This window comes from Rana temporaria, chromosome 4 (assembly GCF_905171775.1).
Source record: "Rana temporaria chromosome 4, aRanTem1.1, whole genome shotgun sequence".
In the NCBI taxonomy this organism is placed as follows: domain Eukaryota; kingdom Metazoa; phylum Chordata; class Amphibia; order Anura; family Ranidae; genus Rana; species Rana temporaria.
The window spans coordinates 85181668-85304080 of NC_053492.1; the positions used below are offsets into that span (position 1 = coordinate 85181668).

The 122413-nt window shown below is 44.6% G+C and overlaps 1 protein-coding gene across 2 annotated transcripts; it reads left to right on the forward strand.

Annotated features, from left to right (window-relative positions):
• The first annotated feature begins 63068 nt into the window (after positions 1-63068).
• PDIA6 (protein disulfide isomerase family A member 6) lies at positions 63069-121680 on the forward strand. 2 transcript variants are annotated; one of them, XM_040348592.1, is made up of 13 exons: positions 63069-63206; positions 67193-67337; positions 71130-71187; positions 73280-73406; positions 79021-79127; positions 96741-96889; positions 102131-102245; positions 103117-103257; positions 106003-106087; positions 115401-115473; positions 118479-118637; positions 118841-118937; positions 121124-121680. In XM_040348592.1, the coding sequence occupies exons 1-13, from the start codon at positions 63182-63184 to the stop codon at positions 121190-121192; spliced, it is 1350 nt and encodes a 449-aa protein (XP_040204526.1). In that variant the 5' UTR covers positions 63069-63181; the 3' UTR covers positions 121193-121680. The 2 variants fall into 2 exon arrangements, with proteins under 2 accessions (XP_040204526.1, XP_040204527.1); XM_040348593.1 differs by having other exon boundaries at positions 96744-96889.
• The last annotated feature ends 733 nt before the right edge of the window (positions 121681-122413 follow it).

Consider the following 122413-nt stretch of genomic DNA (forward strand, 5'->3'; position numbering starts at 1 on the left):
GCACAGACAGAATGGAAATCTGCCTATGTAAACAATGCATATTGTTGTTCTGTCAGAAGGGAAGACACAGATCCTGTGTTTCTGCTAAGCAGGAACACAGTCTTCGCCTTCCCCTAGTCAAAGTTCCTCCCCCACAGTGAGTGTGCACAACCTAGGCACACAGGTATCCCTTTGATCGCCCCTGATGTTAACCCCTTCCCTGCCAGTGTCATAGGTACAGTGACAGCGCATATTTTTTTAGCACTGATCACTGTATTAGTCTCATTGGTCCCCAAAAAGTGGCAGTTAGTTGGCCAATTTGTCTGTCGCAATATCGCAGTCCCGTTAAAATTCGCTGACAGTAAATATATATATATATATATATATATATATATATATATATATTATATATATATATATCCTATAGTTTGTAGACACTATAACTTTTACGCAAACCTATCAATATACACTTTTTGATATTTTTTTACCAAAAATATGTAGCAGAATACATATTCGTCTAAATTGATGAGGAAATTCGATGTTTTACATTTTTATTGGATATGTTTTATAGCAAAAAATAAAAACCACAAAGGTGATCAAATACCACCAAAAGAAAGCTCTGTTTGTGGAGAAAAAAAATAAAAACATTTTATTTAGAAACAGAGTCACATGACCGCGCAATTGTCAGTTAAAATAAAGCAGTGTCATATTGCAAAAAATGGCCTGGTCATGAAGGGGTTAAAACCTTCCGGAGGTCAAGTGGTTAAAACTAAATATACCTGCTGTAAGTGAAAGTACAAACGTGGCAACACTAAAAACATTGGCATAAACAGTCCCCCAACTTAGTGTAAGTAAATGCAATAAGATGCTAAATCTATCCAGATAAATATCATATCAATGAAGCAGAAAAATTCCATGAGTAATCTCATATGCTTGTGAGGTACACCTACTTCAGATGTGAGCGCCAATCCATTGCACACCACCACACCATTTTCCATGTCTTTAGCCATTTTGATTGGCCAGCCTGGGATCACCTAATGCCCCATACACACGGTCAGACTTTTTCTGTCGAGATTTCCGACGGACTTACATAGAGAGGAGGTTCCCAATTGGAAAATCCATTCGTCTGTATGGAATTCCGACAGGAAAAAAAACACGCATGCTCGGAAACAATTCGACGCATGCACGGGAGCATTAAACATAATTTTTCTCGGCTCGTCGTAGTGTTGTACGTCACCGCATTCTTGACGGTCGGAATTTGGTGTGACCGTGTGTATGCAAGCCAAGCTTCCTATTTTTTTCCAATGGTAAATCCGTTGGTGTGTACGCGGCATAACTCTCACGTGCATTTGAAGGATAGGCCAGCACCAAGGAATGCCAAAATTGTACACCGAGCTAAGTATGTGCAGCTCGTTAAAAAGAATGTTTAGGAACTTGCTAGTAGACAGGTAAGAGACTTTTATTGTAGAAGAGTAGAATAGGTGATATACTGTATTTTAGTGCAGAGGAACGCTGTACACAGCAGTGGCTGTATCAGCAGCATAGAACCAGTGGTGGCTGGTGCTAAACTTTTTGGAGGGAGTGGCATACAATCCCTCCCCCCCAGGTCCATACTCACCCCTCCAGTGCCGTGGCTTCGCCGGCTTCTCCTCCCGGCCAACCCGATCTTCTTCAGATCTACCTCCTGCCCTGATTGGCTGGGAGGAGAAGCTGGAAACCAATAGCGAATATTGATTCGCTAGTGTTCCAAGTGGGTGGGTTTTGCGCCCCGAGCCCAACCCTTTTTAAGCCAATTAGAGCCTCAGGCTCTTATCATGTGCTTGCAAAAAAAAAACTCATAGCGCCCTGCATGCAAACCACATGCAAAATAGGTGGGGGGCACCCCTGCGCCCCTTATGAACCAGACGCTCCTCCATAGAACTGATCAAGGTTTAAGAACTGGATAAATAATATCAGAGATTTAATTTAATTTCTTGCTATGGACCATATGCCCAGCAAACCTATATAGCATCTTACTGACAGCAGGGAACTAGAATTTAAATGCTGCGATTTACATTCAAAGGGCCGGATTCAGATACATTGCTGTATCTGCTGGCGCGGCGTAACATATGTCAGATACGGTATGCCGCCGTAACTTAGGGCGCAAGTTCCGTATGCAGAAAGAACTTGCGCCCTTAGTTACGGCGGCGTAAAGTATGTGAGGCGGCGTAAGCCCGCCTAATTTAAATGGGGATGTTGTGGGCGTGTTTTATTTACATTTAAAGTGGAGTTCCACCCATAAATATAACATTACATCAGTAGTTTTAAAAAATTGTCATTAGTCCTTTAAGAATTTTTTTTTTTTTTTAGATGCCTTCAAAGTGTTGTTGCTAGGCAGAATAGTTAATCTTCCCTCTTTCTGCACCTAGGTGCTTAAGCTTCCTAACCTACACCGCACAGACTCCTGGGAATGTAGTGGGTGTAACTTTCCAGGAGTCTGTGCACTCCCCAGTCTCGAAGAATCATGTGACTTGGAAAGTACAGGTGCTGAAACCTATTACACTGCTTGTGCAGCACTAAGCATGTGCGAGATCTGCAAGGCTGAAATCCAGGAAGTCATACAGTCTGGCTTCATGATGCCCACACTTAAGATGGCCCCAGTCAATTTCTATTTTATAAAGTATCTAAATGCTGTAACAACCTAACAAAACGGACCTTAGTTTACAGATTAACTTTACTAGAATACATTAAGCTTGTGTATTACAGGGGTATTTATATTTAAAAAGTGAAATTGTGGCCGGAACTCCGCTTTAAGATGACCCCGCGTTTTTTACATTTTTTGTGAACGGCGCATGCACCATCCGTGAAATATCTCAGTGTGCATTGCTCCAAAGTACGCCGCAAGAAGGTATTGGATTCGTCCAGCCCTATTCGCGAACGACTTACGCAAACGACATAACATTTTCAAAACTCGGCGCGGGAACGACGTCCATACTTAACATTAGCTACGCCTCATATAGCAGGGGTAACTATACGCCGAAAAAAGCCTAACGTAAACGATGTAAAAAAATGCGCCGGTGGGACGTACGTTTCTGAATCGGCGTAATTACCTAATTAGCATATTCATCGCGTAACTATACGGAAGCGCCACCTAGCGGCTAGCGTAAATATGCAGAATAAGATACGACGGTGTAAGACACTTAAGCCGGTCGGATCTTAGGGAAATCTATGCGTAACTGATTCTATGAATCAGGCGCATAGATACAACGGCCCGCACTCAGAGATACGACGGCGTATCTGGAGATACGCCGTCGTATCTCCTATCTGAATCCGGCCCACAGACTTTCTTGAAGCTGCATTTTTATTAAGTCCATTTAAATATACACTCACTAAATATGTGTATCCATAGCCAAAAAGAAGTGCTGGAAAAGCAGATTTGTACCCAGCTAATAACACCGCCAACTACAAATATCAACACTCTCAGCGAACATTAATAATGGAAAGCGAGGAACACACAGATTACAAGGTGGAAACTGCAACTTTTACACTTCATGGAGCGTAAAAACATGTCATACAAACACAATTAAACAGCACACCTCTAAATATCACTCATGTGAAAGACCTGGGGGAAGGCAGCAGGCACGTAAAATGTCAAACGCTAGCCGATGGGGAATTTTGTGCAGAGACATAAAGGCAATTTGTGGCTCTCCAGCAGCAATAGAACAAAAAAGTCTCAGCGGGTTACCTAAAGCTGGATAAACACAAAAGACAGAGGTCAGATGTGCAAAAACCAAACACCTGAAGATCTTTCTTCCTTTCCTTCACACGGTTATGTGTATGCGGGCTGACGGTCTATGTAATATCACCCATGGTAGCAGTATGCTCTTGGATACATGACATTAGCACTGATCTTTTCATTAACATAAGAACAATGGAGGATCAGCTGCAATTTCCAACCTGAATAATTCTTCCTTGTTTGACAAATGAAGGGAAATTTACTAAGAACGAAGAAGCCAGAATCTGGTGCAGCTGTGCAAAGAAACCAATCAGCTTCTATCTTCAGCTTCTTCAATTGAAGAGGAGCACCAGTCTCCCCTCAAAAAATGTAAAGTTAGCAACTACAAATCCTGACTCTTAATATAAAAAAAATGACCTATCCAGGAGTCCAGCGTTGTCCTCATCCGAGCCGATTCTTCAATCAGCTTTGAGTGCAGGCGCCAGCATCTTAACTGAGGCCTTGCAGTTTCTGAGGCCATGCTGCACTCTGTCAATGGTCTCCTGGGACCTGTGATGAGGAGGGGGGCTGTACTTCCAATCAGATCGCCGCAATGATCTGACCAGAAGTAAGCAGGGCCGGCGCTAGCCCAAGGCAACATGGGCACTTGCCTTACGGCGCCAGGGAACAGGGCGGAAAATTGACCGGTCCGTGACAGTCGCCCGATCATCGAGATAGAGTGTGTGTGGGCTGCCGCTGCGGGCAGCATCTGAAGGACAAGTCCCCGCAGCGGCGCTGACCTGTGCAGTCACTCTGTCTCAGTGTGTGACAGTCTCACTGTCTCGTCCTTGGCTACGCGGCGTCTACGTCCTACGTCAGTGAGTGACATAAGTGGCCCCGCCCCTGGTTCCCCTGGCCGCTCAGCCGCACGATGTGAAGGAGCGAGGGCTGCAGGAGGCTGAGCAACGGACGGACCGGACCCGCACCAGCAGGCAGTGCAGCCTGCGGCGTCATCCTGGAGGCGACGGCGACCTGTTGAGGGACTCGGGACGGGAGCCACCCGGTGCACAGATTGGTGTTCAGAAACGTAAGGGGGACCGACCTGTTTTAAAGTTTCCTGTTTAAAAAAAAATGCACTTTACAAAACTACAAATAGTTTGTTTGCTATCTTTCTCTGTAAAAGATAAATAAGTTAAACGATCACTTTAAGCATCATAACCATTACAGCTTAATGGAGCACATATATAATGTATGGTGTGTGTGTGCACGTGTGCGCGCGTGCGTGCCGGGGGGCGGCAAAATGCACCTTCCCCTGAGTTGGCAAAAATCCTTGCACCGGCCCTGGAAGTGAGAGTAGGTAACCCACCCCCCCCCCCCAAAAAAAGTGCCAATTGTCAAAGAGTAGGGGGATGGATGTAAAACAGGTGAGTGAGTGTCTGGTTTATCCCCACACACACTAGTCAGGTGCTAGCCCAGCTCACATGCTGTGTAACATGAAGAAATAATTCCAGACGGCTGCACTTCCAAAAAAGAGGTAGACGCGTTTCACGCAAGTGTTAGCGCTTAGTCATGACTAAGCTCTAACATTTGTGCGAAACGCGTCTACCTCTTTGTCCCTTGCTCCATCTGTCAACCACTTGTCATATGAAGCTTTAGGCTCGGTTCACACCTATGCAAATTGAATGCGCGTTTCCCTGCATCCAATTAGCATAGCAGGAGAATGTGACTGGCTCTCTATGGAGCCGGTTCACATATCTTCGCAGCGGGTCCGGTGTGGTGTGCTGGAAAAACGCATGCCTTTTTTGGTGCGCTTCAGGTTCGATTTCAGCCCAAAATTCGGGCTGAAGCCAGACCTAAAATGGTGAACCAGCACGCACCGGACCCCTGCTGTGAGACACATGCGGCGACGGTGTGAACCACGCCTTAATAAAAGGATTTTTGGAAGTGCAGCCACCCGGAATTATTTCTTCAAGCAAAACATCCCCTTTTGGATGAAGTTCCGCTTTGGACTTTGAGAATAAAACCTAGAAGCTGACAGAGTGTAGCAAATGTAGAGCTGTTGACCACTGAAGTCAAATAATTTGATTGATTATCATGATAATAATTCTTCGGGTCCTCCCATTTTCATAATCTCCCATTCACATTGCCAGATAGCTAGGACTATCATATACAGCTTGTGTTACTTTAGATAACCCTATTCCTTCTGGTCTGGTATTCTATAGCTAGTTTTATGCCGCGTATACACGGTCAGAAATTCCGACAAGAAACTGTGGATTTTTTCTGGCCGAATGTTGGCTCAAACTTGTGTTGCATACACACGGTCACACAAATCTTGTCGGAAATTCCGACCATCAAGAACGCGGTGACGCAAAAGATGTACGACGAGCCGAGATCAATGAAGTTCAATAGGCAGTTCGGCTCTTCTACTTGATTCTGAGCATGCGTGTTTTTTTGCGCGTTGGAATTGCATACAGACGAGCAGATTTTCCGATTTTTTCCGTCGGAAAAATAGAGAACCTGCTTTCAATCCTTTGTTGGTCAAAAATTACAACAGCAAAAGTCCGATGGAGCATACACACGGTCAGAATTTCCAACCAAAAGCTCACATCGGACTTTTCTTGTCGGAATTTCCGATCGTGTGTACGCGGCATAAGTTTAGGGCTTAATAGCCAGCATAGGTTAGAACCAGGTTTGGCATCTGACAGCACCTTCTAGTAGTTGGAATGTCGATTGAATATATGCAAGCGACTCTATACAAGACCTAATGGCCATTGGGTCTTGTATAGAGTCGCTTACATATATTCAATCGACCTTCTGTCTGGATTTGTATAACTCACATGTCTTTTTAATCCATGAATGTTTTTTTGTATCATACTATAATAAATCATTTTTAAATATATACTCTGCTGTTTCTAGTCACTTTTAAAGTCCCAACCGAAGGGGGTTATTGCCTTTTTTATGTTCTATACAGGGAGGTGGTGACTATTAACAGTGAACTATCTGTGAATATTTGGTGTTTCTTTTCTAGTAGTTGGAGGTCAGGTTGCATGACAGATTAGAAACCGCTATTGAGGGACTAAAGCACAGATTAAGTGATTTTGAGTTTTACTGCCTCACCACAGTTCCTGCCGGTGAGACGCTCCATTCCAGGCTGATTGGACAACAGTTGGAGGATCTCCCCATCACCGCTGATCTTGTCTTCAGGTCTTCAACACAAAGACGGACGCCACATTGTGTTGACCCTCAAGGCCCCCTGCAACTGAACTACAACATTTCTTCTAGACTGATCTCTCTATTAATGACTATACAGTAAAACCTTGGTTTGAGAGTAACTTGATTTGAGAGCGTTTTGCAAGACAAGCAAAATGTTTTAATACATTTTGCCTTGATATACAAGCAATGTCTTGATATAAGAGTAGCGTCATGCCACAACTGAGTATAACAAAGAAAAGAAGAGAGGAGCCTCTAAGTGTAGCAATATGGTCACATTTAATGAAGGTACAATATTTAGCAACTTATTTCTACACTTAGAGGTGCCTCTCTTCTATTTTATATTTTGTAAAAAATAAATGCTTTGATATACAAGTGCTTTGGATTACAAGCATGTTTCTGGAACGAATTATGCCCGCAAACCAAGGTTTTACTGTATATACCTATGTAGCGCCTGGTTACTTTAAGTACCGGTGCTATTTAAATTTAGAGGGAGATCAGAGTGTAGTTAAACTCTGATCCAAATTGTTATGTGCAGAGCAGGGTCTCTGTCTCAGCTTGGCTGTGCTGTGGGCTAAGTCTGTTGTGCTGGGGTGTTCTTACAACCCCTGTGCAGTAGGTGGCAGCAGTGGAGTCAAGGTTTGGGTGCTCTTCCCCAGCAGCCAATCAGGAGGGTTTAACTTGGCTGTGCATGCTGGGGGAGGGTATTTATGGGGCAGACGCCATTGTTTTTGGGTTTTGTTTTCGTCCAGTGTGGCACCCACCTTTAGGGTGGCCACATCACGGCACCCCGGCGTTATGACCTACCTGACCGGGGCGTGCGTGCCACGTGGTGTTCCTGGTTCCGGGACCATGTTGGCCCGAAACATCTGAGCAGCGAAGGGGACCCAGTGAGCCACTGGGTTCCCACCTTTGAAGATCCCAAGCGGTAGTGCTGTTCGGTCGGGAGTCCGTCTGAGGAGTGCCATTGAGAGGCTGGCGGTCCAAAAGGGCCTCGACAAACCACCGGGGATCAAGGTAGCCGTACACTGAAGGATTGATCACCTGTCAGCCGGTACCTGGGCGACAAGTTGAAGGAGACCCAGGCGTAATTCACCTAAGGTGAGTCTGTGGCAGAGACTTTTCCTCAAGTTCAAGTTCACCAAGGAGGGTCTGTGGCAGAGACTTTATCCTACAAATGTTCGAGTGATACTCCAGCTGCCAGGTCACTGAGAGAGAGGCCTGTCCGGGTACACTAAACCCACTCCGGCAGGAGTGGCGCAGAGAAGTGTTACGCTTGGGAGCAGGACTGTTTCCCTATCATTACGCCTGAATTTGCTATTCTCCTCTCTTCCTTCAACTTTACTTTCCTCACCACAAGTTTTATTGTTTTTACCCGGCTGGGTAATAAAAAGCACAGCTAAGAGCACCTGTTGCGGACATTCCTTTACTTCTACTAAATGCATCATGCACCCCTAGGAATTCGGAAGAGCCACAAGGTAAATGTGCCACCCAAAACAACCAGCAGCTCCTCCGGGGGTAGTGCTACACCTACATTTATGTGCACAATTCTAATAGAACTCTTATTGGGCCCTTTCCTGATAATAGATAATTATACCCGCACCTTGGCTCCAATGTCCGTGTACTGTACCCGGGAGCATCTAGCACCAATACTGTTGTGCCCAAATTGGATTTCCCAGTTATGTGAAAAATAAATGAATGAAACATGTGCTGCGCTATCACTTAAGTGATATCACCCATGTGACAATGATATTGGACTTAGGAGAAGAAGTTTTTGGACCAGATTCTCAGAAAAACGCCTATCTTTAGGCGGGCGTAGCGTATCTCAGATACACTACGCCGCCGTAACTTAGCGGCAGGTCCCGTATTCAGAAATGGCGCTTTTATCGAACGGCGCATGCGCGCGCATGCTCAGTATCACGTCGAATTTTCAAATTAAATTGCGCCCTCTCGAACGTAACTTACATCCAGCCCCATTCACGGACGACTTACTCAAACGACGTAAAACGTGAAAAATTTGACGCTGTTTCCGACGTCCATACCTAACATTGGTACGCCTCATAGAGCCGGGGGAACTTTACGGCCAAAAAAGCCTTACGGAAACGACGTAAAAAAATGCGCTGGCCGCACGTACGTTTGAGAATCGGTGTAACTAGCTCATTACCATATTCGACGTGTAAATCGACGGAAGCGCCACCTAGCGGCCAGCGTAAATATGCAACTTAGATACGACGGCGTAAGAGACTTACGCCGGTCGGATCTAAGAGAAATCTATGCGTAACTGATTCTAAGAATCAGGCGCATAGATACGACACCTCACACTCAGAGTTACGACGTTGTATCTGGAGATACGCCGGCGTAACTCCTACGAGAATCTGGGCCTTTGTATTTTGGTTTTGTTCAGAGGAGCATACAAGAACTATTTTAATAAAAACAATTAATTTGGTGTATTTAACTACTTCAACCACTTCATTTTGCTGGTCAAAGACCGGGCCACTTTTTGCGATTCGTCACTGCGTCGCTTTAACTGACAATTGTGCGGTTGTGCGATGTGGCTCCCAAACAAAATTGACGTCCTTTTTTTCCCACAAATAGAGATTTCTTTTGGTGGTATTTGATCACCTAGTGAGTGATTCTTACTGTAGGGGGGATGGGCTACATGTCACAAGACAGTGGTTACCGCTTCCGATTACAGGAAGCGGTGATCACTGTCATTGTCACTAGGCAGAGTGGGGAGATGCTTGTTTACATCAGCATCTCCCAGTTCTTCCTTACTGTGAGACAATTGCGGGGATCCCCGCGCCGCTGGCGCGCATCCACAATGCGCGATCTTAAAGAGGATGTATATATACGTCCTTCTGCCTGTCTGTGCCATGCTGCCGACGTATATAGTCGTGCGCTGGTCGGCAAGCAGTTAAAGGCACAATACACATTTTTATTTTTGATTAATGGTTATTTGATCACAGAGACATTTCATGAATATTTATATATTGTGGATAAGATGTTACTTTAATAAGCATGAGTGAATGCACTAATAGCACATTTTTGTTGGTTAATGTATTTATATACATTGAAAAGTGTCACATAGTGGGTGGATATCACTTAAGTAGTAGAACAGCACATGTTTTATTCATTTACCTATCCCGATAATGCCTGTTTATGCATTTGATGTATGTACTATTAATAATGTTTTCTTATATAAAGCTTGTATTATTTCTGTACTGGTATGCATCTATATACTGTTGGTTAGTGTTATATGATGGTTAAAGTGGAGTTCCGCCAATTTTTTTTTCTAAAGTCAGCATCTACAAATACTGCAGCTGCTGACTTTTAAAATAAGGACACTTACCTGTCCTGGGCACCCGGGATGTCGGCATCCAAAGCCGATCCATTCCTCGGCTCTCAGGTGCTGCAGCCACCATCTTCGGTAAGGGAATCAGAAAGTGAAGCCTTGCGGCTTCACTTCTTGGTTCCCTACTGCGCATTTGCGACTCACGTTGTGCGATCTCACTGGTCCCTGCTGTCTTCTGGGACCTGTGTGTCTCCCAGAAGACAGCGGGGGGGGGGACGGAGGAGGCGCCGGACATGGCATAGATAGCCGTGGGTGGCTCGGCTATCTATGCCCGGAAGTGGAAGCAAAATACCTGTATTAGACAGGTATCTGCTCCCCCCTCCCCCCCTGCAAGGTGCCAAATGTGACACCGGAGGGGGGGGGTTTCCGAAAAGTAAAATTTTTGGGCGGAACTCCCATTTAAAGTAGTTCTTCTGCTCTCAATTACTTTCATTAGAATACTGATAGAATATTGATTAATATTCCCGCTGGCCGTACACATGTATGCGACCTCTTGGCGGGTGGTCATATATGTGGCCTGAATATAAACAATTCTGCGCTGAGAGGATGCACCGTGCATGCTCCCGGCACAGTTACTGGCGGAAACCAGAAAGCTCCTGATGCCTATTTGCGATCGGGAGCTTTCCGATCATGTGACTGCCAATCACAGTGGTCGCAAGACCAGGGTGTCCACCTTCACTCACCTTAATGTACCATGAAATGGTTGGCAGGAAAGGGTTAATCACAGGGGCCATGTCCTGGGTGGAGGCACTGCCAATGTTATTATCAAACCCACTTTTCCATGTAGCAAAGGTTCTGATTTTCTTATTTAACTACAGGTTTAGCATAATATAGTGTTTTGGGGGGCCATGTTGTGAGTCCTGCCTGTCTGCTAGCCATCTCTTTCCTTAAAGCGGAGGTTCATCTGAATTTTTTTAAGATAGTTCAGATTAACCACTTGCCGACCGGGCTGTAGCCGCCAATCGTCTAGTTCTGGGATGCCATCATACGATAGCGCACCATGATCGCACTACTGATTACGTATTGAGCAGGGGTCAAGTCCTGGGGAAAAAAGTGTGGGAACTCCCACCCAAGATCCACTCCCCCACCAAAAAGAATAAAAAATTACACGCTCATATGCATAATTTCTAAGCCGCAAGTTCTTTCTAAATCCCGCGATAACTCGCGGCAGACCTCTGCAATGTCTCCTGGGAACAATGACAAAAGCTCCCAGGAGACATTGCGGCATCGATACCCGCACACTACCCGATGAATCCATATACAGGAAGTGGCCAGTAACATAAAGGATTACTAAGGTTCGCCTGCCCCTGACAGTGACTCAAGCTGGGCATCGCCGCTTAGTGAAGGATTGGCTCCGGCTGCTCTAGTCCTGCAAAGGGAACTGCGTTCCTGCTGTAAAAAAAGTGCAGGAACTCCGTTCCCACGCGTTCCCGCAGGACTTGAGCCCTGGTATTGAGGCTCTTTACCACATGATCAGCTGTGTGCACTCACAGCTGATCACAGATGTCAACAGAAGCCAGTTATTAGCACTCCTTTCCTTATGCTGACAGGCAGGGCTGGACTGGGACAAAAATTTGGCCCTGGACTTCATCCAGACTGGCCCACTTTGACAGGTCTCTCCCATGGCGGCCGGCCAACTCCCGCACCCCCCCCCCCCCCCCTCGGCCACCCAAGCCCCCACTCCCCCTTCACTAGCCACTAGCCGTTCTACTTTATTAGAGTAGAACAGCTGGTACTGGTACTCTTATAGGCAGTACCAGTGGGGAAGCTAGACATTATTTCACCCGGGGCAAAGAATCATTTCAGTGCCCCCCCTATGGGACAAGATTAGGCAGAAGTGAGAAACTCCCAGGCCATAGCTGTTGAGTCAGCTGTCTGTCCCCTCCCCCATGCTCCTCTGTCGTCCCCCATGCTCCTCTGGTCCTCCCCCTGCTTCTCTGCTCCCCCCAGGTGAGTGCTGCGGGGAGGGAGAGACAAAGGAGCTGAGGGGGACGGCGGTCTGCTCTCACTCAAGCCGGCCTACTGAGCCATCGGCCCACCGGGAAACTCCCTGTAGTCCCAATGGCCAGTCCATCCCTGCTGACAGCATGAGGAGAGGAGAAGAGAGCCAAGAACCAGCTTCTCTAAAAGGGAAATGCACACTGATAATCAGGCCACTGATTATAAGTGGCCTGATTATCAATGCAGTCCAAACATAAGGTGCAGTCCAAAAATAAGGTGTACCTGTACGCCATTTCGTGCAATAGCCAACGTAGGCGCGTGCGCTGATTGGTCAGAGGGGCAGCCAATCAGCGGGTCGGGTGGAAAGCGATGTCCGCCGGCCACCTGCGATCGCTCCCCACGGAGATAGAACTCTGATCTTCCGATGTAAACAGAGATGTCAGAGATGCACAGAGTGATCTTATGTTCCTGCTAACCAGGAACACAAATCACTCTGTTCATCTAGTGAATACACCCCCCCCCCCCCCGCAATGTTTAACCACTTCAGCCCCGGACCATTTTGCTGGTCAATGACTGGGCCACATTTTGCGATTTGGCACTGCGTCGCATTAACTGACAATTGCGACGTGGCTCCCAAACAAAATTGGCGGGTTTTTTTCCTCAGTTTAGGCCGATACGTATTCTTCTACATATTTTTCGTTAAAAAAATCGCAATAAGCGTTTATTGATTGGCTTGCGCAAAATTTATAGCGTCTACAAAATAGGGGATAGTTTTATGGCATTTTTATTAATATTTGTTTTTCTACTAGTAATGGCGGCGACCTGCGATTTTTATTGGTACTGCGACCTTATGGCGGACACTTTGGACACTTTTGACAAATTTTTGGGACCATTGGCAATTTTATAGCGATCAGTGCTATAAAAATGCATTGATTACTGCGAAAATGTCACTGGCAGGGAAGGGGTTAACACTAGGGGGCGAGGAAGGGGTTAATGTTCCCTCTTTGTGTTCTAACTAAAGGGGGGGTGGGACTGACTAGGGGAAATGACAGATCGCTGTTCATACATTATATGAACATGCGATCAGTCATTTCTCCACCTGAAAGGACCGGGAGCTGTGTGTTTACACACACAGCTCCCGGTTCTCACTCTGTAACGAGCGATTGCGGGTGCCCGGTGGTGATCGCGCCCGCCGGGCACGCGCGCCCGCGCCAGGGGCACGCAGGGGGCGTGCGCCCCTAGTGGCTGAATTTGCAAAATCACTTAATATTGCCGAAAAATCACCGGAAAACTACGATGGGAATATACGCTTATTGGGATTTTTTTCCCAAAAATAAAATTGGTATATATTGATAAAGATTTTTTTTATAGCAGAAAGTAAAATATATTGCCTTTTTTTCAAAAATTTCAGTCTTTCTTTGTTTATATCACAAAAAATAAAAACCGCAGAGGTGATCAAATAGCACCAAAAGAAAGCTCTATTTGTGGGGGAAAAAACACCAATTTTATTTGGGTACAGCGTCACACAACCGCGCAGTTGTCTGTCCGTGAAAGTAATGCAGCGCTGTATTGCAAAAAAATGGCCTTGTACTCACTTTTATTAAAATATTTGGTGCTCTGGTGGGGGGAGGGGCTCTCATGGAGGAGCAATGGAGATGAGTGGGATCCGGGATTGCACTGTCTGCAGGCAGCATTACATGACAGTGACACACAGCCACTGCTTCATCCTGTGTTCACGCCGCGCTGCAGTGTTAAGAAGATGGAGGGAGGAGGAGGGTGGACTGAAGCTATCACCCTCACTAGGTGCGGAGAAGGAAGAAGGCTCCACTCTGAATGCTGGGGCTCGCCTCTTCCTCAGCAACGACTCCGACGTGATTGACGTGACTGGTTGCTAGACACCAGGCGGCACAGACGGGTCAGTCAGTAGTGCCTCCTCATCAGCGTTACCTATCATTGCCACCTACCAGTGCCCATTAGTGCCACCTATTAGTGCCCATCAGTGCCGCCTATCAGTGCTGCCTATCATTGTCCATCAGTGCCACCTATCAGTGACTCCTATCAGTGCCACCTATCAGAGCCCGTGAGTGCTGCCTCATCAGTGTCTCCTCATCAGAGCCCACCAGTGCCACTTCATCTCTGCCCATCAGTGCAGCCTATGGGGCAGATCCACGTACATCGTGCATATTTCCGCCGGGCGTAGCGTATCTAAGATACAATACGCCGCCGTAACTTTTTTTTTCTTCGAATCCTCAAAGAATGCGCGCCGTAAGTTCCGGCGGCGTAGTGTATCTTTGGCGGCGTAAGGGCGCACAATTCAAATCGATGTGATGGGGGCGTGTTTTATGTAAATACGTCGTGACCCGACGTAAACAAAGTTTTTTCTTTACAGCGCATGCGCCGTTCGTGGGGGTATCCCAGTGCGCATGCTCGAAATTAAACCGGAACAAGCCAATGCTTACGACGGTGACGTCATTCTACGCAAATCCCTATTCGCGAACGACTTACGCAAACTACGTAAAAAATTCAAATTTCGACGCGGGAACGACGGCTATACTTAACATTGAGTACGCCACCATTATAGCAGCTTTAACTATACGCCGGAAAAAGCCGAACACAAACGACGTAAAAAAATACACCGCCCGGACGTACGTTCGTGGACCGTCGTATCTAGCTAATTTGCATACTCGACGCGGAATTCGACGGAAACGCCACCTAGCGGCCAGCGTAAGTATACACCTACGATCCGACGGCGTACTAAGACTGTCGGATCGATCCCTCATTCCGTCGTATCTTGTTTTGTGGATACAAAACAAAGATACGACGCAGGAACTTTGAAATTACGCTGTGTATCAATAGATACGCCGGCGTAATTTCTTTGTGGATCTGCCCCTATGAGTGCATATCAGTGTTCCTGATCAGTGCCCATCAGTGCCTATCAGTGCCGCCTCATCAGTGTCAATCGCTGCAGCCTATCAGTGCTCATCAATTTTTATTAGTGCCGTCTCATCAGTGCCCATCAGTTCTGCCTATCAGTGCCTATGAGTGCAGCCTCATCAGCACACATGAATGAAGGGAAAAAATTAGCTGTTTGCAAAATGTTATAACAAACTATGAAAAAGTTATTTTGTTGTTTTGTTTGTTTTGCAAAATTTTATAACAAACTATGAAAAAGTTATTTTGTTGTTTTGTAAAATTTTATAACAAACTATGAAAAAAAGGAAAATTTATATGAAATACTTACCGTAATTTTCCTTTCCTGATGGACTCCATGGCAGCCTACGTGTGGGTTAATCCCACCTCTCATACCTCATAGGACCCTACTCCCATAAAGCTTTGCTTCTCCCAATAGACTGTGTTCCGTAATTTAGCCTACTCCAGCAAAGGGGAGGGAACTCCTGCTGCCATGGAGTCCATCAGGAAAGGAAAATTACGGTAAGTATTTCATATAAATTTTCCTTTTTCCTGACAGACTCCATGGCAGCCTACGTGTGGGAAATAACTAGCCATACACACCCGGGTGGGCAAATTGCTGGTTAAAGAAAAAGTTTTAATTGACATTGTCAACAGATAGAACATGTAAACCAAAATTAACCGACGATAAAGAAGCCGGTTCTACGCAGTAGTGCGTCATAAATGTATTCAGTGATGACCAAGAGGCCGCTCTGCAGATTACTTCCAGAGAAACGTGTCGGGCAGCCGCCCACGACGTAGCCATACCCCGAGTAGAATGGGCGGTTACCGCTTCCGGTGGAGCCAAACCCTTCGCTTTATAAGCCCCTTGGATTGCCTGTACAATCCATGCTGCAATAGTTCTAGGGGAAGCACGCATTCCCTTGTTCTTTCCGTGAAAGGAAATAAATAGATGATCGGATTGCCGAAAAGATGCTGTAGCTTCCAGATACTGTTTTAATACATTCCCAACATCCAAAGGATGAATTTCAGAGTCCTCAGAAGAACGAAAGATAGGAAGGACGATCTCTTGGTTCTCATGGAAGACTGATGTAACTTTAGGTTTGTGACCTAGCATGGGGATCAAGACCACACGATCCGGGAAAAACGTAAGGAAAGGTTCCTTACACCCTAATGAGCCAATTTCTGAAACCCTTTTAGCTGAAGTCATGGCCACGAGAAAGACCACCTTGAGAGAAAGATCTTTGATTGGTTGTTGGTCTGAATTTTGCATGTTTGAGAAAAAATCCAGAACTAGCGGAAGATCCCATTTGGAGAATCTTGGCTTTCTTAGAGGTCTCAGTCGGATAGCTCCTCTGAAAAACTGTCTGACAAGAGTGTGAGTGGCCCAGGATATCCCGGTGAATGCGGAGATAGTCGAGACTTGGACTCTTAGTGAGCTCACAGATAGAGGTAGCTCAAGACCCGTCTGAAGAAAACCCAGAATGTCCTGAATTCTGGGATTACTAGGAGAACCGTCCATAGAAGTGGTATAGTCAGAGAATTTTGACCATATCCTTTGGTAGATTCTGTTAGTACTTGGTCTTCTAGCGTTCAATAGGGTGGAGATGGCTCCGCTTGGACAACCTAATGCTTCCAACCTTCCCCTTTCAAGAACCAGGCCATCAGATGTAGATGGGTTGGACATGGATGAGGAGTCGATCCTTGTAGCAGGAGATCTGATCTGGATGGAAGAGGAACTGGATCCCGGAAGCTCAACTGAAACAGCAATGGGAACCACGGCCTGTTGGGCCAGTATGGGACTATTGCCACTATCTCGACTTCCTCCCACCTGAGTCTCGATAGAAACTTGAGGATGACTGGAATTGGAGGGAAGGCATAGGCTCTGCGAAACCATCCACCCCGAAGGCCTGGGGACAGCGACATCTGGTGTAATACTTCTCCAGCTTGAAATTGCATGGGGATGCAAACAGATCCACTTTTGGTGGAAAATCCAGTGACAGGATCCAACTGAAAATCTCGCTGTGGAGAGACCACTCGTTGTTGTCGAGGGATGTCCTCGACAGGAAATCCGCCTGTAGATTCTGAGATCCGGGGAGATATACAGCTGTCAAATCCTTCAAGTGTGTCTGCGCCCAAGACATAATTGGATTCACCTCCTTCAGTAGAGACAGACTGCGAGTACCACCCTGTCTCTTGATGTACGAGACTGCTGACGTATTGTCCATCCTTAGGAGGACTGAAGATCCCTTTATCAGGTGAAGAAAAGCTTGTAGGGAACAGAAGGCTGCGCGAAGTTCCAGCACATTGGACACGATTTTCTGGGACAGAAAGTCCCACTTCCCTTGGGCTACTTCCTTCAGGCAGAGAGCCCCCCAACCTGTGTTGCTGGCATCTGACGTGATAGTGATCCAAGATACAGGAGCTAGGGAATGGCAATTGAGGAGATTTTTCCTTAGTAGCCACCAAGAAAGACTTTCCCGCATGTGTGACGTTATCCGAATCAATTGGTCTTGTGATCTCGGGTCCCACTGTTGAAGAAACCCCTTCTGGAAGGGCCGCATCTTCCACTGTGCCCATCTCACCATCGGAGTTGTGGAGACCATGGTGCCTATAATGTTGAGGCATTGTGAGGCTTTTAGGAAAGGAGACTCTAGAACGCAACGGATCCTGTCACGAACAACTGGGATTTTCTCCAGGGGCAAAGAGATGGTACTTAGAGATGTATTGAATTGGGCCCCGAGAAATATCAGTGATTGTGTCGGTACTAGGTGACTCTTCTCCTTGTTCAGTAGCCAGCCAAACTCGGTCAGAATCGATATGACCAGATCCCGGTGCATCAATATTTGCTCCTTGTTTTGCGATAGCAGCAGTAGGTCATCTAGGTAGTGGTGTAGACGAACGCCTCTGGTTCTGATCAGGGCCACAACAGCCAGTAAGAGTTTTGAGAATACCCGTGGTGATGTTGTGAGTCCGAACGGGAGACAAACGAATTGGAGGTGAATACTGCCTACTGCAAACCGCAGATACTTCTGAAATTCCATTGCTATGGGCACATGAAAGTAAGCATCTTTCAGGTCTATGGCCACAAGCCAGTTGCCTGGTTGAACTGCTTGACGGATCGTGAGCAGCGATTCCATTTTGAACTTCTCTTTCTTGATAAAGGTGTCCAGATGCGTCAGGTCTATCACTGGTCTCCAGGAACCTGACTTTTTTTGGACCAGGAAAAGGGGTGAATACATCCCCTGGAACCTCTCGGCCGTTGGGACATGTATAGCGGCACCTTGAGCCACAAGGGAGCTCGTGTATGACAGGAGGACTTGTCTTTTTTCTTCTGAGCATGACACCGGCGTGCGCATGCGCGGTGAACTCGCGTCACCCCGCCTGCGCGATTGCGGCTAGCTGGACCAAGCAGCTCACACACAGCCAAGCCTCGTTCTCAGAACGAGGCGTGCGCATGCGCAGACCGCCAGCAAGCGGCAAAGCTGGAACGCACTGCATTCCAGCGGCCATAGCTAGGAAGGAAGACAAACAACACACACAAACTGGCTGCCATAACGGTAAGATCATTAAATTTATACGTTACCACTACAGGAAACCCATGATCCGGCCTGGACAAGGAAGCTACCGCTGCTTACTCTGCAAAGGTCTGGGATTTTAGAGACCCCCTGCTAATAGCCAGGGTATGTGGTCAAATAATCGCTTACCTGCCAGTGGCAGGCTAGTAAGCATTAAAAGGGGTACCGCAGACATTAATGTCTGTCCAGCTAATAGCTGAGACTAGTAGGACTTCAGAGCCACCAGGCTTGGGAACCAGGGAATAGAATTTTTCTTTGATACAAAAAAAGATTACTTCGGTCCTAGGAGGAGGACAAAAAAGGAACACAGTCTATTGGGAGAAGCAAAGCTTTATGGGAGTAGGGTCCTATGAGGTATGAGAGGCGGGATTAACCCACACGTAGGCTGCCATGGAGTCTGTCAGGAAAGTTATTTTGTTGTTTTGTTTGTTTTGCAAAATGTTTGGTCTTTATTCCTTTATTTAGCAAAAAATAAAAAGCCCAGTGGTGAATAAATACCACCAAAAGAAAGCTCTATTTGTGTGAAAAAAATATATAAAAATTTTGTTTGGGTACAGTGTTGCATGACCGCGCAATTGTCATTCAAATTGTGACAGCGCTGAAAGCTGAAAACTGGCCCAGGCAGGAAGGGGAAAGTGCCCAGTAGACAAGTGGTTAAAGTTAAAATAAATATATAATTTTACATTCTGACCATAGATATGCTTTAAATATACTTTCCAAAGGTTTAATTTCCACCTTTTACTGTATTTGTACTTTTCTGTGGCTCTATTTCTGAACATCTGGTGATAGAAGCAATATGCAGTGACAAATGTATGGTGAGCCTTATTTTTATGCCAGCACTGCCCTCTGCTGGAATTCTCTATTACTAGCAAGTAAGAAAGTAAAAGTTAATTTGGTTACTTTTCTGACACATTAGAAAATATGAAAGTAACTGGTATTTCAAAATGTTTACATGTAAAAATGTATAAGCTATACATTTCGAAAACGGAAGAAAATAAACAAAAAAAAGGTTCTGTGTGTAGCAAGGTCCCACACCTCCTTTGATCTAATGAGAACCTCCAGGGCCAGGGATAGCTGGCATCCTTCTGTATGTGGTGGGTTGTGGGGCATAGTGGGTGCAGAGTAGTTAAAGTTATTGGGCACCGGACACTTCTTGAAAAAGTTTATTTCTCTTAACAATCTTTTTGGGGGAAAGAGGATTAGGGCCAGGACACCCTTAGATAGTTGCAAGATTAATTTGCAGACTCAGCCATGCAGGGAAAGGCATCCAGCAAGACACCACATCTGCATGTGCAGGAATGCTGTCTCTTATGGCAACAGTCTTTAACAGTTCCTAACATAAAGCGTAACAGTACTTTCACTTTCACTACAATCACTCCTTGTAGTTCTTCAGCCGACTGAGCTCCCGGTCTGTCACTAGTCCCACCGATTCACTAACACTAAATCCCTTAAGCTTCTCCAATCTTCACGGTGATATCTTCCTCAAGCTTCTCTGCTGGGTCCCTAGCTTGGCACTCTAGATACCTCTCAGGCTTCACCCACGCTGGCCTGCTCAGTCCCTGGCTGGACACACAAGGCTGCTCTGCAAGAGTCACCTCCGCTGGTTGGCGCTCTGGCTTGATTCCCACTGAAGTTTCCAGATTCTTCAACGTCCCCGGTTGGTGAGAATGCTGCTCCGGTACTTTCTTCAGTTACTTACTGTGGTCCCTGGTTATAAAGTGGATAGTCCCTTACTGGCGACAGCTTCCCCTCTACCTCTGACCACGAAAGATTCTCGGGCAGAACCATCACTTCTATTTGGACTACAAGCCGCAATCCCAACCCTGCGCTGCTCTCTTGCTTCTGAATAGGCCCTCAGGCAGCCTAGAAGCCAGATGTGCCCAGGATAGGTCCAATTTCTGGCCTAGCAGCCCGGGCAATACAACACACGTCAACCCAGACAGCCGTCCAGGTGGCACAGAACATAGTTTACCTGACTCCAGCTGAATGTATATGCTCTCCCAGAAGGCCAAGGGATTCAAGAAAACCCCTGTCCATTGGTTGAGATACCCCACATACCCATAACCTGACCTTGCGTTGCCCTTCTCATATCTAGTACCACCAAGTACCCGGCCACCTACTGGTAGAAGAGAAAAGTGCAACAAGGCCAAACTTGAGGAAAAATCAATAGATCTCTAACAATCAACCAGGATAATTATTCCTGGCAAGTAAATTTGTGAGGAGCAAACCTGCCTAAACTTCAGGGTGCTACATCTGGAAGAGGAAAGGAGGCTTCAGAAGTCACAGTAATTATTAGGGGTAGGGGCACACACTACAGTTCTATGTTGCTGTATCATTGACTGTGACGCTACCTGCCATCCTGCCTGTAGTCACCTGTTTGGTTTCACAGCTAAGAGGCATCAGCACTGCTCTTTATAGGGCTATAACCTTTCATGGAACTGTGTAAAGCGCTACAGGAGTTAGGTCGGCCATACACAAAGCAAATTTATTTCCTGCAACCTGTTCCCTCATCAACGCAGATAGTGTTGATGCAGGAATATCTCATGCAAGGTCCATAAAGACATGAATGAGTGAGTTTGGGGTGGAGAAACTTGACTGGCCAGATAAACGTTTCCTGAATAGAGTCCTGACATCAACCCGATAGAACACCTTTGGGATGAATTAGAGCAGAGACTCCAAGAAAGGCCTTCTCGTACAACGTCAGTGCTTGACCTCAGAAAATGCGCTTCTCGAAGAATGGTCAAACATTCCCATAGAGACACTCCTAAACCTTATGGACAGCCTTCCCTGAAAAGTTCATGTGCGTGTAAAGGCAGGTGTCCCAATACTTTTGACAATATAGTGTATGTGGTACTTTCAGTCATTCACTTTATTAGAACTCTATTATTACTCTATCTCTTCACAAGGAGATTTTCAGAAAAGCTGGAAATTCATGTTTGACAGTGAACACCTCCAAATGTCTTAGGCCGCGTACACACGGTCGAACATGTCCGCTGAAACGGCCTAGCGGACAGGTTTCCAGCGGACAAAAGTTTCTCAGCAAGCTAAGAAACTTGTCCGCTGGAAACATGTCCGTCGGACATATCCGATGGTTAGTACACCTAATTGGACATGTCCGCTGGTTATGACATGTAACCAGCGTCCCGAAATCCCGCGCATGCGTCAAATTGATCCGCGGACAGAGAACGCGGTGACGTAGAAGACACCGACGTTCTCTGTCCGCGGGGATTTTAGTCTGATGGTGTGTACACCAGTGGCGGCTGGTGAAGTTTTACGATGGGGGGGCGCAAGACCCCGCCCCTCCACATTTGGCCCCTCCCACTTCTCATAAGCCACACCCTTATAGAATCCACCCACTCCGTCCCCTGTATTCCAATTGCTTCCACTCATAGTGTCAGGATTATACAGCTCAGCATCACAGGACAGAGTATATAGCCTCAGCATCACAAATCATGGTATATAGCGCAGCCTTACAGATTGGCGCAAACTAAAAAAAATTACACTGTTAGTAATGAAGGACTCTAAATGGGCATGAGATTACCAGAGACTGTGGACATACTGCACGAGATTACCAGAGACTGCGGACATACTGCACGAGATTACCAGAGACTGCGGACATACTACACGAGATTACCAGAGACTGCGGACATACTACACAAGATTACCAGAGACTGCGGACATACTACACGAGATTACCAGAGACTGCGGACATACTACACGAGATTACCAGAGACTGCGGACATACTGCACAAGATTACCAGAGACTGCGGACATACTGCATGAGATTACCAGAGACTGACTTACTGCACGAGATTAGCAGAGACTGCGGACATACTGCACAAGATTATTAGAGACTGCGGACATACTGCATGAGATTACCAGAGACTGACTTACTGCACGAGACTACCAGAGACTGCGGACATACTGCACAAGATTACCAGAGACTGCGGAGTGCGGACATACTGCATGAGATTACCAGAGACTGACTTACTGCATGAGATTACCAGAGACTGCAGACATACTGCATGAGACTACCAGAAAATTTAGATAACCAGGTAGTTTAAATATAAAAGATAAATTGTTAACATGCCGGGGGTGGGGGGGATGGAGGCTGCGGCCGCCATTTTTCCACAAATACACAATTTTCGGGGAACACTGAAAAGAAAAAAAAAGTTAATAAGTGTGTGTGGGGGGGGGGGGGTGCTCGCGCCTGCATTTTTTGGGGAACGCTGTAAAGAATTTTTTTTTATAAGTTTGGGTTGAAGCAGGCCAGCCTCAACACATCAGCAGATAGATGGAATGCACCAGCAAGGTTGGATAAAATAAACGCTCAGCACCTTCTGGGGTGATTTGCTGTTTCAGAAAAGGCAGCAGAGTATTTAGTTGCTTTAACAGGCAGCACAAGGTTAAACAGAGCAGAAGCCCAAAAAAATATCTGTACAAGATGAATACATTCTCCTACAATTTATTCATATAATCTCTGAAAATAATGAGGAGAACAATGCTGCAACAACGAACAAATATTCATTATAACTAATAAATTATATAAAATTATAAAGTTAAGAAATTACATTGACACAATATAAAATATCAATGTAAAAATGGTATTGCAATGGTATTAAAAATAACCACCCTTCTCTGTAAGCAGTTCCATAAGTTAATATGTAGGAAGGGGGGGGGGGGGGAGCTGGTTGAGAGGCCGCAATTATCGTGGAACAGTGAAAAAGAAAAAAAAAAGTTAATATGCGGGGGGGGGGGTGCTCGCGGCCGCAATTATCGGGGAACATTGCAAAGAAAAAAAAAAGTTAATATGCGGGGGGGGGGGGGTGCTCGCAGCCGCAATTATCGGGAAACATTAAAAAAATTAATTTAATGTGCAGGGGGTGGTGGTCGATGATATGCTCGCGGCCGCAATTATCGGGGAACATTGAAAAGAAAAAAAAAAGTAAATATGGGGGGGGGTTTGCTCGCGGCCGCATTTATCGGGGAACATTAAAAAAAAAATGAATATGCGCGGGGGGGGGGGAAGGTGCTCGCGGACGCAATTATCGGGGAACATTTAAAAGAAAAAAAAAAGTTAATGTGCGGGGGGGATGGGGTATGCTCCGGGCCTTAATTATCGGGGAACATTGAAAAGAAAAAAAAAAGTTAATATGGGGGGGGGGGTTTGCTCGCGGCCGCATTTATCGGGGAACATTGAAAAAAAAAGTTAATATGCGGGGGGGAAGGTGCTCGCGGCCGCAATTAGCGGGGAACATTGAAAATAAGAAAATAAGTTAATATGGGGGGGGGGTGCTCGCGGACGCAATTATCGGGGATGAGAAATGTTGATCAGCTGTGGGGATGACGGGGGTTGTTTGGACGTGGACGCTGCTGTCTCTACAACATAATTACTTACTTAGCAATGTGCAGGCTTCTGTTCTTTATTAGCGATATGGAGACAGCGATGAGTTCAACTAAGCAGACGTCACTTCCTGTTCCTGTACTCCTAGTGGGGAACTGACATAAGCTCTTTACTATGTGCACCCGCAATACTGTCCATCGCGCCGGAAGCTGTGGCGCGCTGGGTATAGCCACAAAGGCATTTTTCCGCTGCCAATGTAGCGCCTCGTCTGCAATCCCGTGATTGCACAGACGTAGCGCTACCCGTTCTGCACTGTGCCCGGCGCCGGGACACAGTGCACATAAGGACCTTTTTGAGATTTTGTATTTTTTATTAACCACTTCCATACCAGGTACTTACGCAGCTTCCCGCCCAAGCCAATTTTCAGCTTTCAGCACTGTCGCACTTTGAATGGCAATTGCGCGGTCATGCTACACTGTACCCAAACAAAATTGGCGTCCTTTTTTCCCCACAAATAGAGCTTTCTTTTGGTGGTATTCGATCACCTCTGCGATTTTTTTTTTTGCGCAACAACTAAAAAAAGGCTGAAAATTTGGAAAAAAAATTACGTTTTTATTTTTTTCTGTTAATTTTTTTGTAAATAAGTTTTCTCTTTCAATTACGGGCACTGATATGGCGGCACTAATGGGCACCGATGAGATGGCACTGCTGGACATCGATGAGGTAGTACTGACGGGCACAGATGAGGTGGCACTGATTGGCGGCGCTGGTATGCGACACTGATGGGCACACATAGGCGGCACTGATGGGCACACATAGGCGGCACTGATGGGCACACATAGGCGGCACTGATGGGCACACATAGGCGGCACTGATGGGCACTCATGGGCGGCACTGGGCACTCATAGGCGGCACAGATGGGCACTCATGGGCGGCACTGATGGATACTTATGGGTGGCACAGATGGGCACTGATAGGTGGGCACTGTGGGGTGGCACTGATGGACACTGGGGTGGCACTGATGGACACTGGGGTGGCGCTGATGGACACTGGGGTGGCGCTGATGGACACTGGGGTGGCAGCACTGATTTTTGCCAGGTTGCCAGTCAGTGCCCATTTGTGGGCACTGACTGGCATCTTTTTTCTTTATGCTTTTTTTTTTATTTATTTTTTAGACTTTTTTTTTTTTTTTTTTTCTGGCTTTTTTTTTTTTTTTTGCCCACCCTGGTGCTCCAGGGTGGGCATCCCTGGTGGTCCAGTGTGGCGATCCGAGGGGGGGCTGCGCTGATAAACAATCAGCGCTAACCCCCCCGTCAGGAGAGCCGCCGATCGGCTATCCTCTACTCGCGTCTGTCAGACGCGAGTGAGGAAGAGCCATCGACGGCTCTTCCTGTTTACATCGTGATCAGCCGTGGTTGGACACGGCTGATCACGTGGTAAAGAGTCTCCGCCGGAGGCTCTTTACCGAGATCGGAGATGCAGGGTGTCAGACTGACACCCCGCATCACCGATCGCCGCGATGCGCGCCCCCACGGGCGCGCGCGGCATGAAATCCTGCAGGACGTTCTAGAACGTCCTGTCAGGATTTCATAACCACTTCCCGGACGTAAATCGGCCATAGGCCGGGCGGGAAGTGGTTAAAGAGACATGTTTAAATATATATATATTTTTTTATAATTTTTTTTTTTACTGACTTTGGGGTGGGGGGGCGGCGCCCCGGGCGCCCCCTATGGACGGGCCGCCACTGGTGTACACACATCAGACCAAAAGCTCCCAGGAGACATGTCCGATGAAAACGGTCCACGGACCGTTTTCATCGGACATGTCTCCTCGTGTGTAGGGGGCCTAAGACAATTGGTGTTTGCCCTATAGAACATGAGAACAAGAAAGGAACTGGGAGCATCACTTGGCTTGACTTTTACCCCCTGGCTTGGACTGCTTTGACTTATCATGCGATTTGCGACACATTAAGTTGCATGACAAGTCAAAACACAATAATTTCATTGGGTGCTATCTTCATTAATGCGACTCAAGTTGCAGCGACAAAAAAAAGGTTCTGCACTGCTTTAAAAAAGGTAAAATATACTCACAATATGAGCAGATAAAAAGGGTATAACAAAGTGTTGCCGGCCGGCATAACAGGAGCCCTACTCCTTGGCGTGGTGACGTCACTGATCACGCAGTGACGTCACCACGCCAAGGAGTAGGGCTCCTGTTATGCCGGCACAGGAGCCCTGTTATGCCGGCCGGGATAACAGGCTCCTGTTATCCCGGCCGGCAACACTTTGTTATACCCTTTTTATCTGCTCATATTGTGAGTATATTTTACCTTTTTTAATTAAAAGTACTGTCTCAGAGTTACGCTATGTGCGTTTTTTCTTTTTACTTTGACACCTAAACGGGGGAGTTGAAAACTTCACGCTTAGGGGACGGAGGACTTCCCACCACAAGGAGTAAAAGACCTAGGCTGGGTTATAGCCATCTGCCTGAAACGATCGTTTTCTGGTAAGCGGCCTCTCTGGTTGGTGGAGGGTCACTTCATGTAATAGTTTCACTGGGGTGGTGTGGACTGCATGAATTACCATTTCCAGGACATTACGCAGAGGGGAAGAAGGACCCCCTACTACAAGGAGTAAAGGCCTAGGCTGGGTCATAGCCATTCGCCTTAACCGTTTGCCTTCTGGTAAGCGGCCTCTGTGTTTGGTGGAGGGTCACTTATGTTTAGTTGTCACTAGGTGGTGTGGACCTAAAAGTTACCATTGCCAGGATTTGTATGTCCCAGTATCACGCTATGTGTGCTTCTTCTCTTGTTTGCATTTAATACGGTGGAGCTGAGAATATCATACTCAGAGGACGGAGGGTTTCCTGGTGCAAACTTCAAGGAGTAAAGGCCTAGGCTGGGTTTTAGCCATCCGCCCTAACTGCTTGCCTTCTGGTAAGCGGCTTTCCTTTTCTTTTCCGGGGGATGGTCATTGTGTATATTGCATCACTGGGTTGTGGACTGGAGGAGCCATCATTGTCAGGATTGATCCGAACCTATTTATGATTATACAAGCATCATTCCATCAATTACGGACTTACCACACTCTCACAGACTGTGTACACTAATAGACTGTTTTTGTGGCGCGGCTTTTCTTTGTTTATATTTTCTTTGTGATTCACACGCCAGCTGCTGCCTAGGGTCAGGGGTGGGGGGACATTAGCGCGGTTTTTGTTTTGTGTATTCCTTATGGTTTATAGCCAGCTTAGCACTTAAACCACCACCAAGGTAGCCATTATGTACTTGAAAAAATTTAAAGCCAGCAGCTACAAAAACAGGTACTCACCAGGGATCCAGAGCTTTCTTCACCTGGGACAGTTCTTCACCAGTCTTCGGATTCCTGAAACCACCATCTTGGCTTTGGGAGGCCAACTGTGACTTCCTGCTGTTTTACAGGCGGCTCCCCACTGAGCATGTGTGAGATCTTGCTGGGCTTCCAGAATGAGCCTCCTGGGGCTCATGACATGTCCCAGGAAGTTGCGGGCTGGGGGGTGAAAACTTAAACAATTCTCGCCTAGACAAAAATTGTAGAAGTGGGAGCAGATAATTGTCAAAAAAAGGTACCCAGCCCCAGGAAAGAATAATAAGAATATGTCAATAATGATATGGGGGGGGGGGGATAAGCTGCTAGATATCAGAGTTAATAGTCACCCACAATTTATTTTGTTTGTGTATTGTACAGTCAGTCTAAAATTAGCTTTCAGTCCACGTAAAAGTCAACTTCATGCCGATATACGTCGGCAGAATGGCACGGCTGGGCACAAGCACATACCGTACGTCCTCATTAATTGCCCAGCCGTGGGGTCGCGAGCGTGGTGCCGGTCCGAAACTCCGTGACTGCGTCCGTGTGACCCGCGGACCCGATCGCCGCCGGTGTCCCGCGATCGGTCACCGGAGCTGAATAACAGGGAGAGGTGTGTGTAAACACACCTTCTCCGTTCTTCATTGCGGCAAAGTCAGCGATCGTCTGTTCCCTGATATAGGGAAAGACGATCACTGATGTCACACGTCCAGCCCGCCCCCTAGAGTTAGAAACACATATGAGGTCACACTTAACCCCTACAGTGCCCCCTAGTGGTTAACTCCTAAACTGCAATTGTAATTTTCACAGTATATTATATATATATTACTTTTCGCTGTGAAAATGACAATGGTCCCAAAAATGTGCCAAAATTGTCCGATGTGTCCGCCATAATGTCGCAGTCACGAAAAAAATCGCTGATCTCTGCCATTAGTGGTAAAAAAAATATATATTAATAAAAATGCAATAAAACTATCCCCTATTTTGTAAACGCTATAAATTTTGCGCAAACCAATCGATAAACGATTATTGCGATTTTTTTTAACCAAAAATAGGTAGAAGAATACGTATCGGCCAAAACTGAGGAAAAAAAATTTTTTTTTTGTATATTTTTGGGGGATTTTTATTATAGCAAAAAGTAAAAAATATTGCATTTTTTTCAAAATTGTCGCTCTATTTTTGTTTATAGCGCAAAAAATTAAAACCCGCAGAGGTGATCAAATACCACCAAAATTTTGGGAGCCATGTTGCACGACCGCGCAATTGTCAGTTAAAGCGACGCAGTGCCGAATTGCAAAAAGGGGCAAGGTCCTTAACCTGCATAATGGTCCGGGTCTTAAGTGGTTAAAGGGATGAGGTGGCAACCCTAACTGTGCTGGTCACTGTTCTTCTTGCTGGAGGCTCTGCTTTGAGGAATCAACACCCTGCCTCTGCCAAGATGGCCATCCTCATACTGATACACCAAGCAGACAAGGCATGTTGAGTCACTAAAAGGAAAAAGATCAGCTGCTGGGAGACCACAAGCAATACTGGGGACTGGTTCTTTGCCTTCCCTCTGTCTTTTTTTGGGCACAGCTTCCACAGTTCGGTACTTCTTGAAGGCAACACAATATCAAGACCCAATGGGGGAGATGTACTAAAACTGGTGCACACAGAATCTGGTGGAGCTGTGCATAATAACCAATCAGTATCCAGGTTTTAGCCCTGGTTCACACTGGAGCGTTTGGACATGCGATTTGACATGTCAAATCGCATGTCAAATCGGTGGTAATTGCCGTTAATGGCACCATCCTAATCGGTGCGACGCTGCATCAGTGGCGCTGCACCGATTTCAAAAAGTAGTTTCTGTACTACTTTTTGCAATTTCAGGCTGCGATTTACATTGACATCTGTGCAGAAACCTGCACAGATGTCTCTTAAATAGCATCCAAAGTCAAGACTGACTTGCGGGAGTGAAATTGTGTGAGTTCAGCTAAACTCGCACGGCTTCATTCCCGCAGCTCAGTGTGAACCTGGGCAGATTGTCAAAGCTAAAGTTAGACGCTGATTGGTTACTATGTACAGCTGCACCAGTTTTAGTAAATCCCCACCGTTTTTTACAAAATGTGTTTACAATTTTATTTAACCCCCCTGGCGGTATTCCCGAGTCTGACTCGGGGTTAGATTTTCATGCTGCGATCGGTAACCCCGAGTCAGACTCGGGCTCGCCTCGCTGGATCCACAGGGAGTGTTTACTTACCTTGTCCCTGGATCCAGCGATGCCACCGCGCTGTGTGAGCGAGCGGGACCTCGCTCGATTCACACAGTGTCTCTGTGTGCGGTCGATCTCCGTTACGTAATCTCTGTTACGACGCACGGGAGCGGAGAACGGTGCCAAATTCAAAAAAGTAAACAAACACATTACATACAGTATACTATAATTTTATAGATTACAGTACTGTATGTAAAAAATACACCCCCCCCTTGTCCCTAGTGGTCTGCCCAGTGCCCTACATGTACTTTTATATAATAAAAACTGTTCTTTCAGACTGACACCCCGCATCACCGATCGCCGCACTGCGCGCCCCCACGGGCGCGCGCGGCATGAAATCCTGCAGGACGTTCTGGAAATCGGCCATAGGCCGGGCGGGAAGTGGTTAAAGAGACTCCTTACCAGAAGCTGACCTCTTGCACAGACATAATAATTAACTGATGTTTAACTCTGGGAAAAGTAATGCACTGGGGGCCCATACTATCTTGCCCCAATTTACACGCCTACTTTCATGAAATAAAGTATAAATAATTTATAGAATTGAACATATATTCATTAGTACTTTCAATAAAATCGATTTTACAAAAGTAAAACATTCCATAAATCAAAGACTAGTTAGCACAAAGGGCACAGTACCGGGGTAAATGCAGAAGGGCACAGTACTGGGGGGGGGGGGTCAGGAGGGCATAATTCTGAGATCAGGAGGGCACAGTATAGGTTCTGGCACGCTTCCCGGGACACAGCCATATCGGGACAGTTTAGTAAAAAGCGTGGCTGTTCCAGCAAATCTGGGACAGTTGGCAAGCATGATATAATGCAATATTATTGTGGGGCCCCCATGTACCTGCGGCCCCTGGGGAGTGCCCTTGCATTAAGATGGCCCTGGCTGAAGGAAGGTTGGGCAGAGCCTTGATGCTGGACCTCCTTTGTCTTAGTAGAAGAGCAGCAGCCAGGTGACAGAGCAGTCAGTCGGTGGGACACAGTTCCAGAGATCTGTTGAGTGTAGCAGCAGGTGGCTAGAGTGGTCTTTATAAGTCTCTTGAAGCATGTCAGTGGACTCTAGTAGTCACTTGGGGAATATCACTGGTTTTGCGTTATTTTTGGAACATGTTAGAGGTCTCTATTAGTCTGTGTGAATAGTCTCTAAATATCTGTTGGAGCATCTCAGTGGTCTTTGATAATTTCTTGGAACATGTTTATGGCCTTAAGCCATGAAGCAAAAGAGGGCGGTAGGATTATAGCGGTGCTAGAAACAATATAATCGATACAGACAATATCCATAAAAATTTTATCTTTTTTTAATGACAAAATGCATACACAAAAGTGTTCATTAAAATCAATTGTCAGAGCAGATATTGGAAATCACTGGTTTTCCCAAATTTCATAAGGTGGTGGTCACAGGAGAATGTCCCATCCCTACATGTTTCACCGTTTAGGCTTCCTCAGGGGATTTAATCTGGGACCACCAGTCCATAACCCAGCTGTAGCATAAAATATAAAGACACAATGACAAAAATTAGAAAGTACATATCATTTACAGACATAAACAAGAAATTTTTTAGTTAATGTATATATCTTGCCATGGCTCACGAAAGAGAACACCAAACATCCATCTTTACCCAGCCAGGACGAGGGGGAATCATATGCGGTGCCCCACAAAGAGTGTGTAAAACTATCCAAAAATCTGGGTTGAGTGAGAAAGAGCCGTGCCCAGCCACAAGGGATTTATAGAGAACAGGCTATAAAGAACAGAAAGCATAGATAAATACTATGCTCCAAAATCGAGGTAAAACAGACATATTAAGTAAGGCCAATGTGGCTCAACACGCAACTTACTATGCTTACTACGTGTGTGTTAAACCCTGGGGTTTAGTCAGGGAGCTCCTCACCAAATTCATTTTGAGGCCTCGTACACACGACGAGTTTCTCGGCAAAAACCAGCAAGAAATTTGCTGGGATTTTTTTTTTGCAGAGGAAACCGGTCGTGTGAAAATTTTTCGACGAGGAAACTGTCGAGGATCCAGTCGAGCCAAAAAGAGAGCATGTCTTCTTTTTCCTCGACGGGAATGGAGAAACTTGCCTTGTCGAGTTCCTCGACAGCCTAACAAGGAACTCGACGAGGAAAACTAGTTCCTTGGTCGTGTGTACGAGGCCTCAGGAGAAGCTACTGTGTTTTTTACTAGGGATCAGGGCCGCTGATAGGCCAGTACAGCTGGCCCTGTTGTACCGGGCCCGGACAGCAGGGGGGCCCGGGCAACCTCCACAGAGACAGAATTAATGTAGGTAAAAAAAACGCAGCCCTGACCGAACATCGTTAGTCTTCCGTCCACCCCCGTTTCCTGCAATCACAACCGCCATCCCCCCCCGCGACTTGATTTCTACGTTGTTGTTTTTTTAAGCACAATACCTTGTATTTCCGTTTGTGTAGGTGGCGGCACTGCAAGGGTCAGGACGGTACTATTTTCTCTATTTCGGGCGCGGAAGAATATCTCTTCTCTCCCGCGCCCGCTCCTCTGCTGGCTCAAGTCCCGGCCAGCTTGTCCTTCCCTGGCGCCGCGGAGTGATTCTTTTCCCTCCGATCTTGGCGCTCTGACCTCGGAGAGAAGAAGCAGTGGCAGAACATAAGTGGCAGAAGAAAAAAAAGAAGCCAGTGACCTGACCTGACATCTGACTGTTTATGTGACACTGTCAGACTGACGCTCCAGCGAGTCCAGGCAGCCAGCAGCAGCACTACAGGTACAGGATCAATGAGGAAGTGACTCCTGGGGCCAGGATAAGGTGTGTACTTTCTTGGGGGGTTTCAAGATCTACTGTCTGCAGCAGCATCTAAACATTATGGCATTGGCGGCATGGTAGGCACTGTCTGCAGGTAGCACATGTGTTATGGCATGTGCTACCTGCAAACAGTGCCACTCATGCGGCCAATGCCATATTGTCCTGCAGATAGTGCCACCCATGACGCTAATGCCATGTGCTATCTGCTGACAGTGCCACCCATGACGCTAATGCCATAACGCATGTACTACCTGCTGACAGTGCCACCCATGCGGCCAATGCCATATTGCGTTCTGGCATTAGCGTGATGGGTGGCACTGTCTGCAGCACAATATGGCATTGGCCGCATGGGTGGTACTGTCTGCAGGTAGCACATGCGTTATGGCCCATAACGCATGTGCTACCTGCAGACAGTGCTACCCATGCCGCCAATGCCATATTGTGCTGCAGACAGTGCCACCCATGACACTAATGCCATAACGCATGTTCTGCCTGCAGAGACAGTGCCACCCATGCCATAATGTGCTGCAGACAGTGCTACCCATGCTGCCAATGGCATTATGCCATTGATGGCATGGGTGGCACTGTCTGCAGCACAATATGGCATTAGCGGGCGGCATGGCATGGGTGGCACTGTCTGCAGCACAATATGGCATATGGAGAAGGGCCAGGGGTGGAGCTGAAGGAGGGACCAGGGGTGGAGCTAAAGGGGGCCCCGCCAGGTAGGCTGTACGGGGCCCCGTGATTTCTATCAGCGGCCCTGCTAGGGATCCATTGACTTCTCCCTTAGTTTGGCCTGGTTGTACCTTCCTCTTCTACCACCAGGTGGCGGGGCACTTGGAGGTGTTATGGAAGAAGAAAAATTGCGCTTATTCAGTGGATATCAAGCAAGCAACTAAAAGTGTTATACTACACAAATACAAGAAAAAGAAAAAACAAGCTGCGCTAATAGGGTAAAATGCATATATATATATATATATATATATATATATATATATATATATATATATATATATATATATATATTAGGGTTGTCCAGATACCGATACCAGTATCGGTATCGGGACCGATACCGAGTATTTGCGCTAGTACTCGTACTCGCTCAAATACTCCCGATACCAAAATAGAATACTTTTGTTTTTTGTGACATCGAACACAAATTGGATGGCACCATTGGATGGCGCTGATAGGTGGCACTGGCATTGATTGAATGGCACTCATAAATGGATGGCACTGGCATTGATTGGGTGGCACTGATGAGATGCACTAATAAGCTGCCTCCCTGCACTGATGCACTAATGGGCACTGATCTGCACTGATAGGTGGCACTGGCTAGCTGCACTTTTGGGCACTGGCACCGATGAGCTGCACTGACAGTGATCACTCCTTCAATGATATGTAGTTTTCCAGTACCGTATGCTAAAAAACAGCCCCACACCATGATGTACCAGTTCTTCATAATTCTAAAGAAAATATCTTTGGTCTCTATTGTGGTTTGAAAACGGTCACATGACATTAAAAAAAAGTATCGGTATTCGGTATCGGCGACTACTTGAAAAAAAGTATCGGTACTTGTACTCGGTCCTAAAAAAGTGGTATCGGGACAACCCTAATATATATTATATATATATATATATATATATATATATATATATATATATATATATATATATATATATATATATATATCACAAATATATAGCTGTGCCAAACAAGTGAAAACCAAAGTAAATGTATATAAATATAATGTATGATCAGACACCCTCGATGATTTAAACGGGGGATGTAAACATCAAAATAAACGTGATATAGATAGATAGAGTGAAATATCATAGGTGAATAAATCCCATGTAGTCCAAAGAGATAATTGAAACTTCAATCTCCAAGTGTTGAGGAAAATAATAGTAACCCGGAATGTGATGATAGGGAAACACCTCCACCTTAATGATAAACTGCCTCTTACCAGCTGGTATTGATCTCTTGTCACAGGAGATCAAAAAAAGCATGTAAGCTGGTTAGATGTCCAACGTGAACGGCATCAATAGGATACAGCCTCAATCAATATGTAATGCAGGATGCGCCATGGAAGAGAAAGGAGCTCACATAGCATAAAATCCAACGTAAATTTTTTCAAAAGTAGTCAAATGCGCACTTACAACATGTCAAATGCAATGTGCATGTAAAAGATCGAGCCGGCCGGCTCAGTACAATAACAGTGCATATTTTTTTTTTCACAATCAAATTATTTTATTGAGAAAGATAGCATTGTTACATGAGTAGAAGAACATGGATAATACAAGTATAATGTCAGATATCATATCAGTATCTTAAAATGAACAGTTGCAAAAGAAAAAAACAACAACATTGCAATGTAATAATCATACATAACTATTACATGAACAGATTACAACTTATTGGAACATAGAAAAGGCAAAGAGGAGAAATAGAAGAAGAGGAGCAAAGGCAAGAGGGGAAGAAGAATAGGGGAGGGGAAGGAAAGGAAGAGGGAGGGAGGAAGTGATGTAGTGGTAGAGCTCAAGAAAACGCACTTTAGCAGTAGCATTGATTGACAGGCTTATTTAAAGTTTTGTGGAAAGAACAAATTGTAACATAATAGTAGGGATATGAGCTTCCAGGTGAAGAAGTAAAAAGTATAGCAGAGACCATATATGTTCTGTAGGGTCCAGTTAAGGTGAGTGCTTGATATTCATTCGAGTATTTAAACAATAGCCAGGGTTGCCACGTTCTGTGCTGAGTGAGCAACAGTGCCAATTTTTAGCACTGATTACTGTAATAATGTCACTGGTTCCCCAAAAAAGTGTAAAAAATCACTGGTCGCCGCCATTACTAGTAAAAGAAATATAATAAAAATGACTTCAATCTATCTCCTATTTTGTAGACACTAAAACTTTTGCACAAACCAATCAATATATGCTTATTGCGATTTTTTTTTACCCAAAAAATGTAGCAGAATACATATTGGCCTAAACTGATAAATACATTTTTTTTTTGGAAATGTTTTATAGCAGAAAGTAAGTTTATAGCGCAAAAAATTCAAACCGCAGAGGTAATCAAATATCACCAAAAGAAATCTCTATTTGTGGGAAAAAAAGGACATCAATTTTGTTTGGGTACAGCGTTGCACGACCGCGCAGTTGTCAGTTTAAGCAACGCAGTGCCATACCGCAAAAAAAATGGCCTGGTCAGGAAGTGGGTAAATCCTTCCAGGGCTGAAGTGGTTAAAGGCACCCCAAACGCGGTGTGATTTTGCTGTGATTGTCAATTGACAAATTGCACCAATATCGTGGTAAAAATCGCAACGTCAAATACGCCTGGCTGTCAAATTTTGCTCTGTGAGCTTCTTTGGAGCATTTTTGGAGCGGAGGGAGGCACATTCAAATGAATGGTGCCGCTCCAAAAACGTTTCATAAAAACACACAAAAAGCTAAAAAAATATGGTGTAGCAGGTGTAGGTGTAGCTGCAGTACACTTAGGTTTTAATGGAGCCTAGGTACACCTGCCAAATTTTTCAGTCTCCAACTACACCTGCAGGATATGATTGATCCTCAACTGTACCTGCAGCATAACTTCAGTCTCTGACTACACTTGCATAATGTGCTCAGTCTATAACTACTACACCTGCAGCATATCCTCAGGCCTCGTACACACGACCGAGTTTCTCGGCAAAAACCAGCAAGAAACTTGCTGGGAGATATTTTTTTGCCGATGAAACCGGTCGTGTGTACATTTTCGTCGAGGAAACTGTCGAGAAACTTGACGAGCCAAAAAGAGAGCAAGTTCTCTATTTCCTCGACGGGAATGGAGAAACTTGCCTTGTCGAGTTCCTCGACAGCCTAACAAGGAACTCGACGAGGAAAACTATGTGTTTCGCCCGTCGAGTTCCTCGGTCGTGTGTACGAGGCTTCAGTCTCCAGCTATACATGCAGAATTTTCTCGATCTCTAACTATACAGGCAACCCCCCGAGTTACAAAAATCTGACTTACAAACCCCTCATACTTATTAATGGAGGGAGTCAACTTAAAGTGAGAGGAAATCTACCCCTAGGAAGGGAAATTCACTCCTGTATTGCCTCGTACACACGACCGGTTTTCCCATAGGGAAAACCACCATGAGAGCTTTGGCCGGGAAAACCGGCCGCGTGTATGCTCCATCGCAGTTTTCCAGACGAGAAAACTGCAGGAGAAAAAGAGAACCAACTTTCTATTTTACTGTCGGGATTCCCGGCGGACTTTTTCCTGGCGGGAAAACCGATCATGTGTATGCTTTTCCGAGGGGAAAAAAAACGCTCATGCTCAGAATCAATTATGAGACGGGAGCGCTCTTTCTGGTAAAACTAGCGTTTGTAATGGAGATATCACATTTGTCACGTTGCAAATTATTGCATCGTTTAATGCAGCGCATGAAAAGCTTGAATTGTCTCTCACCAAACTGCAAAAGCAGCCCAAAGGGTGGCACCATTTGATTGGAACTTCCCCTTTATAGTCCCGTCGCACGTTTTGTATGTCACCGTGCTTTGGACGGGCGGTATTTGGTCTTATCGTGTGTATGCAAGGCAGGCTTGAGAGGAATCCCGTCAGGGAAAACTTAATTTTTTTCCAGTCGATAAAAACAGGCCCAGAATCTCGTCAGAAAAAAAACGTTGTTTTTCCTGACGAGATTCTTGGCAAAAATCTCTTGCCGGCCGAGTGTACACACACTCCATTCAAAAGAACTGCCGTTCTTTTGAATGGCACGAACCTGGTGACTTCATCGACTACGACAAGCATGCGCTCGTCACATCCAATGCCGTTGCCGCCATTTTGCTACACCCTACCTATGCCTTGGAAGCTACCGCGCATGTGTCAAAGTAATTTTGAGCATACGACAGGTAAGTATACAGACGCTCGGGTTTCTCGGCAGGAAAACACTGCCGAGACTCACAACAAGAAAATAGAGAGCAGGTTCTCTATTTTTCTCGTCGAGATTCTGGCCAGTTTTCTTGACAAGAAACCTCAAAGCCTTGTACACACGCACGTTAACTCAGCAAGAAAGCTCTGCCAGCAGTTTTCTTGCTGGTTCTTGCCGAGAAAACCGTGTACGAGGCTTAACTGTATCATGGGAAAAGGTGTCTCCACTGAAGCTTTATTACCAACCCTTGTTTCCACAACAACCCAAAATGTTCTAAATCCAGTTGTCACAGAGACAGAAAGTGAGGTGAAATGTTCTTAAAAGGAGCACAAACAGCAAAACAAACCTTACAGGGGTGTTAACCCTTCCCTAGGCTATCTAAAAAAACAAAAAGTATTTTTTTTGGCTGGAGTTACACTTAAAAAAAAATTACAAATTTAACAAACCTACAGAGCCTAATCTGTTTGTAACCCAGGGACTACCTGTACCTGTAAGGCCTCATACACACGATAGGTTAACCAGAGGACAACGGTCTGAAGGACCGCTTTCATCGGTCAAAATCGATCGTGTGTGGGCCCCATAGGTTATTTAACCATAGGTTAAAAAAAAGCCAACTTGCTTTAAAACTAACCTATGGATTCCTAACTGATAGGTCAAAACCGATCGTTAGTAGGCACGACCATCGGTTATAAATCAACGCATGCTCAGAATCAAGTCGACGCATGCTTGGAAGCATTGAACTTTGTTTTTTTCAGCACGTTGATGTGTTTTACGTCACCCCGTTCTGACACGATCGGTTATTTAACCTATGGTGGGTAGGTGGACGGACCATCAGTCAGCTTCATCGGTTAACCTATGACAACGGTCCTTCAGACCGTTGTCCTCTGGTTAACCTATCGTGTGTACGAGGCTTAACATGTTCTCAGTCATCAGATATACTAACTAGCAGCATGTTATCAGTCTCCAATTACACTTGCAGAATGTCCTCAGTCTCCAACTAAATCTGCAGAATGTCCTCAGTCTCCATCAACACCTGTAGCATGCCCTTAGCCTCTAGCCAAACATTCAGCATGTTCCTCATCTCCAACTACACTTGTAGCATGTTTGCAGCATCGGATCATCTCCTGTAGTCTCAGACAGTCTCTCAAGCATTATGTATATGTAGCAATATGGACTACAATTTCAAAGTGCGGTGATCCTCCGTTTTTTTCTGTATATCGTGTTCTCCCTCTAGTGCCCAGCAAGCATCACTATTTACATCATATTTGTGAGCCAAATCAAAGGGATTGTGGGATTGGTAGTTCCTTAGAATGGCAATTGCACCGCATGACTATACACTTGGGGCCGGATTCAGATACCTGAGCGTATCTGTCTGGCCGGCGTAACGTATCTCCGATACGTTACGCCGCTCTAACTTTGGGCGCGAGTTCTTTATTCAGAAAGCACTTGCGCCCTTAGTTACGGCGGCGTAACGTATGTGTTGCGGCGTAAGGCCACGTAATTCAAATGGGGATGTAGGGGGCGTGTTTTATTTAAATTTGTCCCCGCATTTTTTACGTTTTGTTTGAACGGTGCATGCGCCGTCCGTAAAATATCCCAGTGTGCATTGCTCTAAATGACGTTGCAAGGACGTCATTGGTTTCAACGTGAACGTAAATTACATCCAGCCGTATTCGCGAACGACTTACGCAAACGACGTTAAAAATTCAAAACTCGGCGCGGGAACGACGGCCATACTTAACATTAGCTACGCCTCATATAGCAGGGGTAACTATACGCCGGCAAAAGCCGAACGCAAACGACGTTAAAAAAAAAGCGCCGGGCGGTCGTTCGTTTCTGAATCGGCGTAAATACTCATTTGCATATTCCTCGCGTAAAAAAACGGAAGCGCCACCCAGCGGCCAGCCTGAAATTGCAGCCTAAGATCCGACGGTGTAAGACACTTACACCTGTTGGATCTTAGGAATATCTATGCGTAACTGATTCTCTGAATCAGTCGCATAGATACGACCGGCCAGACTCAGAGATACGACGGCGCAGTCGATACATATGCCAGGGATCTTTGCTACCATCAGGGATATTTCTGTGAGGAGCTATAAAAGAAGCCAAAGACCTGCCTGATGCTCTCTTGCTCCTGGGCCACATGTGTGACAGACCTCTCCATGCAGGGAGGGTGAGGTCACAGCTTACCACACCGTGTACAACATCCCAGCCCAGACGAGAAGGGCCTAACACTGCTTGCCATTCATCAAACATCCATCCAGCACTATCTCGGTCATCCGGCACCAGGGCCGCCATCAGGAATTATGGGGCCCCTTACACAGCTTCAGGCATGGGCCCTCCTAGAGCAGAGAACCGCCTGCCGCCTGAAGCTGAGAAGCGGGGGGGGGGGCTGCCGCAATTTGAGAAGCGGGGGGGCCCTTTAAAAGGGGGGTTGCAATCTGGGGCCCTTTAATAAAAAAAAAAAACCTCTGGGCTCTTTTATAAAAAAAAAATTAATAAATAAATAAAAAAATAAACATTTATATATATATATATATATATATATATATATATATATATATATATAAAAATAAAAGAAATAAAAAAATATATAAAAAAAAGGGGGCCCTGGAAATCTCCGGGCCTCTGGGGACCTCCGGACCCCTAAAAACAATTGTCCCTTTAATAAAAAATAAAAAAAAAATATATTAAAAAAATATAAAAAATATTTTTGTTTAAAGGGGGCTGCCATCCGGGCCCCTGGGGACCTCCAGGCCCCTTACAGGTGTACTGCCTGTACCCCCCTGATGGCGGCCCTGCCCGGCACCAGTACTTCGAGCTTTGCATCAGGAGATCATCACAGTGGATCCGCTGCAAGGACGTCGCTCCGGAATCTGCTGTCCAGAAGTCATTGAATCAGCCTGGTCATTGGTGAGAGGGCAATTGCCCACCTTTGTAAAAAAAAATTATTACATCACTGGGACACTGTGTACAGACGGCTTTACCTTGGGAATACTTTACTGCACCTATCTTTGAACACTAACATCTTTAGCTTCATCCATTTCAAGAAATATCATTGATTTGTTACTGCACCTTATTGGATATAGTTAATGAGCTCCGACAGCCGGTGAAGACCATCAGGCCTGCAACATGGACATTGCTGTCATTACTGCTTAAAGGGCCCTCATATCATTCTTATTAAACTTGATCTCTCATTAGGATTAAAGGTTAAATGGGCGGCCTGGGTTCCCCTTTAAAAGTTTTGCCAGAGTTAATGCTTAACTTTTGCTAATCCTTTCAGGTCATGTTCCAGTGATATTTCTTTGTACATATGTGTATATAATATACGGTGACAACCAAATTATCTTAACTTGTGTATTGTAGAGGTATTCCTCTGCTGAGCTAGGACTGTTACCCAAAGCTCAGTGGATCTATTACCTCCTCTGTGTAACAATATTCTCTTTGAGTTAATTCAGTAAACGTTAATAGAATATAAACACACTGAGTTGCTTGACGTATTACTTTAAAGTGGAGGTTCACCCTAAAAAACATCTATATACCATTACATCCAGCATATATCCGACATCTACAGTATGCTGGGTTTTTTTTGCCGTACATACCGTTTTATTGTTATTTTCTTCCGGGTTCTGGTTCCCGCGGGACTGGACGTTACTATTCAGAGGTTAGATGATTGACGTCTGGTGAAAAACTTCCCCTGGCGCATAAGGCGCGTCATCAGTTTTCCGTAACTAGCCGACCTGCGAGTCGGCTCTATACGGCGCCTGCGCCCGCGTGTAGAGCTGACTACGCAGGCGCCATATAGAGCCGACTCGCAGGTCGACCAGTAACGGAAAAGTGGTGACGCGCCTTATGCGCCAGGGGAAGTTTTTCACCAGACGTCAATCATCTAACCTCTGAATAGGAACGCCCAGTCCCGCGCGAGCCAGAACCCAGAAGCCGGGGGGGAAATAACAATAAAACGGTATGTACGGGAAAAAAAAAAAAAACAGCATACTGTACATGTCGGAAGTATGCTGGATGTAATGGTATATAATTGTTTTAGGGTGAACCTCCGCTTTAAGGTGGTGCAAAGATTTCTGAACCCAGAGTGTCAGGTGGGCTGGAATGTTCACAAGGTCATGGCGGTACAGATGAGCAGGTATATCCAAGCAGTCCTCAAGGGGGTCGTGCTACATATACTAAATATTACCTGCGGACTTTTGCTAATGTTGGAGGCCACACTTGATGTCCTCTACAGTAGTAAGCTGACCAACACTGCTCTAAATGCTCAGGAAGTGTAAACTTGACAAAAGGCTAATCAGTTATTACTGGAGCAATATGGAAAGATCAAAGCCTTATTTTACAACCCATGCCCTATAATTATTACGGCCTGCTGCATTTATTTAACATTTACCTATCAGGAGCTGTTTCTTTATTTTTAATCCAAAATTGCATGTTTTTTTATAAAATATAATGTCAAGACTGATAACGAACAAAAGCTTAAAACTAGAGCAGGAAACACATTTAAAAAATATCAGATTTGTACAATTCCTTCAAAATGTCACAAGATTTAATTCCTTTTACTGACACATTTCCAACTTTATGATAATAAGATCACAACAATGTCCAAGTGTTTTAAACTTGTGCTGGTACACACCTTGATTTCAGTTATGCCAGATCTAAATTTACCTTATCCCTTTAGGCTCCATTCACACCTCCGCGACAACGGCGCTGTCAATGGGAGAACGCCAATGTCGCCTGAAAAAAAGGGTCCGGGACTTTTTTTCAGGCGACAGGCATACGGCATCTATGAGATGTGAACCATCTCCATAGACAGCAATGGGAATTCCCCCCTCTAGCGGCACAAGCGTCCGGCGTCGGGCGTTTCGTTTTATCGCATAGATGTGAATGGAGCATTAGTTTTTTTAAAACCAAACCTTAACCAAACCTTAACCTGTAAAATAAAAAAAAGTGTATATACAGGTACTCACCTGCCCTACTACCTTGCCACTGACATTTCTCCATGTAGGGGTTATACTGGTGATGTGTAGGTCAGCTAGAGGAACCATTGAGAACTGATTCTTAATGGACTTCAGTAGAAGGTTCCTTGTGATCGATGATCAGATTCAGGGAGCAGAAAAGTGGGAGTATATATTGTCTAGTTTTACTGGTATGGCTTATTTGTTTTGTTTTTCAAGATATTATACCAGGAGTGTCCAAACTTATTCCAAGGAGGGCCAGATTTGATGAAGTGAACATGCGTGAGGGCCGACTATGTTGCCTGATATTCTTTGAACCTTTAAAATTCAGTCTAAGTGTGTTCATCCAAGCACTAATACACTGCCCAACAAGACTTCTCTTGCCTTTGTGGCTGTGTGTGGTGAAGAGATGAACTTGGTCATGTTATTTGGATATACTGTATATATATCTTTTGTGGCCCCAAATGAATCCCCACGTGCCGCTCAGGACTAAGGATGAGCCCGGGCGTGTTATTTGGATATGCCGTATTTATTGGCGTATAACACGCACAGGCATAAAACACCAGGGGTCAAGTCCTGGGGAAAAAAGTGTGGGAACTCCCACCCAAGATCCACTCCCCCACCAAAAAAAAAAAAAATGATACGCTGATATGCATAATTACTAAACCGCATGTTTTTTTTTTTTATCCACTGTACCTTAGTAATCCTTTATGTTTTATGTTACCGGCCGCTTCCTGTATATGGATTCATCGGGTAGTGTGGGGCCCAGTGCGGGTATTCCGTCACTTCCTCGATGCCGCAATGTCTCCTGGGAGCTTTTGTCATTGTTCCCAGGAGACATTGAGGAGGTCTGCCGCGAGTTATCACAGGAAGCAAGTTTTTTCTAAATCCTCACAATTGCAATCAATGCAACCTTACCATTGTCATTAATGCAGCCATACTATTGTCATGAATGCAGCCTTACCATTGCCATAATTTCAGCCCTACCATTGCCATAAATGTAGCCTCACCATTGCTATGATTAATGCAGCCTTACCATTGCCACAGTGCAGCCTGATCGATGCCCATCTGCAGCCTCAGAGGGGACAGGAAGGTGGGTATGACGAGCACCAACAGATTACATACCGGAGAATCTGCTGTTTACTCTGCGGCCTCTTTAATACAAAGTCCCACTTCCTATGATAGACAGAACAGTCGTCCAATGGCAACCCAGGAGACAGGACTTCCTATTACAGATGCCGCAGAGTAAACAGGAGATATCCTAGAATGAGAAAGACACTTTATTTTAGGAGAGCAAATTTACCAAGGCTGAGGGCTGCTCTCCAAGATTTAGCCTGGAAGATTAAGCATGGTATAGAAATGGGTGGATGGCTGCTCCTGAGGGCAGGGGGCCATTTTGAAATGACCTCCCCTTTGCATCACTTGTGCACATCCTGTAGCTGAGTATTTCTACAGAGATCAGCAGAGGCTTTTTTTTTTTTTTTAAAGTGTAACCAGAGCAGAGAGGAGAACATAGGTTCTATGGACCCATGGTGTCCAGAAAACTTGGAATCATGGGCCCAGCATCAAAGTTTGTTGTATAACTCCGTTGGATACAAATGCCTGGAGAAAGGGCTGGGTGTTGGATACAAGTCAGGACTAGAACTCAAGTTGGAGGAATGAAAAACTCTGCCTCAATAGAAGTTTCAGAATCTTGCATGTCAAATGAACAGGAAAGAGCATCTGCACAAGAATTGGCTGTACCTGGTTTGAAGGTATTGACACAATCAAACTGGGAAAAGAATGAGGACCAACAAGCCTGCCTGGAGTTAAAGAATATGTAAACCCAACATTTCATATTCATGAAATGTGACTGCTGTACCATGTACTTGTATGAAAAAAGTATTCAATTCTCTTTGTATCACTTCCTGTTGCGAAATCCCTGGTGGTCCTGCCAGTCCCTCTGCGTTGCTATTAAAAACGGACCAAACTAAGCAGGCGAGCACATCGTGGATAGTTCCCTAGCTGCGCTGGGAACTCAGTGTGCTCTCCTCCAATGATCAAACCTGTCCTGACCCCCCCCCCCCCACACACACACACACATCCAGTCATTAACTCTGAAGATCAGTGTGCAGCTGTTTCATCTCCCCCAGCTCGTATGGAGCTAAGAAAAGAGGGAATGTTACAGGGCTTTTTTTCAGCAGGAACGGGGGGGAATGCAGTTCCGGCACCTCCCAAACTGAATGTATGTAATGGAAAGAGGTGCTGGAGAGTCTATTGATGCTGGCTGCTGGGAGATATATTGTTGCTGAAGGGGGTCTATTTTTGCGAAGGAAGGGGGTTTATTGTTGCTGGGGAGTTATTCTGTTGCTCATGGGGTATCTATTGTTGCTGGGGGGTTAGTCGTTGCTAAGAGGTATGTACTGTTGAGGGATGGATCTTTGTTGCTGGCTGCTGGAGGGTCTATTGATGCTGGCAACTAGGGAATCTATTATTGCTGAAGGGGATCTATTTTTGCTCGGAGGTGGGTAGGGGGCGGAGTCAAGGATGGCTTCGAAGGGAGGAGTTCCTGCACCTATTCTCTGAGAAAAAAAGCCCTGGAATGTTATCACCACAAAAGGTATTTAGAATTCTTTTTTTTTTATAGATCTATACACAAATGTTATGTCTTTCATTTATTTTTTAAACTGAAATTGTTTTAAATTGTTTTACATGTTACTTAAGGTGACATGAAGACTGTGGCCCGGATTCACGTAGAAGCGCGCATCTTTGTGCGGGCGTATCGTATCCTATTTACGTTACGCCTCCGCAACTTTGACAGGCAAATGCAGTATTCTCAAACCAAAGTTGCGGCGGCGTAGCGTAAATAGGCCGGCGTAAGCCCGCCTAATTCAAATGTGGAAGATGTGGGCGTGTGTTATGTAAATTGAATGTGACCCCACATAAATGACGCTTTTTACGAACGGCGCATGCGCCGTCCGTGAAAGTATCCCAGTGCGCATGCTCCAAATTAACCCGCAAGAAGCCAATGCTTTCGACGTGAACATAAATGACGCACAGCCCTATTCGCGAACGACTTACGCAAACGACGTAAAACGTGAAAAATTAGACGCTGTTCTGACGTCCATACTTAGCATTGGTACGCCTCATCTACGCCTCATATAACAGGGGTAACTTTACGCCGGGAAAAGCCTAACGTAAATGGCGTATCTGTAATGCGACGGCCGGGCGTACGTTCGTGAATTGGCGTATCTAGCTGATTTACATATTTCTAGGCGTAAATCAGCGTACACGCCCCTAGCGGCCAGCGTAAATATGCAGTTAAGATACAACGGCGTAGGAGACTTACGCTGGTTGTATCTTATACAAATTATGGCGTATCTGATTCTTTGAATCAGGCGCCAAGATACGGCGGCTCAGACTCAGAGATACGACGGCGTATCTGGAGATACGCCGTCGTATCTCCTACGAGAATCTGGGCCTGAAAGTATTGCAAGTTGTGAGCCATGTAGACTGTGATTTGATGAGGCGAACCTTTCAGGATGTAACTCCACTCTTCTAGAGCCACTTTCACAGCAAGTAATTCTCAGTGACTGATGGAGTCGTTTTTCCCTTTCCGGGAAAAACGTCTTTAAGAAAAGGGCACATAGCTACACTAGAGGACTGGACAAGAACTGCCCCAGCTTCTATAGAGGAAGCTTCACATTTTGTCAAAAGGGAGGACCAACTGAACACTGGGAAATGCTGTTGAAGCCATGGGAGACTCAACATGAGTTTAGAGGAGGCTTCAGATAACACCAGGAAGGAAATTGTCTCATAATGAAGTACACCTATGGACATCTGAACTAGAATGGTATAGGAACGAATTGGTCTGAAAGAAAGAATGGGCTCATCAATAGCGAAAATTTGTAGAATCTGAGAAAGAGATTCAAGCATCCTAGCCAAATTCTGTTCAAGAGAGGCTAAGGCAAAGTTGCACCACAATCAATAAGGCCCCTTTCACACTGGGGCAGGGGCAGCATCGGCGGTAAAGCATCCCACTGTAAGAGTACCTTGTGGGTGCCAACTGAGGGCACTTGGTGCCAGGGATGGACTGGCCATTGGCACTACAGGGAGTTTCTCAGTGGGCCGGCTTCAGTGACAGTGGACTGCCGCCCCCCTCCGCTCCTCTGTCTCTCCCTCCCCGCAGCGCTCACCTGGGGGGAACAAAGAAGCAGGGAGAGGAGCAGGGGGGGCGACAGAGGAGCATGGGGGGAGGGGACAGACAGCTGACTCAACAGCTATGGCCTGGGAGTTTCTCACTTCTGCCTAATCTTGTCCCATAAGGGGGGCACCGAACTGATTCTTTGCCCCGGGTGAAATAATGTCTAGCTCCCCCACTGGTACTGCCTATAAGAGTACCAGTACCAGCCGTTCTACTCTAATAAAGTGGAACGGCTAGTGAAGGGGGAGAGGGGGCTTGGGTGGGGGGGGGGGTGCGGGAGTTTTCCGGCCGCTGTGGGAGAGACCTGTCAAAGTGGGCCAGTCTGGATGAAGTCCAGGGCAAAATTTCTGTCCCAGTCCAGCCCTGCTTGGTGCAGAAGAGTGAGTGAGTGAGTGAAAAACTTGTATAGCGCTACAAATGCGAACTGAATCTCCTCAAGGCGCTTGGTATCCATTTCCTTCTATTTCGCTTTCAGAATAGGTGGGTCTTGAGTTTTTTCCTAAAAACCTGGTGATCCACTTCTGTTCGAACATTAGTTGGTAATGTGTTCCATAGTCGAGGTCCTTGGACTAAAACAGGTTCATCAAAGACTTTCCTGTGGAGAGATGAGAATGCCCACTGTAGTTTTACGGCGGCAGGTCGGCTCGGCTGTGCAAAATCACGTAATATAACGTGATTTTGCATTTCAGCCACTAGGGGCCCCCTGCTTGCCCCTGGTGCCGACGTGCGTACCCGATCACCATCGGGCATCCGCGATCGCTCGTTATAGTGTGAGAACCGGGAGCTGGGATGGGGGAGAAATGACTGATCGCATGTTCATACAATGTATGAACAGCGATCTGTAATTTCCCCTAGTCAGTCCCACCCCCCCTTCAGTTAGAACACAATGAGGGAGGGAACATAATTAACCTCTTCCTTGCCCCCTAGTGTTAACCCCTTCCCTGCAAGTGACATTTTTACAGCAATCAATGCATTTTTATAGCACTGATCGCTATAAAAATGCCAATAGTCCCAAAAATGTGTCAAAAGTGTCCGGAGTGTTCGCCATAAGGTCGCAGTACCGATAAAAATCGCAGATCGCCGCCATTACTAGTGAAAAAAGAATATTAATGAAAATGCCATAAAACTATCCCCTATTTTGTAAACGCTATAACTTTTGCACAAACCAATCAATAAACGCTTATTGCAATTTTTTTTACAAAAATTATTTAGAAGAATACGTATCAGCCTAAACTGAGGAAAAAAATTTTTTTTTTTATATTTTTGGGGGATATTTATTACAGCAAAAAGTAAAAAATATATATTTTTTCAAAATTGTCGCTCTATTTTTGTTTATAGCGCATAAAATAAAAACCGCAGAGGTGATCAAATACCACCAAAATAAAGCTCTATTTGTGGGAAAAAAGGACGCCAATTTTGTTTGAGAGCCACGTCGCACGACCACGTAATTGTCAGTTAAAACGACGCAGTGCCGAATCGCAAAATTGACATTGACCAGCAAAATGGTCCGGGGCTGAAGTGGTTAAGGGGGAACACTGTGAACTCTGATGTGCGGAGAGGACTCTGATGTAAGGGGGAACACTGTGGCCTCTGGTGTAAAGGGGAACTCTGATGTAAGGGGTGCTCTGAGAACTCTGATTTACTTTAGTGTAGAGGCAGGAGAGAGAAGGGGGGAGACTTCAGTCACAGACAGGGATGGATGGTGAGCTCACTCACCCCTTGGCAGTCAGCACCTTTCATCCAGATGTATCTGAGGCTGCTGGACTTTAAATTTCCAGCCCCAACTTTCCTTTTCTGAGGCACAGCCCTGGGGATTGGAGTGTGGGCAGACACAGAGGGGTAGGGTGGAGGGACAGAGGTCCAGATCGAGCCCTCTCTCCTCTCCCGTCTGTGTGTGTGTTTGGGGGTTTGTTAGTGCTGGCTTTGGGCAGTGATAAAGAGAGTGTAACAGACACTCTCAGCTTAGACAACTGCAGCCCGCAACGCTGCTGGGAAGCCATAGTCCAGTCTGAATAATGTGCCTGGGTTTCCGGCGGTTTTGAAACCCAGACACATGATTCCAAACCCAAACTGTCCGGGTGAATCCTGGAGAGGTGGCAACCCTAGTAGAGCAGCACAGGCCAAGTTAGGTATGCCCTGTGAGTAGGGACACAACATAAGCCACCTTAGCCCAGTCAGAGTGGAAGTTTTAAGTGGAAGTTACATTGGTTCACAAGCTGTGAAAGACCTTTTGATCTCTTGAAAAACTGGAAAGTGGAGGCAGGTGCAGGGAAAATGCCTCCAAGGTTATGGCTGCTGAGCAGAAAGTGGCTGTTCAGGTGCTGCAGGAAGGAAGGCCTAGATTTGATCTGGGCAGTCAGTGACTGCATGGAGATGACACACCACATTAATTTTTATGAGTTTCTATGGTCCTGACACTCCAGGGCCTCCAAAAAGTAATAGTCTGGAAGTTAGATGACTAATATACGTTACGTGACCCTTGAAAACCTGAAGGTGCTCCTTGGATTTTGGGACCCTCCAAAAAAGTCTCACACATTTAGCATATACATGCTCTGGGGGAGTAGCAGAATGTGCTTTGGGGTGTGTTTATAAGTTTGCTCATGCTGTGTGTGAGAAATATCTTATTATTTACAACTTTGTGTAATAATAAATGTTCATTTTCTTTTTACATTTTCCAAAAACCTGGGGCAAAAAAAAATGTAATCTTTAAAAAGATTCACTCCAAAAAAATAACTTGGGGTGTCTGCTTTTCAAAATGTCGTCTTTTTGTAGGTGTTTCTACTGTCCTGATACTTCAGGGCCTCCAAACCCATAATAGGTAGTTAGGAAAAAAGATGCCTAGATGCCTTAAGGCTCTTTCACACGGGAGGCCCGTTCAGGTCCGCCTGCCAGTTTTTTAGGCGGACCTAAACAGGCGCTCCGTGCTCCTCTATGGAGCCGCGGATGTCAGCGGTGACATGCCCACTGACATCCGACCTGCTCCGATCCGCCAAAGTGTGTCGGAGGAAAAGCCTACTTATCCATCCGTCTGGTGGATCGGATCGGGTGAACACGGACAGACGGTTCGTGTTCATCCCATCCCCCCATAGGGGAGAGCGGAGAAAAGACAGGGCGGTCCCTGCACAGTGTGCGGGGACCGCCCTGTCATCCGCCGGCTCAGCGGGGATCAACGGAGCGATCCCCGCTGAGCAAGCGGAGGTGCACAGTTGTGAAAGGGGCCTTACTTATGTTCCTTCAAAGTCTCAAGGTGACCTTGGATTTGTGTCACCTCTATGCATCTAGTGAAAAAGTCCCACACACGTAGTATCCTCAAACTCTGGAGGAGAAGCAGAATGTGTTTTAAGGTGTAATTATAAGTATGCCTATGCTGCCGCAAGTAAAAAATTTGTTAAAATTACAATTAAATAAAATCAAATATAATATATATATACAGTGTATGTGACAAAATAAATCAACTTAAAAAACTCTTCATGGTTCTCACTAAATCTTACTAAATACCTTGGAGTGTCTACTTTCCAAGAATTGGTCGATTTGAGGGTGTTTGTATGGTTTTAGGAAAGGAGATAAACAGTTAGAAAATCAGGGCTGATACAGTTTTCATTTTTAACCAAATAAATGTACAGAAAACTAAGGAAAACAGTTTGTTTGTTTGTTTTTTTCAAACATTTGGTCTTTTTTTCCTTTTATAGTAATTTTTTGTTTTTTAAAAACCCAATGGTGGTTATGTACCATCAAAAAAAAGCTCTATCTCAAAAATGATATAAAATGCATTGGTACAATGTTGCCTATTAGGGCCCTTTCACACGTACGGACAAACGTTCCGTTTTTTACAAGTCTGTTTACGGACTTGTAATGTATCCCTATGGGATTGTGGACGTTAGCGGATGATGCATCCGCTAACGTCCGTAACGATCCGCCTCCGCAAAGATCCGCTTTTTCAGACGGAAGAAAACCCGGGGCCAGATTCATGTAGATTTACAGCGGCGTAACGTATCCCGTTTACGTTACGCCGCCGCAAGTTTTCGGCATAAGTGCTTGATTCACAAAGCACTTGCCGACGGCGTAGCGTAAAGCCGTCCGGCGCAAGCCCGCCTAATTCAAATGGGGCGTGTACTATTTAAATTAGGCACGTTCCCGCGCCGAACGTTCTGCGCATGCCCTGTTTGGAAATTTCCCACCGTGCTTTGCGTGAAATTACGGCGCCCCGACGTGTTTTTTGAACGGCGACGTGCGTAGCGTACTTTCGTATTCCCGGACGTCTTACGCAAAAAAAAAAATTTTAAATTCCATGCGGGAACGACGGTCATACTTTAACATGGATGGTGTAATTTTACACCATCTAAATAGCACTCTTAACTTTACGACGCGAAAAAGCAACGTAAGAGAATGCGACGAACGCGCGTACCTTCGTGGATCGCCGTAAACAGCTAATTTGCATACCCGACGCTGGAAAACGACGTGAACTCCACCCAGCGGCCGCTGGAAAATTACACCTACGATCCGAAGGCGTACCAAGCCGTACGCCTGTCGGATCTATGCCAAAAGCCGTCGTATCTTGGTTTGAGGATTCCAAATCAAGATACGACGCGGCAAATTTGAAAATACGCCGGCGTATCAGTAGATATGCCGGCGTATTTCTGCTGTGAATCTGGCCCCCTATTTTTCTTCCGTCTGGCGGAAAGGATCGGATGAATACTGACACACGGTCCGTATTCATCCGATTCCCCATAGGGGAGAGCGGAGGAAAGACAGGGCGGTCTCTGCACAGTGTGCGGGGACCGCCCTGTCCGCCGACAGCTCAGCGGATCCGCTCCGTGTGAAAGGGCTCTTATGGTAGTCAAAGTAATAATTAATAGGCAACATTGTACCAATGCATTTGGTACAGGGGTTTAATTTGCTGGTTTTCAAGTGGTTAAACAGGCGTCACGATTATGTTTAAACAGGGACACGGTTCCTTGCTTATCTGTATTACTGCACCTTTATCCTAATAAGGTCAAATGTGATATGGAAGAAATTATATTAATTTACTAAGCTGGATACAAAGTCAAGAAAATATTTATGTCTCCCAGTCCGATTATCTAACGGGGGTGGGGCTAACAGTACAATATTTGACACCTAGGTCTTCATTTCATTTTAGATAAGAAAGGGCAATTGGAGAAAAGGTGCCTGTGTGGTTAACCCTGTATAGATTATGCTTTAAGCCAAGGTGTACCCTATAGGTGATCAAATCATACAAGGGTTTATTAATCTCATAGTTTTGACATGTACTTCCAAGAAAAATTCATTAAGTTAGATTAATACTATTTCTTATAATAAAACACTGCCATCTTGTGGAAGTTTAATCTAAGTACATGTTCTGTAAATGTATTGTAACAATGCATGGCAGTAACTACTGTATATACAGTTGTGCTCATAAGTTTTCATACCCTGGCAGAATTTATGATTTCTTGGCCATTTTTCAGAGAATATGAATGATAACACAAAAACATTTCTTTCACTCATGGTTAGTGTTTGGCTGAAGCCATTTATTATTAATCAACTGTGTTTACTTTTTTTAAATCGTAATGGCAACAGAAAATACCCAAATGACCCTGATCAAAAGTTTACATACCCCAGTTCTTAATAAAGTGTATTGCCCCCTTTAACATTAATGACAGCTTGAAGTTTTTTGTGGTATTTGCAGATGAGGCTCTTTATTTTCTCAGATGTAAAGCTGCCTATTCCTCTTGGCAATAAGCCTCCAGTTCCTGTAAATTCCTGGGCTGTCTTGTATGAACTGGAAGTTTGAGATTTCCCCAGAGGGGCTCAATGATATTGAGGTCAGGAGACTGAGATGGCCACTCCAGAACCTTCAATTTATTCTGCTGTAACCAATGGCAGGTAGCCTTTGTAGCTCACACATCCCCAAAACATCAGCAATCCACCTCCGTGTTTCACAGTAGGAATGGTGTACCTTTCATCATAGGCCTTGTTGACTCCTCTCCAAATGAAGCGCTTATGGTTGTGGCCAAAAAGCTACATTTTGGTCTTATCACTCCAAATGACTTTGTGCCAGAAGGTTTGAGGCTTGTCTCTGTGCTGTTTGGTGTATTGTAAGTGGGATACTTTGTGCCATTTACTTAGTAATGGCTTTCTTCTGGCGACTCGACCATGCAGCCCATCTTTCTTCAAGTGCCTCCTTATTGTGCATCACACCACACCACATGTGTTCAGAGAGTCCTGTATTTCACCTGAAGTTATTTGTGGGGTTTTCTTTGCATTCCAAACAATTTTCCTGGCAGTTGTGGCTGAAATGTATTCCAAACTTCTTGATTAGAGTTTGAACACTGCTGATTGGCATTCTCAATTCCTTGGATATCTTTTCATATCCCTTTCCTGTTTTATACAGTTCAACTACCTTTTCCCGCAGATCCTTTGACAATTCTTTTAATTTCCCCATCACTCAGAATCCAGAAACGTCAGTGTAGCACTGGATGAAAGGTGCAAGGGTCTGTCAGGAGTCCAGAAACTCATTGACCTTTTAGGCCCCTTTCACATGTGCGGACCGTATGTCTCCTTTTTCATCCATCAGTTTGCGGATGAAAAAGGGACATACATTGGTCCCTATGTGATTGCGGGTGTCAGCGGATAAACATCCGCTGACACCCGTAATCGCCCGCCTCCGCAAAGATCCGATTTTGCGGATGGAAAAAACCCTATTTTTTTTTTCCGTCTGCGGATCGGATGAACAAGGGACACACGGTCCGTGTTCATCCGATCCCCCCATAGGGGAGAGCGGAGAAAAGACAGGGCGGTCCCTGCACAGTGTGCGGGGACCGCCCTGTCAGCCGCCGGCTCAGAGGGGATATACGGAGCGATCCCCGCTGAGCTTACGGATACACGGAGGCGGATCATTACTGATCCGCCCGTGTACAAGGGGCCTAATACACACACACTAATTACAAGCAAACAGATCACAGGTGAGGATAGTTACTTTTAATAGCCATTGAAACTGCTTTGTGTCAACTTGTGTGCATGTTATCAGGCCAAAATCACCAGGGTATGTAAACTTTTGATCAGGGTAATTTTTGTAGTTTCTGTATGATTTAAAAAGAATAAACACAGTGGATTTATAATAAATGGCTTTAGCTAAACACGAACCATGAGTGAAAGAAAAGTTTGTGTGTTATTCATATTCTCTGAAAAATGGCCAAGAAATCATAAATTCTGCCAGGGTATGTAAACTTATGAGCACAAATGTATATTAGAATATTATAGAATATAAACCTTAGGCACTATTACATAATAACTATGTAGTTTTAGCGCTTTTTCACACTTAGCATAGCGGGAACTCACATTCCCGCTTGTGGTTATGTGTGGATGATTTTTTTCAGCCTGTAAACACACTTTTTCTAATAAGCCTGTAAACCCCTATGTGTGAATAGACAAATAGGCTAACATAGAGGTGCGTTTACAGGCTGAAAAAAAACCCACACCAAATGCTTGCAAAATTTGTGGGTTTTTTTTAGCCCAGTGTGTATGAGGCCTAAGGCATGTTAGTGGATGTATAAAATGCATGCAATAATCGCATTAAGACACACATTGCTACATGTACCAGGATGTGAAGATTTGTAACCCAACCTCATGCCTCAGGATAGATAAAGTGGAAACTGAGACCCTATCATTTTGCTGTTTAAAAATGACTAATGATCTTTGTGTAATGACATCATAGTTTAAAGGAGAAGTATGGCCAAAAGCTCTTAGCGCTGCGCTTCCCCTATGGGTCACAGGAGTGCACTTAGTTCTGCACTTCTTTGTCCCACATTTAGCCAATAGCGGGCTAAAGCTTGCTGTCAGCTGATATCACAGAGTCGGTACAGGCTATGCACTGATCCTGAAAATATTGTTGGGATCCACTCAGATGTCTGACCGGCAGCTGGCTCAGCCTCTCAGAGCACAGCTAAGCACCTAAACCAGCCACTCACACCGTTTCCTCAACCCAGCGCTCCAGTGAGTACTGGAGGGTCAACAAAGAGAGATGGCTTACTGAAGACTGAGAACTGAACAATCAGCTGTTTTTGATCGCTCTGTTCTCGGTGTAAAGCCTGCAGGGCATCGGATCCATGCTGCAGCCATCTAGGTAAGTATGCATTTTTTTTTAATTTTTTTTTTAAAATATGATACATAATGTAATACAGTGTAAGCACTATTTCATTTGCATTTCGCTGCCTTGTGGTCATACAATGAAGAAGTGAAACTGTGAAAAAATAAATAGTCTACATTTTAACAGACATTTGTTTTTGTGCAGTATGACAATTAATTCTTGCGTTAAAGGACTGCTGAAAGAACTTGATAAATACAGCACATATTTATAAAGCAGCAATCTGTCCAACAAACCAGAAGAAGGTGAAGTGATTATTGTCGATAGTCTAGAACAAAACTGTCTAACCTTTAGAAGTAAAGTACTTGTAAACCCAACAGGATATGTAAAACAAGCCCACTACTTTAAAGCGGAACTTTACCCATAACAACTTGATAAAAAATAATGTTCTCTACAAAGGAACATACGTTCCACGTGAATAATTATACTGCAAAAATTAGTGTGTGTTGTAAATTGCCTCCGGCATTGCTTCTGTTTCTTTTCTTCTTGCTGGAGGCTGTCATTTTGCTGAAACTCACAGCTATGAGTAGCAGTAAATCATAAAGCGGAACTAAGCTTATCGATTTAACGGTTTCAAAAAACAGTTACATTCCTGGAATGTCAGGATTGCTAACTGTCACATTTGCTTGTGTCCTCAACCAAACTGTCAAACCATCAAATGGTTGGTGTCGTGATTGACAATGCATCTATGCCTGGCGACTTTTTTTATTTTATTTTTTTTAATAAAGGACTGTTTTTTTTGGGGTGAATAATTAGGGGTACTATGTACCCCTGCTCATTCCCATGGGGGGTGCTGGGATTTGGGGGGCCCCATGTTATAGGGGGCTTCCAGATGCTGATAAGACCCCAACCCGCAGACCCCCACAACCACTGGCCAGGGTTGTGTGGAAGAGGTCCCATCAACATGGGGGTAAGGTGTTTTGGAGGGGTGCTTAGGTGAGGAGCCCCCATTCCTCAAAGCACCCCCCATGTGGAGGGCATGTGGCCTGGTATGGTTCAGGAGGGGCGGGGCGTTCGCTTCTCCTCCCCCCTTTATGACCTGCCAGGCTGCATGCTCGGATAAGGGTCTGATAAGGATTTTTGTTTTTAATTCCCCTCAAATTACATACCAGACCCAAAGGGCTTGGAGTGGATTGGGGGGTACCCCATGCCATTTTTTTATTAAAGGGATTGTAAAGGTTCATGTTTTTTCACCTTAATGCATCCTATGCATTAAGGTGAAAAAACACCTGGAAATCACGGGCCAGCCAGCCCCCCGTTTTACATACCTGAGCCAGTTCACCTGCTCTGCGCGTCCGCGACGTCCTCTTCTCCACGGAGTCTCAGCATTTATTGGATAGTTTGATAGCAGCACAGCCATTGGCTCCTGCTGCTGTCAATCAAATCCAATGACGCGGGCACTGGGGGGGGGGGGGATTGCCGAATCATACACTCAGCGTCTATGGATGCTGAGTGTATGACTAAGGAGCGCACCCACAAGGTAACCACCTCAAGAGAGAGCTTCACAGAGGGGGTTATCTTATGCGAGAGCCACCGGAGGACCACAGAACAGGATGTTCAGTGCCACTCTGTGCCAAACTAACTGCACAGTGGAGGTAAGTATGATATGTTTGTTATTTAAAAAAAAAACTGAACCTTTACAACCACTTTTTCATTGCCGGAAATTCTTTTTTTTTTTTTACATTCAGCTGTCAGCAGGGAACCCTTCTGACAGCTGATGACTCATCAGTTGTTAAGGACGTGGCAGCCTCCCACACCTTGAAGTAGAGTTCTGCCTGGGAAAAAAAATGTAAAGCCTTTTAATATATGGACACTTACCTGTCTGGGGAGCCCACGATGTCGGCACCTGAGCCAATTCTCGGATCGGCTGTCGGGTGCTGCAGCCACCATCCCCACTAAGGGAAACCGTTGAAGCCTCTCGGCTTCACCGTCGGTTCCCTACTGTGCATGCACGAAGCACGCTACACTTTCTAATTGGCCTGACGGTGAATTTGCGAGTGATGGTGCCGCGGCACCATCCCCCCAGAAGTCGAGACGGGTACCTCCCACCTAAAAGGTGCCAAGTGTGGCAGCGGGGGGGGCAAATAAGCAGAGGTTCCACTTTTGGGTGGAAATCCGCTTTAACAACCGTGTTGTTTACTGTTTCTTACGGACACTTACTGGTTGCATTGCAATACATCCCTTCCTGGCTATGTTAGCCATGGACATCAAGAGGCTGACCTGGAAGTGACACCATAGATGTTGCTTTTCGCAGCAAGAAGAGGAGCAGAGTGAACATGTGTCTGCTCTTTCCCTCTTCTCCACCTGCCACCACCCGACATGTTGGTCCTGGGCCCACAGATGGGCAATTGGAGCCCGTCTCCATCTACGATGTATAGACCTGGCAGCGAAACGGTTGAACCGTAGAAATATGCCAACTCACTTAGTTAGTTGGGTCCCTGCAAGCATATGTATTAATACAAAAGATAAAAGATGACTGGATTACCAGCCAAATGGAAGCTTATTTCACAGGACACACTTGGTGTATCAAAAACAAGTTCAATCAAGTAAAATATCTTTAGAAATGTCAAATACTGAATGAAAATAGTATCAAAATCCACATACATACAGTATATCAAAAAAGTGAGTACACCGCTCACATTTTTGTAAATATTTTATTGTATCTTTTCATGTCACAACACTGAAGAAATTACACTTTGCTACAATGTAAAGTAGTGAGTGTACAGCTTGTATAACAGGGTAAATTTGCTGTCCCCTCAAAATTACTCAACACACAGCCATTAATGTCCAAACCACTGGCAGCAAAAGTGAGTACATCCCTGATGAGCCCAATTAACCATTTTCCCTCCCTGGTGTCATGTGGCTCGTTAGTGTTACAAGGTCTTAGGTGTGAATGAGGAGCAGGTGTGTTCAATTTGGTGTTATCGCTCTCACTCTCTCATACTGGTCACTGAAAGTACAACATGGCACCTCTCATGGCAAAGAACTCCCCGAGGATCTGAAAAAAAGAATTGTTGCTCTACATAAAGATGGTATAGGCTATAAGAAGATTGCCAAGAGCTGCAGCACGGTGGCCAAGACCATGCAGTGGTTTAACAGAACAGGTTCCACTCAGAACAGGCCTCACCATGGTCGACCAAAGAAGTTGAGTGCACGTGCTCAGCGTCATATCCAGAGCTTGTCTTTGGGAAATAGATGTATGAGTTCTGCCAGCATTGCTGCAGAGGTTGAGGGGGTGGGGGGTCAGCCTGTCAGAGCTCAGACCATACGCCACACACTGCATCAAATTGGTCTGTTTGGCTGTCATCCCAGAAGGAAGCCTCTTCTATAGATGATGCACAGGAAAGCCCACAAACAGTTTGCTGAAAACAAGCAAACTAAGGACATGGATTACTGGAACCGTGTCCTGTGGTCTGATGAGACCAAGATAGGCTTTTTGGGTTCAGATGGTGTCAAGCGTGTGGAGCGGCAACCAGGTTAGGAGTACAAGGAGTGTGTCTTGCCTACACAGTGGTGGGAGTGTCATGGTCTGGGGCTGCATGAGTGCTGCCAGCAGTGGGGCGCTACAGTTCATTGTGGGAACCATAAATGCTGGGCCACAGGGCAGTATTCCAATATGATAACGATCCCAAAAAACACCTCCAAGACAACCACTGCCTTGCTAAAGAAGCTGAGAGTAAAGGTGATGGACTGGCCAAACATGTCTCCAGACCTAAACCCTATTGAGCATCTGTGGGGCATCCTCAAACGGAAGGTGGAGGAGCGCAAGGTCTCTAACACCCACCAGCTCAGTGATGTCGTCATGGAGGAGTGGAAGAGGACTCCAGTGCCAACCTGTGAAGCTCTAGTGAACTCCATGCTTGTGGTCATTAGGAAGAGTCATTGGGGAGAGTTACCCTGTTATAGATAGCTCAAAAGATCAATGGTGTCTACGAGAAGATATCTCTGAAAATAATTGTGAAAAAGTAAAGTATTCCCACTACATACTGGGCTAGATTCACATAGATTAGCGGATCTTTAGATCCGCGTAATCTATGTGATTTACGATCCGCCGGTGCAATTTATCGAGGCCAGTGCAGTATTCACAAAGCACTTACCTCGAAAATTGCACCGTCGGATCGTAACTCCCCCGCCGGAATTCGAATTCCGCGGCTAGGAGGAGTGTACAATTTAAATCAGGCACGTTCCCGCGCCGATTTAACTGCGCATGCGCCGCCGGCGAAATTTCCCAGTGCGCATGCTCCAAATGACGTCGCCAGGGCGTCATTGTTTTTTCGGCGGCTACGTAAATTCCGGCCATCCGTATTCCCGATCGACTTACGCAAACAACGTAAAAATTTGAATCTCGGCGCGGGAACGACGGCCATACTTAACATTAGCTACCCCTCATATAGCAGGGGTAACTATCCGCCGGAAAAAGCCGAACGCAAACAACGTAAAAAAAAAGCGATGGGCGGGCGTTCGGTCTTGAACCGGCGGTTCTCCTCATTTGCATATCCGACGCGTAAAAACCACGACGACACCTAGCGGCCGGCAGTAGATTGCAGCCTAAGATCCGACTGGTGTAAGTCACTTACACCAATCGGATCTAAGGGAGATCTATGCGGAACTGAGGAGATCCGCCGTCGTATCTCTTCATGAATCTGTCCCCCTGTGTTTCCCTGAAAATAGGACCTACTCCGAAAGTAAGACCTAGCGCTATTTTCCAGGAGGGCTGCAATATAAGCCCTACCCGAGAATAAGCCCTAGTTCGAGGTGATTGTGTGCTTTTCGAGAAAACGCGGTGTAATCCTGTTACGGCGGTGTGCACTGTGCTGTGTGTGTGTCTCTAGCGGTGACAGATCCTGTTACGGCGGTGTGCACTGTGCTGTGTGTGTCTCTAGCGGTGATAGATCCTGTTACGGCGGTGTGCACTGTGCTGTGTGTGTCTCTAGCGGTGACAGATCCTGTTACGGCGGTGTGCACTGTGCTGTGTGTGTGTGTCTCTAGCGGTGACAGATCCTGTTACGGCGGTGTGCACTGTGCTGTGTGTGTGTCTCTAGCGGTGACAGATCCTGTTACGGCGGTGTGCACTGTGCTGTGTGTGTGTCTCTAGCGGTGACAGATCCTGTTACGGCGGTGTGCACTGTGCTGTGTGTGTGTGTCTCTAGCGGTGATAGATCCTGTTACGGCGGTGTGCGGTGTGTGTCTAGCGGTGTCGGGTGCCTTTGATACAGAGCGGCCCTCAGCGGATCTCCCCGTTGGTCTCCCTTTTCCTGCCTGTCTGCGGGGGATCTTGGCCCCCTCCCTCCGCAGAGCTTCGGTGGGTCACAGAAGGTACGGTGAAGAGCCTCTGCAATCAACATGTCATACTGTTTTCGGTATGCAGCGTGGATACTCCTGTCTTCACAAGGTATTCACAGATTATTTTTCTTCACATGCTGGTGTGCTCTTTTCCCTGTTTCGAGCATTGCAGAGGGAGGGGGCCGGATCTCTCGTTGGTGGCTGAGAGAGGTGAAGGAGAGCTGAGGTGTTTGGCCTTGTTGAATTGCAGGGGCACACATTCTGTATTGTGTGCTGCTGTAAAAGAAATTATTTTGGCATTTTAAGTTTGTTCAAACTAGGGATTTCTGACAGGCAGGGAGAGAGAGAGAATATGTTAAGATGCTGATGCGGTCCATGATGAAAGTGAGTTTGCCACCCCTGCTTTAGGTCAAGGGTGTCAAACTCAATTTCATCATGGGCCGCATCAGCATTATGACTGCCCTCAAAAGGGCCGGTTGCATCTGTAAGATTAGATGTCCAGCACATACCCTCCCCTTACATTAGATGTCAAGAGCCACCCCACCATCAGAAGTTGAGTCCCCCACTCTCCCTTACATCACAGTGCACCCCCCTTTCCTTATGCTGCTGCTGGGAAGAAGCTGGATGCTGAAAGCAGAAAGTAAGGGTCTGGAGGAGGACCAGGGGAGGGCTGGAGCTCTCCGGCAGCTGCAGAAGAGGTGCGAGGGCCACATGAAATGGCCTGGAGGGCCGGATTCGGCCCGCAGGCCTTGTGTTTGACACCTGTGCTTTAGGTAAATCAACCCCATTGATTTCCATATTTGGGTTTCTATTCTGTTGAGACAACTGATCCAAAAAGGCAGAGACTACTCAAAATTGGCTATTATATTTTTACATTTGTTGAATACCGCTGGCTGTGACACTTGGCTTGGATCTGCGCATGCACAGTTCTGGTCTGGAGCCACCCAAGACCATGTGAGTGCCTGCTACAATGTGTTTGGGTGGCGCTGGTTGGGGCGGGTCTGGCAGAGGCAGTGCCTGAGCGTGCCGCGAGCTGAACAGAGCAGCTGGAGCGTCGTGTGCGGGTCTGCGGGACAGGAGAAAGGGAAACTGGGAGCGGGACTGTCAGTGCTGTTTGGACTGAGGGGACCACCTAGCATGGAGAGAGACTGTCACTGTGACTCAGGAGGGGACGTGTCGTGTCGGGGAGATGTCATCATCATCTGTGCTGCTGCACACTGCTGTCAGTGTCGTCTGTGAGAGTCAATTTCATTTGTGTGCCACCTATTCTAATTTCTTGCCTTAATATCTACCTTAACCACTTCCCACCTGGTCTATAGCAGAATGAAACACTGATGTAATATTTAGGGGAAAATGTGTCCGGACACCTAAATACTGCATGTGATCTGCTATAGTGAATGGAGCCTGCTATACATCACATCACTCAATCAAGTGGTTGTAAACCCTTGTTTGTAACTTTATGCTACAGGTAAGCCTATATTAAAGTGGAAGTAAACGCTTTACTACCACTTTTACCTACAGGTAAGCCTATAATAAGGCTTACCTGTAGGTATAAAGAATATCTCCTAAACCTGTACGGTTTAGGAGATATTCCTCTCGCAATGCGCCGCTGATTGCAGCGGCGCATGCAGCATGCAGCCGCCGGACCTTGCCGGAATGAAGTCTCCCGCGCGCATGCGCGGTAGTGACGCCATCGCCGCTCCAGCCAATCACATCGCTGGAGCGGCGATACCCGGAAGACACGCCGAGGCAAGATGACATCTCGCTCGGCGTGGACCAGGTAAGTTCTGCACACCTCGTTCCAAGGTAAATATTTCATAATGAGCTAATATGCGGTGCATACTAGCTCATTATGCCTTTTGCCTTTCAGATGTAAAAAAAAAAAAAATTGTGGCGGGTATACAACCGCTTTAAGGGTTACCTGTAGCTAACAAAAATATCTCCTAAACCTGCACGGTTTAGGCGATATCCCTGTATTTGCATGTGCCAACGTCATGCAGCACATGCGCACTTAAGGTCCACCCTAAAAAAAAAAAATTAAAATCCAGCAGCTACAAATACTGCAGCTGCTGACTTTTAAAAAATGGACACTTACCTGTCCAGCGCGCCCGCAATGTCAGCAGCCGAGGCCGAGCAATCGATCGTCTCTTGGCTGCTCCCGCCGCCATCCTTGGTGAGGAAATCAGGAAGTGAAGCGATGTGGCTTCACTGCCCGGTTCCCTACTGCGCATGCGTGAGTAGCGCGGCGTGCCCTCACTGGTCCCCGCTCTTTCCTGGGACCAGTGTGTTTCCCAGGAGACAGTGGGGGGGAGTGGCGTGATCCCCACGGGAGTCTATGCCCACAAGTGGGTGCAAATACTGGTCTTAGACAGGTATCTGCACCCCCCTCCGGTGTCACATTTGGCACCTTTTAGGGGGGTGGGGGGTGCAGATATCTGTCTTAGACACCCCCCACCCCTAAAAGGTGCCAAATGTGACACCAGAGGGGGGGGTTCCGAAAAGCAGAAGTTCCATTTTTGGGCGGAGCTCCGCTTTAAGCCAATTGAAGTAATGGCACTATGTGCCGTTGCTTCAGTTGTACTGTGCCGTTTCCGCGCATATGCGCAGGAGTGACGTCATCGCAGCTCCGGCCAATCACAGCACCGGTGCCGCAATACCCTGAAAGTCACGCCAGGACAACATGTCAGACGTGGACCACTGTGGGGGCCTCGATCGTAGGTAACACATAATCAGTATGCTATTTGTCTTTGTCTTGCAGTGTTTTTTGTTTTTCGGGTTTGTTTCGGAGGGTTTACGTCATCTTTAAGCAATGTGAATGAGACCCAAGTATGGTCTCACTGTGGTTAACACTGCAGGGGGTCCAGTTATGGCTCCATTCCAAACCCTCTGCCTCCAGCCCTATATGATTGCACAGCTCATGCCAAGAACCAGCCAAATCGGATTATATCGCTCAGCCAATAATGATCAGTGTACGGAGATCAGATATCAGCAAACTTTACACACAACTCTTCTCAACTTTCCTCCCTACAACTCCCATCCATCCCAGCCTGACGTCACCAAATCCTACACAATCACCACGCCCCCAAAAACCCCGCCCGTCTCCTGGCGTGGGCCAATCACATACTCCCAGCTCGCTCAGCCGGAGGAAGACAGGGGGGAGAGTCACCGGCGACTGCGCTACCCGGCCTCCTCTGATTGGCTATATTAATGCTGGAGCCCCGAGAGAGACCAATAAGCGGCGGACACGGCGGAAGGTGAGAGTGTAGCGCTGAGGTGCTTGGGAAGAACGAGGCAGACGGTGCATAGAGCGGTCCGGAGCACAACAGGAGGATGGCAAGAGGAACGATGATACTGGGTGAGAGCAGGAGGATGGGGCTGTGTGTGGGCATTGTGGGTAGTGTTATCCTCCCCTACATAGACCTATCGTACACAACATGCCATGCAACTACTGGCAGCACTGTGCTGGGGGCTCTGCTATAGATCTGTCATCATTCTATACATAGATCATGCATACTGCTGATACATAGCTGGATTTATATACTGTGTGTGTGTATATATATATATATATATATATATATAATATTGCATCCTCCCTCCCCCCTCCTGAGATTGGTGTTTAGTGAGATCTCTGGGGGGATTGTTGCTCATCTCTCAGTCCTTGGCTCTGATCCATGAAATATAAAGGAATCCTGGAACTGATACTCCGGTCGGAGAGTCGGCTTCCCTGGAATCCTATTGGAAGTTGCTTCAGGTTCTGTGGAAAGCGGTTGCTCGTTGGCTGCCGTCTTCACACATAATCTGCCGGGTACAGAGAAAAGGTCCTTGTGACTTCCTCTATACATCATTCTGCTAGAATACAGACGTTCCATGATTGTGTTTTTACAGCGCGTACGTAAACATGTTGTCCACACTTTGCAAAAATTTAAAGCGTCACTAAAGGGAAAACCCCTATTTTGGTTAGCGTAAGGGAGGATTATAACCCCTGTCAGATTTGTATTTTTTGCCACCTGTGTCCCATTGGGGAGATTTGCCCTCACTTCCTGTCCCATTGTCAAAACAGGAAGTGAGGGGAGATTTGCTAAAACTGGTGCATAATAACCAATCAATTTCTAGCTTTAAAGTGGACCTTCAGTCATTTTTGTTCTACTTTCCATTTATTAAATCTTCTGCCCTTGTTGTTTGAACTTTCGGCATAGAAAACATTTTTTTTCTTCCTGCCAGTAAATGCCTTATACCAGTGGTCATCAACCCTGTCCTCAGGGCCCACTAACAGGCCAGATTTTATGTATTACCTTGGGGTGGTGCAGTCTAGAATACTGCAATCACTGAGCAGCAAATGATATCACCTGTCATGTATTTCAGTTATCTTGCAAACCTGGCCTGTTGGTGGGCCCTGAGGACAGGGTTGATGACCACTGCCTTATACAGCCCACTTCCTTTCTTGTCTGGTAAAAAGCCTAGGCTTATGACCTCATGCACAGCTCTCACTCTTGTAAGAGTTTGCCAGGAAGGGATGAGTCCTAAGACATAAAAGGGCCAATGAAAGCTACAGAGCTGGAGGTGTGCCTTTGTGAATCCAGGAAGTGAGCATGCAGCAGTTTCAGCTGCCCACAGTTAAAATGGTTGAAGCCAGACTTCATGGAGGGATATTTCTGCAGCAAATTTGGCAAGTAAAGAATCACAATATATATCAAATAATATGCAAAGTGGTTGGAGGGAAGCTTCAGAATGGCAAAGATGGTTTTATTACAAATTATGTCAGAAGACTGCAGTTCCTCTTTAAGACCATTTTCACACTGGAGGTGTTTTAGTGCTAGAAATACGCCTCTCATACCACCTCAATGTGAAAGTGTGAGTGCTTTCACACTGGGGCGGTGCGCTTGGCGGATGTTAGAAAAAGTCCTGCTTTTTGGGTGCTTTTAACCCTTTATTTGGCCGATAGCGGGGGTTAAAAACAGCCCACTATTGGTCGAAAAGCACCACTAAGACTAGCAGCGCTTTCCCTCGAACGTGGCTTAGTGTGAAAGGGGTCTAAGGCTCCATTCACACCAATGAGTTTTTACATGCTTTTTGCTGAAAAGCAAGACATTAATTTTAACATGGGTTCCTAAAGGGAACGTTCCCATAATTTTTGTGCCGCTGCATTTTTGCAAAGGGTCAGGGACTTTTTTTAAACCCAAAACACATTTTTCCTAACAGATTCACCCACCAAAAAAAAAATGCAAATCGCAGTAAAGTCGCGTGTTTAAAAAGCACTGCAGAAAATGCTCAAAAGCAACACGCTTAGATGTGAATGGAGCCTAAATCCTCGTTCACACTGGTGCAACTTGTCATGCGGTTTAACAGGTCAAATCGAATGACAAGTCTCGCCCCATCATCAAAAATGGACCTGTTGAAATCGGACGACACCGACTTAAAAAGTAGTTCCTGCGCGACTTTTGGCAATTTCAGGTACAGCTTGCATAGCGACCTGTGCATGAAGTGGCAGAGATGTCGGCCAAGTCACGCCTAAGATTGCAATGACATGTGGCTTTGAAATCGTTTGATTTCAAGTGATAAGTTGCATGATTTCAAAGCCACATTCGGTGTGAACCAGGGCTCATTGTCAAAGCGTTATTGCGCAAGCTGGAATTAAAGTGGAGGTTCACCCAAAATGGAACCTCCGCTTTTCGGGAACCTCCCCCGACGGTGTCACATTTGGCACCTTTAAGGGGGGAGGGGGTGCAGATACCTGTATAAAACAGGTATTTGCACCACTTTCGTGTATATAGTCCCGCGGGAGTCTCGCCCCTTCGCGTCACCCCCCCCTTTCCCCCGTTGTGTTCTGGGAAACACACGGTTCCCAGAACACAGCGTGGACCAGCGAAGACGCCGTGACTGGCACATGCGCAGTAGGGAACCAGGCAGTGAAGCCGCAGCGCTTCACCTGCCGACTCCCTCACCGAGGATGGTGGCGGGGGGAGCCGAGTGGTAGCTCGGCTTCAGCTGCCGACGTCGCGGGCGACCTGGACAGGTAAGTGATGTTTAGAAAAGGGTGAAGTGGCGCTGCCCTCTCTTATGGTGTGGGAGGGGGTGAAGATGAATGCAACGAAGAGCAATTAATGTATGTCGGATATCCTATAAGGCAGGGGTTGACAAATTTGCTTGGAATCTAGGAGCCAGCTAAAAAAGTTAGGAGCCAGAAAACGCACCCCGTCCCGACGAGCTTGCGCGCAGAAGCGAACACGTACGTGAGCAGCGACCGCATATGTAAATGGTGTTCAAACCACACATGTGAGGTATCGCCGCGATTGGTAGAGCGAGAGCAATAATTCTAGCCCTAGTCCTCCTCCTGTAACTCAAAACATGCAACCTGTAGATTTTTTTAAACGTCACCTATGGAGATTTTAAGGGTAAAAGTTTGACGCCATTCACGAGCGGACGTAATTTTGAAGCATGACATGTTGGGTATCAATTTACTCGGCGTAACATTATCTTTCATAATATTTAAAAAAATGGGGATAACTTTACTGTTGTCTTTTTTTTTTTTATTAAAAAAAGTGTAATTTTTTCCCAAAAAAAGTGCGCTTGCAAGACCGCTGCACAAATTTTTTTTTTTGCCCCCCCCCCCTTCCAAGCCAAGACGCCAGGACCCTATTTCTAGTCGCCATGGCGACCGGGATTTGTCGAGCCCTGCTATAAGGGAACTGACTCACATAGTATATGAGATCCCCATGAAAAGTCCAATGCCGCTATCAAGCGTGCCAGTGTTCCCTTTAGCGGTGGAGTACCCTTATGCTGGCAAACGATAAATAGGGAGATTCCTACAACGTCATTTAAACCCTCAGTGTTATCCCTGCTGGGGTAAATGAGTAAAGTGGAATGCCCACGTGAGGAAAGTGTGTAATAGTGTGGGCTGCAAATGTATGTGCAGTGCTGTGTCAGGATCCTGTGCAGTCAGGTAGATCACAAAGTCTATTCTTGCCTGCATCCATCTAAACACCTTAACTAAAGGCAAAACCTTTTTTTTTTTTTTTTTTGCTGTGTGGTGCACAAGAGAAATGACTCTGTGAACAGCGCTATCTGGATGTGACAAATGAGGGGGGGAACTGAATCTTCCTATGGGGACACTAGTTCTGGGGGTTCCCAAGAAATTCCCTTAACCACTTGCCGACCGTGCCACGCACTTGTGGACTAGAGAAGGCCCTCCAATTGTCGCAATCCCCCCAAGGACTTGTTTTAGATACAGTTGGGTTGGTGACATTAAATACATGGGCCGTGTGTGTGCATTATGCTCATATGCCCAATGTTTATCGTGTACATTTTGTTACATACTTATTCTTTGGTATTTTCTCTTTGCAGGGGCGTTGCTTTGCTCGCTGTGTCTTGCGGTGAGGGGTGTGTATTCTGCTGCCAGTGATGATGTTGTAGAATTAACCCCCAGTAACTTCAACCAAGAGGTTATTCAGAGTGACGGTTTGTGGTTTGTAGAATTTTTTGCTCCTTGGTAAGTACACGACCATGAAAGATTAAATGAGACATACTTTATTCTGTATTAGTGTGTGTATACCATGACGGTATTAAGGCTACTTTCATACCTCCGTGTCCAGCCGTTGGCACTAAAGTGCAGCTAGTTTTTGCGACACTTTTTGCCCGCTAGTGGGCGCTTTTAACCCCTGCTAATTGCTGAAGAAGGGGTTAAAGGCACCCATGTTGTGGCACTTCCAAAAAGCTTTGGAAGCACTGCCCATTTATTTCAATGGGCAGGACGTTTTAAGAGTTCTGTTTACAGCGCTCCCAAACCACCCCAAAGATGATGCTTGTCGAACTTTTCCTAACTTCTCCCAGGCGCGCACCGCCCCAGTATGAAAAGTCACACTGAAGTGACTGGGATGCGGTTTTCAGGCATTTAGTTGCTATTTCTAGCGCTGAAATGCCTGAAAACCACCTCAGTGGGAAGCCAGCCTAAGCTGCGATGTATTAATTAGAGGTGCACCAAATTAAGACCAAAAATGACTTCCTTTTTTTTGGGGGGGGGGGATTATAGTCGACTTTTTAATTACTATCGCTTTATATGAATTTGTCGGCCATTATTGGCACCTTTTTTAGCGCAAGAATAATGTATCCCTTTTAAAGTTTATGTATGTCTTTGCACTGCTTTTTATGTGGGTTTTGAGTAGAGGTCGACCGATATGGGTTTTTCTCTGGCCGATACCGATGCCGATATTTCAAAATCGGGGCGGCCGATGGCCGATATTTTAGGCCGATTTATGCGGCCGATATTTTAGGCCGATTTTTTTTTTTTTTTTTTTCTTTTCTTTTCTTTCCCATTATTTTAGAAAACCTAGGTTGGGGAGGAGGTTATTGTTTAGGGTGGAAAGGTGGAGTGCAGCCTATCAGTGTCCATCAGTGCCCACCAATGCAGCTCACCAGTGTAGCCTATCAGTGTCCATCAGTGCCACCTCATTAGTGTTCAGCCTGTCAGTGCAACCTCATCAGTGCCTACCAGTTCAGCCCATTAGTGCCCACCAGTGCAGCCCATCAGTGCCACCTCATAATTATTAAAAAAGAAAAAAAATACAATCTTAGTCATTTTAAGGAGGGGGGGTACAGAGAGGTGGTTGTGGAGGAGGGAGGTACAGAGAGGTGGTTGTGGAGGAGGGAGGTACAGAGAGGTGGTTGTGGCGGAGGGAGGTACAGAGGTGGCTGTAAAGCTACCTCTCTGTACCCCATCCTCTACAGCCACCTCTCTGTACACGCCTCCTCCACAGCCATGTGTTGTGGAGAGGGATGGGTGGGGATGCATTGTGCCCCTTAACTTAAAATAAGGGTCACGCTGATGGGCACATTTTATGTTAAGGGGCACTCTGATGGGCACAACAAAACGTGCTCCTTAACATAAAATTTGCCCATCAGAGTGCCCCTTAACATGCAATATGCCCATCAGCGAACACATTAAAAATATACCCATCAGCGTGCCCCTTAACATAAAAGTTTTGTTGTGCCCATCAGAGTGCCCCTTGACATAAAATTTGCCCATCACAGTGTCCCTTAATAACATAAAATGTGCCCATGAGCACATTTATTGTTATTAAGGGACACTCTGATGGGCAAATTTTATGTTAAGGGGCACTCTGATGGGTATATTTTTAATGTGTATGCTGATGGGCATATTTTATGTTAAGGGGCAATCTGATGGGCACAACAAAATGTGTCCATCAGTGTGCCTCTTAAAACAATATGCTTATCAGTGCGCACATTAAAAATATACCCATCAGAGTGCCCCTTAACATAAAGTGCCCATCAGCGTGACCTTGCCCAGCAGTGTTAGTGTTGACAAAAAATAAATGCCCATAGTGATCTACATCAATGAACGAATATGCCACATACCTAGCTCGAATGCAGGGGATGCTGCAAAATAAGAAGCCGGGAAGGAGTAGCAGGGGGCGGGGCGCGCACTGGGCGTCACGCCTCTACTCGCAACGGAGAGCCAGTAGAAGACCCGGGAACCAGGAGCAGCAGGGGGTGGGGCACGCAAGGGTGATGTGAGAGACAGGCGTGGCCCCCTACTCGCAATGTGAGCACGGAGTGGACCGCGAGCTGCGGGGGAAGGACCGTGACGTCACGCCCCTACTCGCCGCCGTACGTAGACTTCCAGGACCTGCGGTGAGTAGCAGAGGCCAATGCGGATGGAGGATTCATGGCGGGGGCACTGGTGACTGGTCAGTACATGACTGGAAGGCAAGGGACCTCAAGGCCTGGATATTGTAGCGGCGAATCGGCCGATTTTTTTCACGATAATCGGCCGATGCCGATTTCACAAAAACGGCCGATATATCGGCCGACCGATATATCGGTCGACCTCTAGTTTTGAGATGCACAACCTTTAAAAAAGAAAAACGCACAGTAATCGTGGCAAATTCACAGTGAATTTTTTTGCAAAAATGCGGTGCATTTTCGGTGCCTATATTGATACCTTTTCTCTTCTCTGCACTCTGCCGATGACACTATTTTCGGCCGAAGTGTTTCGGCGGCCATCATTTTGGTGCATCTCTAGCATCAATTGTTATGTGGTATGGTGTTACCATGTACACATGATAGGTTACCTGCATTGTTTCTTTCCATTTAATTTTTATTTTTTAAGTGTATAAAATGAATTGCACTGTGAATTTTAGAATTGCCATTCTGTGTTCTTGTGATATGCAGGCGAGAGATGAATGAATAAACAAGGCATATCCTCCTAAAATGTGTACCGGTATGTGCCTCAATCCAAGGCACTTGGTGTGATTTCTGGCTACAGTATATTGTGTGTATGTGTGTGTGTATATGTATGTATGTATAAATTTTGCAACCACTCTAAACGAAAAAGGTTGCCAAATTTTTGAGGGAGGGGTCTTATTACCTCTACTGAGGTTCACACCTTCTAGGAAGATTATAATACTTTCATAATATAGTAATAATTACAACTTACATTTTACCCCAGAGCAGGGACCACAAAACCTTGCCTGAGGTTTTGAGCTGCCAAATTTAGCAAAGCAGTATAGTTAAAATATTGAATCTAATAATGCTGTCTCTGTGATGATTTCACTTGACAGGAAGTGAAGGTATTTGCTGCAGGGAGACACAGAAGGCAACAAAACACTTAGAATCCCTGTCAAGTTTGTGTACTCTCCTGGTTTATTCACTGTGTCCTTGTGACCATTGTGAGTGGCAATCACAACTTTAATCTTCGCCCACACCGAACAGGGCTTTGAAATTGTGCGACTTTAGTTGAAATCACACAATTGCTAAGCCACATGTTAGTGCAACTGAGAAGGAATCTTTGCGACTTCATGCACAGAGGTCTATGCAAGTCGCACCTGAAATTGCAAAATGTAGTGCAAGAACTACTTTCCCGCCGATTTGACCACTTCCATTGCCGACAATGGTGTCCTTTGACAAGTCGCATCGGTGTGACCAGGGGCTTGTAGCTGCTTTTCAGTTGGGACCCCTGTTCTGGTGGGAACTTTGACAGATTTCCTCTGTCACTAACTAGCAGTAAAAGGAAAGCCAATGGGGTACAGACAAGTCGGTGGCTAGTTCAGAGTACGGGGGAAGATGTAAGAGGCCCAGTCTGACGTGCCTATACTGTTCATCTGTATATCTGCAGCCCTCTGAGCTACAGATTTGTTGAAATGTTATGTTATATTTAGTGATATAAATGGCTGTTTGCAAGTGTTCAGGTATACTGTATGTGGTAGATGCAAACTGTTGGTTTTGATGCTTCTGGATTTAATGTGAATTTGGTTATTTTGTACAGGTGTGGACATTGCCAGAGTCTGGCCCCACAATGGAAAAAAGCTGCAACTGCGCTGAAGGTAATTACCAAGATTAAAAATAAGGGTGGTGTTGGTGAAAAACGCTAAATACAGTTCAAATCATAAAAAGAAAGTAGTAGAGGTCCTCCTGGGTCTTAAGCCTTGTACACACGATCGGATTTACTGCAGACCAAGCATCAGACTTTTGTCTGAAGGGCCTTGGCCATGAACTTGTCTTGCATACAAACGGCACACAATTGTCAGCCAACAAACACGAACATAGTGACGTATTGCGTGGTTTTTTTCAGCTCCTTACCCTTTGGGCACCTTCTGCTAATGTTGTGTTTGGTGATCATTGCTTCTGAGCATGCCTGCTTGTACTTTGGTCTTTTTGTCTGACAGACTTGTGTACACACTATAGGAAAATCTGACAACGGACTGTTGTCTGCGTAAAATTTATAAGCCTGACCTCCAACATTTGTCGGCGGAAAGTCTGACGACAAAGTCAGATGGAGCGTACAAACGGTCGGCTTTTAGGCCAACAGTCTGTCATTGCACGATTCCTATCGGAATATCTAATCGTCTGTACGAGGCTTTATGCAAGAGTGTCCAAACAAGAAAAGTTGGCGCGCCCCCCCACTTCCCAGGAGGATACATGCTAACTTTATCCAATTTTTACTTGTTTAAGATGGTTAAATGTCACCGTTGACTGGTTTCAACACCGTGCAACAGCTATCCTGGTGACTAATATCCTAAAAGAAATCAACTGTTTTGGGAAGATTGTTGGCTAATTTTTCAAAGAGCAGTCTCTGGTTTTCTGGTGATGTGTTGTCCTGTTATCGAATGAATTGGATTAATTGTCCTAACCCAAAACCTAGGGGGATTGTCACCAAATGTGGATTTGGTGTCTACAGTTATTGCATAATCTTGGTTATCCTGGTCGTGACCATATCCCAAGCTTATGGCCTGGGTCTATTGGGTAACTAATATACTGGAGAAATATGGCCCTTCACCAGATCCCTAGTTTTGCAAGAGCTCTCAAATAACGTTTAGGTTGAAGGACGGGTAACCTTCTCCTTGAGGTAAGCCGATTGTATTCGGCTCAATGAAAGTAGGTGTAACTTGCTGTGTATATAGCCCACCGAGCAGGATGCTTCTATATCGCAGTACCTCTTTCAATTGTTCATGTTGGCCTGTACTCCTACTGGCAGGTCCCAACTAAAGTGTGTGTGTGTGTGTACATTCTCTCCCCCCCCCCCCCCCTAAATAGCTTCCTTTACCTTAGTGCAGTCCTCCTTCACTTACCTCATCCTTCCATTTTGATTTTAAATGTCCTTATTTCTTCTGAGAAATCCTCACTTCCTGTTAGTCTGTCTTTCTCTCTGGTGTAGAGTGCCGTGCTCGCCCCCTCCCTTGGACTACAGGAGAGTCAGGAAACTCTCTGTTGCAGATAGAGAAAGGAGCTGTGTGTTAGTGGGCATCCTGACTCTCCTGTAGTCCAAGGGAGGGGGCGAGCAGGACACTCCACACCAGGGAGAAAGCCTTGCATTACTGTGTGGAGTTACAGACAGAACAGGAAGTGAGGATTTCTCAGAAGAAATAAGGACCTTTTAAAAGCAAAATGTAAGGATGAGATAAGTGAAGGAGGACTACACTAAGGTAAAGGAAGCTATTTAGGGAAACAAATTGGTCTTGTGTCAATGGTTTGAGGCTCTTCTGAGATCATTCAAAATTCATTGCCAGTTGTATTTTTACCTCCTTCTGACCTGCAGCTGACTGGCCTTAAGTGGGTATTCCCTTTCTGATGGACTTGTATGGGAATGCAAAACCCATATGAAGTAAACAATATCCTGTTGACACATACTCCCAGTGTTCCTTGTAACACTGTTTTTATATATATATATATATATATATATATTTATTATTATTATTATTATTATTATTATTATTATTATTATTCAAATTTTCTCTTAGAAGATTACAAGAATACAAATTGTTAGGTTATTCTAATGGACAGTGCAATGTACTGGGGTCTGCGTGAGGGGAAGTCGGAAATGTGTTGGATCTGTGTGAGGCAGCAATGTATGTGATGAAGAGTTGGCAAATGATTGATTGTACCTTGCTCTCATATAGGATTTTGTGTTTTTTGCAGGGTATTGTAAGCTTAGGAGCTGTGGATGCTGATAAACACCAGTCTCTGGGTGGTCAGTATGAAATACGAGGCTTCCCCACTATTAAGATATTTGGCGCAAATAAGAACAAGCCTGAAAATTATCAGGGTGAGTATCCATGTTTGTCATTGCATTTTAAGTGAACTCGTACTTTACCCATGGGTACTCAATAGACTTTTTTTTTTTTTTTTTGACTGTCTGTTCATTACTTGGCATTGGCAACCTTACACCCTGCGACTTTTTTCTTCTTGGAATTAAATGTTTTGTGTTCTCTTAGCTCTAGATAAAATAACCATGATTTCTAGCTAACCGTTTCCAAAAACGGGAAACTACAGACCATTTTGGCCTGGTTATTGGATTGTGGGTACAGGAGAAACGGACCAGTTTCTTAAACTTTTAATGGTATGAGCTAAAAGATAGTTCACCTTCTGGGAACATGTTCCACTTGTTTTTTAGGGTGTAACATGTGACTTCTGCTGGCTGCTCCGCTGTCTCTGACAGCAAGCAGGGGATCTTCTCCCCTCACTGTCACTATTTTCCATTCTGTGAATGGGGGAAACTACAAATACTGACAGCTTTTGCGTCTGTCAGCTTGTAGTTTTTCAATGAACTACTATACTGCTGTTGCTCGCTTCGGTAGTTTATTGTCTCTTCCTGTTAGAGTATCCATCTGCTTGTACCTCATACAAGCAGGCAGATACACACTGACAAGTCTGCATGGTACCTATGATCTGCTTATCACAGGGGCAATGCTTTTATAGGCTCCCCAAGTTAAATAACTTTTTACTGTGGGGGTGGAGGGCAGGAAATTGCATTTATTTTTTATGTAAATTATAAGAAGAGTTGCTCATTATTATCTGCAACCTTAGAACTCCGCAGCATCCTACTTTCTGTTGATGTGTGTGATATGGCATTAGGCTCAATTAGGTAATTTTGCTGCTAAGCTTTAAGGACGTCTACACACTGCCTTATCTTTAACCACTTGGTGACTCCCTCCCTTACGCAATTTACTTCAGTCGAGCGACCACTTTAGGCAAAGCGATGTACTGGTACATTGCTGCCAGGGTGGATAAAAAAAAAAAATATATATATATATATATATATATATATATATATATATATATATATATATATATATATATATATATATATATATATATATATATATACATACCCCACTTTTAAGTACACAATGGGACCAGAGCATGTATGTAAAACGAAAATGTACTTAAAGTGAAACAATATCTTTTTTAACTTCTAGGGTGTAGTGGGGTGTCAGGGGCTGTAGTTAAGTTCTCAGGGGCTGTAGTGGGGGTGTCAGGGGCACACTGGAACAGAGCAGGCCATGCTCTCTGAGCTTCAGCTCCTTCTACTGCGGCTGCAAAATGTCTGTACAGTGCTTGTAAGGCACTTTATATACACTTGCAGGTATGTCCTTACTCGCGAGTGTATGTAAAGTGAGTGTACTTAAAGCGGGGTATGCCTGTATATAAAATATACACACAGGGAGTGCAGAATTATTAGGCAAGTTGTATTTTTGAGGATTAATTTTATTATTGAACAACCATGTTCTCAATGAACCCAAAAAACTCATCAATATCAAAGCTGAATATTTTTGGAAGTAGTTTTTAGTTTTGTTTTTTGTTTTAGCTATTTTAGGGGGATATCTGTGTGTGCATGTGACTATTACTGTGCATAATTATTAGGCAACTTAACAAAAAAAAATATATATATATATATATATACCCATTTCAATTATTTATTTTTTTACCAGTGAAACCAATCTAACATCTCAACATTCACAAATATACATTTCTGACATTCAAAAACAAAACAAAAACAAATCAGTGACCAATATAGCCACCTTTCTTTACAAGGACACTCAAGCCTGCCATCCATGGATTCTGTCAGTGTTTTGATCTGTTCACCATCAACATTGCGTGCAGCAGCAACCGCAGCCTCCCAGACACTGTTCAGAGAGGTGTACTGTTTTCCCTCCTTGTAAATCTCACATTTGATGATGGACCACAGGTTCTCAATGCGGTTCAGATCAGGTGAACAAGGAGTGTTTCTTCTTTTATACCCTTTCTTGCCAGCCACGCTGTGGAGTACTTGGACGCGTGTGATGGAGCATTGTCCTGCATGAAAATCATGTTTTTCTTGAAGGATGCAGACTTCTTCCTGTACCACTGCTTGAAGAAGGTGTCTTCCGGAAACTGGCAGTAGGACTGGGAGTTGAGCTTGACTCCATCCTCAACCCGAAAAGGCCCCACAAGCCCATCTTTGATGATACCAGCCCAAACCAGTACTCCACCTCCACCTTGCTGGCGTCTGAATCGGACTGGAGCTCTCTGCCCTTTACCAATCCAGCCACGGGCCCATCCATCTGGCCCATCAAGACTCACTCTCATTTCATCAGTCCATAAAACCTTAGAAAAATCAGTCTTGAGATATTTCTTGGCCCAGTCTTGACGTTTCAGCTTGTGTGTCTTGTTCAGTGGTGGTCGTCTTTCAGCCTTTCTTACCTTGGCCATGTCTCTGAGTATTGCACACCTTGTGCTTTTGGGTACTCCAGTGATGTTGCAGCTCTGAAATATGGCCAAACTGGTGGCAAGTGGCATCTTGGCAGCTGCACGGTTGACTTTTCTCAGTTCATGGGCAGTTATTTTGCGCCTTGGTTTTTCCACACGCTTCTTGCGACCCTGTTGACTATTTTGAATGAAACGCTTGATTGTTCGATGATCACGCTTCAGAAGCTTTGCAATTTTAAGAGTGCTGCATCCCTCTGCAAGATATCTCACTATTTTTGACTTTTCTGAGCCTGTCAAGTCCTTCTTTTGACCCATTTTGCCAAAGGAAAGGAAGTTGACTAATAATTATGCACACCTGATATAGGGTGTTGATGTCATTAGACCACACCCCTTCTCATTACAGAGATGCACATCACCTAATATGCTTAATTGGTAGTAGGCTTTCGAGCCTATACAGCTTGGAGTAAGACAACATGCATAAAGAGGATGATGTGGTCAAAATACTAATTTGCCTAATAATTCTGCACTCCGTGTGTGTGTGTGTGTGTGTGTGTGTGTGTGTGTGTGTGTGTGTGTGTTTGTGTTTTTTTTCAAATTTTATTTTAATAAGATGCGTTTAGAGTAAAAAACCTTTCTAAGGATACATTAATAATTTAGTTTATTCAGCATGAAATGGGGCTTGGTTATGGAGCATGAGGCTGTATATTCTGCAATGTTTGATATTAGGGTTGTCCAGATACCGATACTAGTATCGGTATCGGGACCGATACCGAGTATTTGCGGGAGTACTCGTACTCGCGCAAATGCTCCCGATACCTAAATAGAATACTTTTTTTGTATTTATCAACATGTTCTATGAAAATTCTTTGAGTTTTTTACTACTGCGTGACAAGCAAATAAAACATTTTTATTCATTTTTACTCATTTTTATTCTTTTATAATGTCTTGAGTTAGAGTTCTTCATAATTCTAAAGAAAATATCCTTAGTCTGTATTGTGGTTTGAAAACTGTCACATGACATTTAAAAAAAGTATCGGTATTCGGTATCGGCGACTACATGAAAAAAAGTATCGGTACTTGTACTCGGTCCTAAAAAAGTGGTATCGGGACAACCCTATTTGATATCGATGTTTTACTAACCTGACGGCTTATTCTAAACAGGAAACTTTTATCTTGTTTGCCAATATTAAAGATTCTAACTACCAGCAAGAATAAGTCCTTACATTTAAAGAGCCCCTGTCCTTTCAGATCCTTCATGGCAGTGTCCTGTTAGTGGGCATCCCCCTTACCTACTGCCACCGCATCCCTCACCTTTTTGTGTCACTGCCACATCACCAGCCATCCCATTAAATTGAATAAGACTGCCGGTGAGTCAACAGTGGGTCAGAGGAGGAGCCGCTGCGAGACAGATGGGTTTCTCTTTAAAATAAAGGATTGAAATAAAGCCTTTTTACTAGTGATTTAAATTGAATCCACCCTGGTTGCTGCCATACGCACCCCCTGCCCAGGCACCCACTAGATGCTAATCCCTTTCTAGCAATATCAGTAGTACAGTGACCGTATTATCACTGTATTCATGTCACGGTTGAGGTAATTGGCAGTCGGCTTCTCCCCAGTGTCAGATTGCCTTTTGCACTATCGCAGTCCCATTATAAGTTGCTGATCGCCACGATTAATATTTTAAATAAAAAATAAAAAAAATCAGTGTATGTACCATAGTTTGGTACGCAAACCAATAATCAAGATACACTTTTTTTTTTTTGGATATTTTTCTTGTTTTTGATCTATTAAAAAAAATATTATACAGGATTTATACAGTGCCAACAGTTTGTGCAGCGCTTTACTAAATGGGGCAGACAGTATAGTTTCAATACAGGAGGGATCAGAGGACCAAAATTATATGAAAATATTGGATTTTTTTTTTTTTTTTTATAGCCCCATCCCATATAAACCCAGTGGTGATCAAATGGCACCAAAAAAGAAAAATTATATATTTCGTATGGGTACAGTGTTGCATGACCACACAATTGGCAGTTAAAATGGCTGCTGGTTGAATGGGGGAAATAATAAAAAAAAAACACCTGTATGGCTTGCCCTTGTGTAATGAGGATAGTGTATGGGCATTAGTGTATATATTTTCAATTGCTGGTGTGCATAAACCCCCTAGTGTGAACTAACTGTTGCATTGGGAATAAACAAATTGTCCCAAGAGAGCTAGCTTTCTTAATTTGATTAGAGAACCTGTGATTTCCATATAGGGCAGGCAAAAGTGTCAGATAACATGGCACTGTATATAGCATTTGTTCATTAAACTTTTCCTGTTTGTGTGTGTGTGTGTGTGTGTGTGTGTGTGTATATGTCATTATATTCGTGTGTGTGTGTGTGTGTGTGTATATGTATATAGATATATAAAAAAAATTCTCCTGATATACTTGCCTGCTATGTGCAACAGTACTGCAGAGTGGACAAAGGGTGCAATCAGCGCAAAAATTTAATAAAATACACCTCCCCCTTCACAAATGCAAGCTGAACACTGACAGGACAATCACAAAATCCAAAAGATGCAAAAAATAGTGCAGCGCAATATAAATACAATTAAACCACAGTGCAAAACACAGTTGTTATACCGATAACAAATTAATCATGAATGGTGCATAAATAATGCAAAAATCAGTCCAAAAAGTGAAAAATTTCAAAGGAATAGGGTGACAACCACTCCAAATTTTCACCGGTGACTTTAACTTTAAATAAGTGATCCCTCCACCATTTAGAATGGCTACTCTCATCTTAAGGTATGGACCCCTGTTTTACCAGGCAGTCATACCAGCAGAAATCGACAGATTGGTGCAATATGTGGATAACAGAATTCTTAGGCTCGGCAGCATTGAGATCGAAGATAAGAGGGGGAAGAAAACAGATCTAAGTGCTCTCTGCTTTAAAAACGTCTTGGGTTTATTAAAAAGGCGTTAAGAGGCTACTCACATTAGCCCGAAAGGAAATACACACAACATGTGTCTTCTCAGAGATGGCAGCAAGCGGCCTGAAGTGTTGGTTCCTCTTTAATGGAACATTTGTAAAGGCTACTGGGGGTGTTAAAGTTTGTAAGAGAGGTATGCTGTATTGCCTGTATATATGCACCTGAATTTGGAAGTTTCACACATTGATATATGGATCCTCTCGTGTATATACAGGAGGCAGGACTGCTGAAGCCATTGTGGATGCTGCATTAAACGCTCTTCGGTCACTTGCATTGGACAGACTTAATGGAAGAGGTGGTGGACAGGACCATGGCAGACAGGTAGTTATAGCTGCATTTACCCTAAAGCTCTGTTATGTACCCCATTTATGTTTACTTTTTTTTTTATTTACAGCAATTCAAAAAGAATTGTTCCAAGTCCAATATTGTTAGTCTGTTTTATTTTGGGGGTTTTTTTGTGTTAAGCAATGTGCATTTTCTTCAACTCTATCCAAAAAATAAATAAAAATGGAGCCCCAAATTCAGGTTGGAGAGATTTTCTGTCCCACTGACAAGTTTTAACAGCCAGGAAATAAGCAAGACTTTACAACAGGTTCTTGCCTTCCCCTACTCTACTAAAAGAGACTCCTATTTTATTCTTGTCTATGTTGCTCATGGAGAACTTCCTGTCTGGTAAAAAATGTTTTCAGAAGGACAGGAAATAAAAGGAAAGCTCCCCAACAAATACAAACCAGACACTCTAGCCCATGGGTCTTCAACTTTTGGCTCTCCAGCTGTTGCAGAACTACAAATCCCATGGCTGACCGTTGTAGGCTTGACTCCCAGGTGCATGATTGGGGACAGGCATTGGGCCAAGAAAAGATGCTGGTAGCAAAGCCAGGATTGGGATGAAAAAGGACAAGAGTGGTGCACTCAACTGTGCAGTAGCCAACATAGGCGTGCGCCCAGGCTCACCCTGTGCGGCATAGATTCCCCCTACTGCCCTAGCCCCCCCCCATCCCACCGCACCACTGCTGGCTTCCCTCCTCTCCCAGCGGCTGATGCTGTGGGATATTTTAGAATGAACGGGCTGGTAAATATGTAATTTACTGACTCCTTCCCTTTCTGAGCGATCGGTAGTGTGTGTTCGAGCTTTGGGGTGCACACCTTAATGCAATAGGCTGCGCACACCTATGGTAGCCAAAATGAAGCAAGTGCCAAAGGTGGATGGTGCTGCAGTCCATAACCTCCAAGAGTATCAACACATCACAAGCTTAGTTAGGAGCCATTGGGTGCATTAGTGTTGACACTGTTCACCTGATGAAGGGGGCTGTTATTTTCTCAAACTTTCTTAATCTACTGTAGTTTTTGGGAATAATATGGCTCTTGACTAAGCTTATGATGTGCTGGTGGTGCTCCCCTCCTTTTTTTTTTTTTTTCTTTTGTTTTTTTTTTAAGTAAAGCCCAACTCCATGCACAACAAAGTGATAATTTTGCAGTGGGGTGCCCCTCTACATTGGAAGAATTAAATGCTTGTCTAGGGGCTGTATTACTTACCAGGTTCCCTCAATCCATGTGACTGGTCTGCTGCTGCTCCTGGTGCAGTCCCATTCCTGTCTCCACTACATACAATACAGAGAAAAATAGCCCTGGATTATGACACTCCATCTACAGATTGGAGCTTTGAGGAGCTCTCCTGCTGGAGCATGAAGTCATGTAGGTAATAAAGCCTCTAGCTTTGTTCCTTTGTACTTGAAAAGCATTTAACCCATGCAGTTTGGGGTTTCCCTGCACATGGGTTTGGTGGGGGCTTTTTTTGTACTGGGAGTTCCCGGAGCGTTCAGTTGCCTGACAATTTTTCCTCGGACACTGTGAGGATGATCTCTATAATTGAGACGTTTAAGTGCACAAGACAATAGAAATTCCCAAGTGCAATGGAACATGATTGGGGAATTTTCTGGAGTTCACAATTCAAATGATCGAGTCTCAGATTTCTTTTTAGTACTTGAAGGGTGTGTCCATTGCATTATCCCACTTTAACCTCACTAGACCACAGCCTTCTAGAGGAGAGAAACTGCTTTCATTGCTCCCTTAGGCTGCATCCACATTACAGCGTTTCAGATCACGGGCAGATCTGACCGCCATTGGACAACGCCGATGTGTGAATGACAAATGGCAGCTTTGCATTAAAACTGATTGGCTGTCCTGCTCAGCTGCCCCAGATTTTACACTCTTCAGTTTTGGTAAATCAACGCCCATTGTGTTCCTCAAACCCTTCTTGAATTGATCAGATCACCTGCTTCCATTGCTCTGTGGTCCAGTTCTAATGCTTGCTTGCACATTGTAAGCACTTTTGGCTATGGACACTGTAGCTACGTGATATCATATGCAACAAACTGTGATACACTATGTGTAGACGCATTTCTGTAGCTCTTCTATTGGACCACACAGGCCAGCCTTCGCTCCCCCACATACATCGGTGAACTTTAGCCACCCATGACCCTGTCACAGGTTTACTAGGTTTTCTTTCTTGGACCACTTCAAACTGGGAACATTTCACAAAAGCTGCAATTTTGAAGTTGCTTTGAACTAGTCATCTTACAATTTGGCCCTTGTCAAAGTTGTTCAAATCTTTAAGCCTCATACATACGACCAGTTTTCCCGTCAGGGCAAACTGCCATGAGAGCTTTTGGTCGGGAAAACCAGCCACGTGTATGCTCCAACACAGTTTTCCTGACAGTAAAACACGCCTGGGGGTGGAGAGAACCATCTCTCTATTTCCCTCTGGGATTCCTGGCGGTTTTTAACCCGGCAGTTTTCCTATGGGAAACACTGCAATGGAGCTTACACAAGGCCAGGATTCCCGACCAAAGCTCTCACGGCAGTTTTCCTGATGGGGGGAACCCGGTCGTGTGGGGGGGGGGGGGAGTTATCGAGCAGGTTCTCACCTCAGGAATCCTGGCGGACTTTTTACCGCCGGGAGTCCAGTGTGGGTGTACGAGGCTTTAGGGCCCTTTTACACGCACGGACAAACGGTCCGTTTATTACAAGTCCGTTTACGGACTTGTAATGTATCCCTGTGGGATTGCAGACGTTAGCGGATGATGCATTCGCTAACGTCCGCAAAGATCCGCTTTTGCGGACGAAAGAAAACCCTATTTTTCTTCCGTCCGGCGGGAACGGATCGGATGAATACGGACACACGGTCCGTATTCATCCGATTTGCCCATAGGGTAGAGCGGAGGAGAGACGGGGCGGTCTCTGCACAGTGTGATTAACGGAGGAATCCCCGCTGAGCCAAACGGGCTAACGAAGCTGATCAATACGGATCCGCTCCGTGTGAAAGAGCCCTTAAGCTTGCCCATTTTTCTGCTTTCACCACATAAATTTTAGGGACATGTTCACTTGTTGCCTAATGTATACCATCAACTTTCAGATGTCATTGTAATCAGATAATCAATGTTATTCATGTAACCTGTCAATGTTCATATTGTTATGGCTGATTGGTGTATGTATGATATGCAGAACAGGAGACTTCAAGCATCTGAAATGCAATGTCTGATGCTGAACACTGGGCTTGTGTTGTCTCTTCTAGAGTGCAATTCGATCACCGCCCCCCGCCTGTTAATTTTTATAACTCTTTATTTGGCGCTTAGCTTGGTTATTCAGGTGACTGTTGCTTTACCTATGCTTGGGGAAAACTTTGTAAAGATATGTAATAAGGAGGCTTTACAGTGCATTCAGTTTAACTAGAGCTTGGCTATCTATAGCTGACTAGTACTTTTTAAAGCTGAATTCCAGGCAAACTACAGTATGAGTGATGTTTACCTGCCGAAGGATTTGTATTTCTCTCCATCCGGTACTCATAGAACTACCACATAACAACACAGCCAGATTAGTGATCTTACTTCTCTGTACTGCTTTCAAGCCATACAGTTTGCACCTCTCCTTTATTCTCATCCTGTGACTGGACAGCAAAGGAGTATCATCCATTATTTCACTGCTGTGTCCTACTCAGTGCATATTTACTGCAGCCCATCCGACTGACCCCTAAAGCAGTATTAAAGAGGAATTGCAGTCTGCTTACATGATTTGTAATAAAAACATCCTTGCCATTCTGAAGCTTCCTTCCAACCACTTTGCATATTTTATATATACTGTACTTGCCAAATATGCTGCAGAAATCTCCCTTTACTGAGTCTGCCTGCAGCCATTTTAACTGGGTAGTTGAAGCTGCTGCCTGTTCACTTCCTGGATTTACAGACACACTACTTCAGCTTTCATTTGCCCTCTTATGACTCATCCTTCTTGGCAAACTCTCACAAGAGAGATGTCCTAGGCTTTTTGCTAGACAAGAAACAGGAAGTGGGCTGTATAAGGTTTTTACTATCCAAAGTTAAAACAACAAGGGCAGAAGATTTAATAGATGGAAAGATAGGGGATGACGGAAGTTCCACTTTAAACTCGAAAGCAAACATTTATTCTATTGCAATTTACCAATTCTACACGCTTTACGATTGTTGGCCAACTGAGTGTCAGATTTTTGTCTAAAGGGCATGTACCTGCATCTCGTTGTGTATACTAACGGTATACAATTGTCGTGCCACAAACACGACTGTAGTGACATACTACAAGGAATTTCAGCTCTTGAGCACCACCCTTTGGGCCCCTTCGGCTAATTTTGTGTTTGGTGAGCACTTTCGTGTGACGGATTTAAGTACTGACCATACGAAAATCTGATGTCAAACCGCTGTCTGCCAAAAATTTACTAGCCTGTCATTCAGCATTTTGTTGGTGGAAAATTGGGCAACAATTGTCAAAAGGAGCATACTAGCGGTAAGATTTTAGAACAGACAATCCCCTGCCAACAATCAAACTGTGTGTACAAGGCTTTAGATGTGATGGCTGCATTGATTTTATTTTTTTAGGCTTGCTTTCATCTGGTAATCTAGCTAGTAGGTCTGTTTTTCACAGCATAAACGCTCCAGTAGAATGTATCAGTTTATATTGATGAGACTTGCCACTGGCAGGGGTGATTAAAATGATCAGCTTTTATTTATTAATGTAAAACCTTTTTATCTCAAAAGGGGAAAAAAAACTGCTGTAACTGATGTATAAAGTGTGAGCTGGTGTTTGGCTGCCATGTTGTCGGTGGTTCCTAATCAGCTAATACAGTCTAAAGCGAATTATGAACTAAAAAAAAAAATGAACATTTTATATTCACCTAGGTGGATGCAGCATCCCTGCACTGAGAACTGAGAGATCAAAGACTGCAGATCGCTCAGTTCCCCCCGTCCAATCTGAGTCTGATCACTTTGGCTGCACTTCTCCTTTAGCAGTACCCCCCACGCACACCCACAGGCAGTGCTGCTGTATGTTGTGCTTATTCCCCCCCCCCCCCCCAGAGTTGTAGCTCACTAATACAGGGGGTGTGTTACTGGCCGGATCACCAGGTGAAAACAGAGGGGGGGAGCCAAAGAAAACTGATGCAGTCACCACATCTAATAAATGGCAAACTGCAATATAACACATTTTGGTTTTAATGCTGCCCACCTTATACCAACACAAATTCAATAAATTACACTAATGTGATGTTAAAACAAATGTATTGTGTGGGTAGGCGCTTCAGATCTGCCTGGAGTTTTACTGAAGTGTGGGGCTGGTTTTCAAATATCTGATAACCTGCAGCAAGAAACTTTTTTGCCAGGACAATGATTCATGTTCCTTCATAGTATATATCATGTCGGCTATTGGACGTTTCTAGTTTATAACAGTAACACTTTATCAAATGTTTTTTTTTTTTTTTTTTTTTTTTATATATATATATATACTGTGGCCTGTTTTATGTGTACATATTTATGCAAAATGTTTGTATCTAAATTGCACAGGACACAGCCTTTGCTAGTCATAGATCCTGGGTTACAGGCTACTACCTTCATGTGACTGGATACTGGCAAGCTTTTGAGGACATACTCCCTGGGCACCTCCCGATAAACCGACCCCACTTCATGAGTCCTCGGTATTTAAAAAAAATTCTAGTGTCCTAAAGTGATGGACCTTAAAGCGGGAGTTCACCCAAAAATCAACTTTCTGCAGTTAGATCCAGCATATTGCTGACAACTGCAGTATGCTGGTCTTTTTTTTTTTTTTTTTTTTTATTTGGTACTTATCGTTTTAGCAGTATTTGTTCTATGGCTCCGAGCGGGGAATCCTGCGGGGAATGGGCATTCCCGAAGGCAAGCAAGTTGATTGACGGCCTTCGATAGCGCGTCACGGCTTCCGAAAACAGCCGAAGTGACACTTGGCTGTTTACGGCGCCTGCGCCTGCCGTGTAGAGCTGACTGCGCAGGCGCCGTAAATTGCCGAGTGTCACTCGTGTGGATTTTCGGAAGCCGTGACTCGCTATCGAAGGCTGTCAATCAACTTGCTTGTCTTTGGGAACGCCTATACCAGGAAGTAATCCCCGCTCGGAGCCATAGAAGAAATACGGCTAAAACGATAAGTACCAAAAAAAATAAAGACCAGCATACTGCAGATGTCAGCAGTATGCTGGATCTAACTGCAGAAAGTCGATTTTTGGGTGAACTCCAGCTTTAACTATCTTATTTTATATTTGGGTTCTTCAATAAACTTGTCACTGTCTTCTAAATAGAACAATGGAAGTGGTGCATCCTCAGTAAATTTTTAGGAGCCATATTTTGACCTTACACTGTTGGTTGTTGCTTTGGGTACCATATCCTGCATGGGTGCTCACCTTGGGCACTTGGGGGTGCATTAGTGTAGTTGGCTGCATGGTGCTTTAACAGGTCCAGGACTGTGGTCCATCCATGTGGAACCCAGTCTCTAAAGACCACTCTGGGAGTATGCCCACCATGATGGGTGAAGCTTGGACCATGTATAAAATTAGTATTCTGTGGTAAAATACCTTTGCAGTAGTATAGTGGAATCTTTTAGCATGTAGACACTTCTACATCTTGTTTCTCTTTTCTTTTTTTTTAACTGCCCTTCCCCCTACTCACAAGTTTCCTGAAGTAAACTTATTGAGGATGGTTGACATGTAATGCCTACAGGGAGAATATACAGTGCTGAATGTTAAGCAAGTATACTTTTATGTGGACTTTCCCTACTGGGAAACCTGTACAGGTATAATTGTGTATACTGCCATTGCTGAGTTCTGTTTTAAAAAAAAAAATACTAGTTGCCTGGCTATTGCCATAAACGAATGGCTTTAATGCTGACCTGGAAGTATGAAGATTGGGCATCATTCAGAGTGAGCAGAGGTCCAATTGTATAAATCCTGGGGCCTGTGCAGCACCTGTAATGTTGGCTGTGTACACCTACAGCCTGGCTCCAGTCCCCGCTGCTTATGCTGCCTTTCAGTCCTTCACTGTCCAGTGTAAATACAATGCTTGTTCACCTGCTGCCCCCTTAGTGAACTATACACAGACTGGCCCCTTGCTGCTTCCTGTTTTGAGGCCACAACCATCGGTTATCACATTTGTAGCCCAGTGATCTGACAGTTCACACCTTTTTTAGCTATGTAAAATGTATGACACCAAGAATGGGATTATGGGGTTGGAACAGTGGGTTCCACAACTTTCACACCTCTTCTCCTGTTATTAGACAACCAACATCTACACGTTCTATGGTGGTTGTATATAAAAGCTGGAGTATTTTTCTGACCCTCAGAACCCAAGAAGTGGTCTGGAGAAGCTTCAAAATTTCTTCAACAATGCAGAACAATCCCAGTTGAATGGGACGAATTAATATCTATAGTTACGCTTGAGGAGTCCAATTGAATATAACTATTACTACTTGAATGTATCAACTACTAGCTATTCCATGACCTTAATCAGTGTTTCTCAACATTTTTATTTTTTTTCAGTCAAGGCACCCTTTGAAATTCTACACAATTTCAAGGCACCCCATTCTAAAATGTAAAAAACAAACCGTTTTACAGAACGCAGCAACATCCACACATAGGACGCCCAACTATAGTGGTGTGGTTTTTTTGGGCTTTCTTCCAAAGCAAACTCACCTTTGCACACTGGTACTGACTAGTAATCCAATGTTTTTCACTCGGCTAATATGACCCCAGTGCTGATGAAGAAGGGCAAATAAGGATGCTGTGCAGGCATACCGTCTTTCCAACCAATACTAGCATTGGTTGTAACCACTCCAGCAGCTAGAAGGTTGTAATGGTGCACAATGAATACCTTTTGGCTTTCTGTAACAAAAAAGAATGCTTGATCCACCCGCTGGCTTCTATACAGTTTTTGGGTCCGTTTTAGGCATTTTGCCAAGACACCTCTGAAGAAACCTGAATGAAATGAAGAGGAAAACCCCACTTTAACATTAGGAAGAGTATATATTATCTGTGTATATTCTTTTGTTGTAATGAAGCTTGTTTCCCTGACCTATCTTTGAGTTGGGTGTTTTCCAAGTAAGTAGGTGCACTTTTCACTAGTTCCTGAATGTGTCTGCTAATGCTTTTAGCAGTCCTTAAAGCATATATAAATCCTAGAAGAATAATATAAACGTAATATATTGTGGCTAGCCTTTCTTTAATTTAAGCCCTATACACATGGGCTGTATGTCTGGAGACAACGGGCAATTAAAAAAAAAAAAGGCTTTGGCCCGTGTGTGTGTGTGTGTGTGTGTGTGTGTGTGTGTGTGTCTCTGACAGAAGCTGGCTGTTCGGATGGCTCCTCTCAGACGTGCATGCTGTAAAACTGGCAGCCAATGGCAGAGAGCGCTGATCAGAGTGTTCTGGTCTGGGGGGCGGCATCCTCCTGTCAGAACACAACAGCACAGCAGGGGAAGATTGCTGCACTAACTTCGTATAGTTGGTACACCACCCCCCCCCCTCCCCCTTTTTTTTATTTATTTTAATCTCATTCGTCTACCACTAACACACTTCCCATCCTAGGATGACAGCGATTACTCGCCACATTGTATTTATGAAGAAACTGAGTTACCGCTCTGGGTCTGCATTTCAGGTTTTTCTGTTGGACCTGATCGCAAGATCCATGCAGATCTATAGGCATGTGGATGTAAAAGGATGTGTGTCCATTTACATCCACTAACCTGAGTCTGTCCTGGTCCGACAACAAAAAAGGACTTCATTTTTTTTCTGGACCTAAACATGACCGATCAGAGGTAGCCTGATGTGAACAGCAGGCTCAACGTGTGTTTTTTGCATCTATTGAACAGTACAAAACACTTCAATATTTTGGGCCATTAAATATAACCATTAAATCCTATTAGGTTCTCATGTGCTATGATTGCTATAATGGGCTCCATTCACAAATCTAAAACACCAGAATAAGGATATATAAAAATGACTTTTATTTTTCCTGTTCTTGTATCTAAAGCTTTTGTAAAGTAAGCTTAAAGCGTAGCTTGGTCTTCTGTTTTAAGAATTGACTCTTTTTTTTGGGGGGGAGTGAGTACCTGGTTTTGACAGGTACCCATTTCCACCCACTTGGCCGTTCGCCCCCCTTCCTATTCACAGAGCGGCTTGCACATGCACAGTGGGAAACCGGCTGGTAACTTTTTTTTTTTGCTGCCACTTTGTTTCTAGTAGACTAAGGCCTCGTACACACGATAGGTTAACCAGAGGACAACGGTCTGATGGACCGTTTTCATCAGTCAAAACCGATCGTGTGTGGGCCCCATAGGTTATTTAAAAAGCCAACTTGCTTTAAATTTAACCGAGGCATGCTCGGAATCAAGTCGACGCATGCTTGAAAGCATTGAACTTTGTTTTTTTCAGCACGTCGTTGTGTTTTACGTCACCGCATTCTGACACGATCTGTTTTTAAACCGATGGTGTGTAGGCGCGACGGACCATTAGTCAGCTTCATCGGTTAACCGATCACAACAGTCCTTCAGACCGTACTCATCGGATGGACTGATCGTGTGTACGAGGCTTTACATTACCAACTTCACTTTACAACAAAAGAAAGTAGTTTGCTACAGAATACCTTGGGCCTTCTGAGTGGTGTGGCCCACCTGTCGCCCTGCCCACCTCGGCATTTACTTCCAGGACAATGAACAAGTCCATCAGCTTTGTTTTTGTATTTTATTGAGGGATTAGAACTTTGGGGTTAAGGAATTCATGGGATGCCCAGAAAAAAGATTTGGCATGTTTTGGGACAATTTAGATATTCTCCCTCTAGCACAATTCTTCAGGCACAGCTAGCCCGTGGTTAGGCCCAGCACTGATTTCAGCCAGGTTATAGCAAAGTTCTTATTACAGGCAGGGACCGTGGGCCCCTATAGTGTAGCAAAATACATTTCTGTTTCTAGCTGCCCTTTTTTGGTGGACTACTGATCCCAGTCAGCCCTTTGCAGTCCCTGACAGCCCTCCTGCCTGCGGCGGCCTGGCTTCACTGCCAGTAACATCAGTCTCTTCCGCTGGCTCTACATCCATCTCGGACTACATACTCCCAGTCTGCTCCGACGTGCCTCTCCCTGCTCTCCTGGCTGTGCCTGCCACTCACCGACCCCTGGTGGATCTCTCCTGGAAACTTGCCCGGTAGCATTCCCTGCTGTCCTCCTGCTCAGGACACCCTTTGGGTTATATGGGTTTCCTGTACAGCTCAAAGCCCCAGACCCAAGGTCAACCCCCCCCCCCAACTGGGGAGCTTCCTTTAAAGCCCTGATAGCTTAATACTCCATCTCCAGTTCTTCCACCCAAATAACCACCCCCAAACTGGGCTGACTCTAGGTATTTAAGTAGGCCTGTCCCCTGCCAATCCAGGTTGGGGATTGGTCAGGGCTCCTCAGAACACCCCAAATAGCTCCACCCTTCTTCCCCACCTCCCTTCGAGAAGCCTCCTAGAAGCAGAACGGAGGGAACCGAATAATGAAGCTAGCTGTGAGTCGCCAGCCTACTCTAAGCCCCGCCCCACAGCTCCAAACAAACAGGCCTAACTAGGCCTGCCTAAATTTACCTGTTCTACAATAAAAACTTACTCTAGCACCTACACTAGGTAGAGGTTGGCTTTTCTCTTTCTGTCAACAGGACTGGAGTTAATTGTTCAGTCACTTTCATAATATTGCATGACGGTATGAATGTGCCTCACCACACAGGTTACAAGTGCTGTCATATTTTTTTTTTTTTTTTTTTTTAACATCGCTAAATTAAAATAAAACTCACATGGCCAATGACTAGAATGTATTCTCTCCCGGACTGGATTTAAATGTAAAAACTCACTTTCACAGTAAATGTCAGTTATAAATAAGCCTGTCACCATTATGTTACCGATGCTGTTTTATTTTTAATAAAAAAAAAAAAATCCAAAGAGGAGTTAAACAAGCAAACAAAATAAATGAAGAACCTTGAACTAGAAGGCTAAAAACCTTTAACATTTACTCAAGCTTGGAGAAAAACATAGTTCACCTTTAAAAAATTAAAAGGTGAACCAACGCCAAATATCAGGCCACCCGTTTGGACCTCACTACACAAGGCAAATGATGCAATGTGTGCCAGTGTAGTAGTTCATACACCGCAGTACACAGCTCTGTAGTAAGTATCCATGTTTGCAGTGGCAAGCGGTCATTGGTCAGTGCCACTGTGTTGATAAGCGAGACATCATTAGGAGCCAGCTATCGCTTCCGGTTTTTCAGCTGTCCCTCTGGTCACTCAATGCATGAACATTTTCAGTTGATTACAATAAGGCAGGCCATACATGGAGCAATGCCATCCCTGCTGGGAGAAGATGGTGATTATTGCTAGCGGTTATACCAACCACTAACGATAATCGCATTTAATATCCTGCAGGCCGGTTGTACCCAAGTTAATCAATCGATCAACTTGCTACATTCAGCCTGTCCATACATGACTCAAATCTTGGCCGGTCTATGGTCAGCCTTAAGCCTCCTTTGATAGAAAGAAGCTGAGAGGGCTGAAATTTGGCATTAATACCTCCTAAGCTGTTAATTTTGCAGTTCAGAAAGAAATAAAAAAAAAATGTATTTTCCACTTTAATTCATCAATACTTTGCAATGCATTTCCTGCAATATATTTGGTATGTTTGCACTAAAGATTGTGGGGTAGATTCATGTAGAATGGCGTTTCTTTGTGCGGGCGTAACGTATCCTATTTACATTACGCCTCCGCAACTGCCGTATTCTTAAAAGAAAGTTGCGGTGGCGTAGCGTAAATAGGCCAGCGTAAGCCCTCCTAATTCAAATTGTGAAGAGGTGGGTGTGTTATGTAAATCAACCCTGACCGGGCGTGATTGACGTTTTTTCACGAACGGCGCATGCGCCGTCCGTGGAATTTCCCAGTGTGCATTGCTCCAAAGTACGCCACAAGGATGTCATTGGTTTCGACGTGAACGTAAATTACGTCCAGCCCCATTCACGGATGACTTGCGCAAACAACGTAACTTTTTCAAATTTCGTTGCGGGAACGACGGCCATACTTAACATTGGTCCGCCGCATATACGCCTCATATAGCAGGGGTAACTTTATGCCGGGAAATGCCTAACGTAAACGGCGTAACTGTACTGCGTCGGCTGGGCGTACGTTCGTGAATTCGCGTATCTAGCTGATTTACATATTCTAGGCGTAAATCAGCGTACACGCCCCTAGCGGCCAGCGTAAATATGCAGTTAAGATCCGACGGCGTAAGAGACTTACGCCGGTCGGATCTAATAGAAATCTATGCGTAACTGATTCTAAGAATCAGGCGCATAGATACGACCGGCCAGACTCAGAGATACGACGACGTATCTGGAGATACGACGTCGTATCTCCTCTGAGAATCTGGCCCTGCAAGTGAGTGCAGTCAAGAGACGGTACAGATTTATAACATATCGGGAACACTGACGGACCCATTTAACTAATAAACTGTTAATCTAAAATATTAGGATGGGTCATCCTTAATTTGCATTTATTGTTAAACCGAAACCCCCCATGCCTCCTAAAGGAAAGTCATTGATTTGGGAGGATGATCATGTTTATCACTTGCTCCATTTTTGTGATGGGGATATTATTCTACAGCAGGAGATTGGTGAGGAAGAACCACCCAAGCGCCGGTGTGGCAAGAAAAAGGCTGGCCGGAAAAATAAGAACAAGGGAGGCCGTAAGAGGCAAGAATCCTTTGAGTGATGGTCCATTCATTTGGAAATTGCTTTGGAGCACCTTGAAGTGTCACTGGTTCCTATTCTATGAAATCGCGCTTAAAGATTCCAGATATTGGTTTCACCTTTCATCAACAGAGAAGAAGACCTCTGATGTTTGCATTTTCTTCTGCTTGTATGCTCCATTTTTCTGGCAGCCTTCTGGCTAGCATCTTTTTTTAGTCAAACTTTTTACTGTATTTGATTTACCTCCTTTTTTTAAAAACATAAATTTTATTCTTCTCATTCATAAATTCTAGTGAGTCCTATTCTTTGAATTGCTACCATAGTGGGTCAATCTTACCGGCTACACTCGATCACAGTAATTGGACAAGCTCAAGTGGCTTGGAGTTCCTATTTCTGCACAACTCTAAACCCAGCCCCACCAATGAAAAAATGTGTAGGAGGTTCTATATACCGTATATAATACTGCTGTAAAACAATACCTATACTCTTTCATTCAACACTACAGTATTGAAAAATGTCGGTAGAGAATACACCAGTCCCTTTGCAATTCCCAGAACTAGTAAATAACTTATCACTGTAAATCCATCTAAATAAAAAAAAAAATATGGTAAGGGTTTGTGGATTTCATACCACGAGGAAGAGTATTTGGCTTCGGTCTTGCCTAACTTCCAAGATTTGGATTTCACCGTCTGTAGTGTTCTGATGGTCCTCTTTTCCACCCCATTCCAGACTTGTCTCTTGATTCCATGGCATAGGTTACATATGTCAAGTTTTCACTCCTCCATAACATGCAAAATCTACACAGTAAGGAGTATTAATGTGCTCCAATCTTTGGTTATCTACATTTGGTACATTCCAATGAGTAGCAGGTTAAAGAGGGCGGAACAAAATGTAATTTGAATCCAAGGCCAACTTGATGCCATTGGCATGTCTTGCTTCTACATCAAAGGATTCAGTTTAGAAGCATCCAGGATATCGATTTTCTATTCTGATTTGTTTTTTTGGTATAAAACCATGAAATTTATCATTTGGGTTCCAAAACGTTATTTGGATTTCTTTCTGAAGATTAACCTGAAAAAGCTTCTATTGATCCAGAAGACGAACTCCATTCCCACTGAAGTTCTCTGCAAAACCCTGGGCCCATCTAAGCTTAACTGCAACAGTGACTTCCTACAACAGTATATGCATGCTTATATTGCACAAAGCCTTAACATTACTTGGCATTGCCAACTACTCCGACATTACCCCATTTCCCTGTCACTTTACCTACTGGCCGGAACTGTTGACAATGAGCCTCCAACGTGCCACACGTGTTCACAGCCCTCAAGTGAGATGTCACGAAAGGGCTTCAGGGCTCCCAAGCACCTTAAACCAGAAAAGGGACGTGAAATATAAAGCTACTGTACATCAGGTTCTGAATTAATAACGAAATGAAATTATATTCCTTATTGCATTTGGTGTTGCCTTTAGTGGAGCCTCTTGGGAAGGACTTTTGTATCCTAGCTAGTCATCTGTACCCTGTCTTTTCTTGGAATTTCTATTGCCCCACCTACACTATTTTACCAAAAGTATTGGGACACCTGCCTTTACACGCACATGAACTTTAATGGCATCTCAGTCTTGAGGCCCATACACACGATCGGATATTCCAACAACGATTGTGTGATGGAAGGGTTTTGTCAGATAATCCGATCATCTGTATGCTCCATCGGACAGTTTTTGGAATTTTCCGACAACAAATGTTGGATAGCCATGCTCTCAAATTGTCCGACGACAAATGTGTTGTCCGTCATATTATCTGATCGTGTCTACACAAGTCCGTCGGACTAAAATCCAAAGTACAAACATGCATGCTCCGAACCAATGCTAACCATAAGACAACATTAGCAGAAGTTTCCCAAAGGGTGGCGCTAAAGAGCTGAAGGACAACGTAGTTTCGTGTATGTTGGCTGAAAAGGTTCTGCCTTCTTGTATGCAGAACAAGTTCACGGCCAAGCCCCCTCGGACAAAATTCCACGGATTTGTTAGATGGAAGTCCAATTGTGTGTATGAGGCTTTAATCCGTAGGGTTCAATATGGAGTTGGCCCACCCTTTACAGCTATACCAGCTTCAGCTCTTCTGGGAAGGCTGTCCACAAGGTTTAGGAGTGTGTCTATGGAAATGTTTGACCATTCTTCCAGAAGTGCAATTGTGAGGTCAGGCACTAATGTTGGACGAGAAGTCCTGGCGTGCAGTCTCCGCTCTAATTTATCCTAAAGGTGTTCTATTGAGTTGAGGTCAGTACTCTGTGCAGGTCAGTCAAGTTCCTCCACCCCAAACTTGCTCATCCATGTCTTTTATGGACCCTGCTTTGTGCACTGGTGTGCAGTCATGTTGGAACAGGAAGGGGCCTTCTCCAAACTGTTCCCACAAAGATGGGAGCATGAAATTGTCCAAAATGTCTTGGTATGCTGATGCCTTAAGAGTTCCATTCACTGAAAATAAGGGGCCAGTGCCAACCCCTGAAAAACAACCCCACACCATAACCCCTCCTCCACCAAATGATTTGGACCAGTGCAAAAAACAAGGTCCATAAAGACATGGATGAGTGAGTTTGGGGTGGATGAACTTGACTGGCCTGCACCTCCACCTAATAGCAATAATAATTGAAAAATTTGCTTGGAATCTAGGAGTGCGCTAAAAAAGTTAGGAGCCAGAAAAAGTGCCCCGTCCCGACGAGCTTGCGCGCAGAAGCGAACACATATGTGAGTAGCGCCCCGCATATGTAAACGGTATTCAAACCACATGTGAGGTATCGCCACGATCATTAGAGCGAGAGCAATAATTCTAGCTCTAGGCCTCCTCTGTAACTCAAAACATGCAACTTGTAGAAACGTCGCCTATGGAGATTTTAAAGGGTAAAAGTTTGTCGCCATTCCACAAGCAGATGCAATTTTGAAGCGTGACATGTTGGGTATGAATTTACTAGGCGTAACATTATCTTTCACAATAAAAAAAAATTGGGATAACTTTACTGTTTTATTTTTTTAATTAAAAAAAAGTGTATTTTTTCCCAAAAAAAGTGCGCTTGTAAGACCGCTGCGCAAATACGGCGTGACAAAGTATTGCAATGATCGCCATTTTATTCTCTAGGGTGTTAGAATAAAAAGTATATATAATGTTTGGGGGTTCTAATTAGAGGGAAGGAGATGGCAGTGAAAATAGTGAAAGATTACACATTAGAACAGCTGTTTTAACTTGTAATGCCAACGGTCACCACCAGATGGCGCCAGCTCACAGAAGGTCACAGCTCACAGAAGGAAGAGCTTGGGACTTCACAAGGCCTCAATTACCGGCCGCCGCGGGCGCCAGGTCACAATTTCTTGTCGCAATTGCGACCTGGCGCCCGGATTTTGCCAACCCCTGCTAATGGGACACCTTTGGGATGAATTGGAGTGGAGACTGCAATCCTGTCCTTCTCATCCTCATCAGTGCCTGACCTCACAAATGTGATTTTTGGAAGAATGATCAAACATTTCCATAGACACACTCCTAAACCTTGTGGAAAGCCTTCCCAGAAGAGTTGAAGCAGTTATAGCTGCAAAGGGTGGCACAACTCAATATTGAACCCTACGGACTAAGACTAGGATGTCATTAAAGTTCATGTGCTTGTAAAGGCAGGTGTCCCAATACTTTTGGTGATATAGTATATCTGCACTTGGACAGGTCTTCTCTCATTGGAACAAAGCCGCTCCAATAAGACGTGATATGCTTTCCAGAGAGGGATGTTCTTACTAACAATAGCTAAGCATTAGACCTTAAACTTGCTAATAATAATTTAGCCAAATTAGTTCACCTTCGTAAAAGTGCCCAGTAAGAAGCCAGAATTTTAATGTCACTTTTGACAGATCTTCTAATTTTTCTACATATTTTCCGCACTTTTAAATGCCTGATGTATGAGCTACAGACCTCCTGGTTTCTGAGGATACAGGTTATGATTGGAGCTGCTAGATTGCATCCAATGTTAAAGGACCAGATAATCTGTCTGAAATCTTTAATACAACTGGACCCATCATCCACTTTCCATCACATTCTTATATTAAGTTTTTGACCCAAATCAGATGATGATCAGTCAAGCAGTAGATAATACAGTTGCCATTAAAAACGTAGTGATGGAAATGACCGATCTGCACTGCCTTTCCTGATCAACTTTGTTGATCTGAGATACGTTACGCCCGCCGATAGATACACAATTGTATCTGAATCCGTGCCATTATATATATATATATATATATATATATATATATATATATATATATATATATATATATATATATATATATATATATATATATATATATAATTTTTTTTTTTTTTAATGGCTATGCATTTTTAAGCTGAACTTTGGAAAAATTTGAAAAATAACTATGCTTTGGGTCTGCCCCAGCATGGCAAGGGTTAAATCATTTGTGTCTAGGAGTACAATAAAAAGGTGGCTTCCTCCTCTTCATGCAAACCATCCCCAGTAGCTGCTTCTCTTTTGATGCTCGGTTTGCCAGTTGCACGCGGATGTCATCATACACAATGCAGGACCAGCAATCCTCCATTGTAATTGAAGATGTCATCCAAAACCCAGAGCGAAAGAACAAAGGGTAGAGCTCAGGCTGCAGGGGGGAGATGGGAGAGGTAAGTAAAACTGCTATTTATTGTTCACTTGGACAAAAATGGTAGGCCGCACCTTTCTCTTCTGGTCTGCTTTATAAAGTGAATAATGTATGTGCATATAACATAATGCTACTGCAGCTAAGTCTTGTTATTATAGTGTATATACTAGTAAATTAACACTTCTATCACTTTTTTTTTTTTCCTTCTAGCAGAAGTATAGTGGTGGTAGCGGCGGTGGCAGTGGAGGAAAGAAAGAGGTCATTGAACTAACGGATGACAACTTTGATCGACAAGTATTGAACAGCGATGAGGTGTGGCTTGTTGAATTTTTTGCTCCGTGGTGTGGACATTGTAAAAGGTGAGTTCTTCTTCTCTCTCTTTTTTTTGTTTTGTTTTTTTGCCTCCATACCTTTTTATTGCTTGTGTTGCAATCGCCTTGCTTCTGAAAGAGACATTGTAGATATTTTGTAGATATTTTCTTTCTAATGTCAGAAGTTAAAACATATCAATCGGCTCTCTTCATCAATAGCTGGATTCAGGTACACGTGCCTAACGTTAGGCAGGCGTAGCGTATCTCATATATGCTACGCCGCCGTAAGTTAGAGAGGCAAGTGCTGTATTCACAAAGCACATGCGTCCTAAGTTACGGTGGCGTAGCGTAATGCGCTGTCTGTGGACGTATTCCAGTGCGCATGCTCCAAATTACGCCGCAAAGACTTATTGGTTTCGACGTGAGCGTAAATCACGCCCAGCCCCATTCACGGACGACTTACGCAAACGGCGTAAAAATTTGACACGGGTCCGACGTCCATATTTAACATTGGCTGCGCCATCTTTTTGGTGGAATATCTTTAGGCCTGAAAACGCCTTACGTAAACGGCGTAGCTTTACTGCGACGGGCAAGCGTACGTTCGTGAATAGGCGTATCTCGCTGATTTACGCATTCTAGGTGTAAATCAGCGTACACGCCCCTAGCGGCCGGCCTAAATAGACAGCTAAGATACGACGGCCCTGTCGGTCGTATCTTAGCTAGATTTAAGTGTATCTCAGTTTGAGAATACACTTAAATATACAACGGCACAGATTCAGAGTTACGACGGCGTATCTACTGTATCTACGCCCTCGTAACTCTACCTGAATCTGGCTACAAGTGTTTCGATGCAATGTAGTGTTGACATGTCGGACCACTATATGGTCCCAGCCACTCACACAGAGAGCGGTAATAATTGCATGCTGTGTGCATTGCAGATCTAGCGCTGGGTGAAACCAGCACTGTATGTATATTATACTGGGCAGTTGAAAACGATACAACGTAAATCTCTTCCCTGTTTTGTTTGTCTTCATTTGGGATTGGAATATTGCATACAGATACTGTATTATGCAGTAATATTGTGAAGCTGTCTTTCATTTTTCAACAAGATCTACAGTTTCATTTACCCCAAGTGTTACAAAAAAAGTTCAATGTTTACAGGGTTCAATAGCTCAGGTTAAATGAGTCATTAAAGGAATGACTCCTGAATTATCAGACGCTTTAAAGATTCAATCTGATAGGGAGTTATTCTGCTGCGTTGCCTCTTTGGCTAACCCATAGTGCTCTGTGACAGTGTGAATGAGAATCTCTATTATATTCAGACAACTGCTGCACCCACTGCTATCTCAATACTAGAGACCAGAAATGTTTTCACCCAGTTCAGTCGATTTTTAAATCGCACTTCGTCGAGTTGAATGATGTTGACAGGGCCACAGATTTTGGATGATTCGGCAGGAATTTGACCAAAATTCAAGGTGTCTATGGCTAGCTTTACATTTGCATTTCGAGAGGGAGCAGTGAAACGCAAGCCATGGAGTAGAGTGCCCAATAGAAAGGTATCTTCTAGAACAGTGGTTCTCAACCTTTCTAGTGCCGTGACCCCTTCATAAAATGTCCCAAGTTGTGGGGACCCCGAACGGCAAAATTATTTTCGTAGCGTGGGTTGTCGGCACCAAAGTAATTTGCACCCCTAACCCACAGACATTTAGCGCTTCCTGAGTCCTTCCACTTGTACAATATTAAAACCTTTTATTGTATGTTTTAGGATGTAGCACTCTTTCTCTTTGTTCTCCTTTCTTTCCCTTTTATCTCTCTCTATCCTAATTTCTTGTTTTTTCCCCTATCCCTCTCTATAGCTGTCTTTATTGTTCTCTTTCTTTCTCTCCCTTTTTTCTTTGTTCCTCCCCCTCTTTTCCTCTCCCTTCCATGTATTCTCTATTTTTATTCCTTCTCTTATGCCTTGGTGGGGGGGGGGGGGGTGGGATGAGTGGATTAGGTGCTTTTGATCCAGGTCATGTGCTGATCTGAGAACTGTAGTGGGGACTTTTAATGGCAACTATAATCGCAGGTAGTGTTACTTGCAGTGTCTCCGGCTTCACTGTGTGTCTGACTTTGTGGTGTCTTGTACCAGTGATACCTATGCCAAAATCAAGAGATAGGGTCTCCTCCAGCCCCTCCCACTTCACATTCCTCACTAGTCAGCTGACCTCTAGTCTCTACCCCCCACCCATGCCATGAACTGAATGGGCAACTGCTAAGAGGATGAGTTGGCGGCCGCAGGCTCCAGGAACAGCCCTGCTCCAGGGAGAGCAGTGTGGGCTTCAAGAACAGCCCATGATCCGGTGACCCCTGGCAAATCATCATTCGACCCCCGAGGGGGTCTCAACCCCCAGGTTGACAACCACTGTTCTAGAAGAAGAGTTGGATTTTCTGATTTTTGATCTTCACTCTTCCATCAGAAGCAGCTTAAAGTGTTACTAAACCAAAAACCGTAAAATCAGTCTGTATATGCAGTAAATCATGCTTGTTGTACTCACTGTGGAACCTAAGGTGTTAATCCTCCGCATTGTGTGATCCTGTCTCTCTGATCCTCATCTTCTTCCACTGACTCCAATCCATCTGCTGATAGAACAGAGCATTAGGGGACAGGCTGCACATGCTCCGTTTGGTGTGTATTGCTAGGGAGTTTTTTTCTTTTTCTTGGGAGAGTGCATGTGATCAGCACAGGGCCAATCAGCACTGTCCAGACAGAGGGCCAGGGGTCCTTCAGCCTAATTGGACAATCAGATGAAAATTCCTCCTCCTGGCTTTAACCAGACACTAATACAAATCACTAGACTGCTATATACTACTGATGAAAAAAGGTATTTCGCAGTCTATATTTACTAAAATTATTGCATTTCCATGTACTGTGGGAGACCAGATATAGTGAATGCAGGTTCCTGGGTTTAGTAATACTTTAAGCATTTCAGCATGTGACCAGCTGCTTTGAGATCCCAAGCAAAATTTTTGGCAAGAGAGCCAAGTGTTTCTGCTAGAGGTGCACCGAATGGAAATTTTGGTGCCGAAACCGAAATTGTAGGATGCACTTGGCCGGAAAAACGAAAATGACAGTAAAAAAAAGTGTGTGTATTTTGGTAAAATTGCAGCAAAATCGTATACATTTTTCAGTACCATTATCGGCATCTTTTTTTCTTTTATCGGGAAAATGCTGATAACACCATTTTAAGCCGATATGTTTCAGCTGCCAAAAATTCGGTGCTTCTCTAGTTTTAGCGTTTTTTTGTTTTGTTTTTTTTGTACCTGGAAAGCTGGAGGTAGTTACTTATTTTTAAACCCTTGGAGTAATGGATTAGTTTTACTATCTAAGCTAAAGCCTCTCAAAGTCTCATGCCAGTCTCGCGTGTTAAGAACTAGCGATTTAATTGCTCTTGTACATGGTTGTATATTGCAGTGTGTGTGTGTGGCTGTACAGAGTAAAATACGTATGTTGTGGTGGCACACAGGAGCCCGGAGCTGCAGTGCAATTGTGCCCTTTGACATTTATTACAAAATACACTGTGCACTGCCATACGTGCATAACAACGATACTCGGCCGTGTGCAATAGCCCTTAAACATGTGTTGTAACTGTGTAATTGTTATCTAAAGCCACCTGTCGCATTAGTTTTTACAGTTAATGTATAACGTAGATCAAGGCCTATAGGTAAAAATGTCTGACCTAGAAAGCCTTTGGCCTTTAGCGTTCCTTATGGAATAATTACAGTGTGCGTTAGGCCACCTTTCCTGCTATTTTGGACATCAGTCGAATGACAAGTACCCCATGATTTCCAATGATAACCATTAATATCTGTGCAACTTCAAGCTAGTCCCTGTACTACTTTGGTCCAACTGATGCGAGTTGAGGTCCAGGTTTACACAGGAATTCCCTGAAATTGCGGCAAAATCGTGCGACTCAAGTTGCGGCAGTGTGAAAAGGGCTTTAAAGAAGGATTTTCTATAGTTTATATAGATGATTGTATGTCTTAAAATACCTAGCAATTTTCAAATTTTATGCAGTTGATTATTAAACTAAGCACCCAAAATATTGAGGATGATTTACTACAGGAGTCCAGAATCTTCCCTAAATTTAATGAAGATTCACTCCAGTTATCCAATCATATTATGTACAGTCAGTAGTCGCATTTCTTATTAAAGGGGGCTCCCAGATTCTGATAAGCCTGCAGACCCCGACAACCAACGGCCAGGGTTGTCGGGAAGAGGCCCTTGTCCTCATCAACGTGGGGGCAAGGTGCATGTTGAGTGCATGCGGCCTGGTATGCCCCAGGGGGGGGGGGCGCTCCCTCGTCCCTATCCCCTTTCCTGATCGGCCGGCTGGTGCTTGGATAAGGGACTGGCATAGATTTTGGGAGGGACCCCGCGCCATATATATATTTTTTTTTTTTGGTGTGGGGGCTCCCCCTTAAAATCCTTACCAGACCGATGGGCCCAGTATGCTCATGAAGGGGGAACCCATGCGTTTTTTTTTTAATTGCCGCAGAGTTCCCCTTCGTGCACAAGTCGCATGCATACGGAATCCAACTATGATCCGACTTCAGAAAAAAAGTAGTGCAGGAACTACTTTGAAGTCGGCACAACTTAAAGTTGTGCCAATATGAATGGTAGTCATTCAAAATCATGGGGAATTACTTTTTTGCAGTCCAAAATCGTGGGACAAGTCATATAAGTGTGAAAGGGGGCTAACTGTAAACAGAATAAGGAAACAGTCTTTGATTCATTTCACTTTGAGGATTGGTGCTTTCCCCTCAAATATCATGCTGTGGACCAAGGTTGCTATTGTAGTAAATGCAGTGACTTGCTTTTTGTGTCCATCACCATAATTAATGGTCGTGAATTTTTGGTTCAGCACTACCACCAACACTAGTGGCCAGAACATGTCAGAGCCTGCAAGGACATGTTGCCTGTCCCCACTCTCACTAATGATGGCCAGAACATGTTGCCTGTCCCCGCCCTATCCACTGATTGCCAGGACATGTTGCCTGTGCCCACGTCCCCACCACCAATGGCCAGAACATGTAACCTGTGCCCACCTCCCCACCACTGATGGCCAGGACATGTTGAGGCAGATAATTAACAGTGTGGATTTCCTCACGCAAAGGGTACTTGTTTTACTGAAATGACATTGATGTTTGTCATGTGGTCACTGTAGTGGGGTTCTTTATATAATTTTTTTTATAAAAATGCATTGCCATGTTTGAAGAAACCTTGTCATTTTTTAAATTGCATTCCAGCTTGGAACCAGAATGGGCAGCTGCTGCCGCAGAGGTTGCAGAACAAACCAAAGGAAAAATTAAATTGGGTGCCGTTGATGCCACCGTCCACCAGGGTCTTGCCAGTCGATATGGAGTGAGTATTGTGCAAAACAGGAAGTCTAGTTCTATTGGTTATCAATTATCAATCCATGATTATGTTCCGTGATCTCTGGTTTACCAGTCGGCATGAAAAACCTGTCGGCTATTTCAAATTTTAAGGCCTTATGCACACTGGACTTTATTTTTTTTTTTTTTTTTTTTAGCTGTTTCTTGAGTGCCTAGTGTGTGTTTTTTTTTTTTTTTTTTTTCCTGCCTCTAAACACCCCTGCATGTTGTCCCATGTGTCCTTGCACACATAGGCATTTACAGGAGTTTAGAGGCAGGAAAAAACACTGCCAATGCTTCCATGAGCAGCAGAGTTTTGGCAAAAAAAAATGCTTGACGCTTCTAAATGTACGCTAATGCTAGGCGCGTTTTAGTGCTGGAGCATTAATTTCAGCGGCCAGAATAAATTATTCTGGCCAAAGAAATTAAATTAATTAACGCCCAAGAACTTTTGACGCCTGTTAACGCACCTAAACGCAATGCACACTTTTACAAGCGTCAGGCGTGTTTGTTTTCTGCCAAAATGCTGCTGCCAGGAGGAAAATGTCCTGTGTGCATGAGGCCTACAATTCTGTTTCAAGGGGACACAGACCATTTTACAGCTGGCATCTATCACTCACTTTGCTTTGAATGATGTCTGTCTGTGTAAGAGATTTCTGCTAATTGCTGTCCTGTAGACCACAGCGGAAGTTAGGGCATCTCCCTATCAGGGACACAACAGTGAAGTAAATCAACCTGCATATTACTACGACTCCTCCATGCTACCCAAAGTTGAAAAATATTGTTTTGGCCATAGTCAAAATGCAAACCTACATTCTTCAGCAAAGAAAATAACTCTTGTTTGGTTTTTGCCCTTGTAGATCCGAGGCTTCCCCACAATAAAAATATTCCAGAAAGGTGAGGAGCCCATCGACTATGAAGGAGGACGGACAAAGGCTGATATTGTTGCTCGCGCTCTTGACTTATTCTCTGCGAATGCCCCACCACCTGAGATCTTTGAGGTAAGTTTGCAGTTTTTTTAAAACCAAGTTCCAGCCTTTTTATATTTATTAAAAGTCAGCAGCTACAAAAAGTGTAGCTGCTGACTTTTAATAAGCAGACGCTTACCTGTTCCATGGTCCAGCGATGTGGATCTCCCCGCTAACGCCTCCATTCACACTGTGGGCACCCGGCCGTGACAGCTTTCGGCTTCACAGCCGGGCATGTACGTTTCCCAGGAGATCACCTAGAGGGAGGGGCTGCCTAAGGTGAGAGGAAGAGTCTCCTAAGCGGCCCGTAGTTGGACGTAGAAAGTGGGACAGGAAGTCCCAATCCTACCGAATCGCAAAAAAAATGACATGCCAAATGTGGCATGTAAGGGGGTGAGGAGTGCTCAACCTCCCTGGTGGTATGATTATGTCTGGAATTTTGTACCAAAAGCGGTACAATTATTTGCAAGGAAATTTGGCGTTTTATATTGTAGGCCTGCAATTCTTAGGAATAACTCTCTTAAATCTGCCCAAACAAGAGTCTAGTAGACATCTCGGGTATGATAAAGTTTGAAAAACAAAATCATAAATTATAATATAATAAATAATTATAACAAATAATAATGTAATTTTATAATAAATTATTCAATAATGTAATTAAATCAAAAACACTGAAATTTGCTGAGTTGCAGAATTGTCACTGTCATTATTTTTATTGTTTGATGACGAATTTCCCCACAAATCACTATCGCTCAATTCTGCAAGTGATTCTAATTTATTATTGTTGTTTTCTAGCTGCTCTAAAAGCACTTTTGACATAAAGGGACACTTTTTGGTTGCTATGGACAATCTCCAGCTTGCAGGCAGAAAGTACAGTTTTTTTATTATATAAAAGTACATGCAGGACACTGGGCAGACCACTAGGGACAAGGGGGGTGTGTGTTTTTTACATACAGTATATTGTAATCTTATAGATTACAGTACTGTATGTGTATTGTGTTTTTCACTTTTTGAATTTGGCGCCGAACTCCGTCCCGGTGCATCGTAACGTCGCAGGGAATGGAGCTTGGCGGCACTGTGAATCGAGCGAGGAGACACAGCGGAGGAGCCCACACACACAGCGGGGACACATCGCAGGATCCAGGGATACCGCTTTTGGTATACAAAATTCACCCCAAGCCAGACTCGGGATTACCGCTAAGGAGGTTAAAGCGGTCCTCCACCCTAAAGTGGAGTCCCGCTGATCGGAACCCTCCCCCCCTCCGGTGTCACATTTGACACCTTTCAGGGGGGAGGGGGGTGCAGACACCTGTCTAAAGACAGGTATTTGCACCCACTTCCGGCCACACGCTACGGGCGAAAGACGGGCATTCCGTCACATCCCGTCTGTCGCCCGTTGTGTGCTGGGAACACTCGGCTCCCAGCACACAGCGTGTGAGCCAATCGGCGGGCGCAGCGCGACTCGCGCATGCGCCGTAGGGAACCGGGCAGTGAAGCCGCAGCGCTTCACTTCCTGGTTCCCTCAGCGTGGATGGCGGGGGGAGCAGCAGAGTGACGAGCGATCGCTCGTGCTCTGCTGCGATCGGCGCTGGACTCCAGGACAGGTAAGTGTCCTAATATTAAAAGTCAGCAGCTGCAGTATTTGTAGCTGCTGACTTTTAATATTTTGTTCCACTTTTGGGTGGAACTCTGCTTTAAAGTGGCTGTAAACCCAACCACACAACTTGCACCTCCAGGTAAGCCTAGATTAAGGCTTACCTGTAGGTGCAAGAAATATCTCCTAAACCTGCACTGTTTAGGAGATATTTACTAAAATGACAAAGGCGCAGGTACACTGAGAGTTTGCTAATGGCATTATTTGGGTTAATGCCGTATTTCCGCGCATGCGCAGGGACCTGCCGGTCCCGCGCGCATGTGCGAGAGTGACGTTATAGCCGCTCCGGCCAATCACAGCGCCGGAGCGGCGAAAACAGGAAGAAGATCCAGGGGACATGGAGGTGGACGGGACCAAGGAGGACTTCGGGGGCTTCGATCTAAGGTAAGTGTCACATAATGAGCTAGTATACTGTGCATACTAGCTCATTATGCCTTTCTCTTGCAGGTGTTTTTTTTTTTACTTCCTCTTTAAAGCGGATGTGCCACTAAAAAAATATATTAAAAGCCAGCAGCTACAAATACTGCAGCTGCTGACTTTTAATATAAGGACACTTGCCTGTCCTGGAGTCCAGCGCCGTCCGCAGCAGATGACGAGCGATCGCTCGTCACCCTGCTGCTCCCCCCTCCATCCACGGTGAGGGAACCAGGAAGTGAAGCACTCCGGCTTCACTGCCCGGTTGCCTACGGCGCATGCGCGAGTCACGCTGCGCCCGCCGATTGGCTCCCGCTGTGTGCTGGGAGCCGAGTGTTCCCAGCATACAACGGGGGACGGACGGGATGCCAGGAAAAAACCCGTCCTTTGCCGTATCGTGTGGCAGGAAGTGGGTGCAAATACCTGTCTGTAGACAGGTATATGCACCCCCCTCCCCCCTGAAAGGTGTCAAATGTGACACCGGAGGGGGGGAGGGTGCCGATCAGCGCGACTTCACTTTAGGGTGGAAATCCGCTATAAGTGCTGCTTCTTTTTTTTTTTTTTTTTTTTTTTTTTTCTCCCATTGACTACTATTGCTTGTGTATTGACTGAAATGTTGCCATTTTAGTGTTAGAAGTGCTATGTTACACATTACACATTTTGCTTCTGGGCATCTCAATCAGCAGCAATAATTGTCTGATGTTTTTCAGATCCTGAATGAGGACATTGTGAAGAAGACGTGTGAGGAGCACCAGCTGTGCGTTATCGCTGTATTGCCCCATATCCTGGACACAGGTACCTTCATAACATTCACTCTCCTTATATTCATAGCTTCGTCGGGTTCCTAATAACACAAAGTGGTTGATTTAATAGAGCTGGAAATTGAAAATTCTGGTGCAGCTCTGCAAAAATACCAATCCGCTTCCAGGTTTTTTTGTTAAAGCTTAATTGAACAAACTGAAGTATGAAGCTGATTGGTTACTATGCACAGCTGCAACAGATTTCGCACTCTACAGTTTTATTAAATCAACCCCTCAGTGAGGTCAGAGAGTGAAAGAAAATCTAGAACTTATGAATAATGCATTGGGCCGTCCAAAACCGATTTACATTTTTGGAGTTTTCTGGTGAGCTAATCCAGCTAACAATTTCTTCTATCTCTTGATGACCCCATTGTTGATATTTCTGTGCAGTTCTGAAGTCACATGCTAGCTGTGGCTGTAATGAAAGGGTTACAACTCGACCTGTTCGATTTGTAGTGTTTTTTTTTATATTGTAGAGAAAATGACATAAGGAGCTGGAATGTAGAAAGGTGTAAACTTTGGCAGGGAATATCTAAGATACATATAAGGCCAGAAAATGACTCGTCCAACACAGGCCTGCCTGTAATATGTCTATTAACATTCCTGCTTTTCCTTTTATGTCTGTGGACTTAATAATTTATAAGCTATACTCGCTTATGGCAAGTTTATCTTAGAAAATAAAAATCCAGCTAGAGGTGTGGCTCAGTTCACCATCCTGCATTTTTGATTTTGTCCACACTTAAACAAATTACACACTTCCTACAATAGACTGACATGGCCTCTATATGGCAAATGTGTACCATCCGGACTAGGGTTGTCCCGATACTAGTATCGGTATCGGGACCGATTCCGAGTATTTGCGGGAGTACTCGTACTCCCGCAAATACCCCCGATACCAAAATGGAATACTTGCTCCCGCCGCATCCCCGCTTGGTTAATACGGGTGGGAAACATTACAGCATTTATTTGAATAGCTGTAGTCTTTCCCGCCGCGTATTGACACTCCCCCTTGCTCGGGTGAACTGTCCAATCCCGAGCAAGGGGGAGTGTCTATACGCAGCGTGGCGCGAAAGATTACAGCTATTCAAATAAAAACTGTAATGTTCCCCGCCCGTATTATCCAAGCGGGGATGCGGCAGCATGTACGGTAAGGGGGACATGGCTGCATATATGGGGGGGGGGGCATGGCTGCATATATGGGGGGGGACATGGCTGCATATATGGGGGGGGGGACATGGCTGCATATATGGGGGAGACATGGCTGCATATGGGGGGGAGACATGGCTGCATATGGGGGGGAGACATGGCTGCATATGGGGGGGAGACATGGCTGCATATGGGGGGGAGACATGGCTGCATATGGGGGGGAGACATGGCTGCATATGGGGGGAGACATGGCTGCATATGGGGGGAGACATGGCTGCATATATGGGGGGGAGACATGGCTGCATATATGGGGGGGAGACATGGCTGCATATATGGGGGGGAGACATGGCTGCATATATGGGGGGGGCATGGCTGCATATATGGGGGGGACATGGCTGCATATATGGGGGGGACATGGCTGCATATATGGGGGGACATGGCTGCATTTGGGGACACATTTAAAAAAAAGTATCGGTATTCAGTATCGGCGAGTACTTGAAAAAAAGTATCGGTACTTGTACTCGGTCCTAAAAAAGTGGTATCGGGACAACCCTAATCCGGACATTATGTATCAAGATCTGTCTGTATTATGCCATAACCACCAACTTTTGTAGATTTTTACACCTTTTGATCAGTTTAGATTTTTATTAAGGGCTGTAGAAAAGAAAAGGGCAATGGCCCTTTGGTGCATGACAATCCATGTGAATATTACTATAGTGGAAGTTTACTGTGCTGTAACCGCCTTATTTGAAAGTGTCCTACTAGCTTGAATGGGGACCGCATTACTTGTATGAAATGTTGCGGTCATGAATAACCCATAACTTGTATGAATTGATAGAGATCGCATAATTGGTATGAATTGGTGTAGGCATGGGGACCACGTGATTTGTATGAAATGGTGTGGCCGTGGATAACGCATGACTTGTATGAATTGATGGAGACCTCATAATTGGTGTGGTTATCCTTTGGGACCCACGTTTTAGCATTTTGCAGATTTGATATGTTGACTGGGTCTGATTTGTCCATGCCCATACGATACAGTAGGGAAAATAATTAATTATTTGATCTCCTGCAGATTTGTAAGTTTGCCCACTTGCAAAAAAATGAAGGGTCTATATTTTTTTATCATAGGTGTATTTTAAATGATAGAGACAGAATATAAACCAAAAATCCAGAAAAAACATGATACAAATGTCATAAATTAAGTTGCAGTTCAGTGAGTAAACAAAGTATTTGATCCCCAAGCAAAACATGTGAACTTGTTGTACCTGTGACTTGGTATTTGGTGGAAAAACCCTTGTTGGCAAGAACAGAGGTAAGGGGTTTCTTGTAGTTGGTTTGCATACATCTCAGGAGGGATTTTGGTCCACTCTTCTTAACAGATCTTCTCTAAATCTTCAAGGTTTCTTGGCTGTCGCTTGGCAAGTTTCAGCTCCCTCCCATACATTTTCTCTAGGAGTAAGGTCTAAAGACTGGCTAGGCCACTCCATGACCTTAATGTGCTTCTTCTGAGCCACTGCTTTGTTGCCTTTTGGTGGAATGTTTTGAGTCATTGTCATGCTGGAAGACCCATCTTAAGTTTTCTGGTTGAGGGATGAAGGTTCTCATCCAAGATTTTACAATACATGGCCCCGTCCATTTGCCCCCTCAATGTGGCAAAGATGGCCTATACCTTTTGGAAGAGAAACACCCCCAAAGCATAACGCTTCCACCTCTTTGCTTGACTGTAGGGATGGTGTTCTTGGGGGCATAGTCGTCATTTTCTTCCTCCAAGCACAGCGAGTCAAGTTAATGCCAACGTGCTAAATTTTGGTCTCATCTCACCACAGCACTTTCTCCCAATCCTTCCCTGAATCATATAGACGTTCATTTTCAAACTTCAGATGGGCCAATACATCATCTACCTTCTTGAGGAGGGGGGACCTTGCGGGCACTGCAGGATTTCAATCCATGATGGCGTATTGTGTTACCAATGGTTTGTTTGGCGACTGGTCCCAACTGCCTTGAGGTCATTCACAAGCTAGTCTTGTATAGTCCAGAGCTGATCCATAACTTTTCTCATGATCATCCTTACCCCATAAGGCGAAATCTTGCATGGCGCTTTAGAATGAGGGCGATTAATGGTTATTTCTCCAGTCGCCTTTCAGGACAACCTTGGAGAGAGCGCAGCTCCGCCTCTTCATTAGGAAACACATGCTAATCTTTAAAAGCCCTCCTCTTCCACCATGGCCTCAGTTATTGTGTTTCCTCCGCCATGGTGGAAGCGCATGCTTGTGGACCAGGGGTGCTGCGCTCTTTCCAAGGTTGGAGGGGTAAGCCTTACCTTTTCTGTTTGGTGTGCAGTGGCCATCCCAGGCTCCCCTAAGGGTGGGGGGAGTCCTCCGGAGTCTCCAGCCTCTCCCTGCTCAGTGGAGTGAAGGCTCTACAGGAAGCGGCGCTGAGTGCCCAGGGGTCCGCTGTTTTGGCTCAGGTGGCCGGGCGGCTCACTACCGCATTGGCGGTGTTTATTTTTGAAACGCCGCATGACGGTCCCGGGTCCTGGCGGGCGGGTGACGTCATGCACAGCAGCGTTCTTTCCTGTAGAGGCGTGGTGACACGTGGTCCACGTCGCCTAGTAACGCAGAGGTCAGGGGACAGGCCTAAGAGCGGCGTCTTCCGGTTCCGGCCGTCTTTGATGACGCGCGGGCCCGGGAAAGATTTAAAAATCATTCAGTCCCGGCTGTGTTTCTCTCGGCGATGGAAGAACCTACAGCCATGGCGGAGACAGGCGCCTCAGACGCTGCTCAGGTCCAGGTAGGGGGGTACAGCGGTGCCTCTATCCTTACTATTGGGCTTATATGGTTGTTTGTTATTTGTCCTCCTTAAGGAGCCTGTACTGCAGGGTCAGAGGTAACTTCTCTCGGTCCCTGACAGTTGCACTGGGTGGTGTTTGATTAGCTGTGGATCTTTCTATCACATCTTCCTTTTAAAGTGGTGGCGGTTTTTTCCTTGTTTGTAAAAAACCTATTGTTTCTCCAATGGTAAAATACCCTCTTTTGTGTTTTAGGAGAAACAAAAAACTAAAAAGCCACCAACTCAAAGGAAATGTCCTTCCTGCAAAAACCCTCTCAGAGATTCATGGCAGAAGGCAATGTGTAAATCTTGTATTAAGGATTTAGTGGAAGAAGAGACATCCCAGCAATATAAAATGTTATTTTCTTCAGTGCAAGAACTTGCAAGTTCTTTGAATTCGGTCAAATCTATGTTGGTTCAGACTCCAGCAGTGCAAGCTGAACCCCAACATTTACCACCCAGCCCAAAAGCTTCCACCTCGAGGTCAGAGGTTGTGGATTCAGGGGATGAAGGGACAGGTACTCTTCGCTCACTCAGGGATTCAGATGAGGAGGAAGAGGAAGGAGAGTACAGAAACTCCAGATATAAAGTCTCTCTAGATGAAGTAGATGACCTTCTTGAAGCAATTTATACTACACTTGATATTCAAGAAGAGGAGGTACAATTATCTCTTCATGACAAAATGTACCAGGGTCTGGATGCCTCCAAACACAAGGTTTTTCCAGTTCATAAAGTAGTATCAGATACTATAAGAAAAGAGTGGAAAGATCCAGAAAGGGGCCCCTTCTTTTCTAAAAGTCTAAGGAAAAGATTTCCCTTTGAAGATAAAGACTCTGAAGCCTGGAATAAAAAGCCAAAAGTTGATGCTGCTTTTTCCCAGGTGTCTCGACGCACGGATCTTGCGTTCGAAGACATGGGGATACTAAAAGATCCCATGGACAAAAGAGCGGACTCCCTGTTAAAGAAAGCCTGGGACTCTACTTCTCTTAGTCTAAAACCTGCAATGGCCTCCACAGTGGTGGCAAGAAACTTGGAGTGTTGGGTGGAAAAGCTGATGAACCATGTTGAAGCTGGTACACCAAGGAAGGATATCTTGGAATCCTTTCCATTGATTCTAAAATCAATCAGGTACATGGCTGATGCGTCAGCTGAATCAATTAAGTTGTCAGCTAGATCCTCTGCCCTGGTGAACTCAGCCAGACGTGCAGTATGGCTGAAAACCTGGACAGGGGACACAGCCTCTAAAGTCAAACTCTGCGGGTTACCCTTCTCAGGGGACTTACTGTTTGGACCAGATCTTGAAAAGATTCTGGATAGAACAGCCGACAAAAAGAAGGCTTTCCCGGCTAAGAAACAACCTGTTAAAAAGAATTTTCGTTCTTTTCCACAAACCTCCAAAAAAGAAGAAAACAAAAAGCGCTGGTTTCCTCAAAGAGGTAGAGGAAGAGGAGGTATCCTCTTTAAGTCGCCCCAGGATCAGTCATCAAAAGACAAGTGACAATCTGACTCCTGTGGGGGGAAGACTGTCCATTTTCTCTTCTCAGTGGAGCCTTCTGACCAAGAGCCCCTTTGTGAAAAACATAGTTACACAAGGATACAGTCTGGAGTTTTCAGAGTGCCCTCCTTGCAGGTTTTATGTGACAACCCTACCAAGGGATCTGGAAAAAGCTTCCGCAATGATGAACCTTCTAAAGGATCTGATCCAACAGGAAGTTATTGTCCAAGTCCCAAAAGATCAGGAGGGAAGAGGGTTTTACTCCCACATATTCTTAGTAAAAAAGCCTTCAGGCAAATATCGCCTAATTTTGAACTTGAAGATCCTGAACAAAACTATAAGGTACAAGCACTTCCGGATGGACACCATTTATTCCATCACAAAGTTGTTAACACCAGAGTGCTTCATGGCCTCTCTGGATCTAAGGGATGCGTATCTACACGTGCCAATAGCGCAGGCCTCACAAAAGTTTCTACGCTTGGCAATAAACTTGGGAACTTCAATATGGCACCTCCAATTCAGAGCTCTGCCGTTCGGCCTCTCATCCTCACCAAGGATCTTTACAAAAGTGATGGCGGAAGCCTTGGAGCCTCTGAAACTGAGAGGGGTCTCAGTTGTTCCTTATCTGGACGACCTCTTATTCTTTGCAGGTTCAAGGGATCAGCTGGTTTCAGATCTCCAGACGTCCCAGGCTCATCTCGAGAGCCTGGGGTGGATATTGAATCTAGAAAAATCAAACCTAGACCCCTCACAGAAAATGAGGTTCCTCGGTTACACCATCAATTCAGTTCTGCAGAAGGTGTTTCTCCCTCAAGAAAAAGTAGAAAAGGTAGTTTCTGCAGTGAGCCAGATTCAAACGAATCTCCCAGTGTCAGTACGTTCTGCCATGGCAGTCCTAGGTCAACTTACGGCCTCGATTCCTGCCATTCAATGGGCAAGGCTTCATTCCAGACCCCTACAGAGGAACATCCTACAGGAGTGGTCTCACCAGGAGTCACTGGAGAAAACCTTCTCTCTATCATCAAAGGTAAAGCGGTCCCTCTGGTGGTGGAGAGATCCTTCCAATCTCACAAAAGGTCTCTCATGGGTCCTTCCCTCGGACAAACGTCTGACAACGGACGCAAGTTCGTGGGGATGGGGAGCCCACTTGGATGGACAGACCGCACAAGGGTCATGGACCAAAGTGGAGGCAAGGAGGTCTTCGAATTGGCGAGAACTAAAAGCCATTTTTATGGGTCTCCTGGCTTTTCAACAGATGCTGAAGGGTTGTCATGTTCAAATTTTGTCGGACAACACTACAGCAGTGGCCTATGTGACCAGACAAGGCGGGACCAGGAGCCAGGGATTGATGGAGCTGGCCAATCAGTTACTGACTTGGGCGGAGAGAAATGTGGCCTCTTTGTCAGCAATCCACCTAAAAGGATCCCAAAACCTGCTGGCAGATCTTCTCAGCAGAAAGAAAGTAATAGAAGCAGAATGGAGTCTAAGTCAGGAGATTTTCAACATGGTCTCCAAGGAATGGGGACATCCTCAAGTAGACCTTTTTGCCAGTCAGCAAAACACGAAAGTTCAAAACTTCTTTTCTCTCCACAGAGAAGACCAGGCGATAGGCATAGATGCTCTAGCCCATCCCTGGGATTACCATCTGTGCTACGCCTTCCCCCCCTTTCCCTTAATTCCATTGGTCTTAAGGAAATTCAGAGAAGAGAAAACAGACCTAATTCTGATTGCTCCCTTTTGGCCAAAGAGGCCTTGGTTCGCAACCATACTGAACCTGGCCGCAAAACCTCCATGGAAGTTGCCTCCCAAGAAGGACCTTCTAACACAGGGATCTGTGTGTCACCCAGAAACAGACAGGTTACATCTAAGCGCTTGGTTTCTGAGGAAGACATTTTGAAAAATAAAGGCTTGTCGGACAAGGTTGTAAAAACTCTTCTGTCCAGTAGGAAGGAGGTAACAAGATCAATTTATCTTAAAGTGTGGAAGAAGTATAACTCATGGTGTTCTTCCAAGACCTTTCAAACTAAGACTGTGGTCTCAGTGCTAGAATTTCTCCATGAAGGAATGGAAAAAGGACTTGCAGCCAGTACCTTAAAGACACAGGTAGCGGCTCTTTCTGTTTACTTAGAAAAAACTCTGTCCAGAGAACCTTTAATTTCCAGGTTTTTTAGGGCACTAGCTCGAAATAGGCCAGTGATCCTCAAAAGTTTTCCCAGTTGGGACTTATCGGTTGTACTACAAGGTTTGACGGGAGTTCCGTTCGAACCATTGGAGAATATTTCTTTGAAAAACTTAATCCTCAAAACAGTTTTTTTGGTGGCTATTACGTCAGCAAGACGAATCAGTGAGCTCCAAGCTCTGGCCATCACTGAACCCTTCTTAAGAATTTTTCCAGACCGAGTGATCCTTCAAACGGATCCTTCGTTTCTTCCGAAAGTATCATCAAAATTTCACCGGTCACAGGAAATAGTGTTACCCACTTTTGCTTCAAACCCTTCTAATGCTGGAGAAGAAGCGTTCCATACACTAGACGTGAAAAGGTGTCTTTTACAGTTTCTTTCAGTCACCAGAGATTTCAGAAAGTCAAATGCTCTCTTTGTAGCTTTCTCAGGTCCCCGCAAGGGGGAAAAAGCATCCAAAAGTACTTTAGCCAGATGGCTTAAACTTGCTATTTCAGAAGCCTATAAAGCCAAAGGAGTCGTGCCTCCCTCAGGTATTGTGGCACACTCAACAAGGTCAACTGCAGTCTCCTGGGCCGAAAGAGCCGGCGCTACACCTGAGCAGATCTGCAAGGCCGCCACTTGGAGCAACTACTCAACGTTCCTAAGGCACTACAGGTTGGATCTATTGTCTGCCGCAGACCAAGCCTTTGGCAGAAAGGTTCTGCAAGCAGTAGTCCCACCCTAGGGTAAGTTACTTGTTTATCCTCTCCAAGGTTGTCCTGAAAGGCGACTGGAGAAAGACTTAGTTAGACTTACCGGTGACGGTATTTCTAAGAGCCTTTCAGGACAACCGCTGTTACCCTCCCTAAATGTTAAAGTAATAAGTTATAAAATCTATCATGGTGTTGTGGTTTTCTGTGCTATGTCTTCCAGAGAGTCGGACCACAATAACTGAGGCCATGGTGGAAGAGGAGGGCTTTTAAAGATTAGCATGTGTTTCCTAATGAAGAGGCGGAGCTGCGCTCTCTCCAAGGTTGTCCTGAAAGGCTCTTAGAAATACCGTCACCGGTAAGTCTAACTAAGTCTTTTGTATTTCTTCCATTTGCGAATAATCGCTCTAACAGTTGTCTCCTTCTCACCAAGCTTCTTGTCGATTGGTTTTGTAGCCCATTCCAGCCTTGTGCAGGTCTACAATCTTGTCCCTGATGTCCTTTGACTGCTCTTTGGTCTTGCCCATGATGGTGAGGTTTGAATGGAAGGATGAAATGCATATAATGAGTTGTCGTTGGGAGCACCTTCTTGAATTGACAGGACTAATCTGTGTACCACATGAGCAAATCTGTGGGAGGCAAAATATTGTTGGTTGGTAGAGGCTCAAATACTATATATTATATTCACTGAACTGCAACTCAATTTATATAAATCATGTGTTTTTTTCTGGATTTTTGGTTGATATTCTGTGTATCATGTAATAATAGAGTGATTATTTCTTTGTAAGCGGGCAAATTTACAAAATCTGCAGGGGATTAAATCATAAATTTCGCCACTGTACATCTATTGCAGAATTGTATTACCCAAAAGGTGACTGTTAACAACAGATTTTTTATTTAATTTTTTTTCTCTCTAGAATGTGATTTACCCACCTTTTAACTGAATTGTGATCTTTGTTACAGGTGCTTCAGGAAGAAACTCCTATTTGGAAGTCATGCTCAAACTCGCAGACAAGTACAAGAAAAAGATGTGGGGGTAAGAAGATGGCCTGGCTTTTTACCTTTTAATGTTATATTGGGTACACTCTTATGAGATTGTTTCCCCCTAATCCAGATTTGATTATCTTCTAATACCCTCCAGTCATGGTTGCTACATGTGCATGCTATCCTTTAGAGCAGCAGATGTGTCCAAACTGCACCCCAAGGCAGCTATGAATGCAGCCCAACACAAAATTACAAACTTAAACACTTCCCGCAAAATCACATGCCTGTACGTAATTTTGCTGAAGTGGTTGTACCGGGGTGATGCCCGATGCCCAGAGACCCAAACTATGCCGGATGTCAGTGTTTAGAAGCACTGATCTTGGTGTCTTTGTAAGTGCAGAGGAGAGGTTTGGGATTGTTTAGACCCCCAGATCTCCCCATAAAGAGTACCTGTCACTGCCTATTACTGTCGCAAGGGGTATTTACATTCCCTGTGACAGCAATAAAAGTGATCAGAAAAAAAGTGACAGTGTAAAAAATAATTAGAATTTCCCGGCCGCAGTAACAATGTCCTGCCTCCTGTGATCACGTTACACTAATTCAATGTCCCGCCATTGGATCAGTGTGCCATCTTATTACAGGAGGCAGGACAATTCAGCTCCGTGACACACAGAGATCGCCGCTCTGGGTGAGGAGGAGGACTAAGTCGCGCCAGCATGATACTCCCGCAATAGGTGGCACTCAGGGGTGGACACCGCCCCCTTTCTGACGCTCCAATATCTGCATTTTTCTTCTTTTGCTCGATAATTTTCAACTACTGTTTTTTTTTTTTTTTTTTTTATTAACCCAACATGTCACCCCTTCAAAATTGCACACACTTGTGCAATGGCGCCAAACTTCGCTACTTAAAAATCCCCATAGGCGACGCTTTAAATATTTTTACTGGTTATATGTTTTTAGTTGGAGGAGGTCTAGGGCCAAAATTATTGCTCTCGCTCTAACGTTCGCAGAGATACCTCACGTGTGGTTTGAACAGTTTTCATATGTGGGCGGGACTTGCGTATGCGGTCGTTTCTGCATGCAAGCACACGGGGACAGGGGTGCTTTAAAAAAAATTATTGATCACTTTTATTCCAATTACGAGGAATGTAAACATCCCTTGTAATAGGAATATGGCATGACAGGCCCTATTTACAGTGAGATGTGGGGGTCAATAAGACCCCACATCTCACCACTAGGCTGAAATAAAACAAAAAAAAACAACAATCCTTCGATCGTAGCGTTGAGTCCGTAGAAGCAGGAGGGGGGGGGGGGGCATATTGCAGAGCATTGCGGGGTATTGCACAGTATGGGGCAGAGTATTGTGTATTGCACTGTATGGGGCAGAGTATTGTGTATTGCACTGTATGGGCAGAGTATCGGGCAGGGATGGATGGATGGCTGGATCTGTGACTGCAATTGTCACCGATCCAGCCCACAGTACTGCTGCTGCCTCCGCTCTCTCCCCTCTCCTCTCACTCGGTACAGAGAGGGGAGGAAGATGACGCCGGTTTGTTTACAAGCGATCACGTGGTAAATCAGCGGCGATTTACCGTGATGCGGACCCAGCGGTCACGGACACTCCCGTGTGCGTGCCCCAGGGGGCACACGGGAGCGCGATTCTGCAAAGCCGTTAATTAACGGCCTCTCAGAGTTAAGAAACCGCCCTGTAGCCGTACTTTGGCTATGGGGTGGTTAAGTGGTTAATTGAAGTGTATTTTTTTCCCCCCAAAATTGTGTTTCAAAGACCACTGCGAAATACAGCGTGACATAAAATATTGCAAACTACCGCCATTTTATTCTCTAGGGTCTCTGCTAAAAAAAAAAATGTATATAATGTTTGGGGGTTCTAAGTAATTTTCAAGCAAAAAAATACTTATGCCGCGTAGACACGTTTTTCATTATGAGAAAATGTCATTTTTTTAATTGGTCGTGTGTGGGCTCCAGAGCATTTTTCTCGACTAAAAAAATGGGCATTAAAAATGTAGAACCTGCTCTGTTTTTTCTCATTGTTTTTCACGTCGTCTTTTTTTCTCGTTGTGCAGAACGGTCGTGTGTACGCTTTAACGAGGGGGGGGGGGAATGCGCATGCTCAGAAGCAAGTTATGAGGCAGGAAATTTGCATAATCAGTCCAAAGGGTGGCAGCATTCGAATGGAACTTCCCCTTTTTATAGTGCTGTTGTACGTCACCGCGCTTTGCTTGAGCATTTTTAATCACGATCGTGTGTATGTAAAGCAGGCTTGAGAGGAATCACGTTGAGGAAAAACGTTTTTTTTCCATGACATGAATAACGGTCGTGTACGCGGCATTATTTTAACTTGAACAACAAATTTGACAGTGTTTCTTTACTGGACGTAGTTTTTTTTTGTTTTGTTTTGTTTTTTTATCTTTTGAAATAAAAATATCCCAATCACATCTTATTCATGTCATCAGTTTTCAGCAGCATCTAAATTTGTAATCAAATAATTTCAAGGATGAACCACAAAAACACCTTTTTTTTAAAAAAAAAAATTTGCACACAAAGGGCAATATTGGAACCAAATTATATGATGAGGACATTGAGAATTGCTACTTTATCAATCCAACCAGATATTGATATGTTAGTTTGTCAAATATTGCACTCATTTTATGTTGCCCTTTTACAATAAAAAAATATTACCAAAAAAATGTGGTTACATTACTCAGGTGATCAGTGATTGTTAACCTGTGATCTGCCTGACTTTCTGCTCACAGCTATACCTATTGTTAGTGTATTTTATGTGTGACACAAGACAATTCCTCTTCCTCTAATGTAGCCCAGGAAAATGAAAAGTTGGACACCCCGGGTCTAGAGGAAATCCAATAAGAAGTAGAGCTGTGACATCAGTATTTTGCTTAGAGCAGACTTTTATAAGAAGATGTTCTGTTAGTAGTATGCTTTAAAAATCGATGTGGTCAGTATTATATGGTGGGCAGGTATTATGTAAGATGTAAAAGAATGTAGTTTATGTCTTACTGTATTGCCTGTGTTTTCCAGATGGCTGTGGGCAGAGGCCGGGACCCAGCTGGACATGGAGACTGCTCTGGGTATTGGTGGATTTGGTTACCCAGCCATGGCTGCTGTCAACGCTCGAAAGATGAAATTTGCACTCTTGAAAGGTTCTTTCAGTGAACAGGGCATTAATGAGTTCTTACGGTAAGGATGTGATCTTGGCCTTCTATTTTTATATTTTTCTATACTTGTTCCCTGTTTAATCTATTGGAATGCAATTCTTTTTTTAAGTGTTGCCCTTTTTAAGTTAATCAAATTACTATTCAGAATATTAGTAATATAGATATGTTGTCCAATGAGAACGTTGACCAGTTCTAACATTTTAATTGATACACCCTTTGTTTCAGGGAGCTTTCATATGGACGGGGTTCTACATTACCTGTTGGTGGAGGTGCACTCCCTAAGATCAATACAGTTGAGCCTTGGGATGGCAAGGATGGAGAGGTAAGATGGCAGATCCGTTCAATTACACCAGATGGCACATACCTGTAATTAATGCTTACATCTGAGCAGACTTGTTGCCTCTTTCCAAGACTTGTACATTAGGATAAGGTCAGACCACATTCTGAACCTTGCCTTGTATTATAATGAATATGTGTTGCTGCTGTACAGTGCTTCCTATCGTCACTATGCACAAATACATTCTTATCTACAAAGAAGATATTAATTGCCTATCTGCCAAAGATGGTGAGCTACCATGTGTGTGCCTTGCCTGGGCAGACATGTTCAGTGTTCCAAAACGAAATGGATGCTTATATATTGTTGTGTGTTAACTGCTTACCGCTCACAATCTACACATTGATGTTCTTAGCATGATACCCTATACTGGCGATACATTAATAAATGCCTTCCTACCCGAGAGCCATCAGCTAACTGCCAGCTATGACAGTGATTACATGCAGATTGTAGACTTCATTGGCAAAACAGGCTTTCAGTCTGCAGATTATACTGCAGATCCAACTGCAGCCTTATGGTGGCAATGTGCATCTGATTAAAACTGTAGCTGTTACTTACAATTTGTTTTATTTATATATATATATATATGTGTGTGTGTGTGTGTATCTCACATACATTTTTTTTCTTGCATTTGCTAGTGTGTGTGTATGTATGTATGTGTATATATATATATATATATATATATATATATATATATATATATATATATATATATATATATATATATATATTATATAAACCTTTGGTGACGAGTGGTACGGCTTACCCCAGGTAAATCCTGCACTGCTTTTGAACTGGCAGCCATAGTCTGTTTTCAGTCTCAGGTTCTCCCTAGTGAAAATTGGTAGCATGCCCATTCAGATAGGACTATGAGCAGACAGACCGCCTAGTGGCCTGCTGTTGCTTACAGTAAAGACACTGTTACAGTACTACATACAGCGTCTAATAAAGTAAGAGACACTTTCCAATTATTAATAAAATGTGTATATAATGCAAACCCTCTTTGGCACTCTGCAGTGAGCAGGTAAACATATAGCCATTAAAGTGCACCAGAAAAACCAGTAACAAAAGTCAGCAGTCCTTATCTGCAAATTTATTTCAGATCAGTGACTTGTATTGAGGATCCACTTGGCAGCCTCTGTATCTCTTGGGTCAGGCTTCCTTTAAAGTGGATGTAAACCCCAAAAATTCTTTTTTTTTTTTATTTATTTTTTTGATGTCACAATGTAGAGTATAAGATTCCCTATCATCTGTGCCCAGTCTTGCCACACAGAGTTAATCCAGCGCTGAGCAATCCTCTTTTAATGTTCAGTGAAAATTAACAGAATTCCAGATAAAAACTTGCCAAATTATAAAGTCTGTTTCTCTGTTCTTGCTTTGTGTTACAGATTATTTACATATCTAGAGCTTGGACATGTTTATCATATGTTATGTTTATCATAATATGAGGTGATCCAAAGTTAATTGTATATTACCAGGATATGTAAATAACCTGTAACACAAAGCAAGAACAGAGAAACGGACTTTATAATTTGGCAAGTTTTTATCTGGAATTCTGTTAATTTTCACTGAACATTAAAAGAGGATTGCTCAGCGCTGGATTAACTCTGTGTGGCAAGACTGGGCACAGATGATAGGAAATCTTATACTCTACATTGTGACATCAAAAAAAATATATATATTTTTTGGGTTTGCATCCACTTTAAGGGCTTGTTCACATTGGTCCAGATGATAAAATGCACCATTTTACTGTGCTGGCAGCTGTCAGTGTGAGGTCCGGCTGGGTGTGGTGTAATGCACATTTCATGGTGCATTGCACCACACGGCACATCGCACCGGTGTTGTGGTGTGAATTGGGCACATAGAAAACAATGGTTTTCTATCTGCACTTGTTGTGACTGGCATATATCCAGTGCAAAAAATGCCAGTCACTGCCCATAGTGTGAACGATCCATAGGAGAAGAAGTGGCAGTAGAGATCTAGATGTCATATATATTTTTTTGAGGAAATGGCTAAATCGGAAGAGTGAAAGTTTGCGAGGTTAGGATCAACGTCAGAAACTTCTAGAGAAAGACAGGAGATGGTAATCGATGTATACTAGGGTACAGTGTATTTCAACGCAGTTCCTTCATGATTAAATCATTTTTAATTTTCAATTCAATTTGTTTTATTAGCTACCAGTGGAAGACGACATTGATCTCAGCGATGTAGATCTGGATGAATTTGACAAAGACGAACTGTGAAGTGACACAGAAACCTCCCTGTTGTATTGTTACACCATACCTCTTCTTGGAGGAACTTTTACCGCTGGTGGTCATCCGCTCATCCGGAACATTGGTGGGACTCTGATGATGGCCTGTTTTTAACCTGAGACATACTTGTGAACTTGCAGAGAAGGCCTTCAGTGATACCAATGGACAGTTCCTCTCGGGAGAATACTGAAAAATTCTATGAATTGTTGTAACAGCGAGTTTCATTGTATGCTTTTTAGGTTTTGCAGAAAACTGATATTTTTTTTTGCGTGGAAGGGCTTCTTCAGGGCTAACGTGAAGGAAATTCTGGTAATGCCCTTTTGGACTGGGGGGTCATTAAAAAAAAAAAATGTCTTCTAAATGTTTCCTCAGTTGATGCTGCAATTGTTATTTTGTTTAACATATTTTATGTTTTGGGTATTTTCATCAGCAAATTGATCAGCTTGATTCAGTTTACGAATAAAATATTTTTTGACAAACTGGTGGCTGATTGTTATAAATATTCACTATCTATTTTGCTGGGTGAGAGACTGAACATGTGAATATATCCTGTTATATAATTCCTAAGGCCTCTGCCTAGCATTGAATTTCATAACCCACCACAGGTTGTTCTTAAATAAGTGGCCGCGATCCTCCTGCTGTCTCGGCTCCTCCCCGCAATGGCTAACCCCCTCTGGGAAGCTCTCTCCCGAGGGGGTTAGCTTGCGGGCACGCTCCCTATCATACACTCAGCATCCATAGACAGAGTGTGCCCTGGTCCCGCCCTCTGGCGGCCACGTCATTGGATTTGATTGACAGCAGCGGGAGCCAATGGCTGCGCTGCTATCAATCTATCCAATCAACGCCGAGAAGCAGTGGAGAAGAGGACGCCGGGGGATGCGCACAGCAGGTGAATGGGTTCAGGTAAGTAAAACTGGGGGGGCGCGTGACAGCGAGGTGTTTTTTTTTTTTTTGTTTTTGTTTTTTTTCACCTTCATGCATAGGATGCATGAAGGTAAAAACACACAAACCTTTACGACCCCTTAAAGTGGATGTAAACCCCCAAAAAAATAACTTTTTTTTTGATGTTGCAATGTACAGTATAAGATTTCCTATCATCTGTGCCCAGTCTTGCCACATAGAGTTAATCCAGCTCTGAGCAATCCTCTTTTATTCAGTGAAATAAAATGGCCTTACAGAGAAAAACCTTAGTCCGTTCTGCCCCCTTGCTGT

What these genes read in the sequence shown, in the direction of transcription:
- PDIA6 (XM_040348592.1), top strand. Translation starts at nt 63,182, where the DNA reads ATGGCAAGAGGAACGATGATACTGG. An exon ending in TGGTGTGGACATTGTAAAAG is followed by an intron (nt 96,890 to 102,130) that starts GTGAGTTCTTCT and finishes ATTGCATTCCAG; the next exon opens with CTTGGAACCAGAATGGGCAG. An exon ending in GTCTTGCCAGTCGATATGGA is followed by an intron (nt 102,246 to 103,116) that starts GTGAGTATTGTG and finishes TTGCCCTTGTAG; the next exon opens with ATCCGAGGCTTCCCCACAAT.